The sequence below is a fragment of the Microcaecilia unicolor genome, chromosome 5 (genome assembly GCF_901765095.1).
Source record: "Microcaecilia unicolor chromosome 5, aMicUni1.1, whole genome shotgun sequence".
Classification (NCBI taxonomy): domain Eukaryota; kingdom Metazoa; phylum Chordata; class Amphibia; order Gymnophiona; family Siphonopidae; genus Microcaecilia; species Microcaecilia unicolor.
The window spans coordinates 326,990,130-327,134,308 of NC_044035.1; the positions used below are offsets into that span (position 1 = coordinate 326,990,130).

The 144,179-nt window shown below is 43.9% G+C and overlaps 2 protein-coding genes across 2 annotated transcripts; one reads left to right on the forward strand and one right to left on the reverse strand.

The window, feature by feature from the left end:
* The first annotated feature begins 1,120 nt into the window (after positions 1-1,120).
* On the forward strand, positions 1,121-99,114 carry CMTM4 (CKLF like MARVEL transmembrane domain containing 4). Its single transcript, XM_030204487.1, has 4 exons — positions 1,121-1,645; positions 57,105-57,281; positions 87,850-87,948; positions 97,197-99,114. The coding sequence occupies exons 1-4, from the start codon at positions 1,457-1,459 to the stop codon at positions 97,362-97,364; spliced, it is 633 nt and encodes a 210-aa protein (XP_030060347.1). The 5' UTR covers positions 1,121-1,456; the 3' UTR covers positions 97,365-99,114.
* Positions 99,115-110,924: 11,810 nt separating this feature from the next.
* Positions 110,925-143,720, reverse strand: CMTM3 (CKLF like MARVEL transmembrane domain containing 3). Its single transcript, XM_030204488.1, has 5 exons — positions 143,463-143,720; positions 134,205-134,360; positions 120,876-120,971; positions 116,949-117,069; positions 110,925-112,194 (listed from the first exon to the last, which is right to left on the reverse strand). Exons 1-5 carry the CDS (start codon positions 143,571-143,573, stop codon positions 112,157-112,159), a joined length of 522 nt encoding a protein of 173 aa, XP_030060348.1. The 5' UTR covers positions 143,574-143,720; the 3' UTR covers positions 110,925-112,156.
* Positions 143,721-144,179: the final 459 nt, after the last annotated feature.

Here is a 144,179-nt window from a genome sequence, read left to right on the forward strand (position 1 = left end):
GACTCAGCAACACAACACCTGCAACGAACATTATATAACTCTTCTTCTCTCGATTCTTCTATGATGGGTCTGTAACACATACATCCCATTCTCTATCACACCTCTCTGCAGTGGCGTAGCCACGGGTGGGCCTGGGCCCACCCACTTAGGGCTCAGGCCCATCCAACAGTAGCACATGGTAATGAAAATGCTGATCTCCACAATACTAGCACCTTCGCATGCTCAGTTTTTAGCGCATGCCTGCTGCAGACTACCAAGGTGAAGAGTGGAGAGAAGCATTTTCCCACCAGCTGAGATAATTTTTTGATGTGGGGGTGGGGAGAGAACATTTGGTGCCCACCCACTTCTTGCCTAGGCCCACCCAACATCTGCTGTCTGGCTACGCCCCTGCCACTCTGTATTTGTTTCATCACCGGAGGTGGCTCTTACGTCTCATAGTCAGTGTTGCCAGGTGGGCCAATTGGGCGGTTTTCCGCGACCCACCGCGGGAAATTTTTGCCCGTGGCGGGTTGCGGTTTTTTGGGCTGCAGGGCGGTTTTTTGGGCGGCTTTTTGCCTTTTTTTCGGCCGTGGGGGGCGGGGTTAGTGACGTTTTTGGGCGGGGTTAGTGATGTTTTGGGCGGGGCCGATGATGGGGAGGCGGGACGGTGACGAGGGAGGCGGGGCCGGTGACGGCGGGGGTGATGACGCGGGGGTGGGGGTGTCAGGGGCGGGGTTTGTGTTTGGGCGGGTTTTGGGCTGTTTTTTGGGCTGGATTGGGCGAGAAAAAAATTTTCCACCTGGCAACCCTGCTCATAGTGCTATGTAAGCCACATTGAGCCTGCAAATAGGTGAGAAAATGTGGGGTACAAATGCAACAAACAAACAAATAAATATATGAAGCAATGTGATGCTAAGATTTTCCTAATCGCACATGGGTCATGCTGCTGCAGTACAGACCAGAAACGCCTCCCTTGCTTCCACGTAGCCAACTTTTATGCGCAACCTGTTTTGTCGGGGCGGGGTTTTTTTTTTTTTTTTTTGCTGCCGGAGACGCGACTGCACTTTAGTACCTCAGCCGAGTAAGGGAGCGAATTTAAATAAATTAAAAGAAAAAGATCCGGCGGGGAGGGCGCGGAATGGTTCTACGCCCTTCGCGTCAGGCCGTACCTGTGGCTTACGTCAGCGGTCGGGGGCGTGTGGACGCGGTGGCGGGATGGAGGCGGGGAGCAGTGGCCGCCGGGGTTTCTTCGTTCCTGCTGCTGACTGGGGGCCGTGGACTGCTTTACAGTAGCGATTCGCTGTCTCTATTGCCCGTTGGAAAACCGGCAGCGCTACTCCCGGACTGGGCCCCGCTCTCTGGGCGCTATAGAAGGTCTGGGCCGATGTCCCTTAGTCTTCCCTTCGCCTCTCGTCTGTGAGGGGGAATCCGTCGCCGTCTCTGCCGTTGCGTTTCGTCGGGGCTCTGCGCTTCCAAGATGAGGGGTAACAGCGAGGACCTGGACGGCTTCGATGGGGAGGCGTCCAGCACGTCCATGATCTCGGGCGCCAGCAGCCCCTATCAGCCCACCACCGAGCCGGTGCTGCAGCGCCGCCCACTGGGGGGCTACAGGTGCGACCTGGACTACCTGCGCTCCGTCTTCGGCATCCTCAAAGTGACCCAAGTGGTAGGTATGGAAACCAGAGAGAGAGAGAGGGGAGGAGCTCCTCTGGTCTTTTGCAAGAAGTGAGCTGGCAGCCAGTAGTTTCAGGAGTCAGGAGGGTGCAGTAGGCTAGGGCAGGGGTGGGAGAGCCGCAGGCAGGTCAGGTTTTCAGGATATCCACAGTGAATAGGCAGGAGAGAGATTTGCATACCATGGAGGCAGTGCTTGCAAATCTCTCTCTCTCCTGCCTATTCACTGTGGATATCCTGAAAACCTGACCTGCCCCGCGGCTCTCGAGGACCGGAGTTGCCTACCCCTGGGGCTTAGGATCTGTTGCTTCATCCCTGTCTTTCCAGCTCCCTCGCTGTTCCTAAGCCGAGTATTGTAGCTGACACTGTTTAGCCTTTTTCTTTTCCTTCACCAACCTGTTTCTACAGCCCTGTTCTGGGATCTGCGCCTAAATTCAGTATTAGTTTTCTGGTCCTCGGCGAGATTTCTCTAGCAGCTACGTTTATAAGAAGGATATAGAGAACTTATAATTGGGGCCAGAAGTTCAAATTTCACTATTGTTTTTAGGCAGTTAACATTGTAAGGTTTATGTTCAGCTGTAACATAACATAATAGTAGATGACGGTAGAAAAAGACCTGCAAGGTCCATCTAGTCTGCCCAGCAATTTAAACTCGTATGTACTTGCTTTACACCGCCTTGGGTGAATCTCTCTCTTCATAAAGGCTGTTAATAAATCCCCCCCCCCCCCCCCCCCCGATGCTGCCTTTAACTGTGGCAGTTAATAGCAGCCTTGTTTGCCCTGCAGGTTGCTATCTCGCTAGTCGCCTTTATTGAAGCAGATAAAAAATGTTGCGTTAGGGACAAAGGTGCCTTTGATACAGAAGGTCCTCTTTTGACATTTTCCACAGCAACATTCTTCAGACGTATTTTAAGGTGGTATGGTAAAGGCTTTAAAAGTAAGCTCTTCATGTAGAGTGCCTCTACCTTGTTGAATTGCCCATAGTGACCCCCCCCCCCCCCCCCCCCCCGTAGTTGGCATGGTAATAATACTGATAACTTCTTAATTCAGGGATGTCAAACCGCAACCTGGGAGGCCCCAAACGTTTTGGGTTTTCAGAATTTGCAGCCCCCTGGAGTTGTGGTTTGACACCTCAGTTGTAGGCACTGCATTGAAGTGTGCAATTAATTGAAGGCCAAGGTCCACGAGGAGTAAGGTATTCTGAATTATCTTGAACATGGTGTGAATACCAGAATATCGTAACCATTGCGTAAACAGAACATGGCAGCCAGACTAATATTCGGCAAATCAAAATAGGAAAGCGCAAAACCCCTATGTGAAAAACTATACTGGCTCCCACTCAAAGAACGCATCACGTTCAAACTTTGTACCCTAGTCCATAAAATCATCCATGGTTTCATCCATATATGCCTCAGCATATATGTCAGACCTAATAGAACTACCACCCAGAAACGCAAAAAAATCTTCTCGCACATTCCTTAATCTTCATCCTCCCAAGTGCAAAGGCTTGAAATACAAATTAATGCATGTATCAACCTTTTGTTATACAAGCACGCAGCTCTGGAACGCGTTGTCACGCAACCTGAAAACGGTCTATGAATTGATCAACTTCCGCAAACTACTGAAAACTTATCTCTTTGACAAAATATATCGCAACGATCAACACGTGTAACTGCACTATCTCTAATAAATCCAGAAATGTTCTTTAATGTCTTTTGCTTTAAAACTATCGTGTATTTCACCACCATGTAACCCAAAACTCTCTGTAAAACCAATTGTATGTTCTCTTCTACCTCCAGCATCCATGACGAATTGTAAGCCACATTGAACCTGCAAAGAGGTGGGATAATGTGGGATACAAATGCAATAAATAAATAAATCAATAAATATTCTGAGGTTCCAAAGTGTGTAATATTTCAATATTTAGTTTTGATTTCATACATCCCAAACTGTGATGATGTAACCAGGGCTTGGTGATGTAAAAAAATACATGTGTGTTAGTTGATAACCAGATACGAGGGGCTTAATCCTGACTGTATTCTATTGTTTTCCCTTGTGCTCTGTGGTTAGTTGCTCTAGGTGGTTTTTTTTGTTGATTTTTTTCAACAATTGCCTGTGGCTGGATCAAATAAAAGCATTGTTTGCTCTTTTCAGGCTTTGAGAAATGGTCATATAATTTGGGTTGCATCAGAGGAGCTTATAAACATTTTTCTAAAGTCCAGTCCTGTACTGTCAAAAACAGGCACTGTGATCTTCTTTGTGTAAATGATGTTGCATAAAATATGCATCTGTGGTTAACTTTTATGTTTAGAGCAAACAGTTGTAATTTGATTTGCCAAATAGTGCATGACATCTAGACTAAGTGGCTTGGCTTCAGTTCTTTCATACTTTTTAGATTTAAGGCAGGAATTGCATTATGGCTTACTGGCTGCACCTCTTTGCCCATGTAGGATGGCATATCCATGATACCTTATTTCTATAGAACTGTCATGCTTTAGGTTCAGTGTTCGATATTGTGTTTATGTTAACTGTAATTTCTATAATTATGTGCTTCTTTGTAAAAAGAGTTGTCATAACTTGCTTTCTTAAAACTTAATTTTTAAAATGCTAGAGGTTCAAAACAGCTTATGGGACACAATAGGTTTGGATGCAGTAACTTTAGATATAATAAAATATTCTTGTACTTAAAAGCACAACTTACTTGGAAATAACGGGCTTTTCAGCAGACCTTAAAGCGATCATATCGGCGCATGTTTCACTTTGCTTGCTTGGCTTTAGGCTGTATCTGCTACAAATGTTGATTTACTTTTCTTACATTGCAATTTTTGTTTATTTTGACATTTATATCTGACATCATCTTGAACATACTCGAGTTCAATGTGGCTTACAATAAATAAAACAGGCAAGGTTTACAATACCAGAAAATATTAAGTAAGAGCAGAGTAGCACCAAATAAGATACAAATTATTACAGTTGGATTTTTGATATAATTGCATCTCTAAACCTGTGTTCAACCTGTGGAGGAGTGGCCTAGTGGTTAGGGTGGTGGACTTTGGTCCTGAGGAACTGAGTTCGATTCCCGGCACAGGCAGCTCCTTGTGACTCTGGGCAAGTCACTTAACCCTCCATTGCCCGCCGCATAGAGCCTGCCATGAGTGGGAAAGCGCGGGATACAAATGTAACAAAAATAAAAAAATAAAGCAAGTAACACTCAGTATAAGTAAGGCTGTGCCCTAGAGAGGGCTTATAGTGGGTATCTAGGGCAGAATGAACCTGAACAACATGTCATCTCCTGGTTCCTGGTAAGCCAGTGCATATCAATCTTTTGTGGGTGTGACCCCGTGATGGCAGCCAGTAAATTTTGTGACACCCTCACCTCAAGTTGCAAAGTAATGACGCACCTATAGAAAGCCCACCCAGGTCATGACTCCAAATATGAATTTTACAGGTCCTGACCCACTAGGCCACTGCTCCATCCATGATTAGACTGCTTTGCTTTGCCTTAATAAGGTGCTGTACAGTTGCTTCAGTTTCACATTGGGCAGTTGGATTCTATTATTTCAGAATGGTATCGAGTTATTTTTCCTTTGGCATTTTTTTTTTTTCATTGCAAAGTTGTATACGTTGTACACCTGCTGATTTAATCAACTGTTTATTCTTTTTGCAAACTTCATTTACAGAATGGAACCTTAGTCAATTTAAGGCTGTAACTGTTCAGGAACTTTGATCTGATGGGATCAATAGCTCTCTTAATTTGTGAACCTTTTCGGTTTGTTTTTATTGCTCCTGTGCTGCTTGTTCTGGTCATTTTACTTTCGACAGATTCAAATGTTCTGGTTTGTTGGTCCCAAAGGAAACGTGTTTTGGAAGTAGTGATTAACTTCAAGGTATTCAGCCGTTCCTGAGTCAGATGCAGCAAGGGAATATTCAGAAAATAAGAGGCTCCAGACATTCATATACAGTAACATTTTATGTATAAAAATGCTTTGCTGGTTTGATAAGCGGTAAAATTTGGCAAAGCATTCAGTGTCTGAGCTGCATTTATGAGGTAGCTTGCATAGGTTCCAAATTTAAAATTGTGTGGGAACCACAAAAGCCAATTGTGATTATAGGACATTATAGTAATACCTTGGCTTAACTTCTCATTTGTGGTGTGTTCTACAGCTGCGTAATTTGTGTTTGCAGTAAGAGCTGAAAATAATTTAAAGTAAAACAAATATGGGACAGACATATCATTAGAATCTAATTTTAACAGTTAATTAGCAAATTTGAGATGGAAAGAAAACGGAAGATCTTTAATCTTTCTGTATTAACAGGAAGATAAAAGCTTTGAAAATGAGCTATTCTGCTTTTTTAAACAGTTGTGTTTCTTAGCAACCTTGTTGAATAAAGTATCAGAACCCTTTCAGGGGAAAAAATTGCTTCTCTAGAGGGTATTTAAAAAGTTCAATATTGAATTCTGCTCCACGTATTGGAGCCGCTGAAACTGTGCTAGACCAACTGGAATATATATATTTTTTTAGTTTTATAAAGTATAATTCCATATAATAAAACAAATTCTACTCCCCTCCCTGTCCTGAGGAAACTGGAAACAAGAGTTAAATCCTTATGAACATGCTAATGAAGTCCATAACAATCTATGGGCTTCTTTTACAAAGCTGCACTACCGATTCCCATGTGGCAAATGAGAGGAAGCCCATAGGAATTGAATGGGCTTCCTCTTGTTTACCGCAAACAAATTGCTAGCACAGCTTTGTAAAAGAAGTCCTATATTAACCATAATACTGCCACATCCCCAGATCCAAGCATAGCCAAAGTACAGTCTGTCAGCATATACAGTATAAAGAAAAGTAACTCAGATCTAGCAGCATCATTTGCCAGTTCTGAATCTTAAACTTCTTTGTAAAAATAAGTACAAAATGCAATCAACTTGTCATACATTGGCATAATGCGGATGACTTGCAGGCCAGTGGAAGGTGAAATTTCACTTGAGTGGCTAGTTTTAAAAATCTGTTCAGTAGAGGAATTGTGATCCAGAACCTGACCTGTAACCTGGGTTTAGTTTTTTAAAGGTACAAGACACAAACTATAAACTAATCAATCTTCATCATAAAATTTATTCAAAATCTCTATATCTTTTCTGTAGTTTATATTTGACTTTATATTTCAGGCTACCGTGTTTGTTGCTCATTATGCCATTAACATTGTAAATAAGACATTTTATTTTTGTTATAGTTTTACTTTTTTTTTGAACCATGACTTTACTGGGACATTTGATTGTGTTTTTTATCGTGATCCATTTAGCTCCCATGGACCAGGAAATCTGGGTTATAGACGGGGTTTTGGATTGAGCTGTTCTGGACTATCATAACTTAGTAACATAATATGTTTTTATCCAACTTTATTACCCTACAATTCAATCTGCTTTGATTGTAGAAAAAATATTGAAAATGGCTGTCACTCTTATGAGTGTGCTTGTGAGTCATTATTAATCCAGCACAGATAAAAAGGTGTTCAACAGCTGCACTGGCAGGAAGTAGTGTTCAGACTGGATAAAACGTTCCTTCAATTCAGGCCAGGCTGCAGTATTACTGATGTATTCTGACTGGTGCCCAGATGATCAAAAGCCCTGCGCTGTTCCCAGCAGCACTCTAAAAATAGCGCTGGAACAGCATGGGGCTTTACCACCCTTATGATCAGAGATGATAGTATGCAAATTTATGCACGTCATTATCTCTGATCATAGGGTAAAGTAGAAACATAGAAACATGATGGCAGATAAAGGCCATATGACCCATCCAGTCTCTGCCCATCCTCTGTAACCCCTAATTCTTCCTGTTCCTAAGCGATCCCACATGCTTATCCCATGCCTTTTTAAATTCTGGAACAGTCCTCGACTCCACCACCTCCACCGGGAGGCCATTCCACGCCTCCACCACCTTTTCTGTGAAATAATACTTCCTTAGGTTACTCCTAAGCCTATTCCCTCTTAACTTTGTCATATGCCCCCTCGTTCCCCTCATTGAAAAAGACTCTCTTCCTGTACATAAATGCCCTTGAGATATTTAAACGTTTCTATCATGTTGCCTCTCTTCCTCCTCTCTTCCAGTGTATACATGTTGAGGTTCATAAGCCTGTCCCTATAATTTTTGCATTCAAGACCGTTTACTAATTTCGTAGCCGCCCTCTGGACTGACTCCATCCTGTTTATATCTTTCTGTAGGTGCGGTCTCCAGAACTGCACGCAGTACTCCAAATGAGGCCTCACTAGAGACTTATGCAACGGCACTATCACCTCATTTTTCCTGCTGGTCATGCCTCTCTTTATGCGCCCAAGCACCCTTCTGGCTTTGGCCGTCGCTTTTTCTACCTGTTTGAAAGCTTTAAGGTCGTCAGACACAATCACCCCCAAGTCCCGTTCTTCCTTCGCACACTGAACACTACACCCCCTATACGGTACCATTTCCTCAGATTTTTGCGACCCAAGTGCATGACCCTGCATTTTTTGGGGATTAAATCTTAGTTGCCAAATATAGGTCCATTCCTCTAGCTTCGCTAGGTCCTTCCTCATGCCATTCACATCCTCCAGTGCAGAAGGATTGTGTCTGAGCTTCCCGCACTTGTTTGACAAGTCCGGGCTGTCAAAATCCCAGACCTGTCAAACACAGAGGCTGGAGGTCCATGGGACCACCAGACCCCCTGAAACAGGAAGGCCCTGGTGGCCTAGTGCTCCACTGAACCCCTACTCCAGCAACATGAGGGCTGGAGGACCGGCGGACCTACAGTCACCCCTGACACAAGTTCACAGGGGGCTGGAGAACCATTGGATCTCCAGCTCCCCTAACCCTGCCTTGCACCCCCCCTAAAAAAAAAAGCCCTGGTGGTCCAGTGGGCATCAAACCAAACCCCCCCCCCCAACCTAGTGGTCTAGTTGCCCTCTTCCCCACACTCCCCCATACCTTTGTTGGAGGAGGGAGTAGTACACTCCCTCCTTTTCCAGCGCTGCCTTGAAAATGGGGGCTCTCAGCCCTGCTCATTGCACCTATGCTTTAAAGTGACCCAACTCATCACTGTTCTGTTTGGCTGGAAATCAGTAACCTGTTCAACAACCACAGGCAGCTCCACTATTCTAATAGGCTGTATTCCCAAACAGCAAAACTTAAGATGAGGTTTGCAATAGCAATATCCTGTTTTAGGTTTTGGTTTCATTTGGTTTACTGAGGGATCATCATTTACACCTCGCTTCCACTTTTACTTTTAACTGCAAGTATCAGATGTAACCGAGTAAAAGTAGTAAAAATTGGTGAAATTATTACGTCAGTAAAAATAACAAATGTTTCCAGTACTTTTTTACAAATAAGTGACAAAACGTTTACTTTACTTCTAGTTACATTTACTTAGTTACTATACAAAGCAAACACCACAGAAGGTGATCTCTCCACAGGAGAACAAAGACAAACGAACAACAGTGGATCCAATAAAAGTCCTCTCACAGTTGGTGTCTTTCTAAACAAGGTCTTTATTCAAAACAGGTAAACAACCCGACACGTGACGTGTAAAAACAGGTAAACAACCCGACACGTGTCGGGTTGTTTACCTGTTTTGAATAAAGACCTTGTTTAGAAACTGTGAGAGGACTTTTATTGGATCCACCTTAGTTACTATACAACACTGCCTCTAACATTTATTTAAAACACTTCTGTTCTGCATATTCCAAAGTTCAAAATGAATTATAATAGTAAACAAACATACTCAATTCAACAGAAAATTCAGTATGTAACTTAAAACATAAAACAACCATCAGGGCTTGCAGATCCTGCACTTTGTTGTTGAGACTCCAAGCATTTGTGCTCATTTCTTTCCAGCTATGTTTGACTCCTGCTTTTTGCATATCTTTTTGCCTGAGAGTTGTTTTTTTTTTTTTAATTATTATTATTTTTTCTCCCACTGTTGTCCCACTTTTGCTTTTGTTGGAGGTGACTTCTTGAACTCACCTGTTTGTTTGCTTTTCCTGGGGTTGGGTTCTTGAACTTGACTGCTTCTGTTTGCTTAGTATAACCCAGCTATTCAGAATTGTATTATAAGCTATTTGGCATGAAAAAGGATACTGTGGTCCTCAACCCAGTTCTCAGGCAGCCAGTCAGGTTTTCAGGATATCCACAATGTATTTGCATGCAGTAGAGGTAGTGCATGCTTTTTTTTTTTTTTTACTAGGGTGGGCAATGATTAAAAGTTTTAATTGCAATAAATGCACAATTAAAAATTTTAATTGTACTGTTAATTTCTCTTAATCACAGCATGCATTTGGGGCATTTCGCCCTTTTATACTAGCACTCTCCTATTGAACACAATATTTTCTCTCTCCCTCTTTGTTTTTCTCTCATGCCCCCTGGGTTTTTTTTTTAAACGCAGGACCCCCCATCCCCCGGTGTTTACCTCAACAGCAGGGCTTAGGCTCCAAATTTTCACTTCTTCCTCTGCACTGCCTCAAAGTCCTTTTTTTTTTTCTTCCCTTGCACTGCTGGGCTCTACATATTTTTGAGCTGCGCTGTGCAGGAAGTTGGGGAAGTCTCACGGGACTTGAAACTGCGAGACTTCGCTCAAGTATCTGTAGAGCCTGGCAGTGCAGTGGAAGAAAAAGGACTTTGAGGCAGTGCCAAGGAAGAAGTGAAAACCCAATGACCGAGCCCAGCTGTTGAGGTAAACACGGGGGAAAGGGGGACAGGTCTGCATTAAAAAAAAAAAAAAAAAAAAAAAAATTAGACAGCGTTAATAGCATTTTAATATTTCAGCGTTTGCTAAACCCAAGGTATCCTTGAGATATTAGAAAGTAGATAAATTGAGGGAAAATTTTAAAAATGCAAATTGCATGAAGATTTTTATGTGGATTCATTGTGGATATTCTGAAAATTTGACTGGCTGGGTGTGTCCTGAGGAATGGATTGAGAATCCCCACCATAAGAAGATAAATGTGTTTGTCCTCACATTCTGAAAATACCTTTATACTAAAGCACACTTTGTTAGGCTTCAGCTACAGTACAAGTCAGGTGGATGGGAGAGTTATTATAGTACAGTTGCGTTCTTTAGTGGTACTTACCACAAAGGTATCAAAAGTTAGGTTCTCATTTTTAAGGTACTTGTCCATGCTGAGAGTGTTCCTTAAGTGTTAACTCTGGGTCAGCTTAGTTGAAGCCTGCTATACAATCATAGAAGTTCTTCAGAGTATGATTTAAGTACTCTTGGCAATGAGTCCATTTTGTTTTATAAAGGTACAAATCCATATGATTTGTAAGAAGACTTCAACTTTTGCCCCAAACTGTTGCTGTTTCAGAGCAGATTATCGTATTTTTCGGACTATAAGACGCACCGGACCATAAGATGCACCTAGGTTTTAGAGGAGGGAAATAGGAAAAAAAAAATTTGCTTTTTCCCTCCTCTAAAACCTAGGTGCTCCGGTGCGTCTTGTCTGAATCCCTCCCTCTAAGTTCGGGATCGCCCTCAGGGTTACCTCCTCCCCCTCCCCGGCCCTGTCACCACCTCTCCCCTTACTCACGCGATCTTCCCTGGTGGTCTAGTGACATCAGGGCAGGAAAGAGCCCCCTCTTTCCTGCCCAGCGCGCTGCTCCCCATCCTCCTGTATGCATTGCTGCCTGACGGTCTCAGCGAGATTCAAAATGGCCACCGAGAATTGAAGTCTCAGTGGCCATTTTGAATCTCGCCGAGACCGTCAGGCAGCAATGCATACAGGAGGATGGAGAGCAGCGCGCTGGGCAGGAAAGAGGGGGTTCTTTCCTGCCCCGACGTCACTACACCACCAGGGAAGATCGCGTGAGTAAGGGGAGAAGTGGTGACAGGGCCGGGGGGGAGGGCGATCCCGAACTCGGAGGGAGGGCGGGCGGGCGGCCTGCCAGCCAGCCAGCCAGCCAGCCAAATCTCTACCTTCGGACTATAAGACGCACCCCCCATTTTCCTCCCAAATTTTGGGGGAAAAAAGTGCGTCTTATAGTCCGAAAAATACGGTAGTTGCTTGCATTCCCACTGAATCATACTGAACAAGTGTAAGGTAACATGAGTGGTTGAAATACTGAGGTACAGATCTGGAGAGATTCTAGCATGCAGGTTAATTCTTTCTGCTGCTTTTCAGCTGAGTCAAGTCACCCAGGTTTGATTACAATTATTGCTTCTAAAATTAATGCAGTCATGTATTAAGTTTAGAGGGCAGTGACTTTTTCACTTGTGTAATTTAGGTGTTGTATAACTTTGTTCCTTAAATAAAGTAATAATTTTAAAACTCTGTCATGTGTTGCTTCAAGTTCCATTCTGTCTAATATATTTTGTTTAAAGATCAGAAACCATTCAGTGTGACATATATGCAATAATAAGGGAAATCAGGAGGGGGGGGGAATTTTTTTTTTTTTTATTTCCTATCACTGTAAATTGGTTTCTAAAGTTTCTACACACTTTGGAGGGGCTCTTCACTCCCACTCACCCTCCCCAACCCCCCAGTCTGCTAAGTTCTTGAACTTCAGGGGAGAAAGTGGTGGGGGGTGTCTCAGTTGCAGGCTCCTAGGCTCAAAGAATTCTCTCTGCTCCTGTTTTCTTGTATTCTGTGTTCCTTTCTTTTAAAACTTTGTACACTGCTTTGATTTATGAAGTGCAGTATAGCAAATGCCAATAAATAAATTTATCAAGGCTTATAAAAAGGTATTGCCTTGTTTTGCTCTTATATCTTTAATTTTGAACATGTATAAATGAATTAGAAAGTTAGATGATTCTTTCCGAAAAGCTTTCAGGCTTATTTTCAAAAGAGAAGGGCGCCCATCTTTCGACGTAAATCAGGAGATGGGCGTCCTTCCCTCAGGGTTGCCCAAATCGGCATAGTCGAAAGCCAATTTTGGATGTCCCCAACTGCTTCCCGTCGCGGGGATGACCAAAGTTCCCAGGGGCGTGTTGGAGGATTAGTGAAGGCAGGACTGGGGCATGCCTAACAGATGGGCGTCCTCGTGCGATAATGGGAAAAAGTAGGGCGTCTCTGAGGAGCACTTGGCCGACTTGGTCCATTTTTTTCTTATGACCAAGCCTCAAAAAGGTGTGCGAACTGACCAGATGACTACCGGAGGGAATCGGGGATGACCTCCCCTGACTCCCCCAGTGGTGACTAACCCCCTCCCACCCTGAAAAAAACAACTGTAAAAACCTTTTTTGCCAGCCTGAAATGTCCATCGCAGCAGTATGCAGGTCCCTGGGAGGGGGAGGTATGTGTTTCTCAGCGGAGGCATAGCGAAGGCATGGACGTCCTTCTTTCAAACATTTTGGACGTCCTGAACTGCCCCCCCCCCCTCCAGGGATGGCCAAATTTCAAAGGAGAGGAGTGGCCTAGTGGTTAGAGCACTGGTCTTGCAATCCAGAGGTGGCTGGTTCAAATCCCACTGCTGCTACTTGTGATCCAAAATCCAAATAAATAAAGGGGGTGTCGGAGGCATAGCAGGCATGGACGTCCTTCTCACAGAAACATCCAGCCATGGACATCCTTCTCACAGAAACATCCACATTTTGGATGTCCTCAACTACCATCGCAGGCACAGAGGCATAGCGAAGGACGTCCTCAACTGCCGTTGCAGGGACAGAGGCATAGCGAAAGACGTCCTTCCCCCTTACTCTTTAAAAAAAAAAAATTTTTTTTTTTTTTAACATCCCTGACGAGCACTTGGACGTTTTCACCTGGACTTGTATTTTTCTAAGGTTGTAGATGGCAATTTATTTATGGTTGTAGACAGCTATTATACACGCAGCTTATCTGCATGTATGAAACCATTTTTGGCATGCGCAGAGCAGCCACGCATAATGCTTGGCTGCTCTGCACTGGCTTCCCCTCCTTAGGAAGGAAATTGTGTGCAAATGAGCTAACAGTGAGCAGCTCATTTGTATGCGATTTTCTTCATGCATGCCCGTTCCTTTCCAAATCGTTAAGGAATCAGTAAGGGAAGAGCTTTTTCTGTTCAGTTAGTGCATCAGTTAGGCCACTGCAGTGCCCCCTATGGTGCCCAGTTGGTGTCCTGGCATGTCAGGGGACCAGTGCACTACCAATGCTGGCTCCTCCCACGACCAAATGAGTTGGATTTGGTTGTTTTTGAGATGGTTTCCATTATCGGCAAAAACCGGGGACAACCATCTCTAGGTTCGACCTAAATGTTGAGATTTGGGCGTCCCTGACCGTATTATCGAAACGAAAGATGGACGCCCATCTTGTTTCGAAAATACGTATTTCCCCGCCCCTTCGCGGGGACGTCCTGCGAGGACGCCCTCAGGTAAACTTGGGTGCCCCGTTCGATTATGCTCCTCTTTGTGTCATAATGCCTATTAATATGCCACTCCCCCACCCCAAAAGAAAAAAAAAACTTTTGAAAAGTGTCTTCCTCTTTGCAGTTTGGGGTGGGGGAATAGGAATGCGGCAGGACAGTCTTTGATGTGAAGGAGCTTGGTTGACTTTGAAACTTTACTTTGAGTGACAGAAGACTATGGGCCCAATGCACAAAGCTTACCTTGCTTACAACATTTTCTTTAGACCGGTTGGAGTAAAGCAAATGTTATCTAGCGTCTGATGCCCAAAGGGGTTCTACTATTACTACTTAACATTTCTAGAGCGCTACTAGGGTTACGCAGCGCTGTACAATTTAACAAAGAAGGACAGACCCTGCTCAAAAGAGCTTACAATCTAAAGGACTAAATGTTCTGTGTGGCTTTAACCATTTTGCTGTAGCTGTCGGTGATAATCCAGTGCAAATATATTACAATTCTCTCATTAGTATTAAGATGAGCATTCCATGCGATGCACGGAAAAGAGCACCTACCTAATTTTCCTACAGGTCTGGAACTGTCGTGTGTGGACAACTTCTGGAAGGAGAACTCTGCTTGCATTTTTCAATAACAAAACTTGCCCGAGAGCAGAGAATAGCTTAGAGGGGCGAAGAAACAAGCAGGCAGCCAATTAGCTGGGGAAAGCCCCAATGATGTCTGCTGATGAGATTTTCTTTTTTAATAGCAAATCAGGGTGAGAGAGCAGTGAACAGCTTAGGGGGCAGAAACAAGCAGGCAGCCAATTAGCTGGGGAAAGCCCCAATGATGTCTGCTGATGAGATTTTCTTTTTTAATAGCAAATCAGGGTGAGAGAGCAGTGAACAGCTTAGGGGGCAGAAACAAACAGACAGCCAGTGGGTTGGGAAATGCCCCTATGATGTCAGCTGGGAGTAGAGAAACAAGCAGACAGCCAATGGGTTGGGGGGAAAATCCCTATGTTGTCAATGGGGGGGGGGGGCTTTCAGCAAGGAGGAGCTTCCCATTGGGGGTGGGGCAGCCTGAGGGAAGGCAAGTAAGCTGCAGGAGGAAGATGGAGTCATCATCGGAGCACTGCAAGGTAAAGGAGACAGGGGGACAATGTAGCCAACAAGTACTGAAGGGGAAAGGAGGGAGTACAGCAACTGGATTCCTGGGCATGCGCAGAACATGGACATTTACAGGGAGACTGTTCTTCACATGTGCTAGGTGCTTTCCCTGCCGAGCTGCTTGCTGAATTTATATGAATCTCGTTTGTATACAAATTTCTTTGAGCATTGCTTGTTATTTCAAAATAGGTAATTTCTACCGTGGATTTAAACACACATGGTTTTTAACAGGGACTTTTTAGCAGGCCCCTATGTACTCCAGACTTGATTTATCGTTCCCAGAAAGTAATCCAAGTGTTCACCCAGACTGCTCCAAATTAAAAATCTCCTGCTAGGAAAACATATGCAATCTAACCTGCTTGCCATGAGCCAGGGATGGGACGTGACAATTCCCTCATTTCTGAGCATAGACAGTTTACAGCTGAGCGGGGCATTGTTATATAAAAGCTGTCTTCTCACACTTCATAAGCATGTCTGCTGTTTTGCATGGAGCAGTTTTTAGAGTGAGAAATGTCTTGTTAGTAGGTTGTTAAAGGCCCTAATGATTTTGGAGAAGGTCCAAAGAAGAAAAATTGAAGATCATGTGGACTAGGGCATATGAACTTCAAAGGAATTGAATGTGTTTGGCCTAAAGAAGAAAATCTGTTGGAGAAGGGGCAGGACTTGTTAGCAATTTTCAAGCAGAACCAATAAAAACTGGAACTTTTTGTGAGCAGATTAGAGTTATCTCTTTAGGATAATATAAGTTCAGTGACTTGGGCTAGAACAATAGAGCTTCTGATTTTATAGAGGGAGAGAGAGACAGGTAAAATCTGTCTAGCTGTTCCCGCTGGTGTTGCTCAGCTATAGGTTAGTACTTTGAGAAAAGCAAGGTTTTATTTATGTGCAATAACACTGTATAAGTATGTGAGGGATGAGTGTGTGTGGAGGTGTGCTACTCTTGGGTGTGTGAGAACAGGTGAGTGTCAGTGGGGGGGGGGTGCTATTCTGGGGTGTGTGATTGTGGCTGTTTTGCTGAGGGGTGTGTGAGAACGGATGAGTGTGAGTGGGGTGTTTTGCTGAGTGCTATATTAGAATGAGTGAGTGTGACTAGGGTGTTTTGCTGAGGGATGTGTGAGAAGGGTGACATTGAGTTTAATATTCCCTTAAATCAGGAAATGTGGAGACTGGATTCCTACCTAGCACTATTTTTTTTTCTGATTAGTTTGTTTAGATTGATTTTCTTGATTAGTTGTTTCTTTCAATCTAGCAAGTATCTGCCGTTTGGCTTTCACTGTTTTCCTGTCAAACACGGCCTTCTTTTCAAGTGCATACTGAAATTCAGTTTACTGCCCTTTTTTAGGAGCGTTCCCCCTGGCGAGGTAGTGAATTCATGCACAGACACATACTTCCCATCCTGACCCCAATGTTTTCTCTCTACCCTGTTTCCAGCAGTCTCTGAACCACCCTTTGTACTGAAATTGTTATGGAAGAAGGTATTAGAGAATGAGAAAGGGACAACTGCACAGCTGCTGTCTGTGTTTCTCCCCACCAGTCTCTGATCCCTCACCCTGTCCCAAGCAGTTTGTCACTTAGCAAAAGCAAGAAAGAACTTTCCGACCTGCAGCTTGTTCAGTTAATGGAAGGAGGTATTGCAACCCCCCCCCCCCCCCCCCCCCCCCCCATGAACCAAGTAGCTTCAAACTACACAATAACCTTGGCAATGGTGGATAGAGTGCATGCTGGGTTTTGGTGGCTGTAGCTCTTCAGGGGCCGGAGGAGTTCGGACACGGACAAACACACACATTTATATATATATAGAAGATATATATAGATATTTGATATTGGCATGTATTCCATGTATGTGCACCATAAATGAACTTTTCCAATCTAGCAGTCCTATTAATGTTTTGTGAGCACATTTTCATTTATGCAGAATTTGTATTGCAGCTCTGTTACTGTACAATGATAGTTTAGCTTAGAGAATAGAAACTGCTTGGTAGGGATGACTTTTACAGAATTTCTGTGGGTATTTTTCCACTTGGAAAAATGCTGACCATTCTGTGGTTTCTCTGAAAGCACATGCAATTATGTCACTCAACCAGAGCACGAGGCACGTGCTTTTTTAAATAACTTGGAAGCTATAATTTTTTTTCCTTTGCATTTTGTGGGATAAATTTTGTATATTTTTAGTTCCAAGGGAGAAAAGTGCCATCCTCGTAAATTAAAGACATAATATGTTGATGGATAAGGTCCATCTAGTCAGCCCAGTTTAATTCCTTTTGTGTTGTTGTAAGCCCCAGTTAATATGTTTTTCTTTCTCACTTCATGTGCAGCTAAGGATCCTACTGTACTTATCCAATGCTCCCTTGAATTCTGTAACTATTTTTGTCTCTACCACCTCCACTGGTAGGCTACTTTCTGTGATGGAACTATTTCCTAACATTAACTTAGACTTTGTTTTCTGAGCCTCATTATGACCTTTTGTTAAACCCTTTTCAGTGGAAAAGAAAATTCTATATTCTTCGAGGACAAACACACACCATATTAATGTCACATATGGGTGGCATCTATGGAGCCCGGTGCGTAAACTCTGCATTGGCGTACTTTCCCTTTTAAGATCTTATGGCAGCGCTCCCACCGCATATGTGTGGGTGACTTCCCTACCGACTTAAGAGTGTGGGATCAGCAGTCTTTCTTCATCCTCAGTGAAAAGAGCTCATGTTTTTTCAGTGTTCTCTTCAGCGTGTTGGTTGATAGCTCTTCAGATGCCTTCTCTTGTGGGTTCCTTCCCCTCTTTTTCTTCAATTGTAGCTTTTTGTTCAAAAGTAACCTAAACGAAATAACCAACGAGATCAACCAGAGCCTCCAGATCATGCACTCTTGGGCGGACTCATTCCAGTTAAAACTGAACGCAGAAAAAACTCAATGTCTAGTTCTCACTTCCCAATACAACACAAACAACTACCCTACCATAACCACACCATACTGCACATTCCCTATCTCAGAAAATCTGAAAATTCTTGGAGTCACTATTGATCGATACCTCACACTAGTCGATACCCACGTGAAGAATATAACGAAAAAATTGTTCTACTCGATGTGGAAACTCAAGAGAATAAAACGTTTTTTCCCAAGAAACATCTTCCGTACCCTAGTACAGTCATTAGTAATAAGTCATCTGGACTACTGTAACACTCTGTACGTAGGCTGTAAAGAACAGACCATTAAAAAACTCCAAACAGCCCAGGACACCGCAGCCAGACTCATCTTTGGAAAAACTAAATATGAAAGGGCGAAACCTCTAAGAGAGAAACTACATTGGCTACCACTCAAGGAACGAATTGAGTTCAAGATCTGCACAACCGTCCACAAAATCATCCACGCAGATGCCTCACTCTATATGATAAACCTAGTGGACCTACCGCCTAGAAACGCCAAAAGATCGGCCCACAAATTCCTCAATCTGAACTTCCCCAGCTGTAAAGGAATTAAATACAGTCATACGCTACTACTTTTGCGTATAAAAGCACACAGATCTGGAACGCATTACCCATGGCCCTGAAAACTATGGACAATCTAACCAGCTTTCGCAAATCTTTGAAGACACATCTCTTCAACAAAGCCTACTAAAGACATCCTTAATAAATCATTCCTCAAACCACTCAGGTGCATCAAAAAACGCCTCTCACATTACCTTACCTAGCACCTTGCATCTAAATCACCTACCTTCAGCCTATTATCGACTGTATTTAAGATCATGTAATGACTGCATCATAACAACACTCTGTAAGCCACATTGAGCCTGCAAAAAGGTGGGATAATGTAGGGTACAAATGCAATAAATAATAATAATTTTCTTAAAGCCTTTTCCCCTTCTAAGTTTCCTTTATTTTTTTTTTTTTTGGTTCCAAGGGCCATCTTAGCCTGAGCACCAGCTGGGTTCCATCGACTATTTTTCGTATGAGCTGTGCCCCTTTTTTCCTCACCATTAAGTTGATTAGTTTTGCTTCAGCTATTTTCCCTTCCACGTCGTCTAAAGTTCCCAGTGGCTTTAAGCACTGTACCTGGTGCAATTGGACCATCTCTGGGGCTGATACCTATTCCTGGTATATCTAGTGTTTGGGGCCAGACCATAATCATCAAAACTGTGTTCTTTGTTTGCATATGCAGAAAAAAATCTAGAAGTCCAGAGAGGCTCAAAAAGATAAGATTTTTGGAGCCAGGTCCAAATCATCAACGTTTGCACTGGCATCAGAAGCATTAGTCCCTATAGCTACAGGCCCATATCTGACAGTAGGAGTGGATGTGCATCGAGCGGGTCTCCTCCTGCCTCGACGCCGGATGCTGTGCAGGACTCCTGCAACTGGTTAGCATGGGACCCGACACCCTGGGACGTCGATGCTTGGCATTGGGTGAAGACCAAGAAACACAAGCATCGTTCCCTCTCAACGCATGGTGTAGGGAGCTGTGGGCCATCGAGGACTTCGATACCGAAGAAGCATCAGCTTTGAGAGGAGCGCTCCCCCTCTGTTGAAGTGGTGATTTTGTGCCATTCTCCTGGTAGCCTGGACCCAGTTTCTACTATGATACCATCAACTGCAGGCTGTCTCAGAACCGGCACCCTGACCCTGATGTTGATCCTCGATTGAATGGATCTGGTCCATGCTTCAAGAGCATTTCCTTAGAACCAGAGTCCATTGGCACCGGGGATACTTGTGCCAGCCATGACTCTACCTCTGCTTCCCTCAGCCTCTGGTGTCAACACCTGCCCATACAGGTACCCCCTCAACCTCTGTGGAGGAAGCTTCACCGGAGTCTAGAGTAAAACCTGCATCTCGGCTCCATTCCAGTTGTGGACATGGTTTCTCTCATCCGAGGTAGGTGCAGACTCGATCCTCCCATACGGAGTAGTTTGCTGACTCTGATTAGGACTATTCATGGGAATCTGATGATGATCCAAAGTACTTCTTGGAGGAGGAGTCTTATGAAATTCCATCAGACTCCTCTCCTGGGGAGAGACAGAAATCTCCACCCGAGAGACTCTCCTTCTCTGCTTTTGTTAAGGAGATGAAGGATGAGCCCAGGGCTAAAATGTTTGAGATTCTGGACTACAACTCTTCTCCTAGAGAGGCTGTGACTGTCTCTCTTCACGGGATCCTTTGTGACGTTCAAGTGAAGAATTGGGAGTCCCCTCTGTTCCAGTTTTTCCAAAACGATTGACACCATGTATCTGATTCAGAGTGCACCTGGATTGATAAACTGTAGCTGCTTCATCACTCCTTAGTAGTTGAATCCACACTTGAGCAAACCAGTAGTTCCAGGAACTTTGAATCAACTCCCCCCCCCCCCCTCCCCCCAGGCAAAGAGGCCCGGACACTGAATTCATTTGGGCGTAAGATTTATTGGGCCTCTTCTTATTTCCCATATTCAATCATACCAGCTGTACACGAGCCTTTGCTTGCAGTTTTTGGTGTGCGGTATGCTTGACTTGGTGGACACCCTCCCTCGGAGCAGACCGAATCACTTACCAGTTGGCCAGAAAGCAAAAGGCCTGTCATAAATTTCTGGCCCGGGTGCCTTTGACATAGTGTCCAGGATCTCTGCTCAAAGTATAGCAATGCGTAGACTCTTTCCCAGTGGACACCTTCTGCCCCCTCTTCCTCTCCTGAGATTTTCTGGAAAGTCAAAATGAGGTCCCTACTTCTGTTAGAGACGTAGGTACACTCCTCATCCCGCTCCACTTGTTCAGCCACAGTGCTCTCATGCTCATCAACAACATGTGCAAAAAGCCAAACTGAAGCAGGGGGCAAGCTTTTGACTGGCTCCATAGCCGCCATTAAAATGACCAAGCCAGATGACCTTCCAGTACAAGGAAGGCTGAGTTTATTTCCCAGCCAGGTTGCCCCTTGTAACCTCTGACCGGTGGGTTCTTCAAATAGTCTGTCTTGGTTATACTCTGCATTTGAAAAAAAAACCACTAAATTGACCACCAAGAGTGTCTTACCTCAGCTCTCATCACAGGGAAGTATTTGTAGAGGAACTCTCCACCCTTCTCCAGGCCCATGCAGTCGAACCCATTCTACCAGGAGGAGAAAGCAAGGGATTCTATTCCAGGTGGTACTTGAACTAAAGAAGACAGGAGGGATGCGTCCTATCCTAGACCTAAGGGCCCTGAACGAATATCTGGTCAATGAAATGTTCGGGATAGTTTCCCTAAGTTCCCTTTTCCCTATGATCCAGGAACAAGACTGGCTATGCTTTCTGGTCTTAAGGAAAGATTCCTGTACTCATATCCTGGTACTTCCAGGCCACAGGAAGTATCTACGATTCTGGGTGGACACACATCACTTTCAGTACCGCGTTTTCCCATTTGTTGTCTCGTCCGACTCCAAGGTATTTACCAAGTTTCTAACAATAGTCACAGCATTACTACGCACATTGAGAGTCCCTGTGTTTCCCTACCTGGATGATTGGTTGGTGAAGAGCATATCAAAGTAGGCTGCTCAGGAGTCCATGCAGAGAACAATTTGAGTGCTGCAGCTACTAGGGTTCATTATCAGCTACCCCCAGTCCCATCTACCTCCAGTTCAGCAATAGGAGTTCATAGACACAGTTCAAGTGTAACTCCTTTCTTCCTCCAGCATAGATACACTCTGGTTACCAAGGACGCTCAGTTTCACAGCAGTCAGTAGGTCACGGCTTACAGATGTTGAAGTTGTTGGGCCACATGGCTTCCACTGTACATGATACTCCCAAGGCATGTCTCTATATGTGATCTGCCCAGTGGATCCTAGCTTCCCAGTGGTCTCTGGCCACAGGGAACCTAGCGGATGTCATCTGAGCAACCTCACAGCTGCCTTAATCCCTCCTATGGTGGACAGTGTGGTCCAATTTGACCTTGGGACCAACATTCCAAATTCCGCTGCCCCAGAGGGTCCTGACAACAGATGCATCCAACTGGGAGTGGGGAGCTCATTTTAGATGGGCTTGACACTCAACGTCAGTGGTTAGCCCAGGAGACAAATTTATGGATCAACCTTCTGAAGCTCCAGGCTATTTGGAACACTTAAAGGCTTTCAGAGATCGGTTACTGAATCAAATTGTACTCATTCAAATGGACAGTCAGGTTGCAATGTATTTTCTCCGAGGACAAGCAAGGCTGCTTGTTCACACATGTGGGTCGACGTCCGCGTTGGCCCAGGAATTGGCATTTTGCAAGCAAAATATAAACAGTTTTGCCAGAGTCTTCTGGCGCGCGTGGACTGATTTCTCACCCGCCGCGCGAGTGTGCCCCAGTTTTCTTTTCTCCTCGTTGAGGTACAGTAGTTTTGTTTTTTCTGCGCTCCTCTCAGCCCCAGGAGTCTTCGAGTTTTCGATTTTTTTTCTCCTAATTTTTTCTTTATTTTATTATTATTGTCTTTAAAAAAAAAAAAAGTTCCCGTAGTCTACGTTTGGTTTTGTCCCTTTTCAAGTTTCCTTTGTTTTTCGTCGCAGCCAAGTTATTCCCTTATTTTTGTGCCCTTTTTCTTTTATCAGGCACAATCGCGTCTTTTGATTTCGCCTAAGCCGTTTTTCCTTCCATGTCATCGAAGACACCCAGTGGCTTCAAACGTTGTACTCGGTACAACTGGACCAACTCAGTTAACCGATATCCAGTGCCTTGGGCCCGACCATAGCCGCTTGCAGTCTGTGTCTTCGAATGAAAAAACGGACCCAAGCGTCTCGAGAAGCCCAACGAGAAAAGCTTTTTGGGGCTCGTTTCGGTCCTCCTTTGCATTCTTCTACTCTATCCCCAGTTTTGATTTTAAAATATTTTCCCCCTTTTTATTTAAATTTTGACTTGTTGAATCCTCTTCTCCTTCCTTCTCAGTGTATATGCTTGGTCTGGTTTGCTGTTCCATTGTTGTGTTAACTGGAATGGAGGAGTAGCCTTTTGGTTAGTAACATAGTAAGTGACGGCAGATAAAGACCTGTACGGTCCATCCAGTCTGCCCAACAAGATAAACAGTGCAGCGGGCTTTGATCCTGGCAACCTGGGTTCGATTCCTACTGCAGCTCCTTGTGACCTTGGGCAAGTCACTTAACCCTCCATTGCCTCAGGTGTAAAAACTTAGATTATGAGCTCAGTGATACAGAGAGAGCACCTGCATATAATGTGTACAGCACTGCGTATGTCTAGTAGCACTATAGAAATGAGTAGTAGTAGTAGTAGTAACCAGGGGCGTATCTGCGTGGGGCCAAAGGGGCCTTGGCCCCCGCAGATTTCGCCTTGGACCCCCCTACCACCGACCCTCTCCACCGCCCGCCCGCCACCAACCCATCACCGATCTTTGCTGGCGGGGGACCCCAAGCCCCCGCCAGCCGAAGTTCTCTCTTCCGTGCAGGATGCAAGTTGCAACGCTTCCTGTTCTTCTAAGTCTGACGTCCTACACGTACAACGTGCAGGACGTCAGACTCAGAATTTGGAACTCAGTCTGACGTCCTGCGCGTTGTACGTGCAGGATGTCAGACTCAGAAGAACAGGAAGCATTGCAACTTGCAGCCTGCATGGAAGAGAGGACCTCGGCTGGCGGGGGAGGGTTGGCTGCGGCGGGAGGGGGTGGAGAGTGTCATTGGTGGCGAGGGGGGGTCTGGCAGTGGCGAGGGGGTCCGGAAATGGCGGGGGGGATCGGTGGCACCGGGGGGGGGGGGCTAAAATGTGCCCCCTCCCTCTGGCTCTGGCCCCCCCTACCGCCAGAGTCCAGATACGCCCCTGGTAGTAACTGTTTTGTACCCAAATCCTTGAAGCAGGTTGTATGCTGAAATCTATCAGCCACCTATTTCACATATGAACATTAATACATTGCTGGTAACACATGAATCAAGATGTATATATTTTATTTTTATTGCAATTATACCAATTATACAAGTAAATTACTCGAACAGGTAATTTTCAAAGGAAATAAAGTGACAAGCATCTAAATTTTAAATAACAGGCCGACTAAAGTCCACAAATAAGAGGGAAGCAGAGAATCAGTGTGGGAAATAGAAAGTAAGGTAATAAGAAGAAAGTTCCGGAGATGTAAGTGGGCTCATACATTTGGTGAAACCAATGTGCTAGAGGCAGGAGTTGTAGCAACATTCTTATTACTAAGGAATGTAACCGAGATGGTTTAAACCCCCCCCCCCCCCCCCCCCCCCACACACACACACTTAACCTTATTGTACCACTAGGAAAAAAGGCCCGTTTCTGAAACGAATGAAAAGGGCACTAGCAAGGTGTTTCTCCGAGGACAAGCAGGCTGCTTGTTCTCACTGATGGGTGACGTCCACGGCAGCCCCTCCAATCGGAAACTTCACTAGCAAAGTCCTTTGCTAGCCCTCGCGCGCCCGCGCGCACCGCGCATGCGCGGCCGTCTTCCCGCCCGAAACCGGCTCGAGCCGGCCAGTCTTCTTTTGTCCGCACTCGGTACGGTCGTGTTTTCGCCGTGTCGAGCCCCGGAAAGTCGACCTCGCGCGTCCAATTTGTTTTGAACGTGTTTTTTTCCTTCGGGAAAGCTTTGTCCTAGTCGGGAAGTGCTCCGGAAACCCCCCGCCGGGTTTCGTGTAAATCCTCCCCGTACTTCCAGCTTTTTTGCCCCGGTAAGTTTTCTTTCGTCGTCGGGGTAGGCCTCTTTTCGGCCTCGGTCGAGATTTTTTCTCCCTCTAAATTTTGGTGCTTCAAATTTCGCCATTTCGGCTTTTGATTTCGCCGGCGTGATTTTTCCGCCCATGACATCGAAGCCTTCCAGCGGCTTCAAGAAGTGCACCCAGTGCGCCCGGGTTATCTCGCTCACTGATCGACACTCGTCGTGTCTTCAGTGTCTGGGGGCCGAGCACCGCCCTCAGAACTGCAGTCTGTGTTCCCTGCTTCAAAGGCGGACTCAGGTAGCGAGACTAGCCCAGTGGAACGTGTTGTTCTCGGGCTCTTCGTCGGCATCGGCACCGGGATCTTCGAGTGCATCGACGTCGTCAGCGTCCAGACCATCTTCCTCGGCCGCCCCTGCATCGAGTGCATCGAGGCATCGGGCCTCTGCATCGGCGCCGAGACATCGGATAGCTGCATCGACGTCGGTGGTACCAGGACCTCGTCTGCTGATGTCGTCGGACGGTGGTGCATCGGGTGGAGTGCAGGTGAGGGCTGTCCATTCCCCTGCTGGTGGCGGTGAGCCCTCGGGTGGGTCTCCGCCTACCCTGAGGGCTCCTGCGGTACAGCCCCCCCGAGATCGACCTCCTTCAGTCTCGGCCCCGAGGAAGCGACGGATGGATTCGACGTCCTCCTCGTCGGTGCCGGGGAGCTCCGGTGACATGCTTCGGAAGAAATCGAAGAAGCATCGACACCGGTCTCCTCCCCGTGTCGGCACCGAGAGCTCTGGGTCGCCGAGGGATTCGGCACCCAGCAGGCATCGGCACCGAGAGGACCGCTCACCCTCTGTTCAGGAGGTGTCGATGCGCTCCGCTCTGGACAGCCCGGAACAGCCTCCACGCCCGGAACAGGTACTGACGTCGACGCCTGCATCGACCTCTCAGCCTTTCTCTGCAGCCGCTCTAAACGAGAGCCTCCGGGCCGTTCTCCCAGAGATTCTGGGAGAGCTGTTGCGCCCTACCCCTCCGGTACCGGCGGTGCTTGCGCCACCGGTACCGTCGAGCGTGGCGCCGGCTGGCCCATCGCCCAGGTTGAGGTCCCCGACGTCGGTACCGCGTGCGGTACCGACCGCGGCCACCTCCCAGGAAGGCTCCCCGACTACGTCGGCGGAGGGAGCTTCGCCGATGCGGGCGAGGGAGTCTACCTCTCGCCGCCCCCATCGTGGACGGGGTTCCACGGAGTCGAGCAGGGCGAGGTTGCAGACACAGGTCCGTGAACTTGTGTCTGACACCGAGGGTGAGGCCTCGTGGGAGGAAGAGGAAGATCCCAGATATTTCTCTGACGAGGAGTCTGAGGGTCTTCCGTCTGATCCCACTCCCTCTCCTGAGAGACAGCTTTCTCCTCCCGAGAGTCTGTCTTTTGCCTCCTTTGTCCGGGAGATGTCTACGGCCATCCCCTTCCCGGTGGTTGTGGAGGACGAGCCCAGGGCTGAAATGTTTGAGCTCCTGGACTATCCTTCTCCACCTAAGGAAGCGTCCACTGTTCCCTTGCACCATGTCCTGAAGAAGACATTGCTTGCGAACTGGACCAAGCCATTAACTAATCCCCACATTCCCAAGAAGATCGAGTCCCAGTACCGGATCCATGGGGACCCAGAGCTGATGCGCACTCAGTTGCCTCATGACTCTGGAGTTGTGGATTTGGCCCTAAAGAAGGCTAAGAGTTCTAGGGAACATGCTTCGGCGCCCCCGGGCAAGGACGCTAGAACCTTAGACTCCTTTGGGAGGAAGGCCTACCATTCCTCTATGCTCGTGTCCAAGATCCAGTCTTACCAGCTCTACACGAGCATACACATGCGGAATAATGTGCGGCAGTTGGCGGGCTTGGTTGATGCTCTTCCCCCTGAGCAAGCCAAGCCTTTTCAGGAGGTGGTCAGGCAGCTGAAGGCGTGCAGAAAATTCCTGGCCAGAGGAGTTTATGACACTTTTGATGTTGCGTCCAGGGCCGCTGCTCAAGGTGTGGTGATGCGCAGGCTCTCATGGCTGCGTGCCGCCGACCTGGAGAATAGAATCCAGCAGCGGATTACGGACTTGCCTTGCCGTGCGGATAACATTTTTGGCGAAAAAGTCGAGCAGGTGGTAGAGTCTCTCCACCAGCGGGACACCGCATTCGACAAGTTCGCCCGCCGGCAGCCTTCAGCTTCTACCTCTACAGGTAGACGATTTTTCGGGGGAAGGAAGACTGTTCCCTATACTTCTGGCAAGCGTAGGTACAATCCTCCTTCCCGACAGCCTGCGGCCCAGGCTAAGCCCCAGCGCGCTCGCTCTCGTCAGCAGCGTGCGAATCAGCAAGGCCCCGCGGCTCCCCAGCAAAAGCAAGGGGCGAGCTTTTGACTGGCTCCAGCAGAGCATAGCCGACATCCAAGTGTCAGTGCCGGGCGACCTGCCTGTCGGAGGGAGGTTGAAAGCTTTTCACCAAAGGTGGCCTCTTATAACCTCCGATCAGTGGGTTCTCCAAATAGTCCGGCAAGGATACACCCTCAATTTGGCCTCTCAACCTCCAAATTGTCCACCGGGAGCTCAGTCCTACAGCTTCCAGCACAAGCAGGTACTTGCAGAGGAACTCTCCGCCCTTCTCAGCGCCAATGCGGTCGAGCCCGTGCCATCCGGGCAAGAAGGGCTGGGGTTCTATTCCAGGTACTTCCTTGTGGAAAAGAAAACAGGGGGGATGCGTCCCATCCTAGACCTAAGGGCCCTGAACAAATATCTCGTAAAAGAAAAGTTCAGGATGCTTTCCCTGGGCACCCTTCTCCCCATGATTCAGCAAAACGATTGGCTATGCTCTCTGGACTTGAAGGATGCCTACACACACATCCCGATACTGCCAGCTCACAGACAGTATCTGCGATTTCAGCTGGGCGCACGCCACTTCCAGTACTGTGTGCTACCCTTTGGGCTCGCCTCTGCGCCCAGGGTGTTCACAAAGTGCCTAGCTGTGGTAGCAGCGGCGCTTCGCAGGCTGGGGGTGCACGTGTTCCCATATCTCGACGATTGGCTGGTGAAGAACACATCCGAGGCAGGAGCCCTGCAGTCCATGCAGATGACTATTCGCCTCCTGGAGCTACTGGGGTTTGTGATAAATTACCCAAAGTCCCATCTTCTCCCAGTGCAGAAACTCGAATTCATCGGAGCCCTGCTGGATTCTCGGACGGCTCGCGCCTATCTCCCAGAGGCGAGGGCCAACAACTTGTTGTCCCTCGTCTCGCGGGTGCGAGCGTCCCAGCAGATCACAGCTCGGCAGATGTTGAGATTGCTGGGCCACATGGCTTCCACAGTTCATGTGACTCCCATGGCCCGCCTTCACATGAGATCTGCTCAATGGACCCTAGCCTCCCAGTGGTATCAGGCCGCCGGGGGTCTAGAGGACGTGATCCACCTGTCCACGAGTTTTCTCGAATCCCTGTATTGGTGGACGATTTGCTCCAATTTGACTCTGGGACGTCCCTTCCAAATTCCTCAGCCTCAAAAAGTGCTGACCACGGATGCGTCTCTCCTGGGATGGGGAGCTCATGTCGATGGGCTTCACACCCAAGGAAGGTGGTCCCTCCAAGAAAGCGATCTACAGATCAATCTTCTGGAGTTGCGAGCGATCTGGAACGCTCTGAAGGCTTTCAGAGATCGGCTGTCCCACCAAATTATCCAAATTCAGACAGACAATCAGGTTGCCATGTACTATGTCAACAAGCAGGGGGGCACCGGATCTCGCCCCCTGTGTCAGGAAGCCGTCAGCATGTGGCTCTGGGCTCGCCGTCAAGGCATGGTGCTCCAAGCCACATATCTGGCAGGCGTAAACAACAGTCTGGCCGACAGGTTGAGCAGGATTATGCAACCTCACGAGTGGTCGCTCAATTCCCGTGTGGTGCGACAGATCTTCCAGGCGTGGGGCACCCCCCTGGTGGATCTCTTCGCATCTCAAGTGAACCACAAGGTCCCTCAGTTCTGTTCCAGGCTTCAGGCCCACGGCAGACTGGCGTCGGATGCCTTCCTCCTGGATTGGGGGGAAGGTCTGCTGTATGCTTATCCTCCCATTCCTCTGGTGGGGAAGACTTTGTTGAAACTCAAGCAAGACCGAGGCACCATGATTCTGATTGCTGCCTTTTGGCCGCGTCAGATCTGGTTCCCTCTTCTTCTGGAGTTATCCTCCGAAGAAACCGTGGAGATTGGAGTGTTTTCCGACCCTCATCACGCAGGACGAAGGGGCTCTGCTGCATCCCAACCTCCAGTCCCTGGCTCTCACGGCCTGGATGTTGAGGGCGTAGACTTTGCCTCTTTGGGTCTGCCAGAGGGTGTCTCCCGCATCTTGCTTGCTTCCAGGAAAGACTCCACTAAGAGAAGTTACTTCTTTCTTTGGAGGAGGTTTGCCGTCTGGTGTGACAGCAAGGCCCTAGATCCTCGCTCTTGTCCTACACAGACCCTGCTTGAATACCTTCTCCACTTGTCTGAGTCTGGTCTGAAGACCAACTCCGTAAGGGTTCACCTTAGTGCAATCAGTGCATACCATTACCAAGTGGAAGGTAAGCCGATCTCAGGACAGCCTTTAGTTGTTCGCTTCATGAGAGGTTTGCTTTTGTCAAAGCCCCCTGTCAAGCCTCCTACAGTGTCATGGGATCTCAATGTCGTTCTCACCCAGCTGATGAAACCTCCTTTCGAGCCACTGAATTCCTGCCATCCGAAGTACTTGACCTGGAAGGTCATTTTCTTGGTGGCAGTTACCTCGGCTCGTAGAGTCAGTGAGCTTCAGGCCCTGGTAGCCCAGGCCCCTTACACCAAATTTCATCACAACAGAGTAGTCCTCCGCACTCACCCTAAGTTTCTGCCAAAGGTTGTGTCGGAGTTCCATCTGAACCAGTCAATTGTCTTGCCAACATTCTTTCCCCGTCCTCATTCCTGCCCTGCTGAACGTCAGCTGCACACATTGGACTGCAAGAGAGCATTGGCCTTCTATCTGGAGCGGACACAGCCCCACAGACAGTCCGCCCAATTGTTTGTTTCTTTTGATCCCAAGAAGAGGGGAGTGGCTGTAGGGAAACGCACCATATCCAATTGGCTAGCAGATTGCATTTCCTTCACTTACGCCCAGGCTGGGCTGGCTCTTGAGGGTCATGTCACGGCTCATAATGTTAGAGCCATGGCAGCGTCGGTAGCCCACTTGAAGTCAGCCACCATGGAGGAAATTTGCAAAGCTGCGACGTGGTCATCTGTCCACACATTCACATCTCATTACTGCCTGCAGCAGGATACCCGACGTGACAGTCGGTTCGGGCAGTCAGTTCTTCAGAACCTGTTTGGGCTTTAGGATCCAACTCCACCCCCCGAGGGCCCTGTTTGTTCTGTTCCAGGCTACACTCTCAGTTAGTTGGTAAATTTTTTAGGTCAATCTCAGTTATGTCCTCGCCGTTGCGAGGCCCAATTGACCAATGTTGTTGTTTTGAGTGAGCCTGGGGGCTAGGGATACCCCATCAGTGAGAACAAGCAGCCTGCTTGTCCTCGGAGAAAGCGAATGCTACATACCTGTAGAAGGTATTCTCCGAGGACAGCAGGCTGATTGTTCTCACAAACCCGCCCGCCTCCCCTTTGGAGTTGTGTCTTCCCTTGAAGTGTATTGTCTTGCTACATACTGGACTGGCCGGCTCGAGCCGGTTTCGGGCGGGAAGACGGCCGCGCATGCGCGGTGCGCGCGGGCGCGCGAGGGCTAGCAAAGGACTTTGCTAGTGAAGTTTCCGATTGGAGGGGCTGCCGTGGACGTCACCCATCAGTGAGAACAATCAGCCTGCTGTCCTCGGAGAATACCTTCTACAGGTATGTAGCATTCGCTTTGTCCTCCGATGCATGGCAGCAGGCCATGCCCCTCCCCCAGAGCTGTGCAGTCGTCCCAGCCCCCGAGATCGTCGGTCACCGGTTCCCCGCGCCTTCCTCCGTCCGTGTGGACGCTACCCACCACCCCAGGTCGGTCGGTCGCTCCCCCACCCAGATCACCGCACCGCCCACAACTTTGCCGCTGCACACGCCTCCCCCCCTCCCCTTTTGTAAGAACGGCGCATGCCCCCTCCATTGAACTAACACAGCAAATACCTGAGAAACGCAACAGTACAGCACATCGCTTCCTTTCGGGTCTTCTTCCCTCCTTTTGTCCCGCCCTTGTGTGACGTAAGTTCCGGAAGGGCGGGACACAGGGAGGGAAGAAGAGGCGAAGAGAAGCGATGTTCTGTAGTTCTGCGTTTGTGAGGTATTGGCTGTGTTAGTTCAATGGAGGGGGCGTGGGGCGTTCTTAGAAAACGGGGGGGGGGAGGCGGGTGGAGCGGCAAAGTTATGGGCGGTGCGGTTACCTGGGTGGGGGAGTGAGCGAGCGAACGACCTGGGGTGGTGGGTAGCAGCCAGAGGCTTCGGGGGGAGGTTTTGAAGGAACGCAAAGGGAGGGCAGTAACAGGAAGGGACTCCGGGAGGGTGTTCAAATCGGAGGGAGGGGTGAAGTCGGTGGGAGGGGCGTCAGGGGGGTTGAAGTGGGACGGATGGAGGAAGGGAGTGACGTGTGTGGATGGGGAGGGTAGGGGGATGGACGGGGCCTATGTCGGCGAGTGTAGTTGTGGTCATTAGTACTCACCCTTGACGTCATAACGTTTTGACGTGAGGGCGGGGCACAGATACCTGATTGTTAAAAGTGGTTACAGAGCTTCGAACTTACGAACTCTGAAGCCACAAAGTCAGGTTTAGAACGTTGAGGGTGCGTTTTATGTGCAGATGGGGCGTGGCGGAGGGCGGGTCTATGAGTGAGGGTGAGTGGTCCTCATAGGTCATAGCCTAGCCTACTGAACGGTACTGGAGTTGAGTGCTTCACTGCCATGGGTGAGCTTCAGAACGTTTGAGGTGGGTTTTATTTATATAGATATGTACATTTACAAGGCAACTTCAAGAAAAAAGCAGTCAACATTGAAGAACCCTAAGTTAAATTAATAAAAATTTCTTATGTTTATTTTATTAATTTATATTCCACTTAAATACTTGACGGATCACAATAAAACATCCATAAAACTGTACATGTACACAACAGTGAAATTAAACCTAAAACCAAATAAACTAGAAAGCTTTTCCACACCCTACCTGAACAGCCATTATGCCAAAGGATTTTATTTATTTAATTAATTTAGAAACATCTTGAAAAACTCAGACTTTGCAACCCAAAATAACATGTGTCCTGTATCTAAAATAGTTTCAAAATACTTTTTGGAGTTGAAAATTGCCAAATTAGACTCTCTGGAATTGGCATTAGTAAAAGATAATGTGGGTTATTCAGTGGAAATTAGAAGCAATGAAAAATCTTTCTAGGATGAAAATTAGCAATTTATGAACTTTCATGAAGTTTCAAGTGAAGAAATGTTAAAGGGCAAAGGAAAATGGGTCTTGATATACCGCCTTTCTGTGGTTTTTGCAACTACATTCAAAGCGGTTTACATAGTATATACAGGTACTTATTTGTACCAGGGGCAATGGAGGGTTAAGTGACTTGCCCAGAGTCACAAGGAGCTGCAGTGGTAATCGAACTCAGTTCCCCAGGATCAAAGTCCACTGCATTAACCACTAGTCTACTCCTCCACAATACATGAATGAGGTTTTGGATATTTTTTTGGGCTTTTTAACCTATTTTGAATAGTCTCTTATATTCCTGTTTCCCAAAGGGTTAAAGAAAATGAGCAGCTAGCAGGAATCGAATTAGACAGTATTATATCAATATAGTGTCTAATGTTAATAGGAGACACTTATTGTGCTTTCACTTTGGTGGCAACATTTGAAAGGGCAGAGCAAAAAGATTAATTATTTATTTTTAATATAATTATATATTACAGGGTAACAACTAGCCTGTTTTTAATTAGTACGTGCTAATGCTGGAGACACCCATAGTAATATATGGGTGTGTCTAGTGTTTAGCATGCGCTAAAAACATTAGCACACCTTAGTAAACAGGGCCCTTGGTTTGTTGTTACTTGTTTGCTTTTTAAAAAATAAATTTTCTATATATTTTGGAGTACTGCTCATTTGCTGTTCTGCTTGTTTATATTTGCTGTTGGGTTGGCCTCTCTTTTTTGTGATACCTACATTTTGAAATAAAAATACAATAGTTAGAAACAATAAGTCCCAGGTAATCAGACATATTTAAAAGAGCTTCATTTCTGTTTTTTAGGGGGATGTGACCAGTCTGCATTCAGGGTAGAGGGCAAGCAATAATAGAAATATTTTAAAAAGTAAATAACACTAAAAGTACACGGCCAAGCTCATATTGTTCTTCAGCCCCAGCAACACCCTCTACCAAGAGCAATGAAGAGCTAATATAAATTTCTATCATATATTTACTTATCCAGGAAAAAAAGATTCCAGGCAATTGGATCAGCAGATACACATTTCTCCTCTTTATAGTTCACATAATTTTGTACAGAAATTTCAAGAGAGCGCAGGTTGCTATCACCCACTGATGATATCAGAGCAACAGTTTCTTTCTAACGGGCAGTACTGAAACTTTTGTTGTTTGGACTGAAAGCTCTTTTTTGAAACACAACCTGAGGACAATTTTTTTTAACCTCTACAGAAAAGGAGGAAATATATGTAGATATTGCATGTTGAGGGACCACCAAAAACACTCTAGTCTAATCTATCTCTCTTCACATTCACAAGCCATCTTGTAGCTGATACATAATGCAACAGCTGAGCAATCAAGCAGATGTCCTCACCTTGATTGAGGAAAGCACCCTGCTGGTTTTTTACGTTTCAGTCTCATGTCCTGCTTGGACTGTTAGCCCCTGACGCAGCCCTTGTGGGCGAAACACAGTCTGTGTCGGGCGAATCTCTGAAAATAAAGTTTTGAACCATATCACTGATTGATCTGCTTTGTTTGTCTCTACGTTGGATTTTGCAGATCACTTGCATGTAGTCATCATACATTCAGGAACTATTTTTTAGGCCTCTTTCAAATACTTTGCAACTCCTTTTTTATTTTTTTTTGGTCTGAAAGGAGCCTAAACTTGGGGGAAATTAAGATTCACAAATTATATGCCATAATAGGAGTCCTCTTATTGAGTTGCAGTAAAAAGTGGCCTTAGCATGCCCTTGTGGGTCTTTCCCGCATGCAAAGGCCATTTTTACCGCAGCTGGAAAATGGACAATTTTCTTTTTTTTCCCAGTTAATTTCTGTGTGCTCATTTTGCCATTAGCAGGTGGCCATTAATAAAGATTAGCGCATGAGCACCTACTGATACTATTTTGTAGGTGGTAAGGGGTCACGTGCCGGTACGCAGTAATGTAGCTGCACTAACTGATTTGCACAGAAATGCCTACTCTCCACCTCCAGATACTACCCCCCTCACAGAAAAATTTTTAAAAATATTTTTTAGCACGCAAACCCAAAATCCAAACCTGAGCACATCCTAGGATAAGCCATTTTAAGTTGCAGTAAGTGTACGCTAGCACTGTAGCTTAGTAACAGGGCCAGTGCTAGGATTTCTGGTTCTCCCCTGTAACCTAGTATTCGGCGCCCCCATCCGTCCAGCAACTCCCCTTTTTCAGCCCTCCTTCATCCTCCCTCATGTAGTACATTTTCTCTTCCTTCACCTACCCAGAGGCAACAGAATGCCTTTTTGTTTGGGGGGGACCCAAGCTCCGCCCCAACACCACCTTCAGTTCCCATGGGCCAGAGTCTATATTTGTTGCCGATGGAAAATGTGCCTACTCGTATTCTATAAATTGCACCTACAGTTAGGCGTGGTTTATAGAATAAGCCTAGCACCATCCAAGTGACTATAAATTTTAGGAGCAGCCATTTACACCAATGAAAAGCTGGTATAAATGCCCATACCTAACTTTAGATGTGGAATGGGTTATTCTTTAACCTGTAACACTGTGTGTAAATTTTAGGAATGCCCACACAGTAGAATTTGCAGTACATAAGTGTTGCCATACTGGAAAAGTCCAAAGATTTATCAAGCCCAACATCCTGTTTCCTGCAGTGGCCATTCCAGGTTACAAGTACCTGGTAGGATCCCAAAACAGTACAATATGTTTTATGCTGCATATCCTAGAAATAAGCAGTGGATTTTCCCTGAGTCCATCTTAATAATGGCTTATGGACTTTTCTTTTAGGAAGCTATCCAAACCTTTTTTTTAAACCCCACTAAGCTAACTGCTTTTACCACATTCTCTGGCAACGAATTCCACAGCTTTAATTACATGTTGAGTGAAGAAATTTTTTCTCAGATTCGTTTTAAATGTACTACTTTGTAGCTTTATTTTTTGCCCCCTAGTCCTATTATTTTTGGAAAGAGTAAACAAGCGATTCACGTCTACCCATTCACTCTACTCATTTTAAAGACCCAACAAGAAAAACTCATTTTACATGGTATGTGATGCTTTATATGTATACCTGAGTTTGATTTGTCATTTCCATTTTCAGGGCACAGACCGTAGAAGTCTGCCCAGCACTGGTTTTGCTTCCCAATTACAAGTGTTGCCACCCAATCTCTGCGAAGATTCTGTTGACCCATTTCTTCTAAACAGGGTTCCTTTGTGTTTATCCCACGCATGTTTGAATTCCATTACTGTTTTTATCTCTACCACCTCCCGCGGGAGTGCATTCCATGTATCCGTGAAACAATGCTTCCTGACATTACTTCTGAGTCTGCCCCCCTTCAACCGCAATTCATGTCCTCTAGTTCTACCACCTTCCTGGCTTCGGAAAAGGTTTGTTTGTGGATTAATACCTTTCAGATATTTGAACTGTTGGATTATTTGTAGTAAATAATTAGCAGATTTTAGTACACACAGCTTCAGCTTTAGAAATGTTAATTTCTTTCTTCATCTCTCTCTCATTCACCCCTGAATAATTCACTGCTGAGTCACTTTAAAGTTGAAGTAACAAAACATCTGTTTACTCACAGTTTGTAGTTAGATTATAATCAGACAGGCTTATATTTACATATTACTATACATTTGTCTTATCAGCTCCTTCCATGTGCTTAGATGGTAATGGATGCTCACACCACCATAGATCCTCTCAGGTTAGGAGAGAACATGAGCTCCATGTGCTCCATGTGCTGCATGTGCTGTGTCTGCTGCATCTGCCCCCACAGGAAGTTGCATAGCTGTGTGACCTCTCTAAGTAATTCACATCAGAGGTCACAGAGTAATCACAGAGAAATAATAGGTGACAGGCAATGCATGCAAAATACAATTACATTCCAACAAACCCCTTCTCATGCATAACTGTCATGCAATTATTTATTCATACAAAGTCCAAGCTTTATACGCAGATTCACAAAATGTTCTCTGGGTAACGGTTTGGTCATGATGTCAGCTGTCATCTCACTGGTGTGACAATAGTGTAGACTGATGACCCCTTCTTTCGCCAACTCTCGCACGTTGTGGTATTTCGTTGCGATGTGCTTGGTGCGTGACTGAACCTTGTCATTCTGTGACAGTCGGATGCAGCTCTGATTATCTTCCATTATCTGGATTGGTCTCTTTTCAGCTATTCCGAAATCCAGCAAAAGTTTTTCAATCCACATCAGTTCTCTGCACGCTTCCGATACGGCCACATATTCAGCTTCTGTAGAAGACAAACTCACAATACTTTGTTTATGACTGGCCCATGAAATGTGTACATTTCCATACATAAACACATATCCACTTGTGGATTTATAATCAGAATGATCCCCTGCCCAATCTGAATCACAGTAACATATTAGTTTTGGATTACTATTGGCTGAAATCTTTAATTTACAATCAATGGTACCCTTTAAATACCTTACCATCCTTTTAACTGCAGTCCAATCTGATTTGGTAGGTGAGCTGACCCTTCTGCTCAAAATTCCTACTGCATTTGCTATATCAGCCCTGTATGTGGTAGCTAGATATAAAAGCTTACCTATGGCTGATCTATATTGGATGTTATCTGGTAAAGGTTCTCTTACTGTTTCATCCTTCAGAAAATCAGTGATCATGGGAGTGCTTACAACTTGGGCATCTTGCATACCTAAACTTTTAATAAGCTCCTTTATTTTCTGCTTCTGGCTTAGAAGATAAGAACCATCATTTTGTTTCTCAATTTCTATACCAAGATAGTATGACACATTACCAAGTTCTTTTATCTCAACATTGAGGTTTAAACACTTTACAATGTCCTTGTACTCTTGCTCACTTTTGCTTGCAATGAGCAGATCATCAACAAAAGCTAAAATGTATGCATATTGTCCATTTGTGCACCTAGTGTATAAGCATTTATCTGCTTCACCTTGCTTAAATCCTAAATTTGTCAATATTTCATGCAATTTATCATTCCAACATTTTGCACTTTGCTTTAATCCATAAAGACCTTTGTTTAATTTACACACTAGCTGTCTTTGTTTTGTATTTATGAAACCTGTTGGCTGTTCCATGTACAAGTCTTCAGTTATTTCTCCGTGAAGAAACGCTGTTTTCACATCAATGTGGTTGACTTGCATGCCTTTTGAGACTGCAATGCTCAGAAGTGTTCTGATTGTCGTGTGTTTCACTACAGGTGCAAACACTTCATCAAAATCTTCTCCATATTTTTGAAGATATCCCTTTGCCACTAATCTGGCTTTATACCTTTCCACTTTTCCTTGTGCATTCCTTTTTAACTTGAATACCCATTTGCATCATATAGCTTTCTTGCCAGGAGGTAATTTTGTAAGAATCCAAGTATTATTTTTATCCAATGCATCAATTTCTTCTTGTGCAGCTTTATGCCATTCAGCAGCTTCTTCTGCTGGCTTTTTCTCAATCTCATCCCATGTTAAGGGCTCTTGAGCTTCTGCTGACTTTGTTAGGTAAGACAGTCTTGGGGGTGGAACACCTTTGTTTTCCCTGGATGAGCGTCTGACAACAGGTTGGTCTGACCTTTCCGCATCCTCTAAATCTGAGAGTTCTTCTCCAATTGATTCCCCTTCTCCAACTGTACTGTCTTCTTCAATGATCCTTTCTGTGTCTGCTTCCTCTGCCTGTTCCTCGTTAGATACAGATGAGTTGCGTTCAGACATCTGCCTTGGTATGGCATTTATATACACTGGCATGTCTATTATGGTTCTAGTTTCATATTCTGGATGATAAGGCTCATCTGGGATAATCCAGCCTTTATCAACCCTTTTGTTTTCATCAAAATATGTAACATGTCTTATGCCAACAATGCCAGTTTTCAGATTCAAAATTCTATATCCTTTGTGTCCTGGAGTATAGCCAACTAAAATGCCCCTTTCTGTTGTGGAATCCAGCTTATGCCTTCTTTGCTTTGGTACATGAGCATATGCTGTACTTCCAAATGTTCTTATGTGTGACAGGTTTGGCTTCCTACCATGCCATGTCTCATGTGGTGTGCGCTCAGCGCCTTTAGTTGGCATTCTGTTTTGTAGGTACACTGCTGTGAGAATGGCTTCCCCCCATAGTCTTTTAGGGAGATTGCTATCTGACAGCATACATCTGGTCATTTCCACAAGTGACCTAAATTTTCTCTCTGCAACAGAATTTTGCTCTGGTGTATAAGCTACTGTTGTGATATGTTGAATGCCTTCTTGTTCTAGAAATGTGCGCATGCTTTGTGAAATGAACTCACCACCATTGTCAGTCTGAAGAACCTTTGGTTTTCTTTCAAATTTATTGCTCACCATGGCTACGTATTTCTTCAGCATGTCTGTGACTTGACTTTTCTCTTTCAGCAAATAGGCCACACAATATCTAGAGAAATCATCCAAGAATATTAGCACAAATCTGTTATTTCCCAATGATGGGATATTAAACGGTCCACATAAGTCACTGTGTATTAAGTCCAGTACTTTATTACTCCTATTTCCTGTGTATGCAGGAAATGAGGGTCTCGCACCCTTTTGAGTAACACAGTCTATGCATTTCTCCATTTTACCAGCATCTGCACTTATCTGAATGCCGGTGGCTAGTTGCTTACTGTAAAGATCCTGGATCACCTTAAAATCACGATGTCCCAGGCGGCGGTGCCAGATTTCCAGACTACATTTACCATCATTCTTCCTTACTTGCGCCATATGTGAGGCTTCACCTGAAATGTTCAGCTTATAAACATCATTATGCATAAAAGCTTCAGCATACACTTCATCATTTTTAGAGATTGTGCACTTACTGTTTTCAAAATGAATCACAAATCCCTTCTTATCTAATGTAGATACACTAAGCATATTGCAAACTGCTTGGGGAATATACAAGACATCACTTACAGGAATTTCTTTAACTTCATTAGACACTTTGCATTTAAGAATCCAATACCTTTTGCTTGGATCTTAGCAGTCCCTGCGTTTGCAGTTTTAAGAATACCTTCCTCTGGACACATTTCCTGAAAGAAATCCTTACAATTGGTTAAATGGCATGTGCTCCCCGAATCCAAAATCCAAGTACTTTCATTTGAATTATTATTTACCATAGTCAAAGATTTTTCTGCCATTAGAAAACCCTTGTGTTTATCTTTGTCCTTCATACATTTCCTGGTTTGAAAATTCTTTAGTTCCATTGGCTTAGGTGAGCTAGAGGGAGTGTTTTGTGTTTCCTTACACCATTTAGATACATGTCCCTCCTTTCCACATGAGTAGCAAATCAGCTTGCCCTTGGGTGGAGTTTTCCCATAGCTCCGCCTTCCTCTGTTCTTTGCCAAGAAATTTGTTTCATTTCTCTCTGACTTGCTTTGAGAACACATCTCCTCAGAATCATTTATTATGCATTCCTGCCTTAGTTTTGATGTTGCCTGTTCAAAAGATTGCCCTTCAATGGCCTCATTTACAGACCTAAAAACATCAAACTTCTTTGATAGTGAGGTAAAAGAAATGCTCTTTTCAATGCATCACACATGGGAATTCCAGAAAGTTCTAGCTTTTGAAATGAAGACATAAGATACATAATGTGATCATTACATTTACTTTTATCCCTTAATTTGGTTTCATTCAACTCTGCTAACCAAATTGGTTGCTGCTTTGCATATGTAGTTGCATACATAGTTCTCAGTTTATATAAAATGTCCTTTGGTGTATCTTTTCCCTCCACTAATATGGCTTGTTTCTCTGAGAGAGCTTCCAAAAGCATGCACTTCACATAATAGTTTGCATTGTCCCATTCAGCCATATTTTCATCTGTTCTGTCTTGGTCTAAGCATATATTTAATCTTTTTGCTCGAAGGAGACATATGAATCTTAGTTCCCACTGCTGATAATTAAACTCAGTTAATCTAGGCACCTTGAGAGAATAGAAAAATGGTGAATTTCCTCCCTCAGCCATTTTCTTAGCCTTCTGTCTGCTGTGTGGGGGGAGAGAGAGACAGACTGAATCTTTCCTTTAAAACTTAAGAGAAAAATGTGGCCTTTTTTTCTGCCTGGTAATATTTCTCTTCTTTTTCAATTCCTGGACCCTGGGCCCATAACCCTTTTGTTGGATTATTTGTAGTAAATAATTAGCAGATTTTAGTACACACAGCTTCAGCTTTAGAAATGTTAATTTCTTTCTTCATCTCTCTCTCATTCACCCCTGAATAATTCACTGCTGAGTCACTTTAAAGTTGAAGTAACAAAACATCTGTTTACTCACAGTTTGTAGTTAGATTATAATCAGACAGGCTTATATTTACATATTACTATACATTTGTCTTATCAGCTCCTTCCATGTGCTTAGATGGTAATGGATGCTCACACCACCATAGATCCTCTCAGGTTAGGAGAGAACATGAGCTCCATGTGCTCCATGTGCTGCATGTGCTGTGTCTGCTGCATCTGCCCCCACAGGAAGTTGCATAGCTGTGTGACCTCTCTAAGTAATTCACATCAGAGGTCACAGAGTAATCACAGAGAAATAATAGGTGACAGGCAATGCATGCAAAATACAATTACATTCCAACATGAACATCTATATCGTGTCGCCCCTGTTTCTCCTTTCCTCCAAGGTATACATGTTCAGATCAGCAAGTCTCTCCTCATACGTTTTGCAACGCAAATCCCATACCATTTTTGTAGCTTTTCTTTGCACTGCTTCCAGTCTTTTTACATCTTTAGCAAGATACGGCCTCCAGAACTGAGCACAATACTCCAAGTGGGGCCTCACCAAGATGTTACATGTCTATGTGAAAAAATTATCTGCTTAAGGACTACATATCGTAGATCTTTTATCATATGATTACATTGTTCCCAGTGTTCTACCAAAGGAGCTTCCCGCATGTGTATCTTCAAATTACTTAGATGTTCAGAAATGCGTTTTTTAAAATCTTTTTGTATGGCCAATATACCATTTCTTACAAGGGCAAACAATTCCATAGACTACTTGTGCAGAATTGCAGTTGGTTTGATCTTTCAGTCTAAACTGTTGTCCCGACACTGGATTGATTACAGTAGTGGTTTCTAATGCAAACTTACAGTATACACAATGCATACATGAACTTTGTCCACCCGAGTTTTTTGACATCAAATCCTCCACTGTTCCTCTCAATCTGGATAAGATCTCCCCAAATTTCGACCTCTCGTACAGGCAAATCGTGGAATTTGGTGAAAACCATGAATGGAAACATTGGCCAGTGTTTCTTAAGGTAATATGCAGGTTAATCTATTTTCTCTTTCTTTTTTGGCTACCGGTGTATATAGTAGTCATTGACGATGAGCATTAGTGGCCCGTTTAAAAGGTTTTTTAATAATTTAAAAAACTCAAATACTACTACTACTACTTAACATTTCTAAAGCGCTACTAGGGTTACGCAGCGCTGTACAATTTAACATAGAGGGACAGTCCCTGCTCAAGGAGCTTACAATCTAAAAGACAAGTGAACAGTCAGTCCGAAAGGGGCAGTCAAATTGTGGCAGTCTGGATTACTGAACGGTAAGAGTTAGGTGCCGAATGCAGCATTGAAGAGGTGGGCTTTAATCAAAGACTTGACGATGGGCAGGGAGGGGGCTTGGCGTAAGGGCTCAGGAAGGTTGTTCCAAGCATAGGGTGAGGCGAGGCAGAATGAGCGGAGCCTGGAGTTGGCGGTGGTGGAGCAGGGTACTGAGAGGAGGGATTTGTCCTGTGAACGGAGGTTTCGGGTGGGAACGTAAGGGGAGATGAGGGTAGAAAGGTAGTGAGGGGCGGCAGACTGAGTGCATTTGTAGGTAAGAAGGAGAAGCTTGAATTGAATGCGGTATCTGATTGGAAGCCAGTGAAGTGACCTGAGGAGAGGGGTGATATGAGTATATCGGTTCTGGCGGAATATAAGACGTGCAGCAGAGTTCTGAACAGATTGAAGGGGGGATAGATGGCTAAGTGGGAGGCCGGTGAGGAGTAAGTTGCAGTAGTCAAGGCGAGAGGTAATGAGAGCGTGGACGAGAGTTCGGGTGGTGTGTTCAGAGAGGAAAGGGCGAATTTTGCTGATGTTAAAGAGGAAGAAGCGACAGGTCTTGGCTATCTGCTGGATATGCGCAGAGAAGGAGAGGGAGGAGTCAAAGATGACTCCGAGGTTGCGGGCAGATGAGATGGGGAGGATGAGGGTGTTATCAACTGAGATAGAAAGTGGAGGAAGAGGAGAAGTGGGTTTTGGTGGAAAGACGATGAGCTCGGTCTTGGACATGTTCAGTTTCAGGTGGCGGTTGGACATCCAGGCAGCAATGTCGGATAAGCAGGCTGATACCTTTGCCTGGGTCTCCGCGGTGATGTCTGGTGTGGAGAGATACAGCTGGGTGTCATCAGCATAGAGATGATACTGGAAACCATGAGGTGAGATCAGGGAGCCCAGGGAAGAGGTGTAGATTGAGAAGAGAAGGGGTCCAAGGACAGATCCCTGGGGAACACCAACAGATAGCGGGATGGGGGTGGAGGAAGATCCATGAGAGTGAACTCTGAAGGTGCGGTGGGATAGATAGGAGGAGAACCAGGAGAGGACAGAGCCCTGGAACCCAAATGAGGACAGTGTGGCAAGAAGTAGCACCTGGAGGCCGGACGCGAGAAGAGGTCGTCCAGGCTTCGCCCCGGGGTTTTTAAACCCCGCCCTCTCTCCTCCCATGCCAGCGGGGTGCCCCCTTTTGCGGCGGGAACGAGCCCACCCCGCTTCGCTGGCACCCCGCTGACATGAACGCGCATGCCCCTCAGTGCACGGCGCCATGTTACCTGCGGCTCCGTGCACCTTTGGGGCACTGCGCCTATCTTTAACATAGGCAGCCGAGACACCTCGGATTACAATTTCACAACAGTACATGAAATACAATAAGGACACGACACACGGTATTTTATATGGCATAACTCGGCCGCAGCTTTATTTAGATACAACACATCTCAACCATGGGTATACCCAAGCCGATCCAGCCTCAGGCTCATTGTCCAACCCAGTCCGCCATCATAGCAAGACTGACCAATCGTAACCTGAGCTCCCCGCTGCCCAGCAAGGGAGCTCAACCGTAAGCGCAGCTGCCCCAGCTGCCTAGCTTACACCATCAGGCTTGGGTATCCCGCCACCAGGCCGGGGTAGCACAGCTTGCCCCGGGCCCCCCACTCCAAAAGCTGCGGCCTGTTGTGCCGAAATTACCTCCTCTATCACATTCTGTAGATCATTGTTAAACAAGTCATTTCCAATGGCGGATAGGTGCGTACCATCTTTCCAGAATAATCCTTCGCACATTTCATCAGCCCAAGTGTGTGTGATCTGCCATCCGCCCCTAGCCATCACCCCCGCTGCGATTTGCCTGTTCACTTTCTTTCTGGGGCTTCCCCATAGCTTCCGGTGTCTGTGCCGCCATCGCGGTGTTACAAGAAATTATTTATTTTGGGGAAAAGAGCTCTAGAGCACTCGCTACTGTTTATAATTTAAGAGCAGGTGCTGTATTTATAAGTTTTAGGATATTAATTTCTCCACCAATAACCAAAGGTGATAATTGCAATAGATTAAATAAATTAAGTATATATAAAAGATACCATATACTTAGAACACAAAGAGACCGTATTTTTAGCTTCAAAAAGGTTGATTTAATATACAATTGCACACGAGAGGTAGGTTTTTAAAAGGATCTTAGAACAGAGAATTTGTGCATAAAATAGAACAAAGTAGCAGGTAGGTTAACTCACAGTCCTTGTTACAAGCATGCTGTGGTCCAGCTGATTGATGAGCACATGTTCAGGAGCAAGAGAGCAGCAGTCCCAAGAGGAGGCAGGTTCCAAAAGAGCGAGCTGGGCTGTTTCCAGGCCTTTTATAATGTTAGCAGAGAAGCATGGTGTGTGCATGTCCTAGATATTTTGCAAGGCATTATGGTTAATGTAGTCTGTTCACATGACCACATTATAAGTCCTTCTTTCTGCAGATGTCCTGGCGTCCATTTGTCTGATAGATGATGGGAGGGGCAGGTATACCTCTGATGACAGGCAAATGTTCTGTTTATGCTTTTCCTCTGAGTTCTTTGTTTTCAATGGGGTATTCAGGTGCCCACCTTAGTCAAGCTTTTGTTAGGTGGGAGGGCAGAGGAAGCTATATATCTCTCTTTTGTCTTTAAGTGTTTGTAATTGACTATCCCTGCTATCAGAAGTTCTCAGAAAAAGGGATAGGGAGAGAGGGGCTTGAAATGAAACTATTTTCTCTGCTGCAGTGTCAAAAATATATTTTTTAAAGCTGCACAAATATATTGGTTTATATATATGTATCTGATCCAACACAACATCATGCTACACATTTAATTCTGATGATTGGCTTATACCATAACAGTGGGATTATGTCGGACCATACTATGTATTTAGTGGGAAAAAGTTGAGAAATTAGTAACAGATTTCGCTTGGCAGCACGTACTATGTCAATGCAGGGGAGTGTTCCGATGTTGTTTCCTCCCAGATGAATTATAATGGCTATGGGGGTGGCTAAGATGTCTGCTTGGTGGCGAAGTAATGGGACCAGCTGGGGCCATTTCATGCCTGGCACGCCTGTCCAATGTATCCTCACACCTCTTGTAGCCATGCCTAAATGTGAGCCACCTTGTCTTGTCTCAGCTCTGCATGCGGCCCACTTAATGAACGAGTGGCCGACGATCCACACAGTTGAAGACCCTGCAATATAGAATGTGTATATTACATAGTACGCAGAGGGCCCTGATTGCCGAGCGACTTGTCCCTGATGTATCCCCTGTAAGCCTCAGACCTCCATCTACCTAATTTTTTGATGGATGGTGGTGGGAAGCCTAGAGCTGCCGCGCATGTGGCGGCTCCTGGCCTAAAGGAATGTGTTCCAAATCCCTTTGGGTCGCGTCCTGCCTTCAACAAGCATTTGCGCAATACCGCGGAGAATTGGAATAGGGTAAGAGGGGATCTATCCTGGTGTACTAGAAAAGCTTCGCAACCTGAGGGCCTCAGTGATAGGTACTTCCTGACATTTTCTACGGGACACGTCTGTAAAGAATCTACCTGAGTTAATGTGACTGTCTGCCCCTTGCCAAGTTGGTCCGTCTTGGATCTGTGGATTACAATCCGTAGTGTATTATCTGACAACTTAACCCTATTTAGCTGAAGGCCCACTCTTGCAAAGTTTTTCTTGGATGGAGCTACCAATTCGCATACCCTCAATGCCCCAAAGAAGGCCAATGTAAATGCTGCTCGGAAAAGCCGAGTCTCGAATTCTGATGTCCACACGGATTCCAGTGCATGCCAGATTTCCAGCAACAATTCGTGTGTGATTGGTAATCTCCAGTCCGGTCTAGCGCCGCGTTTGTGCCGCCAACCTTCTAATAGATTTTTGACTATGAACCTGTTTTTTGGGTCCCCCCCATCCCGCAATCTTTGTGAAGAATGAGAATGCGGTCAGATGCCTGGATACAGAGCTGTGGGACCCTCCCTCCTGTTTTGCATGTATGATGTAGTCCGCAATCGTGTTTTCTGATACTGGGCCTTCTTGCCATCCCTGCGTATACAGGAAGGAACAGACTCTCCGGTAGCCCGCTGTGTAAGTTGCCCATGTTCGCGGGACCAGAGATTGTTTCAGCAATTGCCAGGCCTCGTGGCTCCGAACCTCCACAGGTAGCTGGGCACCGGCTCCTTCCGCCACTGCTTGTGGTGCCAGTTTCCGGAACTCTTCCTACTTTGAACGAGAAAGAGCGTCAGCAATTGGGTTGCTTGCGCCGGGAACATGCTTTGCGCGCAACAATATATTGTTAAATATGCACAGCATGACTAGCTTGCGCGCCAAGTCAACTACCCGCGGACATCGAATTAATGCTTTAGTGGTCCCAGTGGCTGAAGTTCAAACTAAAGGCCTCTGTGGTGGTGGTGGGGGGGGGGGCAGCTCAGAAAACATGGGAGCAGCTACAAGCTGACCCTCTCCTCCTCTGGGCCCCCCCCCCCCTACATTGCAGGAGATGGTTGGTAGACTTTAAACCACTGAATGCTTTCAGTTGAAAACTGGTCTGTCAAAAAAACAAAAAGCCTGTTCTTAGGCTTCAGTTCCTCATGCAAAGGAAGAGACATGGGTGTGTGTGTTTTTATGCTTAACACTTTGTATACATGAACATTTCTCATGGAAGCAAAACTCCTGCAGTCTTGTTTATTATCAATACATTAGAAAATAGCTGAAGTATCAAAAGGTTCAGCTTTTGTTTTTGTATACTATAAAATCACAAAGGCAGAAAGGTCATAAATTATGCTATGAGGCTCTCAGCTGTACTAGAAGTTTCTTCTTGAATTCTTTGCAGGAAGGAGATGTACTGACCCTTAATAGAGTTCTGTGTCTACAGCATCCTAGTCTTAGTGCATGGAAGAAGGCAAGCCAGCAGAATGAGGCGGGAAAGGGGAGCTGTTTGTGGCTGAGAAGGAGAAGGCTACCCAGGCTAAGGAATTTACTTTGGATTTTAACCATAATTAAAAATGAAAGCAGCAGTGCATACTAATTTCCTCCAAAACAGTAACGTGTCTGTCTTTTCTATTTCATCTCTTGGTCATACAGTGGTGGAAATAAGTATTTGATCCCTTGCTGATTTTGTAAGTTTGCCCACTGACAAAGACATGAGCAGCCCATAATTGAAGGGTAGGTTATTGGTAACAGTGAGAGATAGCACATCACAAATTAAATCCGGAAAATCACATTGTGGAAAGTATATGAATTTATTTGCATTCTGCAGAGGGAAATAAGTATTTAATCCCTCTGGCAAACAAGACCTAATACTTGGTGGCAAAACCCTTGTTGGCAAGCACAGCGGTCAGACGTCTTCTGTAGTTGATGATGAGGTTTGCACACATGTCAGGAGGAATTTTGGTCCACTCCTCTTTGCAGATCATCTCTAAATCATTAAGAGTTCTGGGCTGTCGCTTGGCAACTCGCAGCTTCAGCTCCCTCCATAAGTTTTCAATGGGATTAAGGTCTGGTGACTGGCTAGGCCACTCCATGACCCTAATGTGCTTCTTCCTGAGCCATTCCTTTGTTGCCTTGGCTGTATGTTTTGGGTCATTGTCGTGCTGGAAGACCCAGCCACGACCCATTTTTAAGGCCCTGGCGGAGGGAAGGAGGTTGTCACTCAGAATTGTACGGTACATGGCCCCATCCATTCTCCCATTGATGCGGTGAAGTAGTCCTGTGCCCTTAGCAGAGAAACACCCCCAAAACATAACATTTCCACCTCCATGCTTGACAGTGGGGACGGTGTTCTTTGGGTCATAGGCAGCATTTCTCTTCCTCCAAACACGGCGAGTTGAGTTCATGCCAAAGAGCTCAATTTTTGTCTCATCTGACCACAGCACCTTCTCCCAATCACTCTCGGCATCATCCAGGTGTTCACTGGCAAACTTCAGACGGGCCGTCACATGTGCCTTCCGGAGCAGGGGGACCTTGCGGGCACTGCAGGATTGCAATCCGTTATGTCGTAATGTGTTACCAATGGTTTTCGTGGTGACAGTGGTCCCAGCTGCCTTGAGATCATTGACAAGTTCCCCCCTTGTAGTTGTAGGCTGATTTCTAACCTTCCTCATGATCAAGGATACCCCACGAGGTGAGATTTTGCGTGGAGCCCCAGATCTTTGTCGATTGACAGTCATTTTGTACTTCTTCCATTTTCTTACTATGGCACCAACAGTTGTCTCCTTCTCGCCCAGCGTCTTACTGATGGTTTTGTAGCCCATTCCAGCCTTGTGCAGGTGTATGATCTTGTCCCTGACATCCTTAGACAGCTCCTTGCTCTTGGCCATTTTGTAGAGGTTAGAGTCTGACTGATTCACTGAGTCTGTAGACAGGTGTCTTTCATACAGGTGACCATTGCCGACAGCTGTCTGTCATGCAGGTAACGAGTTGATTTGGAGCATCTACCTGGTCTGTAGGGGCCAGATCTCTTACTGGTTGGTGGGGGATCAAATACTTATTTCCCTCTGCAGAATGCAAATAAATTCATATACTTTCCACAATGTGATTTTCCGGATTTAATTTGTGATGTGCTATCTCTCACTGTTACCAATAACCTACCCTTCAATTATGGGCTGCTCATGTCTTTGTCAGTGGGCAAACTTACAAAATCAGCAAGGGATCAAATACTTATTTCCACCACTGTATTTCTCAGCTCTTACTCTTGTCATGCTGTAATATATTTTGTACCATTTACTTTTTAAAACAGAAATAAACCAAGTATGTGCTCTCAATAGTGTAGTTTGTTGGATCTATAGAGGTGTATTTTCAAAGCACTTAGATTTACAAAGTTAGAAAGATCCATGGGTTACTATGTAAGCTAAGTGCTTTGAAAATGAGCCCCATAGTATCTTAGCATTTATACTGCTTTATTATGCTTATTTTTCTACTAGGACATGGGTTCAGCGTGTTATAGTTTTTTTGTTCATGTACAATAAAGAAAAGAAGCAAGTGGTACCTTTTTGTGCTGAGCTGACTTTGAGACTTTTAAGGGGAAAGGGGATAGGATTTGATATAACACCTTTCTGTGGTTATAGTCAAAGTGTTTTACATATTATATACAGGTACTAGTTTTGGGAGCTATGCCCTGTTCATCAGGTCAGTTTAGAATGGAGTAGAGATGATGGTGCTCAGATATACAGGTAAATTACAGATTGTATTGCAGTGGTGATATGATAATGTCATGGTGTGATTACAGAAGAATCAAAATACTGAGGGAGACAAATAGCAAAAATTACAGCTACAGGAGGGATATGGCTGTTAATGGATTAGTGTCATGGTCGTGCCCTCACATCCAGACTCACCTTTCCTTCTGGTGGTCAGGCTCCGTGGCTTCGCCGGACTGCCTTCTCCTGCACTGATTCCTCTGTTGGATGTTTCCCTGTTTTCCAAGCCTCACTCTGATTTCCCAGCATCCTAGCCTCATTCTACAGACTACCAAGCCTCATCCTGATGCCCCAGTATCTTAGCCTCTCTCTGGTGCCCCTGCTGTGTTCTTCAGTGCATTCCAAGCCTCATTCCAGGGCACCAGAGGTAGCTTTGGTGAGAACTAAGTAACTAATCACCAGTGCTGTAGCAAGGGCGGGGTGCCCCAGGTGTCAGGTGTGTGTGTGGGGGGGTGCTCCGCTCCTGCCCTCCTCTGAGGTAACTTCCTATTTCCGCGAGGACGGGACACAGTGAGGGAAGGCCCGACGCCGAGGAGGAAATTTGCTTCCTTTACAAGCAGGGCAGATGCGAGGCGCTGCCTGCGACGCCGCTTCACAGATTTTTTTTAAAGGCAGGGTGGTGGCAGGAGAAGAGGGCTGTCGTCTGTCGACGGAGCTGGTAGGCAGGTCGGATCGGGGGGGGGGGGGCTCAGATGGGAGAAGGGGGAGGGGAGGGTGCTCTCAGATGGGAGAAGGGGGCTGGAACTGGGGTCTGAGAAGGGGCCATGAGGGAAAATGGGGGCCATGCCTGGGGCTGGTGGGAAAATGGGGCATGCCTGGAGCAGGTGGGAGAATGGGTCTGGGGCTGAAAAGGGGGGCCCTAATGCAAGGCATGTGGATGAAGGGGGTTGGAACTTGGGCCTGAAAAGGAGGGTAGGTGGGATAAGGGGGCTAATACTGGGACTGGGGGCTGAAAAGGGGCAGGGGCTGAAACTGTGGGGACTGGGGGCTGAAAAGGAGACGGGGAGAAGTGGCTGGGGGCTGAAGCTCGGGACTGGTGGGAGAAAAGGGCTGAGGCTGAAACTGGGGACTGGTGGGATAGTGGGGCTGAAAAGGGGGGTCAGGTGGGAGATGTGGGCTGGGGCTAGAACTAGGGGCAGGTGGGATAAGGGGGCTGGAACTGGGAACTGAAAAAAAGGGGCAGAGAGAGGGAACAGATCCTGGATGGAGGGGGGAGCGAGAGGGAGGGCAGACCCTGAATGGATGGGAAAGGGAGGGCAAATGGTGGATTGAAAGGGCAGACAGTGGATGGAAGGGGGAGAGACAGAGGGCAGACGGGCAGATGGTGGATGGAAGGGGCAGAGATAGAGGGCAGATATGGATGGAAGGGGCAGGGAGAGAGGGCAGAAATTGGATGGAGGGGACAGCAGAGGGCAGACACTGGATGGCAGAGAGAGAATGAAGACAGATGCTGGATGGAAGGAAGACAGTGAACAGAAGATGAGGAAAGCAAAAACCAGAGACAACAAACTGTAAATAAAATATATATTTAAATGTTTTTGCTTTAGGATAAAGTAGTATTATAGCTGTGTTAATAAATGTTTATAATAGAACATGTAAACAAGGTAATCTTTTTATTGGACTCATTTTAATACATTTTGACTAACTTTCGAAGAACAAAACCCCCTTCCTCAGGTTAGGATAGGATACTATAACAGCACTATACCTGTATTGACCTGAGGAAGGATGTTTTGGCCTCTGAAAGCTAAATGTATTAGTCCAATAAAATGGTATTGTTTTATTTTCTATATTTGTTTTAGTTCTATTTCTTAATTTGTAAAGTGGTGATTGGTATTTGTTAGTTTTTTCAAATTTACATCTGCTGTCTTTATATTTTGCACAGTACTAGGGGACATTTTCTGTTTCTGTGGTGTTGCATTGTATGCAGAGTCTGGCATCTTGGGGGTTCAGTTTAATTTTTGTCTAAATAGAAAGTTTGATTACTTATTCTATAGTGGATTTGGGTGTATCTGTGTTTGTGAAAAAGACATGGCTTTCAGTTGGCATTGACTATGCAGGATCGACGATCTGTACTATTCTGTCTGGTTTCGTTTTACAATAGGTGAATTGATGTTCTAGTGCTCACTGTAGTGTTTAAGATGCTTTCCTTTTCCTTATGTGACTCGTAGAAATGACTGCTTATGGTATGGTAGAATTGCTCTATATGTCCTGAGTGTTTTGTATTCTCTGCATGCCTAGTACTGGATTTTGGAGGGGGGTGTTAAAAAAATAACCAGCCCCGGGTGTCAACTACCCTAGTTACACCACTGATAATCACAGATGTAGATGTGATCACCATTCAATTTGTAGGTTGCAGTTCAGTCTTCTTAGATGACCAGGCATGCTGTTCCTGTGACCTCTGCATCCCATTGCTAGGGGAGATGGAACTGACTGGCTGAGCCCCTGCACAACCTTTATATACCATTTCAGTCATGTTCTTCGAGCTATAATAGCAATACAATACAGTATAATCACGAATGTACTGCAAGTACCAAATGAATGGTTGAATGTGATTTACAATTAAAGAAAGACCAAGACAGTTCCTGGGAAATAGGTTTGATTAACTAGAATTAAAACCAAAATAATTTTAACTATCATCCAATAAATAATTTAAACAAGTAAATGTTTTTAGCTGTTTCCTGAAAAGTAACTAATGTGGATTCATTCTGAGATTTGAAGGCAGAGAGTTCCATATCATTGCAATCTGGTACAAAAGCAAAGAGGAATAGAATCATTTACATTATACACTTTCCATCTGCAAATAATATAAAATCAAATGATTTTCATTACGTTTTTATCTTATCAGAGGATGATGGATAAGCAAGTGGTAGTAAATGGTGCCATTCCAAGAATAATTGTAAAAATCAGAGATCAGGTTTTAAACATCTGAGCCTTTATTGGCAACCAGTGTAAAGATTTTAGTAGAGGGGTAGCTGGATCTCATGTTCGTGCTTTAAAACAAGCCTAACAGTCATTTTACATAGTTTGTAATTGCTTCTTAATCTCAGAGCATCCTGCTAGATTACATTACAATAATCTAGTTGGGATATTACCCAGGCTTGCACTATCATTTTAAAGTGTTCCAAATGAAGATGTTTTCTGATTCTATGATGTTTTTTTTAAGCTTCCAAAAAATATATATTTTTTAAGAGATTAATCTGAGGTTCTAGAGAGAGCATAGAATCTTATTATGCCCAAACTTTCAGTGTGGATTCAGTGGGAATGGAAATATTAATAAGCACCTTACTGAGCAGAGAAGTTAAGGTTGGTCCTAGCCATAACATCTTAGTTTTATTGGTATATAATTTTAAGCAGTATTGAATAGTCCAAGTTTCCACAAATTAATGCAGGTCTGAACAGTAGTTATAGGGGTGGTATTTTTAAAGGGAAAAGGGATGGGATTTCATATTCTGCCTTTCTGTGGTTACAGTCAAAGCAGTTTACATATTATATACAGGTACTTACTTTGTACCTGGGGAAATGGAGAGTTAACTGACTTGCCTAGAGTCACAAGGATTTGATAAAGAGTTCTAGACACCAGGTTTGTCAACGCAGAACTGTTCCTCTAGGCGACATTATTGATTGATATATAAGAAGATAAGTTGCTTTGAACTATAAGGAAAGACTCCACTGAGAGGTGTGTTACTTATTTAAATGGAGGAGGTTTGCTTTGTGGTGTGAGGGCAAGGCATTGGATCCCCTCACTCACTTTCCCTGTTCTAAAACTGCTTGAATACCTCCTGCACCTTTCTGAGACTGGTTTGAAAATCAATTCTAAGTGCAATTCGTGCTTATCACCATGTAGGAGGTAAACCCATCTCTGTACAGCTTCTAGTTCGCTTCATGCAAGATTTGTTATTAACAAAGCTCCTTGTCAAACCTCCAACTGTCATGTGATCTCAATGTTGTCCTTGCCTAGCTGATGAAAACCTTTGGAGCTGCTTGATTCCTGTCATCTGAAGTATTCGACTTGGAAAGTTGTGTTTTTGGTGGTGGTCATTTCAGCTCACAGAGTCAGTGAGCTTTCAATCCCTAGTAGCTGATCCACCTTATACTAAGTTTCATCACAATAGAGTGGTTCCTCACATCCACCCTTTGTTCCTTCATAAGGTAGTGTCGGAGTTCCATCTTAACCAGTCAGTCATCCTGCCAACATTTTTTCCCCCAAACTACATACCCATCCTGGTGAGAATACTACATACCTTAGATTGCAAGCCTTAGGCTTCTATCTGGAGCAGACTAAAGTCCATAGACAGTCCACCCAGCTTTTTATTTATTTATTTATTTACCCAAATTGGATGGGGATAGCTATCAGCAAACAACCATTTCTAATTGGCTAGCAAATTGCATCTCCTTTACTTATGCCCAGTCTGGGCTTACTCTGAAGAATCATGTCAAGGCTTATAGTTAAAGCTAAGGCTATGTCGATAGCCTACTTGAGGTCAGCCTCCATAGAGGAAACTTGCAAAGCTGCAATGAGGTCATCTGTCTATACATTCACATCTCATTACCGTCTTGAGCAGGATACCCGACGTGATAGCCGGTTCGGGCAGACAGTCCTGCAGAATTTGTTTGGTGTCTAGAATCCAACTCCACCCCCCTAGTTCCAGTTTTGTTTAGTACCAGGCTGCACCGTTGCAGCTAGTATGTAAATATTTTCGGGTTAATTGATTTCCAGGCCTCAACATTTCAGGTCCCTATTCTACTAGCACTATTTTCGGTGAGCCTGATAGCTAGGGATTCCCAGCTGTGAGAATACTTGTCCTCTAAGATAGCAAAGTTACTCACCTGTAGCAGACGTTCTCCAAGGACAGCAAGCCAAGTATTCTGACATACCCTCCCATGTCCCTTTGGAGTTGTGTTCTTTAGCTATCGTATATGACTGAGCGAACTGCATTCGTGCAGTTGGCGGAAAGACACCAGTGCATACACGGAGAGACGCTACTAAAATATTCTCAGTCTTGCGTCTGTACCCGGGCTCTGTTGGATGACATCACCCAGCTGTGAGAATACTTGGCTTGCTGTCCTCTGAGAACATTTGTTACAGGTGAGTATCTTTGCTTTTTCAGAAAATTGGACATCTTCTTGCGAAGTTCCACAAGGTTCCTCACTCTCACCCAAATTATTTAATGTGAATGTCTTTTTTTTTTATTTTTTTTTAATTTAGGTTTTCTGTTTTAGATGTGAATTTGTATTCCTATGCTGGAGACATGCTTTTGTTAATTCCAGTGAGGAAGGATCAAGCAGTCATATTGTTTATTTATTTGATACTGCCTGCCTTGAATATTACAGTTTGATACATGAGTTTAAGCTCGACAAAGGTAAAACCAAATTGATCTGGCTAGATTGTTCTACCAGTTTAATTCCAGGTAACTTACAACTGATGATTTATCTTTGAAGATAGGATACACCTCTAAAGTTTGGGGCTTTATTTTGGATGCTACACTTTCTTTTGAACCTCAAGTTAATCATGTTGTCCAGTTTTTTTCAAATTTCATCAAACTTCGTAATAGTTGTCACTATTATTATTATTAAAAGCCAACAGTTTTTATCTTAGTCTTAGGTTACATGCTAATCTTCAAATTCTTCAGAACACTGCTGCCAAACTCATTCTTCTTTTAAAGAAGTTTGATAGAGTCACTTGTGCATTGATAAGTCTTGTTCAGTTCCCAGTACAGGATATTAGAAGTTGGCTGAGTACAAAAGCTTTGTTAAGTTTTCCTTTCTTAAAATCTGTCCTAGGGGAGTACCAACCAGTAAGGATTTCAGCATATCTACAGTGAATATGCATGAGAAATTTCGCTTATACTGCTTCTATTGTATGCAGATTTATCTAATGAATATTTATCATGACTATCCTGAAAATCTGACTGCTGATGCTCCTCCAGGACAGGTTTGAGAAGCACTGAACTATATTGAGCCAAGCTAGACCCCTTGCAGGAAACATTTATTCGCAGTCCCTATGTTCTCCTCTGCCTAGCAGAGATCCATTCTGCTCAACAAAATGGAGTACTAATGGGAGGTAGTATGTATGTACCTGGAGACATCTGTGTGTCTACTTTGTTTCAGGGAAGGCATTAAGTGCTGTATCTGTAACGGTGTTAGCTCAAAAAGTTAGAGACATTCTAGTTAGGTAAAAATTTACTGCCATATTGATCTTTCAAGTGGTAGGTAGAAATTACAGAAGAAACTTTTTGATACCACATAATCTAATATAATAAAACGCACCGTGAACGTTCTGAAGACAACGTTCTGAAGTCACTCAAACACTTTCTGAAGGGTTCATGGATTCGTGGTGTGAAGCCACCCAGCCGTCTCTGCCCTGCCCTCGCGTCAAACGTCATGACGTCGAGGGCGGGGAAAAAAAAACGGATCGCGAGGGCGGGAAAAAAAAATGGATCGCGAGGGCAGAAAAAAAAAACAAACAAACTGATCGCACCCACGCACGGTGCGTTTTAGTATATTAGATTTACCTCCGTAGTGGCGGTTCCGGCAGCGCAGCGTCAGTGAAGGAGGCGGCGCTCCCGACGTCTCTACTAGTCTTCCCTTTGCTCAGTGTTCCGCCTTCTTCTGACGTCAGAAGAAGGCGGAACACAGTGAAGGGAAGGCTAGAGACGTCGGGAGCGCCGCCTCCTTCCCTGACGCTGCGCTGCCGGAACCGCCACCACGGAGGTAAATTAAAAAAAAAAACAAAAGAAAAGGGATGTTGGGGGGATAGAAGAGGGTGGGCAGCAAAGTTGAACACTGGGAGCAGGAGGGCAGGGGAAAAACTACAGCATGGATGCGAAGAGGGGGGGGAAGAAGAGGGCGGGCCAGGCTGGGACATGGGAGAGAGAGGAGCATGGATGCGAGGGGGGGTCATGGAAGGAAGAGAGGGGAATTGCAGGAAAAGGAAGAATGGAGGGGGCAGGGGACAGGGGAGCATGGATGGGCATGGATTGGGAGGGCAGGGCTCAGGGAGAGAGGGAAATTGCTGGAAAGGGATGAATGGAGGGGGCAGATGGGCATGGATGGATATGGATTGCAGGGCAGGGCTCAGGGAGAGAGGGGAATTGCTGAATAGGGATGAATGGAGGGGGCAGGTGACAGAGGAGCATGGATTGGGAGGGCAGGGCTCAGGGAGAGAGGGGAATTGCTGGATAGGGATGAATGGAGGGGACAAATGGGCATGGATGGATATGGATTGCAGGGCAGGGCTCAGGGAGAGAGGGGAATTGCTGGATAGGGATGAATGGAGGGGGCAGGTGACAGAGGAGCATGGATGGGCATGGATTGGGAGGGCAGGGCTCAGGGAGAGAGGGGAATTGCTGGAAAAGGATGAATGGAGGGGGCAGGGGACAGATGGGCATGGATTGGGAGGGCAGGGCTCACACTCTCTCTCTCTCTCTCATATACAATGTCTTTCTGACTCTCACTCTCACACACTCTGTCTCACACTGTATCACATTCACTCTCTATGTGCCACACAGTCACTCACACACTCGCTTGGTCTCATACACTCACTCTCGCAGAGAATCTGTGTCTCACACACACTCTCTCTCGCACACACACACACACACACTCTCTCTCACACTGTGTCTCAAATACACACTTGCACACACTCTCATTCTCACACACACACTCTCTCAGAAACACACTCACACCCAGACTCACTCTCTCTCTCTGTCATACACACACACTCACACTTTCACTCTGTCTCTCACACAGTCACTCTCACATACACTCTCCCAAACATACACACTCCGAGGAAAACCTTGCTAGCGCCCGTTTCATTTGTGTCAGAAACGGGCCTTTTTTACTAGTGTTCTAATATATGCCTTGAATAAATACAGCCGGTGGTGGGAGGCGAGGATAGTGCTGGGCAGACTTATACGGTCTGTGCCAGAGCCAGTGGTGGGAGGCGAGGCTGGTGGTTGGGAGGCGGGGATAGTGCTGGGCAGACTTATACGGTCTGTGCCCTGAAGAGGACAGGTACAAATCAAAGTAGGGTATACACAAAAAGTAGCACATATGAGTTTGTCTTGTTGGGCAGACTGGATGGACCATGCAGGTCTTTTTCTGCCGTCATTTATTATGTTACTATGTTTGAATAAATACATACAATAATTATTGCTGGGTGGCTGTATGGTTTGCAAATTCTTAATTTAGTCTGACTTATGCCTTTTGTGTGTTTGAATTGATGACTGATACTAGTGGAAATTTCAGAGATTTTTGTGGTCATCCTAGGACATAGACAGCTGTTCATACCACATTTCTTTCTTTTTTTTTTTCTCTCTCTAGGTTTTGGCATTAATTGCATTCATCTGCATAGAGACCATCATGCATTGCTCTCCCTGTGAAGGCCTGTATTTTTTTGAGTTTGTGAGCTGCAGTACCTTTGTAGTTACCGGTGTCCTTCTGTTCATGTTTAGCTTTAATCTCCACACAAGAATACCACAGATCAACTGGAACCTAACAGTAAGTTTTCATGCATTTATTTTAATCTAAAACTTTTACAATTTGTTTTTGAAGTGAAACCCACAGGAATCCAAAATATGAATAGCAGACAGTATGCTTTGTTAAAGAAAATCAACTACTCTCTTGAGCTTTCTTAGATTCGTCTCATTAATGTTTCTACTTTACTCTGTGTTATCTTCAAAAATACCTTTGTTCCCTGCAAAATCACTTAGGATGCCATTAAACAAAACCAGAACAAGTAGGGATTCCTGTGACATTCCATTAACTGTATTACTCCCTTAGCGTTCCCTCCCTTCTCTTTCCTCTACCACTTACCCATAGTTTATTACACTGAGCCTGATATACTGTGGGGGGATCCATTTTCGGCTATAGAGAAAATGCTTAGTACTATAGACACCTTGCAGTCTAATGCAAACTTTGCATTCATTATAATATTCAATATACCATAATACTAATACTAAATGATATGCCTATTTCTCCTTTTCACCCATATTTTTAGATCATGACAATTTTTAATGTCATCCTAGTCTGCTGCTTGCATTCTTCTAAGATGGACGGTTATTGGAAATAACATTAATAAATCCCAATAAATAAATACGTTAACTGCCTTTATGAAGAGATTCACCCAAGGCGATATACAAATGTATTGTCCTTAGGTAACGTTCACATTGATCATTGTTAGATTTCAGCTTATGAGAATTAGTGTATTCCTAAGGAGACGAGCAAGAGCTCAAATGATTCGGGGTCCTTTGGAATATTGAACTTTTGTTTAGTGAGAAATTTATTCAGGGCCCTTAGGTCTAGGAGGTAGCGCTATAGAATTGATAAGTAGTAGTAGGAGGAGGAGGAGGTGTTGGTATTCTCTTATCATTTTTGTGGTGAGTAGATACTTGTAATAAAATCCCTACCCTTGTTCCTACCCTAAGAGGGTCAACTGTATTGACATGCAAGAGAGTAGTTAAGTGTTTCCTGGTGCTGAGGGCATGATCTTGATGCTTTGGTGGGCAGTTTAGAGGTATATAGTTGAAAGCTGTATCCTATCTGGACTATTTTGAGAACTCACCAGTCTGAAGTCTCAAGGGGGCTGTCTGTCTGCAAAAACTTTAGCCACCCCCCCCCCCTTCCTACCAGAAAGTCCTCCAGAATGAATACAGTGAGGCTCTGTTCTCCTGGAGGCAGTTAAAACCCTGCTGTCTCAGATGACGGTGAGAATCCTGTCTGGTCTGGGAGGAGTGAGAAGGTGGAGGATAACTATGCCTTGAATAGTAGGATCCACATTATCCACTGCTTTGAAACTTTCTGGAGGAAGAGACTGGTCCAGAAGAAGGGCCTGGAGCTTCGTATTGGCTATGGAGGTCGAGCCTTATTTTGCCTCTGGTCAATGGATCTCCCACATTTGTTGGTCCTTGAGTCCTACACCTTTTTCTGGATGCAGGATCTCCTCCTCCTGGGGGGTTTAGGCTTGATCCTTGTCTGGGTGGCTGGATCTGGTTTTTTTTTTTTTTTTGCCATTTCTGGTGGTCGTCTCTTGCACAATCTCGGGTTGACGGATTCTCTCGGGATGTCAAGCCTTGTCCTGTTGCAACATCTGGGGTCTAGCTCCAGTGCTACAGGTTGAGGCTTGTCATGGATTGGCGGTTCGTTCTGTGAGATTTCTATGGCCTTACCCTACTGCGGAACTGCTTTGATGCATCCCACTCATCTCTGGATGATCTGGGGGATGCTGTGGAAGATAAAATTAGTCCTTACTTGATAATCTTATTTCCATTAGTCCCAACAGATCAATCCAGAGGCCCGCCCTTTGTTGCTCTTTTATGAGGCCTAGTTGTGTGTGTATGTGTATGTTGTTCCTTCAGGTCAGGATTTACTTTACTGCAGAGGTTGCTTTGCGTGTTTGGTGGACATTGCTTCTGTGGACGGGTGTTACTGGAAGACCACTGCGTCCCTTGCCCACAGGGCCGCTGGTTCTCTACTTGTTTGTGTCAGAGGCAGGAGTTTGATACATGGTTTCAAGGTCTCTCTACTGCTTTGGTATCGCTCATACTGAAAGTGAGGCTGCTGCACAGTACCCTTTGTGCAGAGCTCTGGCATTCTCTATCTCCACCTCATAACCCACTCATCTCTGGATTGATCTGTTGGGACTAATGGAAAGAAATATTGGGTAAGGACTAATTTTACCTTCTTGATTTTCTGCTGAGAGTACCCTGAATTAACCACAATGCAAAAAAATGTCACCCATGTGTAAGGATTCATCTATTTTGCTTTTCTTTGAAGAAATAGATACCTGTATCATATGTCCAGGGTGTAAATTGTCATTTGGTGAACACAAGAGGAAAATGGGGCCCAAGATACCACTGTTTAGCAATGTCTCATTCGGTCTCTGATTCTCATAGAAAAGAGAGGAGGAATTGGAAAAAGTAAAGGATGGAGGGCAGGTAGTTTAGCAGGTAAATGGGAGGGTTGGTAGCATGGAATGTTACTACTGTATGAATTTCTGCCAGGTACTTGTGACCTGGCTTGGCCACTGTTGGAAGCAGGATACTGGGCTAGATGGACCATTGGTCTGACCTAGTATGACTGCTATTATGTTCTTATGAGGGATATAAAAAGAGGTTAAGAATATTGGGATGTGTATTGACATCTGGTATGAGGAGCTGAGAGAGAGGACATCTGAAATGGCAGGATGGAGGATAGAAGACCAGGACGATGAGATGGAGAGGAACAGGGCTGGGCTACCTACTTCATCCTTGCCAGAATCCACCCAAGGTTTCCTAATCTCTCCTCCTTTCCACACCTTCTTAGATCCTCAGACTTCAGTTTTCTTCATTTCTTTCCTCCTTCCAACATCTTTTGGCCTGACTTCTCTGCCCTCCATCAATAACTGAGATCCCCCAGGTAGAAACCACCAAAAGAACAAAACAGACACAAGGGCACGCAATAACTTTTGCTTAGCTTGACCCTAGAGATATAGATAAATGCTAGATTGGATACAAAGTATGGTTCACAATTCTCTTTATAAAGAGAAAAAGACAAATCCAGTAAAATGTAACATTTAACTTTTAAACAATGCACTCATCTTTATTTTATTACGCCTTGCCAAAACACTTAGTCACTTAACAGTATTATCTTCACTCTACACTTTACTGTGTTTCACCTCAGTTTCTTGAAAAAATGTTCGATAAACTGTTAGAATGAAATGCAAAAATTATTTTTCTTAGTAATTTTCAAGTTTTATAAGTTCTCTAGAAATACTGAAATTTCAAAAGTATTTCTATCAACAAATGTTGGTGCCTCTGGAATATCTGTATTACTCTCATTACTAGATTTGCAAGGAAGAATTCAGAGGAAGGCTTGTAGCATTTAAATAAAATGCAAAACAAAAAACAATGATGAGAGAGATTTGCATGCAGTGGAGTCAGCGCATGCAAATCTTTCGAGTATTCATTGTGGATATCATGAAAACCTGACTGGCTGCGGTGCCTCCAGGACCAGGTTTGGGAACCACTGGATTAGGGTCAAAGTTGATAGAACCCCCCCTGATATTAAGACATTTATAGGGCAACCTGAGATAAGTCAGCTAAGGTACAATAGTCTCTTGACTCTGTAAAAGAAACTGCTTTTTCTTTTTTATTGGGTAGTATTAGACATATATCAGGGAAGATAGAAATCCTCAAACCCAAAAATCAAATTTTACTTTGACAAAATTTTCTTTATGGTCTAAATCCCATAAGGTTTACATGTAAGAGTGTAACAGTTTAGAAAAATACCAATATCTCGCTCGTGTTCAAACTGCTAACCAGTAACTGACTAGCGTGTTTTATTATCTTCACCTCCCGCACCACACAAACACACACGAAGCTTAATTATATTTTGAAGTTATGGGTAAAGTTTTGCTGTTGAGTGCAAGGCTTCTTTCCTGATAGTCACAATACCTTCCATTTTTGCGATTGGCATAGACCTAGAAAAATTAAAGTAGTTTTAAGCTGAATTGCATATAGTGTTCTCAAGACTTTTTCAGGGTAGGTTTTAAGCACCAAACTTCTTTAACTAAAATAGTATTCAATCTATAAGCCCAAACCCAGGATTCCAGAGATTCCAGCCTAGACAAGTGATCCAAAAAAGAATGGTCATAAACACTTAACTTAGAGGAAATAGATATTTCATCAAATTGATTTTCAGACAGATTTTTCCAGAGCCACAACCAAATAAGAATTTAAAGTGACCACATTTGACTTTTCTCGGTCTTGATTCACAGAGAAACACCATTTCAGCTGCAGTGTTGTTCATAGTACTCAGTCAAAGTACTTAAGTAAAAGGAAATTGGACATTTTTGCCAGAAGGATAATATAATGTAATGTCTAGCGGTAGTTACGCAGACTGGGAATCCATGTGTTCCCATATCTTGACGATTGGCTGGTAAAAAACAGCACTTCGGCTGGTGCTCCGGAGTCCATGCAAATGACTGTTCAGATGCTCAAGCTACTAGGGTTCGTTTTAAACTACCCCAAGTCCCATCTTCACCCTGTCCAGAGATTGGAGTTCATAGAAGCCCTGCTCGATACACAAAATGTTCAAGCCTACCTTCAGGAGACAAGAACGGACACTCTTATCGCACTCTCTTCCAAGGTTTGAGCCTCTCAGCAGGTCACAGCTCTGAAGATGTTGAGATTGGCTTCCACAGTGTACATTACACCCATGACACGTCTTCACATGAGATCAGTTCAGTGGTCCCTGGCTTCTCAGTGGAATCAAGCCACGGGGAGCCTGGATGATGATATCCGTGTCCCCAGAACTTGTAAGCTTCCTTCAGTGGTGGACCATTCGATCCAATTTGACTCTGGAACTGTGGAGATTGGACTGTTTCCTGACCCTCATAACACAGAATGAGGGGTTTCATCTATATCCCAACCTCCAGTCTCTGGCTCTCACAGCTTGGATGTTTAGAGCCTAGTATTTGCTTCCTTGTGTCTTTCAGAGGGTGTCTCCCAGTCTTACTGGCTTCCAGGAAAGACACCACTAAGATGTGCTATTCTTTCAAATGGAGGAGGTTTGCCATCTGGTGTGAGAGCAAGTACCTAGATCCCTTTGCTTGCCCTACACAAACCCTGCTTGAATACTTTCTACACCTATCGGAGTGTGGTCTCAAGACCAGCTCCTTAGGGGTTCACCTTAGTGCAGTTAGTGCTTATCAATGTGTAGAAGGTAAGCCCATCGCTGGACAGCCTCTAGTTGCTTTTGTCAAAGCTCCCTGTCAAACCTCCACCAGTGTCATGGGATCTTGACGTAATTCTCACCCAGCTTATGAAAGCTCCTTTCGAGCCACTGAATTCCTTCCATCTGAAATACTTGACCTGGATGGTCGTTTTCTTGGTGGTTGTTACTTCAGCTCATAGAGTAAGCGAGCTTCAGGCCTTAGGCCCAAATGCACAAAACCTATCGAGCCAGCAATGTAGATTAAACTGGTTCTAACCGGTTTAGTGCAGCCAGACATGCACAAAAGGGTTCTCTGAGCTCTTTTGCTATCATGGTAGCAGCTAACGAAAACGGAATGCAAAGCTATTTTAATGAGCTAATTACTATACAAGAGGAGTTCCATGTCCTTTATCATTTTGGTCTGCCTTCACTTTTCTGTGTTTCAATGACATTGTGAGAAAAGAAACACCAAACAGACAAGGAGACTGTGGCAAAAGTTAAAGAGAAGGAAGAGGAAAAGAGAAACTACTGATTGAGATCAACATGATTAGAAAAATAACATGTTTATGGATTAGAATGACAGTTTGTTTGAATGGCATCTGCCAGAGCTGGTGTTAGACATGGCTGGGATCCATGAGAAGAACCTCCAGCTAAAGACTATCCTATCTATCCAGTCTGCCCATCCATGCCTTCTGCTATCCCTCATCTCCCTTAAAGATCCTATGTGCTTGTCCCAAGTTTTCATGAATTCAGATTGATTTTTTATTTTTTGTACCTATTTATTTCAAATTTACTCTACTTGGCCTTTAACTGACCAAGCGATATACAATCTAACATTTATCTGAATGAGAGAACTACAGTGGTCAACAGGAAAGGTATCATTCATATTTGCATACCCCCCCCCCCCAGGAAAAAAAAAAAAAGCTCAACACAGAGAGTAGGAGCAGGTGGACAGCACACCTCAGATATATTCTTTACCTCCAGCTCCTCCACTGGGAGGCCATTCCATGAATTTTACCACCCTTTCCATGAAGTATTTCCTCAAGTTACTTCTGAATCTGTCCTCTTTGACCTTTATCCTGTGCCCCTCATTCCAGAGTTTCCTTTCAGTTGAAAGAGATTCTCCTCGTGTGTATTTATGCCATTGAAGTGTTTAAATTAGAGAGTTACACAGGGACAGAAATCTTACCCATACTCTCCTGTTCCTGCTGAAATCTTACCCATCCCCACAAGGATTTAACCTGTCCCTACCCAGTCCTACAAGAAAGTAATGGTACATAAAAAAAATATTCCAGTCAGCTCTCTCTGTCTCCGAGCTGCAGCACTGCAGGCAAGGAAAGAACGGAAGTTGGAACTTGGAACGCTCTGGTGCACACATATAAGACTTGTCTCTGAATCACTGGCACTGTGATTAATAGTAACATAGTAAGTGACAGCACATAAAGACCTGAACAGTCCGGTCCATCCATTCTGCCAGTAGTCACATTCATTATCAATTCATGATTAAATCAACAGTGAACGTGATGATATACTACTACTGCTAATCATTTCTGTAGCGCTGTACACTTTATATGCAGGTACTTTCTCTGTCCCTAGAGGGCTCACAATCTAAGTTTTGGTACCTGGGGCAACTGAGGGTTAAGTGACTTGCCCAGTGTCACAAGGAGCTAGAGTGGGCATTGAACCCAAGTTGCCAGGATCAAAGCCCGCTGCAATAACCATTAGGCCACTCCTCCACTCTATTATATACTTGATTCAGTCTTTGGCATTCTGAGACATAGACCATAGAAGTCCGCCTGACCCTATCCTTATGTTCCAACTGCTGGAGTTGCCTTCAAAGCCTACTCCAGCCCATTTGTCTTCTCATTTGCGGGACACAGACTGTAAAAGTCTGTCCAATACTGTCCTTATGTTTTAGCCACTAAAGTTGCTGTCTAAGCCCTTTCCAGCCCATCCTAAACTAAGTCTGCCCTAGTTCTTCACAGCCGGAGTTGCCATCTAAGTGTCATTTGGCACATCCACACGCATGCAGCCATTTAAGTTTAGGTTTTTTTTATAACTTCCATTTTCTAATTAGAGATCTTCTGAGTGCATCCCACGCCTTTTTGAATTCCATCACCATTTGTGTCTCTACCACCACCTTAATGGAACATTTTCCACATCTGTGCTATTAAAGCGAGGAGGAGGAAATAGTACTCAAAGAACTTGGTACTCAGTAGGTGAGAGGCTGGTGTAGGTGCAGCTTAAAGTTCCATGGGAACCCTGCAGGAACTACTTCCATCTCCACAGGAACCCTGCAAAACTGCATCCATCCCAGTATCTCTCCATCTCTCTTCCTTTACTCCTGTTCCACTCCCCAAGACTCCTTTTGATGCATCCTGCCCCATCAAACTTGAAGTTGCATTGGAGGAGACAGGATGAGTCAGAAGGAAGGACCTGGGCCTGCTGGAGGTAGTGTGTTTAGTGTTGCCTCAAAGGCAAGTATAAAGGATTGCCAGGTTGGGGGGAGGGGGATGCAGAGGAAGAGATTCTGGGACTGCTGGAGGAGAGGAGGAGACAGTGAGACTGGCAGTGGGGGGAGGGGGAGAGGATGAGTGGCTGGATCCATGGAGTGGGGTGGTAGGTGGAACAGAAAGGAGGGAAGACAGAGGGACACATGCTGAAACCAGTAGAGTACATGTGGGGAAAAAACAGAGCTGGAGTAAGGCATCAATGGGGGCTCAAGATCTACCAAGGCCAAAATCAGCCCAACAACAAAAAGGCAAAATATTGGGGAAAAGACACTGCATGAAAGTGACTTGAAAAAGCATAAATATTGCAGAAACACTTCAAATGAACACCAGATGTGAGCTGAGGGAGGAGCACCAGAATGTGTGATGTTAAACTCCCATTGATAAATGGCAACTGGCTAGCTCCAACATGAGTGGCAGCCAGGAAGGTGTGTGCATATGTGCATGGCGAACTCAGTTTTACTGAATCTGGAGAGCTCTTTTCGCATGGGCTCTGTTGCATGATGTCATTGCACATGTGAAAGTATGTATCCTGCTGTCCTCAGAACACTTGCTTATAGTTAAGTAATTTTGTTTGTTACACATTTATTTTGTGGCTGCTCTCTATTTTTGCATGTTGTATGTAGATTTATGATACACATTTTTTTTTAAGTTACTCTCCAGAAAGATTTTTATCACACATTTACTCAGCTCATATTTGAATCAAAGGTGGCGGAGTATTCAGGCTTCCAACTCCTTGAGGCATATCTTTGGGAAAATAAGTATTAGTAGGTTTGTAAGTGGATATGGTTTTTGTCCAGGGATGGTTAGGAGGAAAGGAAGGCGTGTGAGAGAAGCATTTAAAAAATAACAGGAATTCATTTCTCATTTCAGGGGACCAGTGGCGTAGCTACGTGGGGCCTGGACCCCCCTCCCGGCGAACCTGCCCCCGCCGCCACCTACCTTCACTTTTGCTGGCGGGGGACCCCACTCCCCGCCAGCCGACGTCCTCTCCATCCTGCTGTTGCATGCATTGCTGACGTCCTACACTTTGTACGTGCGACGTCAGACTCAGAGAACAGAACTCTGTTCTCTGAGTCTGACGTCCTGCATGTACAACGTGCAGGACGTGCAACAGGAGCAGGACGGAGAGGAAGTTGGCTAGTGGAGAGTGGAGTCGCCCGCCAGCAAAAGTGAAGGTAGGCGGCGGCAGGGGAGGGTTCGCGGCGGGAGGGGGGTCGGAAAAGACGGGGCGGGGGGAGGGCTAAAATGTGCCCCCTCCCCTCGGGCTTTGGACCCCCCTCCCATGGAAGTCTGGCTACGCCCCTGCAGGGGACTGAAGCTGAAATAAAAAAAATAAAAAGTAGCAAAAATACATTGCCAGTGATCTGTTGTGTGCTTTCCTATTATGATTATAGTTCTTTTCTGTTTTTTTTTCCTTTTTAATTGCATACTGCTGTGTTCTTGTATAAAGCCAAGCAGTATAGCAAATGGGAATAAACAATAAATAATCCTACATTGTGCTATCAAAAGGTATTACAAATAGATTGTGATTATAACTAGTTTTATTTTAACACATTATATCAAAGCCAATAAATAAATTAATGTATTACAGAAACCCAAATGCTTCAACTCAACAATCCATAATTTTAGCTAGCAGTAAAAAAAACAATTTGTCATCTTTTGGCATATAAAATAAAACCTGAAATACTTGTCTTTTTCTTTTATGTATATTATTTCAGTAGTAGCAGGGATAGGGTAATGCCTAGTGTACACTCAGGTATACTTGGTATTACCCTATCCCTAGAGGGCTCACGTACTGCAGCAAAAAGTGGCCTTTGCGTGCCCTTAATGAGTTTTCCCCATGCATTAAGGCCATTTTTATCACAGCTGTAAAAATGGCCTTTGTTTTTTTTGTTGTTTTTGTATTAATGACCCAGTGCTAATGTTGCCATTGGCATTTGGCCATCAACAAATTTTACCATGTGGGAGCAGAGAGGATTTCCTACCTGGAGAGCAATGGAGAAGTGTCTGGAGGACCCTTGGGCTGGCTGTGGCAGACTTGTTCAATATCTTGTTGTTCCCGCTGACGTCACCTTTGCAGGACGCCCCCGCGTTATAAAAGCTTGCTAGCCCCTGCAGGACATGCCCTAAGGGGCACATCAGGCCACTTGGCGCAATGGTGAGCCAAGAATCCAGGTTTGCAGTGTTTTATTTTTCTTTTTTGTTTAGCGATTTGTTTTGCTTGCTGTCTCTCCCAACGGGGAAATGTAAGATTAAACCTAAGAACCTTCAAACTAATATGCCGGTAGCAATAGGGCCAATTGAAAAACATTTAGTGGTGTTGAGTAAAGATATTCCTCCCTCTCCTTCCTTGGGGTTGTACCCTGTAGCTTCATTAAGTTCAGGGGAAAGGCTTACCCTGACCCACTTGTATCTTCCAATCTATCCCCTCTGGGGAGTTTGTCCAGACAAGGTTTTTTTCCCCAGAGGGGGGAAGCAGCATCATAACAGCTGGCTACATTTTCTCCTGTAACATCAGATAACCAGTTGATGTCTGTTTTGTTGAATTCCCTAAAACTGAAGTAGAGACTTCTCAAATATCTCTTATAGATGTTTGCAGAGTTGTAAAATGGACTGAGGCTTTGCTGCTGGGCTCAGTACAGCAACTCTGTAAATTTTCTCTACAGGTAGTTCCTAGATTGGAAAAACATGATCAGAAAACCCAGCAGTTGAATAGTTCTGTTAAGAAAATTGAATTTCAAATTACTGTTTTACAGGAAGCTGGAACATCAAGTGTTAAAGATACTTTCTCTGAGGACAAGCAGGCTGCTTGTTCTCACAAATGGGTGACGTCCACGGCAGCCCCTCTGATCGGAGATCTTCCTAGCAACAGAGTTTGCTAGTTCTCGCGCGCGCCCACGATGCGCGCATGCGCGGCTGTCTTCCCACCCAAAATCGTTCGTGTTCGCTAGTCTCCTTTTTTCCGCGGCTCGGGACAGCTGTTTTTTTCGGTCGCTCCGCACCCCTTGGAGATCCCTCGCGATTCGCGGTCTTTTTCCTAAAGAATCGTCCACAGTACCCATGCATCATGTCTTCAAAAAGACGTTGCTAGCGAACTGGGTGAAACCTTTAACTACGCCCCACATCCCCAAGAAGATCGAATCTCAATATCGGATCCATGGGGACCCGGAGTTGATGCGGACTCAGTTGCCACATGACTGTGGTGTGGTGGATCTGGCCCTCAAGAAGGCCAAGAGCTCTAGAGAGTATGCTTCGGCGCCCCCGGGCAAAGACTCTAGAACCTTGGACTCTTTTGGGTGGAAGGCCTACCATTCTGCAATGCTCATCGCCAAAATCCAGTCCTACCAGCTCTACACGAGCATACACATGCGGAACAATGTGCGGCAGTTGGCGGACTTGGTGGACAAGCTCCCTTCTGAGCAGGCCAAGCCTTTTCAGCAGGTGGTCAGGCAGCTGAAGGCGTGTAGGAAATTCCTGGCCAGGGGGGTCTTTGACTCTTTTGATGTTGCATCCAGGGCCGCTGCGCAGGGTGTGGTGATGTGCAGGCTCTCATGGCTGTGCGCCTCCAACCTGGAAAATCGAATCCAGCAGCGGATTGCGGATGCCCCTTGCCGGGGGGGACAATGTTTTTGGGGACAAGGTCGAACAGGTGGTTGAACAGCTCCACCAGCGGGATACCGCTTTCGACAAGTTCTCCCGTCGGCCGCCTTCAGCCTCTACCTCTTCGGGTAGACGTTTTTATGGGGGAAGGAGGACGGTTCCCTATTCTTCCGGTAAGCGTAGGTACAATCCTCCTTCCCACCAGCCTGCTGCTCAGGCTAAACCCCAGCGCGCTCACTCTGGTCAGCAGCGCGCGCCTCAGGCCCCTGCGGCTCCCCAGCAAAAGTCAGGAGCGGGCTTTTGACTGGCTCCTGCAGAGCATAGCCGACATTCCAGTGTGTGCCGGACGGCCTACCGGTCGGGGGGAGGTTAACATTTTTTCACCAAAGGGTGGCCTCTTGTAACCTCCGATCAGTGGGTTCTCCAAATAGTCCGGCTAGGGTACTCTCTGAACTTGACCTCAAAGCCTCCAAATTGCCCACCGGGAGCTCAATCCTTCAGCTTCCAGCACAGGCAGGTACTTGCAGAGGAACTCTCCGCCCTTCTCAGCGCCAATGTGGTCGAGCCCGTGCCACCGGGGCAAGAAGGGCTGGGATTCTATTCCAGGTACTTCCTTGTGGAAAAGAAAACAGGGGGATGCATCCCATCCTAGACCTAAGGGCCCTGAACAAATATCTGGTCAAGGAAAAGTTCAAGATGCTTTCCCTGGGCACCCTTCTTCCCATGATTCAACAGGACGATTGGCTATGCTCTCTGGACTTAAAGGATGCCTATATGCACATCCAGATTCTGCCAGCTCACAGGCAGTATATTTGATTTCGTCTGGGAGCACGGCATTTTCAGTACTGTGTGCTACCCTTTGGGCTCGCCTCCGCACCCAGGGTATTCACCAAATGCCTAGCCGTAGTAGCGGCTTCTCTACGCAGGTTGGGAGTGCATGTGTTCCCTTACCTCGACGATTGGCTGGTAAAGAACACCTCCGAGGCAGGAGCTCAGCAGTCCATTCGACTATTTGACTCCTGGAGCTGCTAGGGTTTGTGATAAATTATCCAAAGTCCCACCTTCTTCCAGTTCAGAAACTCAAATTCATAGGAGCTCTGCTGGATTCCCAGACGGCTCGTGCCTACCTCCCAGAGACCAGGGCCGACAATCTGCTGACCCTTGTCTCCTCGGTGCGGGCGTCGCAGCAGATCACAGCTCGGCAGATGTTGAGATTGCTCGGCCACATGGCCTCCACGGTTCACGTGACTCCCATGGCCCGCCTTTTTATGAGATCTGCTCAATGGACCCTAGCCTCCCAGTGGTGCCAGGCTGCTGGGAGCCTAGAGGACGAGGTCCGTCTGTCCACGAGGTTTCTCCTCTCCCTTCATTGGTGGACAATTCGATCCAATTTGGCCCTGGGACGTCCCTTCCAGATTCTTCAGGCGCAAAAGGTGCTGACCACGGACGCGTCACTCCTGGAGTGGGGAGCGCATGTCGATGGGCTCCACACCCAGGGGACTTAGTCCGTCCAGGAACAAGGTCTACAGATCAACCTCCTGGAGTTGCGAGCGGTTGGTTTGCGAGATCTTCCAATTGTGGGGCACCCCCTTGGTGGACCTCTTTGCCACTCAGACCAATCACAAGGTCCCTCAGTTCTGTTCCAGGCTGCAGGCCCACGGCAGACTAGCGTCGGATGCTTTCCTTCTGTTTTGGGGGGAAGGTCTCCTGTACGCATATCCTCCCATTTCTTTGATAGGGAGGACTTTGCTGAAACTCAAGCAAGACAGGGGAACCATGATTTTGATTGCTCCTTTTTGGCCTCGTCAGATCTGGTTCCCTCCTCTTCTGGAGTTGTCTTCCGAAGAACCTTGGAGATTGGACTGCTTTCCAACCCTCATCACGCAGAACGAGGGGGCACTCCTCCATCCCAGCCTTCGGTCTCTGGCCCTCACAGCCTGGATGTTGAGAGCATAGACTTCGCCTCCTTGGGTCTGTCAGAGGGTGTCTCCCGGGTCTTGCTTGCTTCCAGGAAAGATTCTACCAAGAGGAGTTATTTTTTCCTCTGGCGACGGTTTGCAGTGCGGTGTGATGGCAAGGCCTTAGATCCTCGTTCTTGTCCTACACAGACCCTGCTTGAATACCTTCTACATTTATCGGATTCTGGTCTTAAAACCAACTCTGTAAGGGTTCATCTTAGTGTGATTAGTGCATACCATTACCATGTGGAAGGTAAGCCAATCTCGGGACAGCCTTTAGTTGTTCGCTTCATGAGAGATTTGCTTTTGTCGAAGCCCCCAGTCATGCCTCCTACAGTGTCATGGGATCTCAATGTCGTTCTCACCCAGCTGATGAAACCTCCTTTTGAGCCACTGGATTCCTGTCATCTGAAGTACTTGACCTGGAAGGTCATTTTCTTGGTGGCAGTAACTTCAGCTCGCAGAGTCAGTGAGCTGCAAGCCTTGGTAGCTCATGCTCCTTATACCAAATTTCATCATAACAGAGTAGTCCTCCGCACTCACCCTAAGTTCTTGCCGAAGGTGGTGTCGGAGTTCCATCTGAACCAGTCAATCGTCTGCCAACATTCTTCCCCCGTCCTCATACCCGCCCTGCTGAAAGTCAGCTGCACACATTGGACTGCAAGTGAGCATTGGCCTTCTGTCTGGAGCGGACAAGCCCCCATAGACAGTCCGCCCAACTTTTTGTTTCTTTTGATACCAACAGGAGGGGAGTGGCTGTGGGGAAACGCACCATATCCAATTGGCTAGCAGATTGCATTTCCTTCACTTACGCCCAGGCTGGGCTGACTCTTGAGGGTCAAGTCACAGCTCATAGTGTTCGAGCCATGGCAGCGTCAGTGGCCCACTTGAAGTCAGCCACTATTGAAGAGATTTGCAAGGCTGCAACGTGGTCATCTGTCCACACATTCACATCTCACTACTGCCTTCAGCAGGATTCCTGACGCGACAGTCGGTTCGGGCAGTCGGTGCTGCAGAATCTGTTTGGGGTTTAGAATCCAACTCCACCCCCCTAGGCCCATTTTTATTCTGTTCCAGGCTGCACTCTCAGTTAGTTGGAAAAGTTTAGGTCAATCTCAGATATGTCCTCGCCGTTGCGAGGCCCAATTGACCAATGTTTGTTGTTTTGAGTGAGCCTGGGGGCTAGGGATACCCCATTTGTGAGAACAAGCAGCTTGCTTGTCCTCAGAGAAAGCGAATGCTACATACCTGTAGAAGGTATTCTCCGAGGACAGCAGGCTGATTGTTCTCACCTACCCGCCTGCCTCCCCTTTGGAGTTGTGTCTTCCCTTCTCTTGTTTTTGCTTGGTACGGGACTAGCGAACACGAGCGATTTCGGGTGGGAAGACAGCCGCGCATCGCGGACGCGCGTGAGAACTAGCAAACTCTGTTGCTAGGAAGATCTCCGATCGGAGGGTCTGCCGTGGACTTCACCCATTTGTGAGAACAATCAGCCTGCTGTCCTCAGAGAATACCTTCTACAGGTATGTAGCATTCGCTTTATTGTTTCATCATCGGATGAAACAGTGTTGGAGAATCAACTTAGATCCTCAAATTTGAGATTTTTGAATTTTCCTGTGTGTGATTTATTGTCTGCTGAGGTTCTATTGAGAAAGTATTTCAAGGAAATTCTTATGTTGGCAAATGCAGATACTATTATTTCAAAACTAGTAAAAAAGGCCCGTTTCTGACACACATGAAATGGGCGCTAGCAAGGTTTTCCTCGGAGTGTGTATGTTTTGGAGAGTGTTTGTGAGAGTGAGTGTGTGTGAGAGAGAGAGTCTGGGTGTGAGTGTGTCTGTGAGAGTGTATGTGTGAGAATGAGAGTGTGTGCAAGTGCGTATGTGAGACACAGTGTGATTGAGAGTGTGTTAGATTTGACATACACTACACGTTACTATGAGCCAGAGGTAAGAGGGGTAGGATTGGAAGAAATGACCTTTAAAGCCAAATTGGTAAACCAAAGGGAGTACCATTAAGATAAAATTAGTTAAGTTACCCAGCAAAACAGTTGAGTAAAGTTGATCCCTTTGTTAGGCTAGTGAGTGTTTTGTTTCAAGTGGACATATCAAAAGAAAGCAAGAAGCATTGACTATTTATTTACCTTGATGGATTTTATTTGTGTATAGGGGCCAGTGTTTCCATTTTCTTCTATTTATGGCTGCATATCTTTTCTAGGAGTTTGTTGTGTGCCGTCAATGCCTCCTCCGCGCGATGCACCCCCCCCCCCCTCCTGCCGCCATCCCACCCTACCATCTCGTAGTTTTGCTGGCGGGGGACCCAAAATCCCGCAAGCAGAAGTCCTCTGTTGTGTGCTGTGCTGACTCCGACGTGCTCTTCAGCATTGCTAGCCTGTGCATGGCGGGGTTCTGTGTGTCTGACGTCCTGCACGTGCAGGACGTCAGACGCAAAGAAGCCCTGCCTGCAGAGGCTAGTAATGCTGAAGGTCACGCCGGAGGCAGAAGACAGGACTTGTTCTTGCGGGGTTTCAGGTTCCCCGGCGGCAAAGCTACGCGTCGGGTGGGTGGGGGTGGGTGTTGCTTCATCTGCATTTTGTTGCGGGGCTTATTTTGTTTCCTGGATTTTCGTGGGTGGCTTGGTGGAAAGGTTCTGAACTCACAGCACAACGTTAAAGGGTTTGTTCGACATCTTGACGTTTGATGCGAGGGCGGGGCACAGAGTTATAATTGGATGGCTTTACCACCATGAACTTATGAACCCTTTATTGTTGTGCTGTGAGTTCAGAACCTTTGTCCTCGGAACGTTGAGGGTGTGTTTTATTATAGTAGATATTATTTGCCTATGAAGGTTCTGAATGTAAGTCAGATAGAGGGGGGAGCCAGAGACGTTGACTGTTAAAGGGAATAAAATTTTAGATTTAACTGCTTTTTTGGAAATTACTCAGGACAACTTCACTGAGTGTTCCACTTTATTGGTCTCCTCTGCTTCTGAACTAGAAAAACTTCTGGTTTTGAAAACTTCCTTTAAGAAGAAAGATTATTTGTTTGTGGTGTGAAACTTCAAATATTTCCTGATGTGGCCAGGACTACTCAGTTTCAGCATAGACCGTTTCTGTAACTAAAGAGTCAAATGTTGGCTCTGGCTACATTTTTTTTTTTTTTTTTAACTTCCTTTGGTATGTATTATTACTTTTCCTGATGCAGAAAGGCAAGTGATAGGGAAGCTAAGTAATTGATTGGATTTTTGTTTAGGTTGTTTTAAATATATAATCCAGGTGAAATTACTGATTATATTTCCTTTTGTATATTTCATATATTTATTTCATTTATATCCCACATTATCCCAATAGATCAGGTTCAGTGTAGCTAACAACTTATTGTGATTAACAGTACAAAAATTGATGAGGATAGTATACATTAAGTACTAGTAACAAAATTAATGAGAATTGAATAATTACAATATGTAATATGGAAACAAATGCTAGATGCAAAAAGGTAACAGTTTATAGTCATCCGTGTATAGTAACATTTAGAATTGGATTAAGAAATTGAATAATTGTACAATTAGGAGTTTAAATTAATTATGATCATCCTTGAGAAATTGCTTAAAACAGAGAGGCTTTAAGGTAGGTCCGGAATATCAAATAGGTTCCCTTCTGATGAATTTTGGGAAGGAATTTCACCATTTGGTACAGAGGTAAGGGAATCCTTACATGTAGATTGACTGACTTGTATTTCATATTTTTGCAGCTGAAATAGTGGAAGGTTAGGTACTCTTGAATGAGGGAGAGCATTGCTAAGGGGGAGATCAATACAGAGTTTTGAAAACAAATGTACATGTCTTCTCTGTTTCCTGAGATGTGGGCTAAATAATTTTCTGTAAGTACTGTATTGTGTTATTTTCAAAACTTTCAATAAAAAAAAAAAATTACCGTGTGAGCATTTACCATCACCCATTTTGTAGGTGGTAAGAGCTCATACTGTATTCCTGTGCTAACATAGTTGCACTGATTAGCACAAGAACACCAACTCTCCGACCCCCTGACAAACCCTTTCAAATAAATTTTAAAATTTATAGTATGTGGTTAGCACTCGCTTACTTGGCAGTTACCACAGGGCACCTGTGTTACGCCATTTTAAGCTGCATTAGGCATGCATCAGTGTCTAACACAGCTTAGTAAAAAGGTCCCAAAGTTTATACCTGAGGCAGTGGAGGGTTTACTACTACTAAAAAAAAAAAAACCATCACGATACCGTGAGATATGGGTCGGGTTCACTACTACTACCACCTCTGCAGGGCTACTACACTTACCCAGCGCGGTACACTAAACGTGTATGAGACAGTTCCCTACTCGACAGAGCTTATGGTCTATTCAAGACAGACAAACAGGACAAATAAGATATTTGGGAATTACTTATTGTGGGAATGATTAAACCCGACATGAGTATTGAATAGGACTTAAAAGCGGCCTCAAAAAGGGGTTAAGTGACTTGCCCAAGATTACAAGGAGCAGAAGTGGGATTTGAACCAGGCTTCCCTTGTCAGCCCAGTGCTCTAACCACTAGGCTACTCTTGCACTCCAAAGTATAGTTTTAACATTTGGACTCCTGTAATCATGGAAATCCAGCTTGTATCATGGAATTTATGGTTTGGAAAGGAGCAGAATTGGTATGTGATGATGAAGCAGAAGGGATATACTTTTTTTTAACTTTACATGGTTCTGATTGTGGTCTTCTGCCTCTGCTTTATGCCTGGGCATGAGTTTCTATTATGGTGTATGCTCCATGAGGAAAGATGTATACATAGTGTAAGAGACATTGGACTTGTGCTAGAATAATTTTAGTCTTATTGGGATTTCTTCCTTTGATGAAAACTAATCAACTTTTATTCTGAGCTGCTTCTTTGAATAATGCTTTTGGCATTTCCTAAACACATCCTGGAAACATTTGGGCTTTGTTTTCTTTACTTTCTTTGATTTTCCATTCCTCCTTGGTATTTTTATTCTTTCAGTAGTACTGTAATCCTTAGCTCTCAGTCTTGGCTGTGTGCTTACATTGTGTCCCCTCTCGCTGTCCTGCTTTTATCAAGAAGCATTCAGCGGAAATGTTCTAGCCTTGTTTGGTCACACATTCATTATCGCTGCCAAGCAGTATCTAGCATGTTCAAAGGGCTCATGTTTCTTAAAGTTCCAATTTTCAAATATTTAAGGAAGTGGCTTGCAGCTTCCAGTGTTTGTAGTTATGGTATGTATTTCAATGTGTCATTGGACACTGTCTGAGGTTGCACAAGGTCTTTGGCACTTTTATTTTTTTTTTCTTTTTGCATTAAGGTTGGGTCAAGAAAAACAAAACAGTTTTAGGCAATCTGAAAACAGCTGGCTTATAATACTGCATGAAACTAACCAAAAATATATTTTGGACTGAAACACACCATTTCTAACATTTCCAATCTTATTTTTGCCATGCTCTCTCATAATTCAACTGCATTCTTTATATATAGTCTAAATAACTTGCTGTCATCTGCCTGTGTTTTGTTCTCTTTTATTTTTTTTCTCTCATTTCTGTTCTCTCATACCAGGCCAGACCCACAGCTCTACATGAGTTCTGTACTTTCACCTTTAGTGATGCCAGCTTCACAGAAACTGCGTTCCAAAGGTTGAAACACCTAGGTCAGGGGTAGGCAACTCCGGTCCTCGAGAGCCGCATGCAGGTCAGGTTTTCAGGATATCCACAATGAATATGCAGGAAATAGATTTGCATACCATAGAGGCAGTGCTTGCAAATCTATCTCCTGCATATTGTGAAGATCCTTCCCTCCGCCAGAGGGTCTTCGGGACCTTGCCTCCACCCTGGCCACTCAGCCTCCAGGCCCACTGCAGTCCACAGGGCAGGGCTCAAAGAAAATAAACTTCAAAAAGGCAAAAGTCACCAAGCTCCTTTATTGTCAGGGATTCCCAGTTCAGTAACTTGCAAAAGGAATCCTGCAGCCCTTCAAACAGTTGCTCCTGCTTTCCTCCCAGGGCCCAGGTACAGCAGAAAAAAAACCGTGCAGCTCTCTGCTGCTTCAAGAAAAAAAAACAGTTGGAGCCAATTTAACAGTCCCCAAAGATAGATCCCTTTGTAGTCCAACTTTACAACCAAAAGGAACCCAGGTAGCTGGGCCCCCATGCTTGGGTTTCTACAACAGTTCAAAACCCTCAAAGTTCTTTGGGCCTCAGCCCACAAAAGAAAAAAAAAAACCCTGTAGCTTACTTTCCCCTCCCCCACACAAAAGAAGGTTTGTTTTCCCAACAGTTCAAAGTCCCCAGGGCTCAATGCCTTAGCACTCAATTCAGCCACCCAGTCTCTTCACCAAGACACAGCCTGAACTCCTTTGGGAAAGAGGAAAAGATCCCACCCATTCAGGGTCACTCTATTACTTCACTGACCCTCCTCCCGCATGACCTTTCCACTTTCAGCCCAGCTCTGACGCCAAGAGTTCACCTGGTTTTTCAGTTTAGTTTTCAAGGCATGAGCCCAGGCAAGAAAGGTCCATGGGTTCCACAGAGCCTGCCTCCTGCTCCTGCTCTCCAGCAGCTTGCCAGTCCATGGACTCATTCTCCTCCTCTCTGGGCGGCTGTTCCTCTCTTACTTGATTAGGTTCCAGGTGCCCCTCCCTTGCCTTGTCAGAGCCTTCTCCCGGGCAATGCTGGGGCCAATAATCCTTATACCAGGGTTTTCCCCGGGGATGCTGGGAAATGTAGTCCTTCTCCCACCTCCATTTTCTATGGGGCACTACCTTTTCCCTTCTCTCTCTCTCTCTCTCTGAGGAACAATTAAAGGTAAGGCTCTGCTCTGTCTCCCTCGGCTCTTGAGCCTCCTTCCTTCTCCCCCCTCCACTTCCATCTGTTCAAAACCCTTATCCTCCCCTTCACAATATGCATTGTGGATATCCGGAAAACCTGACCTGCCTGCGGCTCTCGAGGACCGGAGTTGCCTACCCCTGACCTAGGATGTATTTCAGAGAGGTGGTGGGGTGACAACAGGGCTACCTGGCCTAAACGTCACCCAGGAAAGGAGTCTTCATTTGGGAAAAAAAAATTACTTGTTCAATGTTTAACTGTACATCAAATTAATTCAGCTAGGTAGTGGTTATTCACTTTGCTAGATAATGAAGTCTGCCTCAGCAAGCCGGTGTACTTGTCTGCTCTTCCAGTTGTCTCTGAGGCCTTGCCTTACACTGCTTTGAGACTTGTTGTGCATCTGTCCTCACCTTTCCCAACCCATCAGACTTGTTTCTTTTCTAGCCACCTGGTCCTTTGAGTTGTTTGTTTAAATCTGTTTATTGAGTTTTTAAAGAACAAAAACACAGCATACAAAAAGTTAACCAGTACTGTAAGCACTTTATGAAATACAGTAGTCTGTAAACTGTATTATGTTATATTCCGCCAGGGTCGTTATGCTCATATTAGCCCTCTCCTCAAGTCACTTCACTGGCTTCCTATCCGTTTCCGCATACAGTTCAAACTCCTCTTATTGACCTATAAGTGCATTCACTCTGCAGCTCCTCAGTACCGCTCCACTCTCATCTCTCCCTACATTCCTCCTCGGGAACTCCGTTCACTGGGTAAAACTCTCTTATCTGCACCCTTCTCCTCAACCGCTAACTCCAGACTCCGTTCCTTTTATCTTGCTGCACCATATGCCTGGAATAGACTTCCTGAGCCGGTACGTCAAGCTCCATCTCTGGCCGTCTTCAAATCTAAGCTAAAAGCCCACCTTTTTGATGCTGCATTTAACTCCTAACCCTTATTCACTTGTTCAGAACCCTTATTTTATCATCTTATCTCTTGTTTGTCCTGTTTGTCTGTCCTAATTAGATTGTAAGCTCTGTCAAGCAGGGACTGTCTCTTCGTGTTCAAGTGTGCAGCGCTGCGTACATCTAGTAGCGCTATAGAAATGATTAGTAGTAGAGTACAGGCAAAAGAAACTGGAAAAGCTGTCAGGAATGCAAAGAGGCAAATGGAAGAAAAGATAGGCAATACGATAAAATTGGACCTTTACATTTTTCAGATATATAAATGACAGGAGGAAGTGCCATAATAGCTTTCTGTGGCTCAAAGCTGAGGGGGAGGAATATGTAGAAGCTGATAAGGATAAAGCTGAACTGCTTAACAGTTATTTCTGTTCTGTGTTCACAGATGGAAGACGGGGAGCGGGGGGGGGGGGCGGTAGGACAGCAGAAAACAAATGCAAGATGGATGTATGGTAGACCGGAACCAATTCTCAGAAGACCATGTTCGTGAGGCGCTAACTAAACTAAAAGTAGACAAAGCAATGGGGCCTGATGGAATATATCTGAGGGTGCTCAAGGAACTCGGAGAGGTTCTGGCTGCTCTGCTGTCTGATACTTTAATGCTTCCTTAGAGTCTGGAGTAGTCCTGGAGGACTGGAGGACAGATGTGGTCCCTCTGCATAAGAGCAGAAGTGAAGAGGAGGTTGGAAATTACACACATGTCAATCTGACCTCGGTGGTGTGCAAACTAATAGAAACGCTTTTAAAGCGGAGGATTGTGAGGTTTCTCAAATCAAATGGCCTGCAGGACCCGAGACAGTATGGCTTCACTAGAGGCATGTCATGTTGGACAAACCTGATTGATTTCTTCGACTGGGTGACCAAACAGTTGGACTTGGGAGGTGTGCTAGATGTGGTGTACTTGGATTTTAGCAAAGCATTTGATATGGTTCCGCACAGGCGACTGATAAACTGAGTGCCCTCAGTATGGGACCTAAAGTAACTAATTGGGTTAAAAACTAGTTAAATTGGAGGAGACTGAGGGTAGTGGTAAATCGAGCTTGCTCTTAAGAAAGGGATGTTATCAGTGGTGTACCACAGGGTTCCGTCCTTGATGTACCACAGGGGTCCGTCCTTGAGCCGGCTCTTTTTAACATCTTTGTGAATGATATTGCGGAAGGGTTGTCTGATAAGGTTTGTTTCTTTGCAGATGATTCCAAACTCTGTAATAGGGTGGACAACACCCCAGAGGGTGTGGATGGTATGAGGAAGGATCTAGCGAAGCTTGAAGAATGGTCCGATAATTGGCAACTAAGATTTAATGCACATGGGTTATAAGAATCCAGAGGAGCGGTGTGTACGAAAGAAGAGTGGGACTTTGGGGTAGTTGTGTATGATGACCTTAAAGTGACCAAACAGGTAGAAAGGTTGACAGTCAAAGCCAGAAGGATGCTTGGCTGCATAAGGAGAGAGATGACCAGCAGAAAAAGGGAGGTAATAGTGCCCTTATATAAGTCTCTATTGATACTCCATTTATAATACTGTGTACAATTCTGGAGATCGCACCTATAGAAGGGTATAAACAGGATGGAATTTATCCAGAGGGCGGCTACAAATTTGGTAAGCGGTTTCGGTCATAAAATGTATAGGGACAGGCTTAGGAATCTCAATATGTGTGAGGTGGGAGAGAGGGGATATGATAGAGATGTTCAAATACCTCAGTGACGTTAATAAACAGGAAGTAAGCCTTTTTCAATTGAAGGAAAACTTTGGAATGAGGAGGCATATGATGAAGTTAAGAGTAAATAGGCTTAGGAGGAATCTAAGAAAATACTCTTTCACAGAAGGGGTGGTGTATGCGTGGAATGGCCTCCCGTGGAGATCATAGAGACAAGAACTGTGTCAGAGTTTAAGAAGGCATGGAACAGGCATGTGGGATCCCTTAGGAAAGGAAGAATTGGTGTTTACTAAGGATGGGCAGACAGGATGGGTCACTTTGTCCATATCTGCTGTCATGTTTCTATAAGGAGAAGACCACCTTAATCGTGCAGTGTGTGAAAATTTCAAATAGTTTAAAAATGTCAGTGGAACATTTCCTTGGATAATTGCACCAAAAATAAAATGAAAAAAATATTGCTGCCAGAATTCCCAATGTCATTAAGGAATTTGAAAGATTTTCAGTTCTGCATTGGCCAAACCTATGACAATGGATCCAATATGTCTGGGAAATACAGAGGAGTACAAGCAGTTCTTTCAGAATACAATAACATCTCTCTTCTCTGACTGTGGAAAAAACATACTGAATCTTGCTGTGATTGACTTTACCAATTCATGCAAGGAAGAAATCATTCCAGGAAATGGAGATTTTTAATTAAGTATATGCCTAATCACTTCATGGTATATCAACAACTAGATGGTCTACATCAGTGTTTCCCAAGTCCAGTCCTTGAGTACCCATTGCCAGTCAGGTTTTCAGGATATCCACAATGAATATGCATGAAAGAGATTTGCATATAATGGAGGCAGTGTATGCGAATCAAGTTCATGCATATTCATTGTGGATATCCTGAAAACCTTACTGGCAAGGGGGGTACTCCATGATTGGACTTGAGAAACACTGGTCTGCATGACTTGATGGTGTTAAAACAACTGCATAGCATTTAAATTCTTTGAGAAATGCTTTAAAAATTCAGATATCATTCTCACATGTCAAGCGTCTAATTGAAGTCAGTACAGAAATATGTTGAAACTTGAATGCGTCTTACTGCCATTCATTCATATGGATGAAATTACTTAAGATGATTCATGAAGCTAACTTTTTGATCGAGAAACTTGATGTTACACTTTATGGTGAATATTAAAGGCCTCCTTAAAGATATTCAACAGATTTGTTACCAGTGGGATGCCGGTCTTGTGTAATCAAAAATAGTAGCCAAAAATATTGGCATTCCATTGTTTTGATGGTTTTTTTTTTTTTCTGGTTCTGTAGTGGTTCTCAGCATCTATATTTGTTATAATTGACTCCATCATTTCTGGTCTAACTTGCTGAGTCACTGTGGTACATTTATGCCTCCTTTGGATTCCTTTGGCAATTCAGAGAATTAAGCAATGAAGATCTGCAGTTAGTAGCAACAGTTTTAAGAAAAGTACAGCAAAACATTTGAGGGCTATGTTTACAAAGGCGCGGTAACATTTTTAGCATGCGCTAACTGTCTAGATGCCCATAATATTCCTGTAGATGCCTACATGTTTAGTACATGCTACACAGGGCCCTCAGTGTAACTAGCTGATGAGATGGTCTTAAGCAAATATTTGTGACCATCTCTTGCAAAAGGAGACTAAAGTCACCAGAAACAAAAAATGAGGTTTCAGAGCAAACAATTTGTTAAAAAAAAAAAGTAGTTCAAATCCCATCCTTTTATGTGAAAAAAATAACAAACGTGACTTATTCAGACTGCTTAGGACCCATGACATGAAAAATCAGCCATTCTCAACATTTTGGATCTGTTGTTTTTTGTCACTTAAAAAAAAAACTTTTTATTTATTTATAAAGATTTTAATACAGCCAAGCAAGAAAAACTTGTACAGAAAATTGGTCTAACATAAGAAAACAACATAGTACATAAAAATCATATCAGGTAATGTGTACTTAGATCCAAAGGGGGAAAAAAAGTCCTCAATATATAAAGGAGAGCAAGAGATAATCAAAAAAGAAAAAATTTATATAACAATATCAAAGAAAATTTCTCTAGAGATAAGTTATAAATATTTCTTTTGTGAGAAAAGCTGATACAAATCAAGGTCGGATATTCTGCACAGCCAAAGGAGGACCTTGACCAGTAACATCGACCTTATTACTCAAAAACATAATTAACTGAGATGGATCAAAAAGTATATATGTATATAAGAATGAGACTGATAATTCACAATACACTTACAAGGAAACTTAAAAAAAAAAAAAAACACCCAAAGTCAAAAATCTGGGACGCATCAAAAGAAATTGTTTCCTACGTTTTTGAGTTGCTTTAGCAACATCAGAAAATACCTGTACTTTTAAAGAGCAAAAAGTGGAAAGACAATATTTAGAGTATAATTTCAAAAGCCAATTTCTATTATAGTCCAGAGTCATTGTAACCAAAAGTGTAGAAGATATATCTACCCCCTCCTTTGATGTTTCCAAAAAGGCAGTGTTAATAATATAGCAGTTAGGTCCCAACTATCCTGTGATATAGGAGATAGCTGATCAATTCCACCTCAGCCTTCCTTTTTTTTAAAGGAGAGAAGGTAAAAAAAACTCTAGAAATTGGTGGCAGTGATTGTGAAGGCACTTTTAATACCTCCAACATATATCAGGGGAGGTACCAGGTGTTTTTGGAAAGGTAATAAGATGAAGATTTCTCCTTCAAATAGAGTTTTCTAAATTTTCAACTTTAAATTCCATATTAGCAGTTCCCTTCACCAGTGAGGTTACTAACGAGCCCGCATATTTTAATTTATCTATTCCCTGTTTAGAATTTTGTACCAATAGTAATTGTGACTCTTGAAAATCCACCCCATGTTCCAAAGCACCCAGTCTAGCTGTCTCTACATTCATCTGGGCAGACAGAAATTGTCCCAAAAACACAATATAGTTGTTCAGATTTCTTCAAGTGAAAATACTTCAGGTCTTACCGGTGCAAAGGTAATCATACCAGATATGGGAGCCCTCACTGCACTCACAGAAACTCCCTCCTCCCTTGTTGTAACAGCCAATGGAATACTTATACCGCTGCTGGTCTTACTTCCTGCATCACCCAAACTGCTAGGATGAAAAATCACAGCTTCAGCAGGAGTATCAGTGGCCGGAGGGACAATCCCCAAGATCGATGCCTCAGAAGACAGCACAGATCGCTGTTCATTCCTCTCTCTCTTTGCGACTGGATCCTTCAGCAGTTCCCGCTCCTAGGGGGAAAGCGAAACGCTGCTATCCAGAGGCAGAGAAACAAATGCTTCTGCTCGGTCCTGTAGCGGATCCCCCAGACGATGTCGCATAATCCTCCAGTTTAGTCTGAATTAGGCTTGATGTAGAGGAAACTACCATCGAAGCTGCTGGAACAACCTTTCCACGGCATTTCTTAAGCATGTTTGTGGTAAGTGGAGGAGCGACTAGAACATCTTGCCTCTAGGGTTCCATCTTGCCCCTTTTTGTCACTTTTTTTCCAGAGACAAGTCACATATATTCCAACCATTTAAAATCGCCTTGCAGGCCAAAAGAACTCCAAGAAATTGTTGAACTTGGATTGTCTTTTGTCTTTCTGTATCTTTATCTATATCAGTGGCTTTGGGTGAAACTGCTTTCATCCTGTTAAGCAAATTCAAATTTATAGTTTTATTAAAATGTTCTATACCACTAAGCTGAAGCAGATCACAGTAGTTTACATATATTAAAAATAACAATAAATCAATAGAAAAAAAACTCCATTTTAAAACAGAAAATAACCTAATTGATGCTGGAATGAGCATAAACACACAAATCTATCAACACATTAACTTTTTATAGTTACCCCCTGGTAGCAGCTGCCATTTTGCTGTGGAGAAGGAGTGTCTCAGTGGGCTGGCCATGCTTAACATCGACAACTGGATTTTTCCTTAATTATAAGCAAGCGTACACATTCTTAAGCCAGAAAAGCATTTTTAAAATTAAACACACAATCCTTGAAATTATTTGTAGTAAAGTTTGCAACCCTTGTAAGTGAGATTTTAATGAAAGTAAGCTTATATATAATTTGTACAGCTAAAAATGAACTTCAACAGCTTCTGTATATCCTCCCTTCCTTTTCCCAAATTTGGGACTCTAGAGCTTCCTAATTTGCAGTGATGCAGGCTTTTTTGATTCTCTCAATGGCCCTGGAAATACCTTCTTATAAAACTAAGCCCCCAGGTGCCTCCTCTAGAACGTCACTGCTTCTTGCCAATTTATAACCTTGAGCACAGTTGTGTTTGTTTTGAAATGCAGTTTTGCATTAAAAAAAATACTGTTGTACTGTGTAATCAGAAAGCAAAATTGGGCTTATGCCAACATTTTAGTGGCCATATAATCTTGCTCCTGCCTAGTCAGTGACTTGCTAGGATGTCAGTTTTACAGTGGTTAATATATAACATCTGTGGGATAAATTTAGCTTACTGCTTACTGTAAAGCAGTGGTTCTCAACCTTTCTTCAGTTGTGACACACCTGACATTTTCCCATATGTGACACACTGAACACTACAGTTCATGGCTGAACAACATAATAAAATCCCTTATATATCATTCATTATTGCCCAAAACGATACAAAAAAAAATACAGACACAGTGGCACTGACTACTGGATGGGGAACAGCAGACCTGCAACATTTCTAGTTGGGGTTTGTGGCAGAAGTGATCGCTGGGGGAAATGCTGAAGCAGAAATAAGGACCAGTTTTGCAGATTTCAAGTTACCTGGCGCTCTGCTCTCCCTGGCCTGCAGGTACACGTGGCTGTTAAGGAAAGCAAGACCTTACTGTCTGTCAAAGTTTTGGTGACACACCTCTTAGCGACACACAAATGTATCCTGATATCCTGATAACTCTAGTTGAGAACCACTGCTGTAGAGACAATGATCTTCACTTTTTTAAGCTGGGAACACTTTCTTTTTTTGGGGAGGGGGGGGAAGAGGAAATCTCCTGTGCAGGCCAAGACTGCACCCAGGGCATAGTGGAGTTTCCTTCCAGTGATGCAATTTTATTTATTTATGACATTTATACCCCACATTATCCCAAACATGCTCGGGTTCAATGTGGCTTACAAGCAATAATGATTAACAATAGAAGAGTGGGTACCAGTTATCAGATAGCACTGGAGATAGTAAACATTGCTATCAAAGAACGTCGAATACGAGTGATAGAATTAATGAATGAGTCAATTATTTTCATTAATGAGTGTAGTGTTCATCAAGAACGTTTTCAACACTTTCTGGAATGTTATGTAGTCTTCTAAGTGTCTAAGATGTTTAGGTAGAGAGTTCCATTTCTTAGTGCCTTGATATGAAAAGCCAGCAGAATAGATTGATTTGTAGGTTACTTTCTTACAGCATGGATAACGAAGAGAGAGTAGAAGTGGTTAATATATTGCGTTGAGGTAATTCAGTGAGGTTTTGCATATATGAAGGAGACCTACTGTATAAGATTTGGAATACAAGTACACATAGTTTAAAGGTAATTCTAGAGTTCATTGGAAACCAGTGCAATTTTAGAAGTAAACGGGAAGCTTTTGTATACCGGAGTTACCTGCAGACAAGGTGGGCAGTGATATTCTGTACTGTCTGGAGTTTTCTGATTTGATGATTCTTGCATCCAGCATAAATAGCCTTACAGTAGTCAAGTTTGGAAAATATTAAAGATTGAGCCAGTGCCGTAACGAGGGCGGCTGACACCCAGGGCGGGTCGCCGCTGCGCACCCTCCCTCCCGGAGCGCATTCTTACTTGCATTAGGAAGTGAGGGGCGGGCGGGAGAGCCAATCCGCCCCCGAGTGCACATCGCTGGGAGCTGCATCGGCTCTGCTGGTTCCTTGCTCTCTCTGCCCCGGAACAGGAAGTAACCTGTTCCAGGGCAGAGGGAGCAGGGAACCAGCAGAGCTGACACCCCCCCAGCGGCGTGCACCTGGAGCGGACCACCCCCCCCCCTTCCTACGCCACTGGATTGAGCCAATGTGTGGAATTGAGCTAGAGAAAAAGGCCTTATTCTTTTTCATTCCCAAAGTGAGTTGAAAATACAACAAACTACCGTATTTTTCGGACTATAAGACGCACTTTTTTCCCCCCAAATTTGGGAGGAAAATGGGGGGTGCGTCTTATAGTCTGAAGGTAGATTTGGCTGGCTGGCAGGCTGCCCGCCCTCCGAGTTCCGGATCGCTGTCAGGGTTACCTCCTTCTCCCCCCCCCCCCCCCCCCCCCCCCCCCCCCGGCCCTGTCACCACTTCTCCCTACTCACGCGATCTTCCCTGGTGGTCTAGTGATGTTGGGGCAGGAAAGAGCCCCCTCTTTCCTGCCCAGCGCGCTGCTCTCCATCCTCCTGTATGCAGCCTGACGGTCTCGGCGAGATTCAAAATGGCCACCGAGACTTCAATTCTTTCCTGCCCCGACGTCACTAGAGCACCAGGGAAGATCGCGTGAGTAGGGAGAAGTGGTGACAGGGCCGGGGGGAGGGCGATCCCGAACTCAGAGGGAGGGATTCGGACAAGACGCCCCGGAGCACCTAGGTTTTAGAGGAGGGAAAAAGGAAAAAAAAAATTTTTCCTATTTCTCTCCTCTAAAACCTAGGTGCGTCTTATGGTCCGGTGCATCTTATAGTCCGAAAAATACGGTACTTTAGAAATCAAATGTCAAATATTGATCGATGTATGTTCCTAGGATCTTCATTGTAGAGTCTGTTGGGTAAGTCTTGTTGTTAATATGAAATTATTGTAAGGTACAGAACGGAAGTGATTAGTTAATATAAGGAACTTTGTTTGCTTTCTGTTAAGTTTCAATTTGAAATCGGATGCCCAGGATTCCATCAAATCTACGACTGATTTAATTGTGGGCAAAATCTCTTATAAATTGTTGCTAAAAGGAATGCAGATTGTAGCGTCATCAGCATACATTTGCTTCAAGTTTTCTGCCCAGTGGTGTCGTCATGACATTAAATAATATAGGTGAAAGTGGGGAGCCTTGTGGATCAAGTCAGATGACCATGACGAAGAAATATGACCAGATTGTTTACTTGGTAGCATCTAGATTTCAGAAAACTGTTAAACCATTGTAGGGACCATACCATATATTCCGAAATGGTCTAATTAATTTAAAACTATTTACCTGGCACACTTGGTGGCCAATGTAACTAAAATGCATCTTGTTTCTCCATGCTCTTTTTGTTCCTTCTTCCTAGCCTTCCTCTCTCACATGCTGTCTCCCTCAGTATACTGCTCCCTCAATACACTATCCTTCCGCAGATCTTCTACCCTATGTATCCCGTATGCTTTTTTTACACTTCCACCAATACAGCTTCTCCGAGATCCATACATGCCTGCTCAAACCCCCACTCACTTTTCCCATTGCTTAGCCTCCACCATCTGGTTCTCACCCCATCCTCTCTCAACCTAGTTGTTCCCACAGTTTGTTAATCCTCACCACTGCTTTCAGATACTTGTTGCTGATGCTAACTCTTGAGTCAATTTTATCCCAGCACGGTATGGCTCTTACTGAATGAGCCGTGCAGGGCCTGAACTCCTTCAGTGTTGTATTGTTGCCAGAATCGCAGGGATGTTAAGTACCAGTCAGTGGAGGTAAAAACCAGAGCAGGTGGTGTTGGGGCAGTACTGGTAGCAGGCTTTTGAGGAAGATGGTGAGAATTTGTACGGGGAAAGAGTCGGGGAGCTGCAACTGGTTCCTGGGTATCACAGTTAAGAACACTGTTGCACAACTGTGGTTTTGGCATTGTTTGGTGCTTGTTCTGTGTGTTGTGTCATAGCTAATCACTGTATCTCCTTTTACAGGATTTGGTGAACACAGGGCTCAGCACTTTTTTCTTCTTCATTGCCTCCATTGTTCTCGTGGCCCTGAACAGTAAAACTGGCGCAGAAATTGCTGCAGTGGTAAGATGCAAATTTGCTACGAACAGGGAGTGTTTTTTAAACTTTGTCAGAAATTATGGTTATCGAGAAACACCTTTTCATTTGCATAATATTATGTTGTACTTTCCTGCTTTTGTTTATGCTTCTATTGAAATATTTAATAACATTTCTGGGGGGAAAAAAAGAAATATGGCTAGAGAGGATCTAGATAATTTGGATAACAAAAGACTCCATTTTATATCTGTACAATGTCCTTTGGCATGTTTTTCACAGTGCTGTGTTTAAATATCCCTGAAGGAAGGGAGAATATAAAGTGGTCATTTTGGTTTGCAGCTCTCTAATTATTAATCAAATTGAAGTATAGAGATAAACAGATGCATTTTTTTTTTCAATTCTTCATTACATTTTCTAGTTCTCTATGTAGCCTTTTGAAATCCACTCAGTTGTGCTGGAGGTGTGATGCTCCCTAGTGGTTGTCATATGCAACAGTTTGTACATGGCACATGCCAACCTCTTGTTTTTCAAGTGGCTTGTATATGTGAATGTATTTTAACTCTATGTTTATGCTGTAAAATTGGTATAATATAGGCTTGCAGCTTTGAATTGTATATTATAACCATCATCTTTTTAAATACCTAAGTGGATTAAGAAAGGAAGAATGAAAGCAGAAAAATAACTTAGGATATCAGGTTTTTTTTTGCCTGTCCATGCTTCTGCTTCCTCTGGAGGTCTTTTCCAGCCTGTACTGTGTAGAAATTATAGTGGAATGTATAGATAAGGGTGATAGATTAAAATAGCATGGGAAATGAAGAGCACGTTTCCAAAATTTACTCAGTCCATTTATTTCAGTTTTGAGCTATGTGATTAATTTTGTTCATCAAAGCCAAGATTCATTTACCGTAGCTTATTCCTGTTTCAAAACTCATGTGAGTTTTGGCACAGGAATAAGCTATGGTAAATGAATCATGCCTTGATGAATGAAGTTAATCGCATAGCTCAAAACTGACGAAAAATGGACTGAGTTGTGGAAAAGTACTTTTCAAATATATCCATCTTGAGGTAAGACTGACTTTTAAATTGTTGTAGCGGTTTGTAAATAAAATAATACTTAGCTCTTGAAGCTACAGTACTCTTTTGGGTTACTGAGTCAGGCAAGTATGTATTCTCTGAGGACAAGCAGGACAGCTTATTACTGTGAATGGGTGACGTCACTTAAGCCCCAGGTTAGATGCTGCCCAGCTTTGAAAATCTTCAGGATGCCCTTGGCATGTCTAACCGCACATGCACGCTTCCCTTCCTGCCTACTCAACTAATGTGGGACCCACAGTTTCTACTTTACCATGAACTAGTCAGACCTGTTTAGTACTTCTCTGAGGTGTGTGTGTGTGGTTTGTTTTATTCCTAATGCCTATTCCTGACTGATTCTTTTGTGAGTTCACAGGAGACTTAATATTTCTTTCTTTCTGTTTTTCAACCCCTTCCTCGGTTTTTGAGGTACACCTGGTGGTGCCAGGTCCCTTCCCCTTCCCTGTTTCTCTTGCCTTCCTGCTCTGTTTATTTATTGTCCTGTCTCAATAAGAAAAAAACAAAAAATAGAGCATTAAGGAAGATGAGCCAGATCAGCTGATGTTTGGAATCGCACTGGTCTTGATAAATGTTTAGAAAACCGTAAGTTTAATATCCCTTGCACTTCTCCTCTTCCTTTGCTGAATGAGTTTTGGGCGGCGGTTTCCATTCAGCGCCCTCAGTTTGAGGCTCTATGCTCTCCAGGCGATTGCGGTGCCAGTCGGGGAGTTTTCTGCAGGGCCACACGGTGGGATGTTTCCCATGATTTTTGATGTGCTCCGCTGCTGTTGTTCGCTGGCAGCCGTCATCGTGTTTCGAGCCCTGTATAAGTAATTAATTTCTGTGCTCTTCTGCTTCAGCTGTTGCATTCATGTGCTTGGAGCTCTCCCATGCTTGTTTTCAGTTACGTAGCAGGGGTTGTGAAGACACTCCTGTTCTTTTTTTTTTGCCACGCCTCATGCCGGTTCTTTTTGGGTTTGTCCTCACTCGGGTGCTAGCAGGGTACCCGCCATTTGTACGGCGCTGTTAAAAAAAAAAAAAAATCTGGTCTTGATGGGGGTTCTTCCAGGAGGTGTTTCTGGATTCGGTTTGGCCTCATACCTCTTTGAGGTTTTTCGGTGTGGCTGTTTTTCTGAGCACTCTGTTAAATTCCATCAGTTAAAAAAAAAAAAAGTCATGCCTTTGTCTGTTGGAAGGACTTCCTCTGATCAGTTCCACCTCGGTGAGGGAAGCAAGTTTGCATATGAGTGCTTCGGCCTCTAGTTGCTTCCAGCTCAACTGAGCTTGTGTTTGGAACCTCTCAACCTTTATTCACGCTTCTCTCTATGGCCACGTCCTCTCTTCAGGGTCTATGACCTCTTTAAGTTCCTCGGCACCTTCCCTTACGGGCCTGGCAGCAGTGCCATGGTCAGGGTTGAGTCCTAGACTCATCCAGGCAGCTCTTATTCTTTTGGTAATAGCGTTGGTTATGCTGTCCACTACAGGTCGGGTATTAAGATCTTTAGTGCCCCACAGCCCTGCTCGGCTTGGGCAGCTGATTCTCGACAACCCATTTATGTTAATTTATTTCTTTTCTTTTTCCAAGTGGCCCATTAGGCATCTGTTTAGCAATGCATGGTGACGCTGGTTCCTCCTTCTGGCAGGTGTATTCTGGACAAGAAGCATTTGCTTCCGGCGCCCAGGGTTGTGTCAGGGTTGTTTGCCCTACCCTATTGTATCAGCAGTCCGCTTTTCTAAGGAGTGCGGGACCTAGCCTGGACATTGATTTCTTAACGTCTACCTAGCAGACTGGTCCCCTACTGGCGCCACTTGGTACATAGGTCTCAGTGGGAGCATAACGAGGTTTTTGATTTCCTTGACTTTCCGGTATCTGTCATCGCAGTTTCACAGCTGGCCACGGCACCCGAGCTTGGTGTGGCCATCTGGGTCATCCTAGATATCTCTCTCTCGCCTGTTCGTGGGTGTTGGTGCCCTCTGGGCGATAGGTTGACTGTTCTCCTGATGCAGATGCTGGGCTCTGGTATCTTGCTTTCCTGGGGGGTTTTCTCTACTCCCCAACAGTCCGGTCTCGGACTCTCCGAGGTTAGACCTATTCCTGTTTATGGCCTACTAGTCATACGGCCTCTGTGGAACCCTAAAGTTTTTGGTGATGGCCCTTTAGTTGGGGTCTGATCCCTGCAGGTTGCAATAAAGTCTCTCTTTCTGATTTCCCTTTTGTACCTCAATCCGTTGTTGGAGGTTGGCTCCTTCGCTGGATGTTGACCCTAGCTATGTAATTGGAAGCCCAACTTTGCTTTGGCACTTACTGTCAACCATTTTGGTAGTTGACCCTGTCTACATCGCTGGAAGTCCACTCTGGCTCCACTGCTGGATGTTTGCTCCGCCACTTGATGTCCAGTCTGGCTCCTTCGCTGGAAATAGAGCCTTGTGCCCCCACTAGGCATAGAGTCTTGCTCCTTCACTAGACATCGAGCCTTGCTCCATCGCTGCGGGTCAGGCCTTGTTCTGTGGCTACGGGTTGAGCCTGGCTCCGTGGCTGGAGGTCGAGCCCTGCTCCATGCGCAACTTTCCTTGTGTTCAAAAAGACAGGGAGATTTCATCCCATCTTAGACCTGAGGACCCTGAACAAATTCCTGGTCAAAGAAAAGTTCAGGATGATTTCCCTAGGCAATCTTTTTTTTTTTTCCCCATGATTCTGGAACAAGATTAGCTATGCTCTCTGGACTTTAAAGGATGCTTGCACCCATATTCGGATATGTCCCAGTCACAGGAGGTGTATCAGATTTTGAGTAGAAGAAACAACATTACCAGTATCATGTTCTACTCTTTAGCCTCACATCAGTTCCTAGGGTTTTTACAAAATGCCTTGAGGTAGTCGCAGCATTGTGCATGTGTTTCTCTATCTGAACAATTGGCTGATTAAGAGCACATTAAGGGAGGGTACTCAAGAATCAATACAGAGTATTATCCGGGTATTGGAGCTACTAGGGTTTTGTAATCAACTATCCCAAGTCCCACTTGTTCCCAGTGCATCAATTGGAATACATTGGAGCCTTGCTTGACACAGTTTGAGCAATTGGAATACATTGGAGCCCTGCTAGACAGTTCGGACCCAAGCCTACTTTGCTCAGGTGAAAGCGGTTGCACTCATTTGCATTACTCATAAGGTTCGAAACCAGCCAGTAGGTCACAGCTCGGCAAATGTTGAGGTTATTGAGCTATATGGTCTCCATCATACATGTTGTTTCAGTCATCCCAGAGTTATGGCAGTCCCTCCTCTGGTGGACAGCTCAGACCAGTTTGACTCAAGGGCTATCATGCCAAATTCCTTCTCTACAGAAAATCCTGATGTGTTCAGCCTGGGTTTGGGTGCTCGTGCAAGGTCACTCATCCACTCAGGAGACTGATGTTCAGTTGAGTCTAGGCTGCGGCAGGCGCAAGCACCTTGCATGCCTGAAGACACTGCAATTGCAGTAGCCCTGAGAGCTCTTCCTAGAGCATCATAGCTCAGATGCATCAGAGAGACAGTCACAGGAGAGGTCCCGTACACCGACTCGCTGTCGACCATCAGGAGTAGCTCGTACTCGACCAACTCATGTATCATCATCGTCAGCGGAGCTTTCTCCTACATTAGAAGCACTCATACGCCTCGACGCAGTTCGACATACAAGTCTGTAATCTCTCCCACATACTACTCATAAGCAGTACTTTGCAGAGTCCTATTTGGACCTTTTCTGGAGATAGCTCATGACCTAGAGGACCTCTTGTATGAGGAGTTCTGTGGCTGCCTGTCTGATTTTTTTTTTTGCTGCTTCAGAGGAGAAAATCACCTCCAGAAAGTGCATCCTTTCCAGGTTTTGTTTGTGAAATAGTTCTTGCTATAACTTTCAAGCTGGAAACAGAGGAAGAACAGAACTTTCTGAGGCTCTTGAATGATTCCCCACCAAAAGAAGAGGGAATCCATTCAATTATGAAAACCACTTTATTCAAAAGGTGGGAGACCCCTCTGTCAGTCCAGATTATCCCAAAGAAAATTGACAAAATGTATAGAATACAAAAGTGAACTGGATTTGAAAGGACGCAGCTACCATATCATTCTTTAGTGGTAGTTGGCTTTAAAACGCACTCACCAGATCTAGTGCTTCTGCTTCTCCAGGAAAAGAAGCAAGAAGTTTGTACTCTATTAGCAGAAAAGCTTTCCAAGCCACACTCGCATTTTAGACTACTAGCTTCCACTATTTATTTAAATCTCTTGTACAGAGTCCTTTATCATTTGCTGAATATCTTCCTTCTGATAAACAAGAAGAGTTCCAAACACTTCACAAAAAGCTCATTGCCTGTCATATCTTGCTAGGCAGGCCTTTGATGATTTTGACACATCTTCCCACATCTCTGCTCTAGCAATATCAATGCACTAATTGTCTTGGCTCAGACCTTGAATCTTCTGTCCAGGAGCACCTCGCAGCTGTTGTCATAGAGACAACTTGCTTGGTGACAAGGTTGAGGAAGGAGGTTTTAGATGCTATAATTATCCTTCTAGCCATTGTCATACCCCTATGTTGCCTCCACTTCAGTGTTCTATATCTCAATGATCCCCTCCAAAGCAGCTACGTGGACAGAAGTCCCAAACACCAGTCAAAGCAACAGCTTAGTTTTTGACTCCTTACTAGAGAGCATTGCCACCATCCAGTTGTCGATACTAACAAATCTTCCTGTCAAAGGGAGGCTTCTTCTGTTCCATCAGAGATGAGTCTTTATCACCTCTGATCGCTGGGTCTTACACACAATCCAACATGGTTATACTCTGCATTGGCAAGCAAGACCACCACAGATCATCTACCAAGAGAGTCTCATTTCAACTCCCTCTAACTTCAATTATTACGAGAGGAGCTCTCAGTCCTCCTCTGTCAGAATGCGATACAACCAATTCCTCCACCAGCCAGGGGTTGAGGATTCTACTGCATATATTTTCTGATTCCCAGAAAGACAGGAGGAATACATCCAATTCTCGATCTACAAGACTTAGAAAAGTTTTGCATGGTATCTCAGGGGTCACTACTCCCCATGATATAGCTGAACGATTGTTTTTGCTCTCTAGACCTCAAGGAGGCATATATCCACATACCTATTCTAACCGCTCACAGAAAATACCTTTGTTTCTGCTGTGGGTCTCTACACTGTCGGTACAAGGTCTTACCATTTGGCTTGACCTTGGCACCTCGAGTGTTCACGAAGTGTCTGGTAGTAATAGCTGCAGTACTTCAGAGATGGGGCATCCACGTCTTCCCTTACCTGGATGACTGGTTAAACAAGGCAGCCACTCAGAAATCCGCCGCCGCTTCCATGAAGTCAAAAATTACAACTCCTAGAATTCCTTTGATTAGTAGTCAGCTACCCCAAATCACATCTTCAGCCGGTACAGACTTTGGAATTCCTAGGGCTCTTCTCGAGACAACTCAAGGTTGAGCATTCCTTCCTCAGCAGAGGGCAAACAATATATTTCGCCACTCAGGTATCCTAGGCAACTCATATCTGCACATCAGATGCTCCACCTCCTCAGTCACATGGCTTCAACAATTCATGTAACACCATTGACTCGCCTTCACTTTCGAATTCCTCAGTGGACGTTCCCCTCACAATGGACTCGGGCCATGTGGCTCCTTTCTGCCCATATCCAGATGACTCCACGGTTCCGCCACTCCCTTCAGTGGTGGATGGTGTTGCACAATCTATCCCAAGGCCACCTATTCCAACCCCTTCCACATCACAAGGTTCTCACCACAGATGCTTCCACAGTCATGGTAGAATCTGTTTTAAGGAGGATCTGCCATAAGGGCTTTGAGCTCACTGACTTTTCTGACAGAAGAGCTATCAAGAACAATATTTTATAAGTTAGGAACTTAATGGTTTGAACGGAGGTTTCATGAGAGTTGAAAATGACATTGAAATCCCATACCACTGGAGTCGGTTTTATGAGAGGTTTAGTGTGATATAAACCTTTCATGAATCTAACCATCAAGGGATGCGCTGCAGTTGGTCTATTATCAAGTTTAACATGAAATGCACTGATAGCACTCAAATGTACTCCGAGTTAGACTTGATAACAGAAATGGATGAGAAATTCCATCATAGTAAGTAGAGAACATGAGATAAGGTTGAGGCACACCAGAGGGAAAGCCTTTTCCATTTTAGGTAGTAACATTGTTTTGTGGAGGGTTTTCTGGAAGCTAGTAATATCTGAGAGACTGCATGAGGAATGCTTAAAGAACACAATTCTATGTCACGAGGTACCATGCCTTGTATGCTAGAGAACAAGAGTTCGGATGAAGAAGAGATCCTTTGTTCTGAATTATGAGGGTTGGGAAAGCATCCAACATGAATGCAGGGCATAGTACAAGAGGTAACGGTGTTGGGTCCACTGGGAAACAGCGATTGTAACATGATCGTTTGAGCTACTATCTGGAATGAAGCCACAAAGGAAATCTACCATAGTAGTATTTAATTTTCGAAAGGGTGACTATGACAAAATGAGGAAAATGGTTAAAAAGGTGCTAAAAGGATCGGCTGCAAAGGTTAGGACATTAAATCAGGCATGGACATTGTTTAAAAATACCATCTTGGAAGCCCAGACCAAATGCATTCCACGTATTTATGAAGGTGGAAAGAAGAGAAAACGACAGCCAGCATGGAAGTGAAAGAGGCTATTAGAGCCAAAAGAATGTCCTTCAAAGAATGAAAAAAGGACCCAAATGAATAAAATAAGAAGCAACATAAGCACTGTCAAACTAGATGCAAAGCATTGATAAAGAAGGCTAAAAAAGAATATGAAGAGAAACTTACTGCAGAGGCGAAAACTCACAGTAACAACTTTTTCAGGTACATCAGAAGCAGAAAGCCTGTGAGGGAATCCTTGGAACCATTAGATCATAATGGAGCAAAAGGGGCACTCAGGGAGGACAAGGCCATAGTAGACAAACTAAATGAATTCTTTGCTTCAGTCTTTATGGAAGAAGATGTAAGAGATTTGCCACCCGAACCCACCCCAAATTCCTCCCAAAGGTTGTTTTGGAGTTTCATCTCAATCAGTCCATTGTTCTTTTTGTCGTCTTTCCTAAACTGTGTTCTCATCCTGGAGAAGCAGCACTGCATACCTTGGATTGCAAACGTGCTCTAGCATACTATCTAAAACATACAAAGCCTTATCAACCATCCTCCCAGCTCTTTGTATCCTTCAATCCTAACAGATTAGGAGTTCCCATCACCAAGCATACAGTCTCTACTTGGGTGGCCGACTGTATCTCTTACATCTATGCTTTGGCTGGGCTAACCCTTGATGGCCGTGTCACCGCTCATTATATGCAAGTTAGGGTGGCCTCAGTAGCCCATTTCCATTCTGCCTCTATTCAAGACATTTGCAATGCAGCTGTGTGGTCTTCTATCCATATTTTCACAACTCTCTACTGTCTGGACCAGTATTCCAGGTGCGATAGCCAGTTTGGACAAGCAGTTCTGCAGAATCTTTTTACTGTTTAAAATCCAACTCCACCCTCTGGCCCATTTTCCACCAGACTCACTGTTTACTTTACTGTCTGAATATACTTTTCCTGTGAGCCTGGTAGCTACTGAGTCCCACTTGTGACAATATCATACCTACTTGTCCTCTGAGAAAACTCTCCTGTAGCAGGAGTTCGACGACGACAGCAGGCATATATTCTCACAATCCGTTCACCTCCCCTTGGAGGTGTCTTTTTAGCTTTAACACTGTATTGCCAGTCCTGCGCTCACTCATCAGGCGGGAAGGCACCCACGCATGCACGGTGGAAACACCATCTTAAAGATTTAAAGTGGTTGTACACTTTGGCAGTGTTCACACTGGGCTCCATCGAATGACATTGCCCATTTGTGAGAATATATGCCTGCTGTCCTCTGAGAACGCCTGCTACAAGTGGGTATCTTAGCTTTACTCTCAAAACTGTAAGCTGGCATTTGTTCAGCTTTTTCACATCTCCGAAGGGCAATGCAAGTGCAGGATGCCTTCTTTGCTCAGACCCCTCATTTCTTTTGAACATGTTCTTTGCAAAGTTTAAGTGTGAATTTTAGTGCTTGCCACAAAAGAAGATCTGAAAATCTCCCAATGGTTTGTATTATGGGTACATTTTCTTTTACTTGCCAAACTGACATGATTTTTTTTCTCTCTTTGTTAGATATTTGGTTTCTTGGCTACTGCACTGTATGCAGTAAACACTTATCTAGCAGTTAAGAAATGGATGAACAGAGAGCGGAACGCCCGACAGAGCAATGACTATATACGTGCTCGTTCTGAGTCACGAGAGGTGGATACCCGTCCTGAGATTCAGCATTTGGATGCATGAGAGATGCATTGGACCTTGGAGATCAAAATCAGCAAATTGTTTTTGTTCCTCTGGGCACACAAAATATTGTACATTTAAAACTGCTGGGGTAATATTTTCCTTTCTTGAGAACAGGATTCCATGGCAGAGAACACAGGATCAACGTGCTTGCAAATAGATTAATGTACACATTGTATAAAATATTATGGTGTGTGCACACACCCTTATAAGTATTCCTGGCCAGCTGCACTAACATTTGGCTATTCCAAATGTAAATATATGTATTTTGCATTTTGTATAGATTTTATTAGGAGGGTGATCTGTTGCCACCCTGGGTTTACAATATTTCATTCAGTATAAAGCCTTTCCTTTGCTATTAGGTTTTTAAGACTTATACATTTTCATTTAGTCAGCATAAGGCGGATTATGAGTTTTTATGATCAGTACAAAAAGGTTTTAATTTTGATGAGCTCCTAGTGCCTCTTTCTGCTTCCTTAGAAAGTTCATGACTTGGTAGACTTTTGCTGCCTTCTGGATTGCAAGTTTGAGTTATAAACCTAGCTGAGATGCATTCTCTCATAATGAGAATGCAAGTCTGCAACTATCCAAGTGGTAAAAAGGGTATAATTTCTATTTGTAGAATTGGGAATCTGCTCCTCTTTGTTTGATTTCTAAGCATTGCCAGTTTGCCAAGACCAATAGGAAGACCAAGGGTGCTCTGCACACAGAACACTGATGACACTACTGCTATAATTTCATACTTATAAATTATAAGGCTGGTTACAAATCATAAAAATAATCTTTAGAAGTGAGATTACAAATTCTGCTTTATTTTTAATGCAATAATTTTAGGTTTTAGGCACTGGCTTTTTGTGCTTTAAATGCTTTTAACATTTTTCTACAGACAACTGTGTCTTGCGATCTATTGTTTTCATCTATCACCATCACTGGCTGACTTTTGCAGCTGTGTTTGACACATTAGCTGCACTGGTTACATTTTCTGCTGTCGTCCCATGGGCCAGCCCTTTGCTGTTTTGCAGTAGAAACAGCGCTCTGCCCAACACAGGAGAGGAAAACAGACAAATTTCAGGTCATCAAATAGTGGTTTTTCCTCACAAATGTGCATTAGAAATGTGGGAGAAACATATCAAACTAGTGGATAGAGAAGAGGTACAGGTAGGCTTATACTGAAGCACTTACAAATTATTTTAACTCATTTTACGCACATTACAGAAAAAAAGTGAATGAGGCTCTCATTGATATCTGCCAGTCCATGCATATATCTGATTGTATAGAGGTAGCCATTGATGTCACATATCAAGGAGAGGAACCGAAGGAAGTGGGAGGAGCAGCAAGATCACTGGTGATGGCCTGGCCATCATGATAGATGGCAGCAGTGGTAGTGTGGGGTGTAGGCTAGGACAGGCTTGTCCAGTCCTTGAGGGCTACAAGCAGACCAGGTTTTCACGATATCCCTAATGAATATACATGAGAGAGATCTACATACAGTGGGATGTAAACCTTTCTCTCATAGATGTTAGGGATATCCTGAAACTCTGGCCTATTTGCAGCCCCATAGGACTGGTCTAGGGCTTGCACATCTGCACTGCTTCCTGGACCCCACAGTAGGGTCCTGCAAAGAGAAGAAGTTGGTGGCAAAGCAGAGAGGTATATCAGAGAGATGAAGGGCTGGTGTTTGTCTGGAGGAGTAGCCTAGTGGATAGTGCAGTGGACTTTGATCCTGGGGAACTGAGTTCAATTCCCACTGCAGCTCCTTGTGACTCTGGGCAAGTCACTTAATCCTCCATTACTCCTGGTACAAATAAGTACCTGAATATACTATGTAAACCACTTTGAATGTAGTTGCAAAAACCGCAGAAAGGCGGTATATCAAGTCCCATTTCCCTTTCCCTTTTGTTTGCTCATCTGCTATCAGCTGTTATGAGCGTAGGGAATATTGTGCAATCATCCTACCATGATTAGCTGGATTCAGTTGAGGCTGGAGGTCCAGATATAGCCAGAAGAGGAGGCCTGGACAGGAGGTGTGTCGAGTAAAGTTGGTTTTACTTCATTGTGTTTGGCGTGCATTTTCAACTTGATCTAAATGTATATAGACTCTGAAACAGAGAAAATCACTTCAACATCTTCTGTTCTGCCCACTATTTTTTTCTAATCTGAGATTTTAATTTGACGCAGTTTTGTTCTGTTGAATTACACCATGAGGAACTGGGACTTGAAGAAAAATCATAATAGCCTGAAATTAATTGAAGTGGGGGCAACCATGTTAGTGTGGAGCAGCAAAAATGGCAGAGGTGGTGGTAACACCTTGTTTAGCACTGTCCTTTTTGCAGAAATTTTCTAGAATGGGATTCTGCCGTACATGAAACAAATGTCTTGTCTGTTTTAGGCTGTAGACATATATGTGAGTTTATTTTGTCATTCAATACCACAATACTGGAGAGCAGCAAAGAAATAAAACCCAAAGGGTAAGATAATTTGCAGTTCTTAATGAATATAGGTAAAGCCCTCAGAGACCAAGGATAAACCGAGGTCTGACCTGCAAGACATTAATATCTACAAGAGATTAAGCGGTCTGCGGTCCTATCTCATTCATAGGGCTATGTTTTACCCGTATTACTTTGCTTATGAACAAAAAATCATTTAAATAAATGTATCAAAACAATCAGTCTTGTTGCTGAATATTTGTTAGATAATACGATATGTTATAGGCTTCTTCAGGTTTTGCCCAATAAGATTGTCAAACAGGGGTATCACCTAGTGAAAAATATATAAAACACATATTTAGCAATAATGTTCATAGCTTAATCTACTTGTATGTTTAGAAAGCTTATTGAAGGCTGTTAAGCCTTGTTGCTGTAACCCACCTAACTCAGGAATACTTTATGCATTGACTACACTTCACCGGGCTAAAGTATTCAATATAATGCAAAATCATGAAGTAATGACTTAGCAAGACTAAAGAAGTTTAACGTTATACAGACTGAAATACTTCATAATCTATAGTGTGTTCTTAAATATCATTAAGAGTCGTTAAACTACATATCGTGCGATAGAAACCTGAAAGTATATAAAACTACCTGACAGACATTGAGCTTTTACCATAAGCTTGAACCAATGCTCAGGAATCGTTCAATAACATAACGATATCGCTAATCTTAACAAATGAAGCCAACAATGCTAGCTTTACCTCTGTAGAGGGTTAAACCTACAATAAAGCCAAAATGTGATTACTTACTTTACCATACTGAGGCATAAATCTTAGGACCGGGTCTTACCTATATTCATTAAGAACTGCAAATTATCTTACCCTTTGGGTTTTATTTCTTTGCTGCTCTCCAGTATTGTGGTATTAGATTACGGAAGTAAGGAGAACAGCTCATACTGTTTTTTTTACAAGATTATTTATTTTGTCATTCCCATTAGTAAAATATGTAGACTTATACAAGCAATTGAGGTAAGTGGACTTGGCCAGCTGCTTGAATTTTCAGTTTGTTCTTTCACTTGTCCATGTGCAGCCCTTATGTCTGTGACCATGAAATACCTGGACATTAGTGTTGCATATACCTTTTCATTTGCTTTTCAGAAAGGGGTGACTGACTGCTTACACTCTAACCAAATGATTTAAAAGTTAGCATGGCTCATGATTCTATAGCAGTATACCTAGGAGAAGTATGGAGGATTAAGGTGAAGATTATTATAAGGCTCAATGGACCCTGTATACCCAGTGGTTGCAAGCCACAGAGAATCTTCACAATGTCATTTAAGTTCCACTTAGGGACTCATTGTCCAGGTGGATGGTCCAATCCATTCTGGCAAAAAGTGTTCCCTTTCAAATTCGAAAGGTGCTAACGACAGATGTGTCCAACCTGGGATCTCATGTAGGTGGGCTCCACACTTAAGGTCTCTGGTTTGTTCAGGAAAAACTTCATCAGATAAACTTCGCAATCTGAAACACTCCTAAGGTTTTCAGAGATTGAACATCTGATCAAGTAATTCTGATTCAGACAGCCCACCATGTTGCAGTGTATCAACAAGCAGGGAAAGACGGGCTGCTATGTCGAGAAGCTGTCAGATTGTGGAAGTGTCTGTCACTTGGGTGATGATCCTCAGAGCCATATAACCTGGCAGGAAGACGGCTGTCTGGTGAACAAATTGAGTTGGATTCTGCAGTCTCATGAGTGGTCTCTGGACAAGGGCATAGCCTAGAAGATCTTTTAAGTGTGAAGCACCACCTCAATAGATCTTTTTGACATTCATTACAGTGATGTGAAAGTATCTCAGTTGTACTCATGACTAGGTTTGCCTAGAGGCATATTTTCAAAGCACTTAACCTTCCAAAGTTCCATAGGTTTCTATGGAACTTTGGAAGGCTAAGTGCTTTGAAAATATGCCTATTTGTGTACTTTTGGTAGGTCTTCCCCAAACCTCCTTACATGCTCTACAGGTGGCACAAAATGCCACTGCAAGGTTGATTTTTAATGTATCTCAATTCAATCGTATTTTTCCAGTTCTGGCCCAATTACGTTAGTTACCTAACAAATGATGAATTAATTTTAAGATCCTCACGGTCTTTAAAGCTTTATATGATGATTTCTCCAGAATGTATTTCAGCAACCTTAAAAATTCATACTCCAATATGAAATTTACAGTACGTTTTGCTAATAAAGGTTTACTTGATGTGCCTTCTTTTAGAAAAATTCAGTTAGATGTTCATTGGGACTCATTCATGGTGTCTAGAACCAGCTTTCTGGAATGTTTTTTTCCAGTTGCAATACATTCCATTCCTTCAGTGTGCTTGATTCACAAACTTTTAAAAGCGCATCTTTATCTAATGAATAGGGATGCAGAAGGGGGGGGGGTTCTCTTTAATATAGTAATGTGATGGTTTACAGCTCTTTCTTTCTTTCTTTCTTTCTTTCTTTCTTTTTTTATGTAGTTGAAATTGTAATTTTATTACTTTATATAGTATTTTGGTTTTAGATTGATTATTGTGTATATTTATTGTGCATTGCCAAGACTGGTGGATAGTGTGGTAAGAATTTTTAAATAAATAAAATATCACATAGCAGAAAGGGTTTTCTGTACACGTATCCTCCCAATACCTCTTGTAGCAAAACTCTTATGAAACAGAATTGAGGGGCCTTGATCCTGATTACCCCATACTGGCTAAGACAGACATGGTTCCCTCATCTTGAACTTTTCCTATAGAGATCCTTGGAGACTGAAAACTTCCAACACTAAAGATCATGGATCCCTACTACATCCTAATCTCTAGGCCATCATGGCTTAGATGTTTCAAAGGTTAGGTCCTGTTGGCTTCCAGAAGAGCTACAACTGAGAGAGCATACAGTTTTAAATGGAAGAGATTTACCATCTGATGTAAGGGCAAGGCCTCTAGATCCATTTTCCTGTCATATTCAAAAACTTCTGTTCTGCATTTCTCAGTCTGGTCTCAAGACTAACTCTTAGGATTCACCTTAGTGCAACTGGCACTTATCACCAAGTAGAACATAAACCTATCTCTGCTCGGCCTTTAATTTGCTTTATACGAGACTTGTGTTTATTGAAGCCTCCATTAGCACCTTGCAGTGGATTGGAACCTCAACGTTGTTTTAATCCAACTGATCAAAGTTCCTTTTGAGCCACTAGATCCAAGTCAGGTACTTTAGGTGACAGGTAAGGTCATATTTTTGTCAGCAGTCACTTCAGCCTGTGGGTTCAGTGAACTCCAGGCCCTTGTTGTGAAACTTTAATGTGGATCAGCTACAATAGAGTGGTCCTGCACACGCGTCCCGAGTTCCTTCCTTTTTGGAAAGAAGGTGGTGTCAGAATTCCATCTTAACATTGTTCTTCCAACATTATTTCCAACACCTAATGCACATAAAGGTGAAATCATACTGCACAATATGGACTGCAAAAGAACCTTAGCCTTCCTTCTGGAGCAGACCAGAGAGTCCACCCAGCTTTTTCTTCCTTTGGACTCAAATAGGGTGGAGCTGCTATCAGCAAAATGCACTCTTCCAAATTGGCCGGCAGACTGCGTTTCCTTTACTGAAGCCCCAGCCTATGGAAGGTCATGTTATGGCTCATAATGTTAGAGTTATGGCGGTGTTGGTAGCCCACTTGAGATAGCTGTCAGAATCTCTTTGAATCTAGAATCCAGCTACCCCTCCCCCCAGCCCATTTCTTTCACTCCCAGGCTGCCTCAAAAAGACAAACAACAACCTTATATTTTATAATGCAATATTCTGACCTTTTGCCTATAAGGTGTAAGGCCCCAAGTAATTATTTTGTGTTTTTGTTAAAGGCAGCCTGTAGCTAGGGAATCCCACATGTAAGGCTATTATATCCTGCTTGTCCTTGGAGAAAGCGATGTTGCCTTTAGCAGGTGTCCTCAGAAGACAACGGGATAAATAGCTTTACATATTCTCCTTGAGTTGAATTCTTTCAGCTTAAAAAATTGATTGGCTAGTTCCTGCATGACAGAGGCAGGAAGGTATGTATGCATGTGCATTGCAACATTATATAAAGTTGTAAACAAGCTGTGGAGATTTCCCTCGCAGGCTCCTTCGGGTGATGTCACCCACATAAAAGGCACTTTATTCTGCTGTCTTCAGAGAACATCTGCTACAGGTAAGTAATTTCACTTTTTTGTACTTGAATTAGGTAAATTTTTTCTGTTGAAAACCAAATAAGGCTTGCTTTAAGAAATAAGTGCTTGATTGATTCTTGATGGTCACAAACACTGGTTTTCGGGCTAGCAAAAATGAATATAGTTTGCCTTAAGGCTAATCTGCATAACTTGGTTACCCTTAAACTAGACCTGTTTGGCCTCAAGGGCCAGAGTTATATTCTGTGCATGTTTTTTATACTGGCCTATCAAATGCTGATTGATGTGCAATTGAGTTCAGACGCATGTATCAAAATGCATCTGACAAAAGGAATATATTGGGACAGAACAGATGAGCAGTTGCTGTTTGGTTGATCAAAGAAAAAAAAACTCAAACCCTTATTTATTTAATTGTATTTATTTTCTGCACTTGATATACCGCAAGTGAGCCATGGAGGTGACTATTCTTTTACAATAAAAGCAATCGGGGTCAGAGACAAAAGGGATACAGGACTAAGAGGATGAGCTAAAGGATTCAGAGAAGAGGAAAGTTTTGAGTAGAGATTTTGAAATTAGAGTAGGAAGTCTTTAGGAAGAGAGTTCCAAAGAGAAGGACACCTCCTCCCTCATTACAGATTCATTTTTGTATTTTCTTAACATGGAGCTGAGCTGGCAAAAGCACAGCTTGCAGATTTTAAATACGCAGAAAGCCGAGGGCTTCAGAGAGCTGACAATTTTTCCCTAGTCTTTGTATAATTGTGACCGCCTTAGAAAGTTATTACATACTGGGCTGTGTTCCAAAACAATTTGTCATAGGCATCAAATTGGATGAACCAGTTTGAAAATATGCCTATTGTATTAACACATACCTCTGAAGCCACTGCTACTAAGGGGATTTATTGTCCCCCTACATACGCAGTTATAAGGCCATTAAGTAAGAGCTGAAGAATTATGCACAAAATGCCTTGGTCAAAGAGCTTGAGAAACTGAATGATAAATCATCCTCCATTCAAGTCCCTACATCATGCACAAAGTAGGCCAAACCCACCAAAGCTGTGAATGTTATCTATCTTGTAGGAGGAATTTGTTTGCAAAAGTTCTTTTGGGAATGTATGTGTAGGTGAGCATGGGTGGGGGGGGGGGGGATGACATGTTGGGAAGAATCTCAACATGAGAGACCTTGATATGCTGTACAACATTGACATTCCATTTAATGTTTATACTAATACTGTTAAGAAGGGAAAGCATCAATTTGTCCCTCCTATCGGTGCCTGTTCACCAGCCTATTAAAATGTCTGTGTGTCTGTTTTGTTTTCTTTTAATTAAGCATTAGCTGTTACTGTTCTGTAGTGATCAGTACACAGTGTGTATGTAGGTAGAAAATGTTTACTTATATGCACTTCTGGATGAATCTATACATACAGAACTGACAACCATTTAAAATGGCCTGGTCGTCATTTGTAGACATCTAGCCACATGATATTCCTGCTGCAGATGTGTTGTTTGCTTTAGGTGAGCTGTGTATTGTTGTACAAACCTGTCTAGAGTTAACAAAGTTGTAGATAAATGAACAGGTTATGAGAGTTGACGTTTCTGAGCTTTGAACAGACCGGAGATGGTTAGATGAGGAAGACTTGTACACTGCCAGTTAAGTGAGATGCCCAGTGCTCCTCCGAGGGACCAGACATTTCTAGTGACTCTCCTGGGGTGATATCGCCATACGGGCTAGTTATGCTCATACGTGACAGGAATGAACCTCATTTATAAGTCAAGATATGTTGGACAGGATCTCAGTATCTAAAAGTTACCACTTGTGATAGTCTTTATACTTGCCTTGTGCCAAAGAGCCACTGCCTAGCGTTGATCATCTCTGTGTAAGGAAGCCAGTGAGTGTGGAAAGTCCCCCCCCAGAAAAGTGGCAGGAAATACCAGTGTTGCTCAGATGTGTATTTGAAATTGATATATTTTTTAATGCTGTATACAGATTGTTGCTGAGTAGTGCATAATTTTCAGATTTCTGTTCATTCCTTCTCGGTCTCGTTAGGACTTGAGTATCCAGTCTGCTTGCACTAGTATTGTGAAGGTAGTGCATGGCAGCACAAAGCTTGGTGTGCTGCTTTGCATCACTGTTGCAGCTCCAACAGTATAAAGCCACATTCCTGAATCACACTATGACTGTGTTGTGCTTCAGAGCAGTTTCCATAACTGAGTGTCAAGGCAGCAGACCTCTAGATACTTTCTAAAGTTGCTTTACACAATCATGCTTCTCTTCCACAGTGCTAGTGTAAGACACTGTATATGTTATGGTTTGTAAGGGTTCAGGAACCCAGCAAACTTTGTATTATGTATGTGGATCCATTTTGATTCAGAAAGTTAAACTTGCTCTTTTATAATGTGTATTTTGTAAAATAAATATTAAGCAGCTATTTTACCTGGTGTGCCTTGCAGACGTAGTAACACTTGTCAGTGAAAAATAGCAAGAACTGATGGATTTGGGGTGGAAGAGTAGCTTAGTGGTAGCATGCTGAAAATGAGGGAAGCTGAGGTTCAAATCCTGCTTCACCCACACACATTTCCTTCACCATTCATTGTCTTAGGTACAACTTAGATTGTAAACCCTTTTGGGGAGAGACTTACCAACTGTATCTGAACTGTACATCATCTTGGGTTTGGTTTTTAAAAAGGTATGTAATTGTGTTCTGATTTGGAATCGATACAACAAGCTTACTAAAGATTTCTGTCCATATTAGTTTGATTTTTGGAGTATACTTCTCAGTTTGGGCCCCACCCTGTGAAGCGCATGGTTTGTTTTTTTCACCAAAATACAGTCTTGCATGCATTTACTGTGCCCACATTAAATCAGTGGAAGCAATGTCTTCTCTTAATGAAAATTTTCTTCCCAGGTTTTGGAATAGTAAGTCTTTACTGTTTTTTGGGGGTACATTGCAAATAATAGATCTCTGTGGTGCGAAATCCTCCCCCCCCCCCCCCAGTGGTACTAAAAATATGGTGAAATAAATGAAAACAGGTCAGCTGGTTTCACTCTTTCATCACTGCTTCCCCCAAAAGATGGGATTGAAGGCTGGTTCTCCAATATCTGCATTCTCAGTATAGACTAGATACCAGCTAAAAGGGAGAGGGAATAGCAAGCCCAAAAGGCCTGCGTTCTTTATCCCGATAACAACTAACTACCCTTTCAGCTGGGGAAGAGCAGGGAAAGGATTTCTAGTTATGGTACATGCTACTTGGCTACTTGATAACTAGAAATCCTTTCCCTGCTCTTCCCCAGCTGAAAGGGTAGTTAGTTGTTATCGGGATAAAGAACGCAGGCCTTTTGGGCTTGCTATTTATTCCCTCTCCCTTTTTTTTTTTTTTTAATATTTTTCCTTCTGGCCATAAGACTTATAAATATTGTACTTTATGCATTCATACTGTCATTCTTTATTTTATATATGGGCACAATTGGGTTTTTTTGTAATTTTTCCAATCCAAAGTATAGTTCTGTGTTGCCAGTTTCCCCTTTTCTTTCTATTTGACTTTTTATGGCACTTGTCTTTGTTTTCAGAGTGGTAAAATCTGTATTTTTGTAGTTTTATGAACACTAATCTCAGATAAATATTGTATTAAAATCTTGGTGAAAGTTTTTGTTAATAAATGAACAAGTTATGGTGATCAGATCTTGTTTTTCTTTGTAACTAAATGTCCACAGAAGTGTTAGATCTTATTGCCAATGTGCCAGGAGACTTGTGTTAATATTGACCCTGGAGAAAATTGGAGCCTTTATAGTTGATACCTTTCACTGGACCAACAGAAATGATGTTGCCGATGATTGATTTTGGTTAGTCACAATGTGCAGTTTGTACTTTTTTTTCAGGCTCACTGTGACTACAAGAATCTTCTATATAAGTCTCTTACTGAATTGCCCTGCAGATGTTAGGAATGTGTAGAGCATGCATGTGGGTGAAATTCTGTTCGTCTGCCTGTCACCCACTGTAGCTTGCTTTTTCCCTTGTCACTCTTGTCACCTCTCGTTTAGACTACTGCAATCTGCTTCTTGCTGGCCTCCCACTTAGTCACCTCTCCCCTCTCCAATCGGTTCAAAACTCTGCTGCCCGTCTCGTCTTCCGCCAGGGTCCCTTTACTCATACTACCCCCTCCTCAAGTCGCTTCACTGGCTCCCTATCCGTTTTTGCATCCTGTTCAAACTTCTTCTACTAACCTATAAATGTACTCACTCTGCTGCTCCCCAGTATCTCTCCACACTCGTCCTTCCCTACACCCCTTCCCGTGCACTCCGCTCCATGGATAAATCCTTCTTATCTGTTCCCTTCTCCACTACTGCCAACTCCAGACTTTGCACCTTCTGTCTCGCTGCACCCTACGCCTGGAATAAACTTCCTGAGCCCCTACGTCTTGCCCCATCCTTGGCCACCTTTAAATCTAGACAGAAAGCCCACCTCTTTAACATTGCTTTTGACTCATAACCACTTGTAACCACTCGCCTCCACCTACCCTCCTCTCCTCCTTCCTGTACACATTAATCGATTTGATTTGCTTACTTTATTTTTTGTCTATTAGATTGTAAGCTCTTTGAACAGGGACTGTCTTTCTTCTATGTTTGTGCAGCACTGCGTACACCTTGTAGCGCTATAGAAATGCTAAATAGTAGTAGTAGTAGTTTTTCTGCCATTGCTTTCCTGGCACTTGGCACCAGGAGACACCAGCATTCATATGAAAAGCATCTAATGAAGCAGGAAATCCAACAGCTCATTTGCATTAAAAGTTATTTCTCATTTATATTTGAAGCTTTTTTATTTTGAAAGAACATGTTTAACAAAATGCACACCAGAATTCATATTGCTGTAAGAAGAGATGATTAGCTAAAAATATAAACCTATTAATCTTTGCTAACTTGTTTCCATCTTACTAATCTCACAAGTAGGAAGTGTTCACACAGTTCCAGTATTGTCGCCAGTTTGAGTTGAATGAATTTTACCTTAAAGTTGAAACAGGGCTCAGAGCGCAGCGGGGGAGGGGAAAGGGTACTGGAATGGGGCTAGTGATCACTTCTGTTAGAGTGGGAAGCCATGCAAATGCTGCCTTCATTCAAGGCACATCCTGGGAGAAGTTACGTTCTTTTCCTTGGACGGTACTACTGATGACTTGGCTGTGTTTGCTGCTTCAGTAATGGCTAGACTGAAAAAGGTTACTTACATGTTTCCACCAGGGTTCAGGCCATGTTTCCCTCTGTATGCATCTGTTAGCATATAGACCCTGCTATTATCTGTGCATGTGGTGCCCTCAAATAGGTCCTAATAAATGAGTAGAGAGGGAAGTAGGTACAAGAAGGGGGGGATAGGGAGGGAAGTAACATAGTAGATGACGGCAGAAAAAGACCTGCACGGTCCATCTAGTCTGCCCAACAAGATCAACTCGTATGTGCTACTTTTTGTGTATACCCAACCTTGATTTGTACCTGTCCTCTTCAGGGCACAGACCGTATAAGTTTGCCCAGCACTATCCCTACCTCCCATCCACCAGCTCTGGCACAGACTGTATAAGTCTGCCCAGCACTGTCCCCGCCTTCCATCCACCAGCCCCGCCTCCCACCACTGGCTCTGGCACAGATCGTATGTCTGCCCAGCACTATCCCCGCCCCCCAACCACCAGCCCCGCCTCCCACCACCGGCTCTGGCACAGACCGTATAAGTCTGCCCAGCACTATCCCTGCCTCCAAACCAAGGGTAAAAGCACCCCCCCTCCACACACATTCACATTCCTAATAAATATGCCATGACAGATTTCTGTACCTACCTACCTCTGTTGTATGCAGATCTGTAATGCATATTCATTAGGGTTATCCTTCAAAACCTGACCTGTTGGTAGCCCCCTTGAGGACAGTGAAGACCAAGGTCTTCCCCACCACACCACCTGCTTTGATATACCTGACTCTGTAAGGGGAAGGGGACAGGATTTGATATACCACCTCTCTGTGGTTACAATCACAGCGGTTTCATATTATATACAGGAATATCCTGCAGTACAATAGCATCAGAATTAAGAGCAAAGAATATCACTTTTCTGCTAGGTTACGTAAGAGCCACTTGAAAGCAGTCAATTTTTACATCTCAAATGTTTTAGGTACCTGAAAAACTCATGAAGCATCCACTTGGTCTGTACTATTTTGCATTTGGTTTGTGAATATCACATGAGAGAGACCCAGTTTTTATGTACTTTGATGATCTCGGGCTCAGGGCAGATGGTATGACTGGATATGGTTCTCATGCCCTTGATATGTTCCAGTTGCCATGATACATAGCAAGTCTCTGAACCAGAGTTGTGGCCCTCTTATGTTTTGGGGTTTTTTACAAATATTTTTTATACACCACTTTGCTGTACATAAAAAGCAGTTAAGTACTTAAGTAAACAAAGGAATATGATTCCTGCACATTGGAATTCAAGAGTACCTTGCCCTTCTATCTAGAGCAAATAAAGCCCAGAGAAAGTGTACCCAGCTTTTTTGTTCTTTTGATTCAAGCAGGGTGATGCAGTTACGTTCCTAGGTCTACTGCCACCCGGGGCAGATCGCCGATGCACACCCCCCCCCCCCCCCCCCCCAGGTGCATTCTTGGCTGCTAGGAGCAGCCGCGCACCTCTCGACTCCCTCTGCCCTGGAGCAGGAAGTAACCTGTTCCGGGGCAGAGGGAGCAGGGAAACAGCGGAGCCGACAGGCATGCAGCTGCTCTCTGCACCCCTCCAGCGGCGTGCAGCCGGGGCAGACCACCTCCACCGCCCCGCCCTTGCTACACCGCTGGGGTGGGGGCCTCTGTTGGCAAATGCACACTTTCAAACTGCATTTCCTTTACTTATGCTGTGGCTGGGCTGACTCTGGAGGTTCATGTCGCAGCTCATAATGTTAGAACTATAGCTGCATTAGTAGCCCACTTGAGATCAGCCTCCATAGAGGAAATTTGCAGAGCTGCAACATGGTCTTCAGTCCATACATTCACATCCCATTACTGTTTAAAACAAAACTGTCAATGTAACAGTTTAGCCAGATAGTCCTTTAGCTGCCTCCTGCATGCAGTTTAAGGGCAGGTTTACTGAACAGCTCAGGTGTACTACTTGCCCCCCATATCTGTGTTATTCTGTGCACGTGGCTGCAGCTAGCAAATGCTAAAGAGACAAGTTCAGGCTTCAGTAGCTACTAGTGTCTCACTGTCCTGATTTTACTTTTGGAAATGTGTGAAGCGACGATCCTGAGCCCATTATCAGACAGTTGGAAATGCTGCAGAAACCTGACAAAAATAAATTCTGTACATTAAAAAGAAGTCGGTCTGTCTTGTGCTACAGCAATGACTAGAAGGAACCATTGCGAAGCGGTGATTTATGATCGGAGCTTCAGTCTGTTACTGGCAGGACTGGGTGTGAGGAGAAGCAAGAGTGAAAGCTAAAACCCATGCAAATGGGGCAGGAAGACTTGGAGGGAATAATACAGAGACTGGTTACAAAATCTAATTCTAGGATCCAGAGGAGCGGGAGAGAACAGCCAGGTTAAAAACAATGACATTTTCTTCTTTCTTCAGTTTCCTTTTTTGTAGTACGGAACTGTTCACATTATTTCTTTCTCTTTCAGGATTGGCTGCTGCTTTTATGTTCTGGTGGGTCCAAATGCTTCAGACAGGCTACAAAGTACAGCTCCGAAGGAGCAGATTAAAATGAACTCTTATCTAAGCTTTGCCTGCAAACCCATAAACTAGAATTGATCACAGAGACAAAGTCCTTTTCATTCATACACAATGAAAGCCTTGATCCTTCAGTTTCAGGTGCAGTTGTACAATGTACCGAGCTGCACAGAGCCAAGTTCTGGTTTGTAGCAGTACCAGTAGTACCTTCCCCCATCCCCACTTCCATGTTATTGACGGACAAATAGTAGAAACTCATTACACTTTTCAAACATGCAACAGGTATTCTGCCCGCAGTACCTTTGCTATATAACATGATTTTATCATTGGCATAACTGAACCTAATTAAAATCTATTTCTACAACATTGACCCACCACCCTCTGCTTCGACCCAGTTCTGGCCTTAATGTAAGGGGATACCCAAGAACGATAACTATGCAGTGACTGAAGAGAGCGAGTTAATTTCTTAGCTCCCAGACCATCAGCAGGGTAGGACCTCAGTCCGAACTGGCATCGGAATCAGAATCATCTTCACCTGAAACATACAAGTCTATAGTCAGTGCTTTTGTGTTTAACGTATATTGTGTGCAGACATTGCTAATCATATGTTTCAAAGTAATTAAGGACAAGATATGCCCAATGTGCACAAATATACAGATAGTATTGCATCAGCGTAAAAAAAAATGCATAGAGTCCACAGAATGTCACATCTCTAGAATGCTTAACCACTCAAATTCAGTGACTCCTATATCTGGTATGGTGTTAGATGAGACCTTATATTGTATGTAGAGGAAAAGCCTCGAATCCAGGTAAATACTCCTTATGTTGATCTCAACTTTAGGGAGCACTGCCAGTTCATCATAGGCTCAAAAAACCTCTTTCGAATTCCACCCATATTATTTTAATTCTTTCATATATAAATCTCGGGGTTACTTAACTTGCTGCCATTGAAGCTACTGGGCAGTCTTTTTATGCACAATTTTAGTCTATACCATCGCCATTTTGAATACTGAACACAGAAGCGAGCACAGTAAATCTAAAGTAAGGAAGGCTTCGTCAAGGGAGGAGGTAGTTAAATATAAATATGATAAGGAGTGTTACCTTGAGATTTACATGTTTTGCAGATTTGGTCAAATATCCCACGGACCCTGACGAAGGAGGCGAAACTTGGGCCGAGTTGGGCCGTGGAAGGGGTATAGAAGACTAAAATTGTGCATAACAAGACTGCCCAGTAGCTTCAATGGCAGCAAGTTAAGTAACCCCTGATATTTATATATGAAAGAATTAAAATAATACGGGTGGATTATGAAATAGAGGTTTTTTGAGCCTATGATGAACAGGCAGTGCTCCCTAAAGTTGAGATCAACATAAGGAGTATTTACCTGGATTTGAGGCTTTTCCTCTACATACAATACAAGGTCTCATCTAACACCATACCAGATATAGGAGTCACTGAATTTGAGTGGTTAAGCATTAACTTACTGACTTCTTACGAGCTCTGTTTTAATAGTGCTAGGAGACATCTCTAGACTACTACTACTATTTAGCATTTCTATAGCGCTACAAGTCAACCAGTGGTCCTTCAGTCTTGTGCTTTACAAATTGAAAAGAAAATGTTATCTGTAAAATGTGCTGCTGCTTTGTAACAAGCTTGCTCTAGAAAACAGGGCTCCCTTTTGTACACATTCAACATTGTGGGCAACACCTTGGTAATAAAAGTTCTGTTGTCAGTAATTTTTCTCAGGATTAACAGATAAGGGGGGGGGGGGGGGAAGCTGTTTCTATTGTTTTCTAGTCTCTCCCGCTCCTATCCATTGAGTCTTTATTTTTTTTCTTGGGGGAGGGGGGTGCAAAATTGTAACTAGTACACATGTTCAAGAGAGTGTGCATTATTTACGACACATAAAAAATTGATTTAGGCAACGTTTCAAATGAATGCATGGTGTTCTCTCCAGAAACGTTTGTTAGCCAGGTGTGCTGGGGGAGTACCGTGCAGTATTATAAAATGTTCTGTTAGCTGGGTGGCTTGCCCATTCACAAGGTCCTGGGGAAAACACTGAAGCACATCCATACTTATTACTTTAGTGGGATACTTAAACTACAGGCAGCCACTTTTCTTACAGTGTTCGCTGGTGAGCACACTGCAACCCCTCTCCAAAACCATTGTTACCTGCAAGTGCTAAACTACAACAGTGGACCAGTCAGACCAAGTTACTATGGACTTTGTTTATATGAAAATTGGTTACAAAAGGTTCATACTTTTTACACCATATTGATATGTTGAGCATTTACCTACGTTTAATTTTATTAAATAGCTCTCTCTAAAAAAGTGAAATAAAGATGAACATGGGTATTAGAGCCACTGAGCTGCAGCTTCCTATTGACCAGAAGAATAAAGCAATACTTGAAAGGTCCTAATCTGTTTGCATACCAAAGTCAGCAGGTAGAGCTGCCCTGGCACAATGGAGATAACTTTATTCTGCTCAAGACCCAGGATTGTGGTGAGAGGCAGACCATATTTTTGGATATCTGTTGTTTGATGGTGACTCTTGCACAAAGCAAAAACTTGATGAGGCCAACCCATGAGTACTTAACTATGTTCTTCAGTGGAAAGATAAAGAAGGACTGTAGCAGACAGATATGAAAAAGCGAAGGCTATCGTATTGTTTTAACCAAGTCCTTGTATCTCTTCCTAGATCAGGGTTGTCCAACCTCGGTCCTTGAAGGCCACAATCCATTCACGTTTTCAGGATTTCTCCAATAAATGTGCATGTGAGATCTATTTTTGTGCACTGCCTCCATTGTATGCAAATAGATCTCATGTATATTCATTGGAGAAGTCCTGAAAACCTAATCTGGCGAGGGCCAAGGTTTGGACATTCCTGTCCTAGATTATTCTCTTAAAGAAAAGAGGGCAAGCCTTTGTGAAGGCCTGGCTATTTCTTTGGATACCTCTGCAAGGAGTGGTAGAGGTGTATTATAGAGTTCTGTATTAAAGGTCAGCACAGGGTTTCTTAATACGTGCATAAAACCTATCCTACTATGGTAGAGTACTGTGGCTGTAGTTACAATATTTTTTTGTGTGTGCAAAATATATTTGCAGTTGTATAGGCATATATCTGCACCTGTGCTGGACGTTATTCTGTGCCTACAGTTTGTAGAACTGGTATCTATGTAAGGACTGCTGATACAATTTTTGCAATGCCAACCATAATGTGTTGCACTTGTTCCAATACACCTCTCCCCTCAGCTCTTCAAAGAAGCCAGAATAAAACGTTGTAGGTCCTGTAGCTCACAGCAGGAGCGTAGCCAGATGGCAAGTTTAGGATGGGCCTGAGCCCAAAGAAGGTGGGCCTGAAAACTCATCCCTTCACCGCCCCCTTCCAGTGCTCGCCCCGCTCTCCCCGGCCTCCTCCAGTGCTGCCCCCTCCCCAATCACACGAAAAGAAATACCTGAGCTGACTAGCCGAAGACCTCCTCCCAGCTGAAAGAACACTTACACCGCACGCGAGGGGTAGGGCAGCAGCGGTTCAGTGACACTTGATGCCACGAGCGAGCGGACGGAGCCGAGCGGAGCGAGAGCGAGGCTGAGCACAGCCATGTCATATTACTGTGTAGGATGGAACAACTACAACGACGAGCTGCGTGGCCGCGATGCGACCTGCAAGTGCATTTCAGTGCTGCCGAGCTGACTGCCGAGTCTGCAAGCCCGAAAGGTAGGCGGGCTGGAGCCTGGAGATCAGCTGAGTGGGTGCCGTCTCTGCCATGGTACGCTAGGCTGCTGCAGTGTGTGCACTTGGGTGGGCGGGCCTGAGTCAAAATTGGATGGGCCTGGGCCCACCTAGGCCCACCCGTAGCTACGCCCCTGGCTCACAGTAAAGAGAAGACATATGTAGGCAGTCCTCACTAGTACTGACTGCAGAAAGACTGAGTTGCCCATTTTACTCCTCCTATACTCAGCTTTTCAGACTTCTGCTATGCTTCTATGCTGAAGAGCTAAATGTCTTCATTGGCATGGGCTTTAAATGAGCTGAGTGTGCAAAATGCATTGTAACATGGGTGCCTGTGGTAGCACACAAAGTTATGTGCAATAGTTTAGTTAAGCTGTGCACCTTGACTAGCATGTTTTAATACATTGGCCCCTTAGGGAGTAATTCTATAAAGGGGGGCTAAAGGTATGTGCCAGGCTGATATGTGCTAAGAGCAAATTCAATATTTGTATTTGCGTACATAATTACCATTATAGAATACTCCTATCCACCTGCAGTTTCGTGCCCAACTTTACATACAGAGATCAAAAGGAAATAGAGGGAGACATGACTCTCAAGCAAGGAGAATTCAAGTTGAAAGTCTTTATTAGGCACCAAAACCTGAAGACCTGACCAGGCCAGTGTTTCGGTGGCAAAAAAGCCACCTGCGTCAGGGGTCACAGGACTTAAAACAGATGTCTACTGTGTGTGTATGGTACCAATAGCTTAATGTGTTCTTCTCAAGCATGCCATACAGCCAAAAGTTGTGTTACCACCAAAAAACAAACTTCAATAATGCTGTTGTCACAAATGACCACTTAAGCTAGCTCAATGGCTGGGGTAAATGCTCATGCTTAACTGCTCTCAGGTGCGTAATTGACAGTATTCTGTAAACTCCTGTCCCTCCCAGGTCCATGTCCCCTTGCAGTTATATGCAATGGATTTTGCAGAATACTGACTAAGGACAGTTATGTGTAACTGCATATTATTGCCAACTATACATGCATTGTAAGTCGGTTCACTCTGCTGACTTCAGATATCAAGGTGCTAAATGGTGGAACTCTTTGCCTATTGCAATCAAATGTTAATCTGATTATTTGGTATTTCGCAGAAAACGGAAAGCTTTTCTCTTTGAAAGATTCCTACCCATTGACAGGGTATGGTAGTTTGTTATTATTATTAGCAATGGCCTATTATTTAGTTATCCGTTTCTTAACTTACATTTGTGATTACTTTGCTTGTTGTTTAATTTATTGTAAGCCACATTGTACTTGTATGTTCAGGATAATGTAGGGTATAAATGTCAAAAAATACATAAATAAACTAAGCCTGCCATGAGTGGGAAAGTGCGGGGTACAAATGTAAAAAACAAAAACAAACTCCAATTAGAACATAATTTAACAAGTAACGCATGTACCTGCCGTTATTCTATGATCTGCATGTACCATTTTGTATGTGAAGCATGAAAATGGGTGTGTAGGATTATAGAATTAGGGGATTAGTGTGTTAAATTTGCAATGCAGGAATATTCTGTTCTTACCTTCCTCCTTCCGAGTTTCAGGAGCAGCTGAAGAATCCCCTCCTCTGAGGAACGGTGCAAGATCATTAAAAATCAGGTAGGCATCAACAGCAAATGCTATAGTGGCAATAAAGCCAAATACCTAGATGACAAAATTTCTGTTATTCACAAAAAAACAATGGGAAATGTCTCAGAATTATGGTTAGGGGATCCCTAAGGACGTGATTGGGAGCCACTGATCTCATCTACCTGATGGTTCAGATGGTCAGGGTGAAATTGCTAGAAATCAGGATTCTACCCCAGAGCTTCTTAATCCTCTGCTGGAGGTACCTCGCCAGATGGGGTTTCAGGATGACCACACTGAATATGTATGATGTAGATTTTCATATATTGAAGACACGTTGATTTACCTACAATCTCCTATTCATTGTGGTCATCCTGAAAACAGGACTTGGTCTTCCCCCAGAAGAAGATTGAGAAGCTCTGCTGTATCCCAACCAATGACTGCAATAGGTGGAAGAAGGACAAATAGAGAGAACAGTATTCTTTTAAAGCTGATAACTGCTAACATTTTGCATCTTCCACTATCATTTGTAAATTGCAATTTTAGGTAGAGAAAGAATTAGCAGAAGCCTTTAACACTTGTAACCAGAAAATCAATCCAGCTGTGTAAGGCAGGTCTTCTCCAGAGTATAATTCAAAATATACACTGGCATTCTTATGTTAAAAAACTCTTTAAGCTTCTGATAGCGGAGAAGAAACCTAAAGTCAGTAAAAGGAGGTATAAGGGGAACCTTTCTGTATAGACTGTTGCTGGCACAGATTTAGAAGAGGATATTTCACCTGATGTTAGTAAAACAGTTGTAGTGCTGCTACTAAATGTAACATAAAGTGAGAATAATTGAATTATTGTTGTGTTGTAAAATGAGAGCTGTTTTTGAACAGAAAATTAAAAAAAAAAAAAACATTTTTAACATAAGAAGCAATAAAGTAATAAATTGAGCTAAAGTATCACAAGGTGTTTTTTTTAAACCAACAACAAATGATACAACCCCAGCAGAAGACGACGAAATCTCAGTAAGCGTTTGGGTGTTTTGAGATCTTTGTCCCTCGTGTTTTATTTTTCAACTAGTAAAAAAGGCCCGTTTCTGACACAAATGAAACGGGCGCTAGCAAGGTTTTCCTCGGAGTGTGTATGTGAGAGTGACTGTGTGAGAGACAGAGTAAAAGTGTGTGTGTGTGTGTGTGAGAGAGAGAGAGAGTGAGTCTGGGTGTGAGTGTGTTTGTGAGAGAGTGTGTGTGTGAGAATGAGAGTGTGTGCAAGTGTGTATGTGAGACACAGTGTGAGAGAGAGTGTGTGTGAGACACAGATTCTCTGTGAGAGTGAGTGTATGAGACCAAGCGAGTGTGTGAGTGACTGTGTGGCACATAGAGAGTGAATGTGATACAGTGTGAGACAGAGTGTGTGAGAGTGAGAGTCAGAAAGACATTGTATATGAGAGAGAGAGTTTGAGCCCTGCCCTCCCAATCCATGCCCATCTGTCCCCTGCCCCCTCCATTCATCCTTTTCCAGCAATTCCCCTCTCTCCCTGAGCCTTGCCCTCCCAATCCATGCCCATCCATGCTCCTCTGTCACCTGCCCCCTCCATTCATCCCTATCCAGCAATTCCCCTCTCTCCCTGAGCCCTGCCCTGCAATCCATATCCATCCATGCCCATCTGTCCCCTCCATTCATCCCTATCCAGCAATTCCCCTCTCTCCCTGAGCCCTGCCCTCCCAATCCATGCCCATCCATGCTCCTCTGTCACCTGCCCCCTCCATTCATCCCTATTCAGCAATTCCCCTCTCTCCCTGAGTCCTGCCCTGCAATCCATATCCATCCATGCCCATCTGTCCCCTCCATTCATCCCTATCCAGCAATTCCCCTCTCTCCCTGAGCCCTGCCCTCCCAATCCATGCCCATGCATGCTCCTCTGTCCCCTGCCCCCTCCATTCATCCCTTTCCAGCAATTCCCCTCTCTCCCTGAGCCCTGCCCTCCAAATCCATGCCCATCCATGCTCCTCTGTCACCTGCCCCCTCCATTCATCCCTATTCAGCAATTACCCTCTCTCCCTGAGCCCTGCCCTGCAATCCATATCCATCCATGCCTATCTGTCCCCTCCATTCATCCCTATCCAGCAATTCCCCTCTCTCCCTGAGCCCTGCCCTCCCAATCCATGCCCATCCATGCTCCTCTGTCCCCTGCCCCCTCCATTCATCCCTTTCCAGCAATTTCCCTCTCTCCCTGAGGCCTGCCCTCCCAATCCATGCCCATCCATGCTCCTCTGTCCCCTGCCCCCTCCATTCTTCCTTTTCCAGCAATTCCCCTTTCTTCCTTCCATGACCCCCCCCTCGCATCCATGCTCCTCTCTCTCCCATGTCCCAGCCTGGCCCGCCCTCTTCTTCCCCCCCCCCTCGCATCCATGCCCCCCCCTTCGCATCCATGCTGTCGTTTCTCCCCTGCCCTCCTGCTCCCATTGTTCAACTTTACTGCCCACCCTCTTCTCTCCCCCCAACATCCCTTTTCTTTTGTTTTTCTTTTTAAATTTACCTCCGTGGTGGCGGTTCCGGCAGCGCAGCGTCAGGGAAGGAGGCGGCGCTCCCGACGTCTAGCCTTCCCTTCGCTTTGTTCCGCCTTCTTCTGACGTCATCCTTGACGTCAGAAGAAGGCGGAACACAGCGAAGGGAAGGCTAGAGACGTCGGGAGCGCCGCCTCCTTCCCTGACGCTGCGCTGCCAGAACCGCCACCACGGAGGTAAATCTAATATACTAAAATGCACCGTGCTTGGGTGCGATCAGTTTGTTTGTTTTTTTTTCTGCCCTCGCGATCCGTTTTTTTTCCCGCCCTCGACGTCATGACGTTTGACGCGAGGGCGGGGCAGAGACGGCTGGGTGGCTTCACACCATGAATCCACGAACCCTTCAGGAAGTGTTTGAGTGACTTCAGAACGTTGTCTTCAGAACGTTCACGGTGCGTTTTATTATATTAGATTGTGTCATTACTGGCCTCTTCTTTATATTTGTATTGGTGACGCCATGTCTAAAAAATAAGTGTGCTACTTATTCTATGTCTACACTGTCCTTAAAGAGTGTAATGATACTCTGGAAAACTCAGGACCCCCCTCCCCCTCCCCCCCCCCCCACACACACATCCACACACACACACACACACACATCCACACACACACATCCACATCCACACACACCCACACAAACATTCACATCCACACACACACACACATCCACACACATACACACACACATCCACACACATACACACACACACACACACACACACACACATCCAAACACACCCACACACACACATTCACATCCACACACACACACACACACACACACACACATCCACACACACATCCACACACACACACACACACACACACACACACATCCACACACATCCACACACACACATCCACACACATCTTATTAACAAAACTTGCTATATGCTGCATTGAAATGGCATAGAGTCAGTACTAAAAATCCCCAAAAATGAACCACTATCAAAAAAAATATTTGGCTCACCTTACCACATAGAGTGTGGAAGTGATTGTTAAATATTTACTGCACTGGGGTTTCATAGCTAAGAGCTCCTGATACTGGAGCAATGATTTCCGTATGCCTTTGGAAAATGCTTTCAACGTAGTTTAACATAAGAAAGTACATAGAAAAATGTGGCCTATTAGGTTTCATTTTGCTGTTTTCAGGTTTTCTTGTTGGGCAGACTGGATGGACCGTTCAGGTCTTTATCTGCCGTCATCTACTATGTAACTATGTACAGGAAGATGCTGAGATGTGTTAATACAAGACTTGTGAAAGGCAGATCCATATGTCACAGGGTTGAAAGTGCGCAGAAGTTGTGAGATTTAGACGTGCAAATAACTTACAGCGGCAGCCTTGGACGCGCTACCTGTTGTTTTGGAAACCACTGCTATAGATATGGCAAAATACACAATAGCTGCAGTACCACATCGGATGAAGTCCTGTGGAAAATGAAACACCACTGTCAGGAAAACGGAGCTGTTACTGTCAACAGTAACACAGAAAATAAGGGAGGAGAATCACTTATTTGTTAGGATTTAGTTACTGCTTTTTTTATTTAAGAAATTCACCCAAGGATAAGCCTGACAGGTACTAGACTATTACAGTGGTAAAAATATTCAAATAACCATATACATTATGTCACAGTATGCTGTTGACAGTGTCAAAACAATATACATTAAAACAGCGTAAGGTGTAAATGGAGGTGAATCATCTAACAGATAAGACAGGAGTGGCCTAGTGGTTAGGGTGGTGGACTTTGGTCCTGAGGAACTGAGTTCGATTCCCACTTCAGGCACAGGCAGCTCCTTGTGACTCTGGGCAAGTCACTTAACCCTCCATTGCCCCAGGTACAAATAAGTACCTGTATATACTATGTAAACCCCACAGAAAGGCAGCATATCAAGTCCCAGTTCCCTTTCCCTATTTCAGATTCTACATGGAATGTTGCTACTATTGGAGATTCTAGATGGAATGTTGCTATTATTGAGATTCTGTTGCTACTATTTGAGATTCTACATGGAATGTTAATGTTGCTATTCCACTAGCAACATTCCATGTAGAAGCCTGCCCTTGCAGCCGTGCAGGCTTCTGTTTCTGTGAGTCTGACGTCCTGCAGATACGTGCAGGACGTCAGACTCACAGAAACAGAAGCCTGCGTGGCTGTAAGGGCAGGCTTCTACGTGGAATGTTGCTAGTGGAGGAGTCGCCTAGTGGTTAATGTGGTGGACTTTGGTCCTGGGGAACTGGGTTCGATTCCCACTGCAGGCACAGGCAGCTCCTTGTGACTCTGGGCAAGTCACTTAACCCTCCATTGCCCCAGGTAAAAATAAGTACCTGTATATACTATGTAAACCCCACAGAAAGGCAGCATATCAAGTCCCAGTTCCCTTTCCCTATTTCAGATTCTACATGGAATGTTGCTACTATTGGTGATTCTAGATGGAATGTTGCTACTATTGAGATTCTATTGCTACCATTTGAGATTCTACATGGAATGTTAATGTTGCTATTCCACTAGCAACATTCCATGTAGAAGGCTGCGCAGGCTTCTGTTTCTGTGAGTCTGACGTCCTGCACGTACGTGCAGGACGTCAGACTCACAGAAACAGAAGCCTGTGCGGCTGCAAGGGCAGGCTTCTACATGGAATGTTGCTAGTGGAGGAGTCGCCTAGTGGTTAGTGTGGTGGACTTTGGTCCTAGGGAACTGGGTTCGATTCCCACTGCAGGCACAGGAAGCTGCTTGTGACTCTGGGCAAGTCACTTAACCCTCCATTTCCCCAGGTACAAATAAGTACCTGTATACAATATGTAAGCCGCATTGAGCCTGCCATGAGTGGGAAAGCGCAGGGTACAAATATAACAAAAATAAAAAAAATAACAGGAGTTAGGTAGAAGTAAGGGTGTGACTCACTTGAAGGAAGGAATTGTTATGTGGATCAGAAAAGGTGCAGGAAAAATGATCACAGAGTAAGGGGTAGATAAGCAAGTCCTATAGTGTGTGCAGCCAATAATGTGTTTATGTGTATGTGGCTAGCTAGTTAGGATGTTGTGTTTATTATTATCTAAGTAAAGGATGTTTATCATTTTCCATTACAATAGAATACATTTTGTTCTGGAAAACTAAGGGCAGATTCATGATCTGCCCCCCCCCCGGTCTCTGACGAAGAAGCAATAGCTGTTCTCCTAGTAGTGCATTTTGCAAGTCCTACAAATCATCCCTTGACTCTTGTTTGGAAGCTGTCAAATTTTCACTTGACTCAAGAGAGTCCAGTGGCTATTAGATTGAGGAAAGCTCTGTCCAGTCAGGTTATGTGACTCATTAATGATATTTAGAAGGCAAGCTTGCCTTGGAGAATTCAGAATGATTCTTAAAGCTTAGTTACCCAATTGAAACAAACAGTGGTAATTTTCTTAACCCCTCCAAAAAGAGCAATTTTCACCATCCCTCCCACTTGCATTTGGGAAAAGGAAGTAAGTTTTTAAAGTACCAGGTCAGTGATCTGGCAGAAAACAGTACTGGAATATGTTTTGTAGGAACTGCAGTGGACCAGAATTTGCTTCAGCCAGTATCTGATAAATTATTTATTTAGATTTTGCTCACACCTTTTTCAGTAGTAGCTCAAGGTCAGTTACATTCAGGTACTCTGAATATTTCTCTGTTCCAGGAGGGCAATGGAGAGTTAAGTGACATCCAAGATCACAAGGAGCAGCAGCGGGATTTGAACTGGCCACCTCTGGATTGCAAGACCCACTAGGCCACTCCTCCACTACCAACATTCTGTGTAGAATCTAAGTTTGTACCTGAGGCAATAGAGGGTTAAGTGACTTGCCCAAGATCACAAGGAGCAGCAGTGGGATTTGAACCAGCCACCTCTGGATTGCAAGACTGGTGCTCTAACCACTAGGCCACTCCTCCACTCCAGAATCTTGCTATTCTTTGGAGTTCTACATGGAATGTCGCTACTCTGAGATTCTGTATGGAATCTTGTCACTCTTTAAGATTCCAGAATCTTATCTCTTTAGATTTTGCTCACATTTTCAGTAGTAGCTCAAGGTGAGTTACATTCAGATACTCTGGATATTTCTCTGTCCCAGGAGGGCTCACAATCTAAGTTTGTACCTGAGGCAATGGAGCGTTAAGTGACTTGCCCAAGATCACAAGGAGCAGCAGTGGGATTTGAACCGGCCACCTCTGGATTGCAAGACCGGTGCTCTAACCACTTGACCGCTAAACAGATTAGCCTCTAAACAGATTAAGACCTAGATGGTGCAAAGCCTCTATTATGTGAAACAATGAATATTTATCCGTGAGGTACAGGGACTATGTATATTATGTGAAATCTACAAAGAGAAGTGGATGAATCCAGGCAAGCACCAGCCCAGTACCTGCCTTCCATCCTAGTTAGACACCTTATCCTCACAAACAAGGAGGCGCACATGAGCTGAGTGAAGGATCCTTCCTATAAACTGGATTTTGGGCAAGGCAGTGGGATGAGGAAAGGAGTGTAAAGCAGGGCTGGTCTTATGTAGGGGCAAGAGGGGTGGCCGCATTGGGCCTCGAACTCCCAGGGGCCCTGCAGCCCCAGCGGGTCCCACCTTCTCCACCTCCTTTCCACCATCAGCCCTGCCACTGCTTCTCCAAACCAGTAGCTGCGGCTAAATAAGTTAAAAGCTATTGCATGGCTGACTGTATAGGTGCAGCTACTGGTTCTGCCCCTCCATCACTTCCTGTTCTGAAGCAGAGTTGGCCTGGTGGTAGTTTTTAACTTGTTGAGCTGCTGCTCCTGCTGCTGATTTGGAGAAGCAACAAGAGCAGCAGCAGCAGTAGGATGGGAGGGGGAGGGAACAGATGCTGGATGAAAGGGGAGAAGATAAGAGGCAGACACTGGGTGGAAGAAGGAGAGAGAGAAAGGGCAGATGGTGGATGGCAGAAGGGGCAGAGAGAAAAGGCAGACACTGGATGGAAGAGGGGATGTGAAGGGACAGACGCTGAATGGAAGAGTGGGAAAGAAAAGGGGCAGACACTGGATGAAAGGGGAAGAGAGAAGGGGCAGATGCTGGATGGAAGAGATGGAGAGACAGGGCAGACACTGGATGAAGGGGGAAGAGAGAAGAGGGTGACGGTGGATGGAAGAAGGGCAGTGAGAGAGGAGGCAGATGCTTGAAAAGTGAAGCGAGAACGAGCAGACACACTGGAAGGATGAGGGGGAGAGAGAATAGGCAGACACTGGAAAGGGAGAGGATCCCGAGAGACAGAGGGGGAAGATACTGGATGGAAAGGGACAAAGACAGAGGCAGACACTAGATGGATGGAAGGGAGCAGAAAGAGAAAAAAAGGGCAGATGCTGGATGAAAGGGACAGATGTTTACTGGAAAGGGGAAGAGAGAGAGGGCAAATGCAGGATGAAAGAAAGCAGAGAGAGGGTTCAAGTGCTTGATGGAAGAGGGGGAAAGACATTGGATGGAAGGAGGCAGAGAGATGGGGCATATGATGGTTGGAGGAGGCAGAAAGAGAGGGCCGATGCTGGATGAAAGAGAGAAATAAAGAGGATAAAGTAAATGAGAGACTGAGGAATAAGAAGAAGGAGGCTTGAGAAAAATGACAAATGGATAGAAGATCTTGGCAAGACAGTTTAGAGATGACAAGGAAAACAGAAACTGAAGCCTGGGACCAACACAGTTAGAAAAAGTAAATGGCCAGACAAAGAGGTAGAAAAAAATAATTTTATTTTTAGTTTAAGATATAGTAGTGCAGTAGCTGTATTAATAAATGTTAATAAATATAATGGAAATAAGGTGATATCTTTATCTTGGGCTCATTTTATTACATTTTTTTACTAACTCTCAGAGATTAAGACCTCTTGCCTTATGTCAGGACAGGATACCATAACAGCGGTATACTGTATACTGTCCTGAACAGAGGATGGAGGTTTGGGCCTCTGAAAGCTCATTGAAAATGTATTTAGACCGGTGAAATTAGATCTTATTTTCCTTTTTTTTTTTATTATTTATTTGTGTTTGTTAATTTGTAATATAGTGATTGGTATATGTCAGTTCTTTAAATTTGTATGCTGTCTTTATATTTCGCACAGTACAGGGGGACATGCATCACTGTTTCTCTTTCTCTGGTGTTGCACTATGTACAGAGACTGGCTTCTTGGGGGTTCAATTTAATTTTTGTCCACATATTTCTATTTTTAGTTTGTGGTTGCTTATTCTATACTGGGTGTGGGGTCTGTGTTTGGCCATGTGCAAGGAGATGCGGGGAGAATGGGGATATGGGAGAAAGAGACCTAGTTATGGGAGAAGGGGCACCCAAGGTCTGAGTGGAAGAGCAGGAACATGGACAGTAAGAGGAGGAGATTAGAAAAGGGAAATAAATATGATACCTGGGGAAGGAAAAGCATGGATTTAGACTGGGTATAGGGAGGGTGTGTGAGTGAGGATTGTGAGAGTGAGAACTTCGAGGGGAAAGTCAAGACCACACCAAAGAGGAACATATAAGAGCAGAAAAGTATTTGGGGATGTTCTGTGGGGTGATGATTGGTGTGGAGTCAGTGGCTTGGCTTGCTCTTTGTTAGAGAGGTCAGATCCTTTGGTAAGCTTACAATCCACCTTTTCTGGGTGGTCCACCTCCAAGTAATTCTTTCTATACCTAGTCTAAGCAGGAGAGAGAGGAAAGACAAGACTAGATCAAACTATCAACGAGAAGTGCTGATTGCACAGAAAATGGATGTCTGAAGAGGTCAGGAGCTGAAGCTAATTAATATTTCCAGGAAGAATTACCCTAGGATTGGAAATGTAACAATGTGGCAAAACACAGATCAAATATGGCAGAGACCATGGAAGGGAATTGGGACTTGATTTTTGCAACTACATTCAAAGTGGTTTACATAGTATATTCCGGTACTTATTTTGGAAGAATAATTTATGCAGTAACTGGTCCTTTTTACAAAGGCATGCCAGCGTTGTTTTAGTGCGTGCTAAAAATAAGCATGCGCTAAACGCTAGAGATGCCCATATATTTCTTTCTAAAGGACCCCCTAAGTATTTCAGTGCTTCCTCTATCTCTACTAAATTTTATTTCAGGTTTTTTTTTTGTTTAAATGCAACTAAAACTCTTTATAGACATCACAAGCTATTTTCCCAAAAAAATCCACTTGTCTAGAGATGATTCAAGGATGAAAAGTTCTTTCCACATTCAAAGTCGGCAACATTTGATATCTCCTCTCACGCTGACTGCTCCAACCTGGTTGTTGGATTCACCAAATTATAAGGCTTTTTCACAGAGCAATTTGACGTCATCTTGTGAGCACCCACTTCTTCATACATCAATTAAAGCTTAAACTTTTCATCCTTGAATCATCGTGGTCAAAGTGAATTGTTTGGAAAATATCTTGTTGTGTCTGTAAAGAGTTTCAGTTGCATTTAAAAAAAATGGATACAAACATTATTTAGTAGAAATCGAGGAAGTGATGAAATACCTGTTGGAATGTAATTGTATTTTGCATGCATTGCCTGTCACCTATTATTTCTCTGTGATTACTCTGTGACCTCTGATGTGAATTACTTAGAGAGGTCACACTGCTATGCAACTTCCTGTTGGGGGTTAGATGCAGCACATGCAGCACATGGAGCACATGGAGCTCATGATCTCTCCTAACCTGAGAGGATCTATGGTGGTGTGAGCATCCATTACCATCTAAGCACATGGAAGGAGCTGATAATACAAATGTATAGTAATATGTATATATAAGCCTGTCTGATTATAATCTAACTACAAACTGTGAGTAAACAGATGTTTGTTACTTCAACTTTAAAGTGACTCAGCAGTGAATTATTCAGGGGTGAATGAGAGAGAGATGAAGAAAGAAATTAACATTTCTAAAGCTGAAGCTGTGTGTACTAAAATCTGCTAATTATTTACTACAAATAATCCAACAAAAGGGTTATGGGCCCAGGGTCCAGGAATTGAAAAAGAAGAGAAATATTACCAGGCAGAAAAAAAGGCCACATTTTTCTCTTAAGTTTTAAAGGAAAGATTCAGTCTGTCTCTCTCTCCCCCCACACAGCAGACAGAAGGCTAAGAAAATGGCTGAGGGAAGAAATTCACTATTGTTCTATTCTCTCAAGGTGCCTAAATTAACTGAGTTTAATTATCAGCAGTGGGAACTAAGATTCATATGTCTCCTTCGAGCAAAAAGATTAAATATATGCTTAGACCAAGACAGAACAGCTGAAAATATGGCTGAATGGGACAATGCAAACTATTATGTGAAGTGCATGCTTTTGGAAGCTCTCTCAGAGAAACAAGCCATATTAGTGGAGGGAAAAGATACACCAAAGGACATTTTATATAAACTGAGAACTATGTATGCAACTACATATGCAAAGCAGCAACCAATTTGGCTGGCAGAGTTGAATGAAACCAAATTAAGGGATAAAAGTAAATGTAATGATCACATTATGCATCTTATGTCTTCATTTCAAAAGTTAGAACTTTCTGGAATTCCCATGTGTGATGCATTGAAAAGAGCATTTCTTTTTACCTCACTATCAAAGAAGTTTGATGTTTTTAGGTCTGTAAATGAGGCCATTGAAGAGCAATCTTTTGAACAGGCAACATCAAAACTAAGGCAGGAATGCATAATAAATGATTCTGAGGAGATGTGTTCTCAAAGCAAGTCAGAGAGAAATGAAACAAATTTCTTGGCAAAGAACAGAGGAAGGCGGAGCTATGGGAAAACTCCACCCAAGGGCAAGCTGATTTGCTACTCATGTGGAAAGGAGGGACATGTATCTAAATGGTGTAAGGAAACACAAAACACTCCCTCTAGCTCACCTAAGCCAATGGAACTAAAGAATTTTCAAACCAGGAAATGTATGAAGGACAAAGATAAACACAAGGGTTTTCTAATGGCAGAAAAATCTTTGACTATGGTAAATAATAATTCAAATGAAAGTACTTGGATTTTGGATTCAGGGAGCACATGCCATTTAACCAATTGTAAGGATTTCTTTCAGGAAATGTGTCCAGAGGAAGGTATTCTTAAAACTGCAAACGCAGGGACTGCTAAGATCCAAGCAAAAGGTATTGGATTCTTAAAATGCAAAGTGTCTAATGAAGTTAAAGAAATTCCTGTAAGTGATGTCTTGTATATTCCCCAAGCAGTTTGTAATATGCTTAGTGTATCTACATTAGATAAGAAGGGATTTGCGATTCATTTTGAAAACAGTAAGTGCACAATCTCTAAAAATGATGAAGTGTATGCTGAAGCTTTTATGCATAATGATGTTTATAAACTGAGCATTTCAGGTGAAGCCTCACATATGGCGCAAGTAAGGAAGAATGATGGTAAATGTAGTCCGGAAATCTGGCACCGCCGCCTGGGACATCGTGATTTTAAGGTGATCCAGGATCTTTACAGTAAGCAACTGGCCACCGGCATTCAGATAAGTGCAGATGCTGGTAAAATGGAGAAATGCATAGACTGTGTTACTCAAAAAGGTGTGAGACCCTCATTTCCTGCATACACAGGAAATAGGAGTAATAAAGTGCTGGACTTAATACACAGTGACTTATGTGGACCGTTTAATATCCCATCATTGGGAAATAACAGATTTGTGCTAATATTCTTGGATGATTTCTCTAGATATTGTGTGGCCTATTTGCTGAAAGAAAAAAGTCAAGTCACAGACATGCTGAAGAAATACGTAGCCATGGTGAGCAATAAATTTGAAAGAAAACCAAAGGTTCTTCAGACCGACAATGGTGGTGAGTTCACTTCACAAAGCATGCGCACATTTCTAGAACAAGAAGGCATTCAACATATCACAACAGTAGCTTATACACCAGAGCAAAATTCTGTTGCAGAGAGAAAATTTAGGTCACTTGTGGAAATGACCAGATGTATGCTGTCAGATAGCAATCTCCCTAAAAGACTATGGGGGGAAGCCATTCTCACAGCAGTGTACCTACAAAACAGAATGCCAACTAAAGGCGCTGAGCGCACACCACATGAGACATGGCATGGTAGGAAGCCAAACCTGTCACACATAAGAACATTTGGAAGTACAGCATATGCTCATATACCAAAGCAAAGAAGGCATAAGCTGGATTCCACAACAGAAAGGGGCATTTTAGTTGGCTATGCTCCAGGACACAAAGGATATAGAATTTTGAATCTGAAAACTGGCATTGTTGGCATAAGACATGTTACATATTTTGATGAAAACAAAAGGGTTGATAAAGGCTGGATTATCCCAGATGAGCCTTATCATCCAGAATATGAAACTAGAACCATAATAGACATGCCAGTGTATATAAATGCCATACCAAGGCAGATGTCTGAAAGCAACTCATCTGTATCTAACGAGGAACAGGCAGAGGAAGCAGACACAGAAAGGATCATTGAAGAAGACAGTACAGTTGGAGAAGGGGAATCAATTGGAGAAGTACTCTCAGATTTAGAGGATGCGGAAAGGTCAGACCAACCTGTTGTCAGACGCTCATCCAGGGAAAACAAAGGTGTTCCACCCCCAAGACTGTCTTACCTAACAAAGTCAGCAGAAGCTCAAGAGCCCTTAACATGGGATGAGATTGAGAAAATGCCAGCAGAAGAAGCTGCTGAATGGCATAAAGCTGCACAAGAAGAAATTGATGCATTGGATAAAAATAATACTTGGATTCTTACAAAATTACCTCCTGGCAAGAAAGCTATAGGATGCAAATGGGTATTCAAGTTAAAAAGGAATGCACAAGGAAAAGTGGAAAGGTATAAAGCAAGATTAGTCGCAAAGGGATATCTTCAAAAATATGGAGAAGATTTTGATGAAGTGTTTGCACCTGCAGTGAAACACACGACAATCAGAACACTTCTGAGCATTGCAGTCTCAAAAGGCATGCAAGTCAACCACATTGATGTGAAAACAGCGTTTCTTCATGGAGAAATAACTGAAGACTTGTACATGGAACAGCCAACAGGTTTCATAAATACAAAACAAAGACAGCTAGTGTGTAATTAAACAAAGGTCTTTATGGATTAAAGCAAAGTGCAAAATGTTGGAATGAAAAATTGCATGAAATATTGACAAATTTAGGATTTAAGCAAGGTGAAGCAGATAAATGCTTGTACACTAGGTGCACAAATGGACAATATGCATACATTTTAGCTTTTGTTGATGATCTGCTCATTGCAAGCAAAAGTGAGCAAGAGTACAAGGACATTGTAAAGTGTTTAAACCACAATGTTGAGATAAAAGAACTTGGTAATGTGTCATACTATCTTGGTATAGAAATTGAGAAACAAAATGATGGTTCTTATCTTCTAAGCCAGAAGCAGAAAATAAATGAGCTTATTGAAAGTTTAGGTATGCAAGATGCCCAAGTTGTAAGCACTCCCATGATCACTGATTTTCTGAAGGATGAAACAGTAAGAGAACCTTTACCAGATAACATCCAATATAGATCAGCCATAGGTAAGCTTTTATATCTAGCTACCACATACAGGGCTGATATAGCAAATGCAGTAGGAATTTTGAGCAGAAGGGTCAGCTCACCTACCAAATCAGATTGGACTGCAGTTAAAAGGATGGTAAGGTATTTAAAGGGTACCATTGATTGTAAATTAAAGATTTCAGCCAATAGTAATCCAAAACTAATATGTTACTGTGATTCAGATTGGGCAGGGGATCATTCTGATTATAAATCCACAAGTGGATATGTGTTTATGTATGGAAATGTACAAATTTCATGGGCCAGTCATAAACAAAGTATTGTGAGTTTGTCTTCTACAGAAGCTGAATATGTGGCAGTATCGGAAGCGTGCAGAGAACTGATGTGGATTGAAAAACTTTTGCTGGATTTCGGAATAGCTGAAAAGAGACCAATCCAGATAATGGAAGATAATCAGAGCTGCATCCGACTGTCACAGAATGACAAGGTTCAGTCACGCACCAAGCACATCGCAACGAAATACCACAACGTGCGAGAGCTGGCGAAAGAAGGGGTCATCAGTCTACACTATTGTCACACCAGTGAGATGACAGCTGACATCATGACCAAACCGTTACCCAGAGAACATTTTGTGAATCTGCGTATAAAGCTTGGACTTTGTATGAATAAATAATTGCATGACAGTTATGCATGAGAAGGGGTTTGTTGGAATGTAATTGTATTTTGCATGCATTGCCTGTCACCTATTATTTCTCTGTGATTACTCTGTGACCTCTGATGTGAATTACTTAGAGAGGTCACACTGCTATGCAACTTCCTGTTGGGGGTTAGATGCAGCACATGCAGCACATGGAGCACATGGAGCTCATGATCTCTCCTAACCTGAGAGGATCTATGGTGGTGTGAGCATCCATTACCATCTAAGCACATGGAAGGAGCTGATAATACAAATGTATAGTAATATGTATATATAAGCCTGTCTGATTATAATCTAACTACAAACTGTGAGTAAACAGATGTTTTGTTACTTCAACTTTAAAGTGACTCAGCAGTGAATTATTCAGGGGTGAATGAGAGAGAGATGAAGAAAGAAATTAACATTTCTAAAGCTGAAGCTGTGTGTACTAAAATCTGCTAATTATTTACTACAAATAATCCAACAATACCTACTGCAAAAATTATTCTTTTCAAATTGGGATATGCCAATGAGTGGTATATGGAGCCTCATTACTCTCATTTTCTAAACTAGATTATTTGGCATGAGAGCATTTGGTATTGAAAGCATGTGAAAAAGGCTGGTATTATCCACACCATTATTTATACTTGAGGCACGTCAGCCAGGTGGAGGTGATATTCAGTGAGTAACAAACCGGTATTGGCGATCGCCTCTATGGTACTATGTAAGCCACATTGAGCCTGCAAATAGGTGGGAAAATGTGGGATACAAATGTATTATTAGGAAAGGAATGGAAAACAAAAATGAGAATGTTATAATGCCTTTGTATTGCTCCATGGTGCGACCACACCTTGAATACTGTGTGCAATTCTGGTCAGCACATCTCAAAAAAAGACTGAAATTGTTTCAGCCGTAAGTCAGGCTGTTGAAATAATTTGATGATGGCCACTTGAGCAGCGTTTGTTGGACCGGGTGTTCGTATTTCCCCTGAAGAAGCCCTTTTCGACGAAATGGAACCGGTGAGCGGGGAACCCCGTTTCCGAGGCTGCATCAAGCTAAGTGGTTTTTCTACATTATATTTTGGTTGAATTTTGGGACACACAGTGGATTAAGCATTTTTTTCAAAAAAAAATCTTTAAAAAATATATATATTGTTCCACGTAGAGGGAGGTGGTTGGGTCGAGATCAATGATTGATTTATGGTGACCCTCTAAGCAGAGTATTATCAGCAGTTTGCTGGAATTTCACCAGTCTGAGGTCTCCTCCCTCCCTCCATTCTTTGTTCAAGTCTCACTCTCTGTGCGAGTAGACCCGCAGCATTGACTGTTATTGTGGATACAAATGTAACAAATAATAACATGAAGTTGAATGCTACATGAATAATATACATTAAGTAATATTGTAAAGATTTTATCTGCCCATTTTTTAATTCTGCTCCCTTTAATTTACTATATTCTGTAAGTTGCAAGGTCCACAACTTTAGTAAGGTAAAAAGGGGCCAGGTTTGGGGGGGGGGGGGGGGGCTTTCAAATTTACCTGGTTAGTGCAAAATACAGTTTTGACTACCTCTGTGTAAACTTCAGATCTGATGCAGACTGCTATTCTGCCCTTGAATATCTGTGTAAAGATATCCAGGCAAATATTTCACCCCTGCAGCAGGTTTTTCAATATATATTCCTAGATTGATTGACATATCCAAGTTATTTTCCTGCTTGCTTTAAACCTAATTTAATTTGCATATGCCAAGAACAACCTATCATACATAACTGTCAATACTGCTGTCAATACCACAAAGACTAACACATGTAAAAATCTCCTAATATATCCAAAATGTCTTATAATGTCTTCTGCTATAGCACTATCATGTATTCTACTACCATGTACCCTAAATCCTTCTGTAAAACCAATTGTATATTCTCTTCTTATTTCCAGTATCCATGATGTATTGTAAGCCACATTGAGCCTGCAAAGAGGTGGGATAATGTGGGATACAAATGCAATAAATAAACAAACTCCATAAACAATCTTGGATCACCAACTGATGTCTTTCATACTGCTTCAGGAACAGATTTCTTAACAGCTCGATGATCAGAAGCCCGCGCTGTTTCAAACAGCGCTCTAAAATTAGCACCAGAACAGCACAGGGCAATAATGCCCCCACGAGCAGAGCTAATAGAATGCAAATTTAAGCACGCTATTAGCTCGGATCATAGGGGTACTTCTGTGAGAGGATTAAGCCTGGACGTGAAGTTGTTAGGTACAGGCTGTCAAAAAAAAAACAAAAAAAAAAGCCCTGACCTGTCAGACATCAATGCAGTCTGGAGGTCCAGCCTGCCCACCCACCCTCCTAGAACCCCTGCAAGAAACCTGACTCCCCCCTCCCTCCCACCGCAAGAGACCCGATCCTGGCTCTGATCCTGGGACATAGGCAAATGTGGGTGCTAGTCCAGTGCTAATGGCCTTTAGTACCCACGTTTGCTTGTGATCATGTGGGCCTCAGTTTGTTTCACATCTGCATTTGGGGTTTTAGACTCTACGTACCCACAGAGGCCAGTGGATTCCTTTGAACTTCTCATTAAATTGTATTAAATATGCGTAAAAAAGAAAGAGCGCCAGCAGAAATTCTATCAGGGGTACGGTCATGAAAGCAGCATCAGCAGAGAAGATGTAACACAGAAATGTGAGGAATGAGAGAACCTACAAAGAGAAACAACAAGAGTTATTAATGATAACCTGGTAAATGACAGCAAATAAAAACCAACATGGCTAATGCAATCTGCACAGTAAGGCAGCTAGGGTTGTTTAAACAAAGATATTGCAATGAATGAAAAATAAAAATAATGCTTAAAACTTGCTCTTTTTTTTATTTAATCTATATTTACTTTTCTTACATAGTCGCCACCATTCACCACACATGTCTGCCAACAATGTATTTGAAAGCCATTGTGAAAGAACTGCACATCTTGCTTCTTCAACCAGTTGGTTATAGCCCTTTCCACCTCAAACAGTTGCCCCCTGAAAGTACTACTTCAATTTTGGAAAAAGATTAAAATCGCATGGCACTAAGTCTAGGTTGTAGAGCAGATAGGGTAGGAGCATGAGACCCATCTTTGCAATTGCCTCTGTGGAATTCCGTGCTATATGAGGCCTAGCATTCCATGTTGCAACAAACTTTCCTTGTGTTCTTCAACTCTTTCTCATTCTTTCAGAATTTTCAGGGTAAGGCTTTGACCCTCAAAGTGTCCTTTACAAGTTCATCAACCGTTCTAGTGTGAGACTTGTCCATTGCTGTCATAGGCCATCAACTTTATTTTTGATCACACAAATCAGCACTTCATGGTCCATAATCTGGCTGCCCTGCACAGCTCTCACATCAACACAGCCAACACCATAAACAACCTGTGTGCAGCAGTACATTTCAACTGGAGAAACTCCCCAACAGTCAGAAATTCTATCACTGCACGTTGCTTAAATTGCACCATTTTGCAAGCAATAGCAAACAGCCTTTTCACTCATAAGAACATAAGCGTTGCCTTACTGAGACAGACCGAAGGTCCATCGAGCCCAGTATCCTGCTTCCAACAGTGGCCAATCAGGTCACAAGTACCTGGCAAGATCCCAGAACAGAAAAACAGATTTTATGTTGCTTATCCTAGAAATAAGCAGTGGATTTTCCCAAGTCCATCTTAATAATGGCTTATGGACTTTTTTTTTTTAATGAAAATTATCCAAACCTTTTTAAACCCTGCTAAGCTAACTGCTTTTACCACATTCTCTGGCAACGAATTACAGAGTTTAATTAAATGTTGCGTGAAGAAATATTTTGTGTGCCCCCTAGTCCTAGTATTTTTGGAAAGAGTAAACAAGTGATTCACAATCTACCCATTCTACTTCACTCATTATTTTATAGACCTCTATCATATCTCCCCCTCAGCCATCTCTTCTCCAAGCTGAAGAGCCCTAGCTGCTTTAGCCTTTCCTCATAGGGAAGTCGTCCCATCCCCTTTATCATTTTGTTGCCCTTCCCTGTACCTTTTCTGATTCCACTATATCTTTTTTGAGATGCAGTGACCAGAATTGTACACAGTATTCGAGGTGCATGCACACAGATGCTTCCCACCTACAGAATTAAAGGAAGAGATTTTAAAGAACAAGTGAACACATGTAGTGCATTAGTGCTGCCATCTGTTGATGAATTATGGAGGTGAAGGCATTAGTTTACATTTGACCCTTGTAATACTGTACAAGACAAAGAGAGCCTAAGTAAACAGGTCACCAGTTTTTTAATTTATTACTTTGTTTATTTAAAGACCACATTTATTCAACTCAACTGGTTGCATTACTTTTAGCAGCAGTAATTGCAACCAAATGCTGCCTATAATTCCTAACAGTCTTTCACATCGCTATTGAGGAATCTTAGCCCACATTTCTTTTCAGAGCTGCTTTATTTAGACACATTATTAGGTTTTTGTGTGTGAGCTGCTCATTTCAGGTCCTGCCACAGCATCTCTATTGGATCGAAGTCAGGACTTTGACTAGGCCAATCCAAAACTTCAATTTTGTTTCTCAACTGCTCAGATGTAGACCTGCATTTGTGTTTTGGATCATCGCCTTGCTGCATAACCCAATTTTGCTTGAGCTTCAGCTCCCGGAGAGATGACTGGATATTCTCCTTAAGAATTTGTGGTACAGTGCAGAATTGATTGATGGTTCCTTCAATAATGACAAGTTTTCCAGATCTTGAGGCAGCAAAGCATCTCACACCATCACACTACCACCACCATATTGGACTGTTGGTATAATGGTCTTACTGTGGAATGTCGTATTTGCTTTACATCAGGCATAATTCCAGTGCTGGTAAATGTGTATATTTTTGATATTGTAAGTTTCAGTCTACTTTTTTCAAGTTTACCTCTTGGTTATTTGAACCTATTGTTATGCTGTTAACAAAATTGTTAGTTTTATGTTAAACTGTACCTGCTGTACTCTGCCTTGGGTGAATCTCTTCATAAAGGCAGTTAATAAATCCCAATAAAGAAATAATGGGACCTGTGTTGCCCAAGTAGTTTCACTTTTGACTTGACTGTCCATAGAAGGCCTGGAGATCATCCAGGTGTGTTTTTGCAAATGTGAGATAGCAGCAGTTTCTGCCTTGCTACTGTCCCTTGAATCCCATTTTTGCCCAGCCTCTCTCATATTGAAGAGTCATGAGCAGTGGCCTTAGCTGAGGCTAGAGAGGCCTGCAGTTCTTTGGATATTCTGGGATGTTTTGTGATTTTCTGGATGAGTTCTCACTGTGCCCTTGGAATAATTTTGGTAGGCAGGCCACTCTGAGAAGATTCACCACTGTTCCACGTCTTCTCCCGTTGGAGATAATGGCTTTCACTGTGATTTAGTAGAGTCCCCAGAGCTTTAGAAATGGCTTGGTAACCCTTTCTAGACATATATTTCAGCAACTTTTTTTTTCTTATCTCTGCTGGAATTTCTTTAGATCTTGGCATAGCATTCTTGTACAAACACTCATAATAAAGGTTCAATATATAGTGAGGTTTAGATTCGACAAGGCTGACTGTGTTCAATCCGTTGAATCAAATTATCAATTACATTTGGTCATTTGTGTGATTGAGTAACTAAGGGGGGGCAGTTACTTTTTCATGTGGGTGTCATTGGTGTTGGTAACTTTTGCTCCTTTAAATAATTTAAAAACTGAGTTAATTCCTCAGGTTCCCTTTACCTACTATTACATTTTTGTTTAATGGTCAGAAACCATTCAATATAACATACATATTTATTTATTAGGATTTATTTACCGCCTTCTTGAAGGAATTCACTCAAGGACAATAAGAATAAATCAAACATGATTGCCTTTGTATCGCTCCATGGTGCGACTGCACCTTGAATATTGTGTACAATTATGGTCGCTGCATCTCAAAAAAGATATAGTGGGATTAGAAAAGGTGCAGAGATAAAGGGGATGGGACAACTTCCCTATGAGGAAAGGCTAAAGTGGGTGAGGCTCTTCAGCTTGGAGAAAAGACGGCTGAAGGGAGATATGATAGAGGTCTATAAAATAATGAGTGGAGTGGAACGGGTAGACATGAAGCATCTGTTTACACTTTCCAAAAATACTAGGACTAGGGGACATGCAATGAAGCTACAAAGTAGTAAATTTAAAACGAATTGGAGAAAACGTTTCTTCACTCAATGTGTAATTCAACTCTGGAATTCATTGCCAGAAAATGTGGTAAAGGTGGTTAGCTTAGCAGAGTTTAAAAAAAGGTTTGAATGGCTTCCTAAAGGAAAAGTCCATACCCCATTATTAAATTGGACTTGGGGAAAATCCACTATTTCTGGGATAAGCAGCCTAAAATGTTTTGCACTTTTTTGGGGATTTTCCCAGGCATTTGTGACCTGGATTGGCCACTGTTAGAAACAGGATGCTGGGCTTGATGGACCTTTGGTCTGTCCCAGTATGGCAATACTTATGTACTTATGAGCAATAGCCAATTACAGCAGTACAGATATTCAAATAACAATAAAAAGTATGGCATAGCATACTACTTACAATGTCTACACAATACGTAATATAACATTTTAATTGACAGTGTAGGGTATAAGCAAAGATGGAACATATAGATAGGTAAGAGAGTAAGAGGAGTTAGAAAATAAGGTGACTAATTTCAAGAAAGGTGCACATGAGGACAGCGAGATGGTTAAATGTTATCTCAGGTAGGGTAGGAGTAGATAAACATGTCCTGCTGCAGTATGTGCAGACTGTGTCGCTCAGGTGTGTGAGTGAGCAGTGGCGTACCAAGGTGGGGGTGGTCCGCCCCAGGTGCACGCCACTGGGGGGGGGGGGAAGTGCCGCGCGCCTGCCGGCTTTGCTCGTTCTGTGCTCCCTCTGCCCCGGAACAGGTTACTTCCTGTTCCGGGGCAGAGGGAGCATGGAACGAACGAAGCCAACAGGCGCGCGGCACCCCCCCCCCAGCAGGTAAAAACGCACCCGGGGGGTGTCCTTTCACCGGGGGGAATCGCGCTGCACCCAGGAGGGTGTCCTTTTGCTGGGGGGGGGTCGCTGCATCCGGGGGGGGCGCATCAGTGACCCGCCCCGGGGGTCAGCCACCCTAGGAACGCCACTGTGAGTGAGACTAACGAGTTAGTTACTTCTTCCATTAAAGGCCTGTTTGAACAGCCAAGCTGTCATCTGCAGATAAGGGCCAAATGGCCCATCCAGTCTACCCTTCCTCAGTAACCACTAACTTCTCCTTTTCCTTAGGGATCCCACGTGCCTGTCCTGTCCCACACTTTATTAAATTCTGACACAGTCTTCATCTCCACGACCTCCACCAAGAAGAGGCCATTCCACGCATCCACCACCCTTTCTGTGAAAAAGTATTTTCGTAGATTCCTCCTAAGCATAGTCCCTCTTAATTTCATCCTATACCCTCTCATTCCACAGTTTTTCTTTACTTGAAAGAGGCTCACCTCCTGTACATTAATGCTACAGGGGTATTTAAACATCTCTATCATATCCCCTCTCTCTCCTGCTTTTCTTTCAAAGTATACATATTGAGAGCCTTAAGTCTGTCCCCATACACTTTATGGAAGAGACCATGGACCAATTTTGTAGTCACTCTCTGGACTAACTCTATCCTGTTCATATCTTTTCATAGGTGCAGTCTCCAGAATTGCACACAGTACTCTAAATGGGGCCTCACCAGAGACTTATACAAAGGCACTATCACCTCTTTTTTTTTTTCCCCTGCTGGTCACCCCTCTCCTTATGTACCCAAGCATCCTTCTGGCTTTGTTGCCTTTTCTACCTGTGTGGCCACCTTAAGGTCATCAGACACAATCATCCCCAAGACCCACTCTTCTTTCATACACAGAAGCACAACACTTCCTATATTGTACTGTGCTCTTGGATTCTTGTTAACCCAAGTGCATGATCCTGCATTTCTTAGCATTAAATTATTGGACCATTCTTCAAGCTGTGCTAGATACTTTCTCATGTCATTCACACTCTGGGTGTAGATAGCTAGCTGGATAACGGCCTTTTGCCCTTCAGAAAAGCACTGAAGACCCATCTCTTCAAGATAGCCTACCCTAACGATTCAACCTAATCTAAAGCCTGCCCAAATTATTCTAATTGACGATTGCTATACACTGACCATGTTTCCCATTATCCTTATTGCTATTCCATATCGATTCCTCACCATCTTCCTATGCCTACCTTTTAACGTTTATTTCCTTCTGCACCCAATTCCTCCTATGTTCAATTTACTTATCTGTTAACCCCATTAATTTTACGTTTACTACAAATTGTATATTCTTTTTACGCCTTTGTAATTCTTCATATTGTTACTATGTAAGCCGCTTTGAGCCTGCCATGTGTGGGAAAGTGTGGGGTACAAATGTAATAAATAAATATTAGGGGAGGTCAGGAGGGGTCAGTGCTATTGACATATTTTAGAACATGGTGGCACCTTAATTTTAGGTGCCACAAAAAAGGGGGGGGGAAGGGAAGGGGACTTGATAGGTTTACATAGTATATACATTTGTACCTGGGGCAATGGAGGGTTAAGTAACTTGCCCAGAGTCACAAGGAGCTGCAGTGGGGATCAAACCCAATTACCCAGGATCAAAATCCGCTGCACAAACCACTAGGCTCCTCCTCCACTATGCGCTTAGTGGCAATTTTAGAATGACTTTAGGGCAGGTCTAAACTGTTAGAGATTAGTAACACGAAGCCACATTGGCACATCTACTAACGACAGTAAGAGGACAAGCCTAAGTGTGCCATGCAATGTGAGCTTGTGCTGTTATTCAATAAATTGCACTTCTAGCATAACGTGGTGACACACCCATACTGTGCCCATGTCTATGCTCCCTTCCTGACCGTTGATTTAGGTGCACTGGTTATGCAATAGCATCTCACAGTCACGTGGAGAACTATCAATTTTTGGTGCCTGTCATAAGCGCCACTAATCTATAAACTAGGTGCACTACTGGTGTTGACACGTAGAATTACTTTTCAGAGTTTTTATGAATAATTAGAGAGGTTTGTTGTATACACGCACACACACACTGCTATCTAAACAGCAGCAATCATTTTTAAGTTGATTTGCTAGAACTGTGTCGTGCACATGGCAAAAATATAAAAGTAAAACTTGGTAAATCTGAGCCTAAGTACATTGAGCCCCTGGCAGCCACAAGCAGAACTAAGACCAGATCTTCCATGATGAGTCATGGCTGGGCACTGGAACTGAAAGGGGCCAGGCATCCACATAACTTCTGAGTCAGCAGCTGAAGGTCAGCTGCTGACTCAGAAGTTATGTGGATGCCTGGCCCCTTTCAGTGTTAGCACTGCATAGCTAAGTAGGTAAAGATAGGGCTGCCTTTTTGTGGGCCTGGCACTGAATGTGGCCCATGCCTACATAACTGCTGGATCCACCCTGGAGGCCAACCTGGGATGTTAAGTGGACCACCAGGGACCCTTTGCTGGGGGTTAGGGGGATCTCCAGCCTTCCCTGAACCTGGGGGGGGGGGGGACTGGTGGTCCAGTGGACCTCCAGCCCCCCCTGTTGCTGTGGGGGGGGGTTGGTTGGTTGCCCATTAGGCCACCACAGACTGTTTGTTGAGGGGAGTTAGGGGGGCTGGAGACCCACCGGATCTCCAGTTCTCCCTGAACCTGGGGGGGGGGGGGGGGTTTGTCAGGGGGACTGGAGATCCGCTGGACCTCATTGCTCGGGGCAGGGGTAGTTGGGGCCTGGTGGTCCCATGGACCTCCAGCCCCTGTGGCTTTTGACAGCCCACTGTCAAACAAAAGTGTGGGAGGATTGTGCTGAGCACATGCTCAGGTACAATTCTCCCATACTTCTACCCCATGATCAGAGATAATTGTGTGCTTAAATTTGCATGCATTATCTCTGCTCATAGGTCTAATAATACCCAACACTGTTCCAGCACTATTTTTGGAGTGCTGTTTTTTTGTTGTTACATTTGTACCCCGCACTTTCCCACTCATGGCAGGCTCAATGCGGCTTACATGGGGCAATGGAGGGTTAAGTGACTTGCCCTGAGTCACAAGGAGCTGCCTGTGCCTGAAGTGGGAATCGAACTCAGTTCCTCAGTTCCCCAGGACCAAAGTCCAGGGCCGTGCCAACACGGTAAGTGGGGTAAGCATGGCAGGGGGGCACCCCCCTCTGGGGGGCGCCGCCGCACCATGCTCACCTCGCTCGCCATCCTGCTCCCATTGTTCAACTGCCCGCCCTCATTTGACGTCAGAAGAAGGCGGAACACAGCGAAGGGAAGGCTAGAGACGTCGGGAGCGCCGCCTCCTTCACTGACGCTGCGCTGCTGGACCGCCACGGAGGTAAATTTAAAAAGAAAAAAAAGAAAAGGGATGTTGGGGGGAGAGAAGAGGGTGGGCAGTTGAACAATGGGAGCGGGAGGGCAGGGGAGAGAGGAGCATGGATGCGAAGGGGGGGGGGAGAAGAGGGCGGGCCAGGCCAACTGGGAGATGGGAGCGGGAGGGCAGGGGAGAGACGAGCATGGATGCGAAGGGGGAGGGAAGAAGAGGGCGGGCCAGGCCAAATGGGACATGATGGGAGCGGGAGGACAGGGGAGAGAGGAGCATGGATATGAGGGGGGGGGGTCATGGAAGGGGAGAGAGGGGAATTGCTGGATAGGGATTAATGGAGGGTGACAGAGGAGCATGGATGGGAGGGCAGGGCTCAGGGAGAGAGGGGAATTGCTGGAAAGGGATGAATGGAGGGGGCAGGGGACAGAGGAGCTGCCGCCAACTGATAGTCTGCAGGGGGGCGCCAGAGACCCTAGGCACGGCCCTGCCAAAGTCCACCACCCTAACCACTAGGCCACTCCTGTTTGGAACAGCACACATCTCTACTGCTCCTCTCTACTGCTTGGCTCTATTTTCTCTCTGCAAAGCAGGCACCATGGGTAGTGCCCAACCCCGTCTATAACGTCCCATCAACTGAAATCTGAAGTAGGAACAAGTGCTGTCTTCAATGCCCAGGACGTTACAACATCTGCTAACACGATAAGATGTAACACAAGCTCCAATTCCGGTTTGGGTACTTAAAACTCAACACAAGCTGAAGTCCCTAAGCTACACAAAAAGACTGCAGAAGAAGGCGCTCAAGTAGATTTTCAGCCACTTAGGCACGCTTACTGTACCTCACGCGTTCAATAATACTCGTACAATTAGCTGCTTAACGCGAGGCATCCCGGGGAACCTTGTAACCAGCATATCGTTTATGTTCGTTCCACACCTATATTTTAGCCACTCAATAACCCGATATTCAAACAGGATATGTACAGGGACCTTGGGTTTGAAAATCAGATTTCTTTTATGCATGTGCCACTCTTCAGTTTGACATATTACTGAAACTTTAACCCATAATGCTTGAATATAATGGACATGTGCAATGTTGCATCTTCTTTTAAGTTTCGCGTTTCACAATTAGGGTAATTTCAATATGAGCAACATACACGTACTTAGTAAAGATTCTTACTTAATCATATGATGCAGCTTTCTGGCATCTGATGAGGACAATATTATACATAAAATCCTATTTAGAAAAACAAAAGTCGATTGCCTCATTCTACTTTATACATATATATAGGTTTCAAGGGGTTATTCTTTTAAGCCGAGTCTAACATAGCAGTACTTCCATAGTCTGGGTCTGGGAGACACAAAGACGTGAGCGACACAAAGGGAACGCGTTGCAATCAGAGGAAGTCGCTCTGCAAGTTTGCTGCCTGCAGAGTCCTTACCGATTCAGCCAGGAGAAGTTGGCCTTTGCGGGAGGACAGGAAAGCTTTGGTACTTGGGATGAGAGCTCGAAGCCCCGGCTGAGGCTCCGGGGTAGATTCAGGGTCATCCATAGTCCTCCAGATCACCGCAAAGAAATGACTTTTGAAAGTAAACACAGCGGATTCAGCAAGAAGGCATTAGATTTGCGTTTTAGTTTTTTTTTGAGTTGCAATGGGAAACGGAAACAGTGACGGTGCTGCGGAAATGTGAAAAACAGTTCAACATCTGCAAATCTGGAGATGGTTAAGAAAAGAAAGCTGGATTGACTTAAGGCCAGCGCATACGTAACTTCTGTTCCTTGTGGCTGTGTGATGCAATCTGATAAACCCTCCATATCCAGTTTCAGCCCATCACTTTACTCCAGCGTTTTGTCCTTTGCTCATGGCCTTTCCTTGTCTCCCTGGCTTTGTTCTGACCTCCTCTTTTACCCTACTCCCCTCTCCATCCTCATAGCAAGATTCCACCAGGACTAGAGGAGTGGCCTAGTGGTTAGCTGGTAGACTTTGGTCCTGGGGAACTGGGTTCGATTCCCACTGCAGGCACAGGCAGCTCCACATTGGTGATCTGCAAGGGCTGACTTCTACATGGAATGTTGCTAGTGGAATAGCAACATTCCATGTAGAATCTCAAATAGTAGCAACAGTGGAGGAGTGGCCTAGTGGCTAGGGTGGTGGACT

Bases quoted from the DNA above. Each gene is read 5' to 3' on its own strand.
- CMTM4 (XM_030204487.1), top strand. From the start codon at position 1,457: ATGAGGGGTAACAGCGAGGACCTGGACGGCTTCGATGGGGAGGCGTCC. The intron at 1,646-57,104 runs GTAGGTATGGAA...TTCTCTCTCTAG, and splicing joins TCCTCAAAGTGACCCAAGTG to GTTTTGGCATTAATTGCATT. The intron at 87,949-97,196 runs GTAAGATGCAAA...TCTCTTTGTTAG, and splicing joins GCGCAGAAATTGCTGCAGTG to ATATTTGGTTTCTTGGCTAC.
- CMTM3 (XM_030204488.1), bottom strand. From the start codon at position 143,573: ATGGATGACCCTGAATCTACCCCGGAGCCTCAGCCGGGGCTTCGAGCT. The intron at 117,070-120,875 runs GTAAGTTATTTG...TTTGTCATCTAG, and splicing joins GCGCGTCCAAGGCTGCCGCT to GTATTTGGCTTTATTGCCAC. The intron at 112,195-116,948 runs GTAAGAACAGAA...TGTATGTTTCAG, and splicing joins TGAAACTCGGAAGGAGGAAG to GTGAAGATGATTCTGATTCC.